At 41.6% G+C, this 130,070-nt stretch overlaps 2 protein-coding genes across 3 annotated transcripts; one reads left to right on the top strand and one right to left on the bottom strand.

Annotated features, from left to right (window-relative positions):
* The first annotated feature begins 9,432 nt into the window (after positions 1-9,432).
* ENPEP (glutamyl aminopeptidase) lies at positions 9,433-68,172 on the top strand. Its single transcript, XM_065404971.1, has 20 exons — positions 9,433-10,049; positions 17,435-17,576; positions 20,362-20,493; positions 25,679-25,799; positions 28,285-28,439; positions 29,083-29,196; positions 30,679-30,813; positions 46,025-46,090; positions 49,190-49,255; positions 50,432-50,583; positions 56,139-56,218; positions 57,969-58,105; positions 58,232-58,287; positions 62,622-62,772; positions 63,560-63,639; positions 63,744-63,845; positions 63,951-64,121; positions 65,647-65,787; positions 67,676-67,754; positions 68,035-68,172. Exons 1-20 carry the CDS (start codon positions 9,433-9,435, stop codon positions 68,170-68,172), a joined length of 2,835 nt encoding a protein of 944 aa, XP_065261043.1.
* Positions 68,173-104,724: 36,552 nt separating this feature from the next.
* Positions 104,725-119,024, bottom strand: PITX2 (paired like homeodomain 2). Of its 2 annotated transcripts, XM_065405249.1 has the most exons (4): positions 118,979-119,024; positions 118,420-118,557; positions 107,409-107,614; positions 104,725-105,288 (listed from the first exon to the last, which is right to left on the bottom strand). In XM_065405249.1, exons 1-4 carry the CDS (start codon positions 119,022-119,024, stop codon positions 104,725-104,727), a joined length of 954 nt encoding a protein of 317 aa, XP_065261321.1. The 2 variants fall into 2 exon arrangements, with proteins under 2 accessions (XP_065261321.1, XP_065261320.1); XM_065405248.1 differs by lacking the exons at positions 118,420-118,557; positions 118,979-119,024 and adding an exon at positions 108,581-108,809.
* Between the last annotated feature and the right edge of the window lie 11,046 nt (positions 119,025-130,070).

The following is a 130,070-nucleotide window of genomic DNA, read 5'->3' as shown; positions in this document are numbered from 1 at the left end:
GGTGGAGCCATCTAGTGCAAGTACCTGGGTGTGGTCAGATTCCACCACCATCTGGGAGACAAGCCTCAGGAAACTCCTTTACAGATCCCCATGGATTTTCATTCGCCTTTTGAGTCAGCCACCTTCAGCGTCTCAAATTTTTCTGGACCCATTCTGTCCAGTATCCAGTACTGGATCACATGAACATTTGTCCTGCAAGCAGGAGCAGAACCACATCATCATGGACTTGCCTCACATCTTTAATGCAATTTGGCAAGAGAGAGAGATGACCAGGAGCTGCCATTGCTAAGTGTGCGAAGGTGGTGTACAGTACCAGCAACACGCAGCAAAATGGTTCCCAGAGTGTCTCCTGTGACACAAAGGACGGTGGGATATGATCTCTGAAATGGTAGCACTACCATGGCGTACCAAGAAGGGGCAGCATGGATGTGTGTATACGCCTGTGCACAGCATATACCCGTGCCCAGCACATGTGAACACAGGGTATGTCTTATTGCAATTAAAAACCCGCAGTTGGCCTGTGCCAGATGACTTGGGCTCACAGGGCTTGGGCTGCGGAGCTGTTTAATTGCAGTGTAGATGTCCAGGCTCTTAGGACTCTGTGAGGTGGGAAGGTCACAGAGCTTGGGCTGCAGCTCAAGCCAGAACATCTACACCGCAATTAAACAGCCCTGCGAGCCCGAGAGAGCTGGCATGGGCTAGCCACAGGTGTCTAATTGCAGTGTAGATATACCCTCAGTGTGGGTACAGAGTACACATGCTAGCAGTATATGGCCAAGTACCCAGATAAGCATACAAGTGTAGACCTAGACTAAAAGGTACCTAGTTTGCATTAACATAGTCCTGTTTGACTCTTATCATAAGAGAATATGTAGAGCCAGAAGACTCACGTAACTTTGGAAAATCAAATTTTTAAAGTGAAAGTAAATGCCTGGTATGAAGCATACTTCTGATCTCACTTGTAGAAAGTGTAGAAGTAGAAATCTGGAGTAACTTCACTGAATTCAGTGTACAACTGGTGAAAGAGAGGTATCAGGCCCTCAGGTCAACTTTATTTGCTGTATTTATCTAAAATTAGGGTAAATTATGAATCTACCTTAAAAAATTTTCAGTGAGTTTTATACTGCTGTGCATCACTGTAGTATCCAAATGCCATCCAAAAATCAATGCGTTATTCACAGGTGTTGATATGCTCAATTATACTAGCATAACTGTATTTAGCATAGTCGCTTTATTTTTTTCCAAAGCCTATGTTCCACAAACTATATTATGTTCTCATAAACTGAAGATATAATACATCCAAACAACTCAAATCCTTTGACTTATTCATCTTTATGAAAAACATTGATTGTTGCATGGCAGATAGGAATGCTGAGGACTCATTTGGAGATGGGTCTGGCTCAGGGGTCAGTAATCTTTATTATTGGCTGAGGGGGCAATTTAATGAAGATTGTCAACTTTAAAAGAAACTTTCAGGTAATTGCTGTGTCATTTATGAGAAGCAAGTTATCACAATGATAAAATCCTCTGTTAGTGGAACCATCAAGAAGAAACTGAATTGTTCTGGTGCAGTGTGGCACATGAGTTCTTGAAGGACATCAACTAGCCTTTTGAACTTTGTGTTTGCTTGTTTCAGGACAGCATGTTAGCTAACCTCATCCATTAACTACTGGTGTTCAAGCCCCTGTGGAGAGAACAAAGGCAGTGATCCTGCAAAATTAAGAGAGTAATTGGTGCATAAAATCCTCTCTCTCATTTGGGAACCAACATCTGTGGAGAAGCTATTGGGCAAAATAAGCAGACATACTTCCACAAAGGATTCAGACTTCAAACTGGATCTAGATCAAGACACGATTTGACTTATTTTTGAAGTCTAAGGATTTTCAGTAAAATTTGATGTTGGACATTATGGATGTAACTTTCCTCCAAAGCCAATTACCTCTGGCCTTTTCAAAAGATAAAAGGTTACTCTGATTGTCCTTTAGATTTGCACCTTTTAACTTTTGCTTTGTGTTTATTTTTCCATAGTCTTGTCTTTAGCAAATACTGTATTTTATTTCAGTTTGTTCATTTATATTCAGGAAAACGGCAACCTGAAGTGCTGCATATAAGCTAAAAATATGAAGCTGTGTGTGTGCTTCACACAGTATCTTCCATTCTATTAAGCATTTCTAAGGCTATAGTCATCCAGGAGAAATCTATGTGTAGTATCCCCACTGACTCTCCTCCCGTTTCTGTTGCCAGTTTAAGATTTTGGTCTCAACGTTCAAAGCGATTAATGGCTCAGATCCAAGCTACATTGGAGATTACATTTTAACCTATAAATCACCAAGACAGTTGCACTTCTCTGGAACAATGGAGACCAGAAAGACTGAATGAAGCATGAGAGTCCAGGGATAAAATATTATCAGTCAAGGAAGTCTACCTACAGAAAGAACTTCCAGAGGAGAGAAGATGAATTCAGAGTTTGACTACCTTTAAAAAATGCTTGAAAGCCTTCCACTGATAAAGTTGTTCCACCATAACCGGAATGACAGTCATATCAACACGCCACAAAAGTCCTTCCTCCAACAGAACTTTTGATAACCCCAAAAATAGAGAAGAGCCAGAGATCCCACAAAATCCATCAGGAACTTCACTATTGCCAATTCCTTTTGGGAGGAAGGCTTTCAGAGACTACAGTGATGTGCAGCAGTTCCAAACACCCTAAGATACACAAATACGATATATTAGCGACCAAGGATGTTGGTGAAGGGCAGGTACTCTTGGAGTTGCTTTGCTACAACCTCCTCAATAACCTCATCTAAGTAATACAGACTGGAGTAGTTTGCAGGGTCATTCATGTTGAATGTTGGCTTTCTGAGCACCTTCCAGACTACTGAGAGTTTGAAAATGGCCTTCTTTTGAGGTGTTGCTGATCTTACTCAACACTGGCGTCATATGTTCCTCAATTTTCAATTAAAGGCATGTGATCACACAAATTGCCCTCAATGTAATAGGACATTCTGAAAACACGAATGGGCCAGGTATTATCAAGAATGATGCTGGGGTAGCATCACCTCTCTGTCTATGCTACTAGCAAGATCACCACAAATTTAGAGTGTGTGTTTATTCTGGCTTAAAAGGATGAGAGCTCCTGCGTTGACTAACATGGTTAGCTGTTTTGGTCTCCAGGAATTGTAAATAATGGTGCTTTTACAGTATTTGGATAAACATGGTCTCCTTATGTGGAATATTCTTACTCCATAAAACCACTTCCACTCATACTAAATATTCATTAGGATTTGATAGAATTATAGGTTGCTATTCACACTACGGATCATTTTTTGTGTGTGTGCGCACACATTTTACCCCGAAGGACCAGATGCCCAAGTAACACAGAACTAAAAATACTAGCATATCCAGCTTCCAGCAGCTCCCTCCCTCTTCCACTATGACACCACATTCTGACCATTTTTCTTAACTGGTACTCAAAAGCAGAAGCCCAAACACTATAATTCTTTAAATACATACAGAGCCTCATGGTTCTGAAATTGACTACCATTGTGCCTTGGGCAAATCACTTAACCTCTCTGGCTCCAGCTTCCCAGTCTTTGAAATGGGATAATACCAAGCTCACAGTGTGACGTTGCACTCCATATGCTTTATAAAAATATGTTTCTGAGTGTAAATATGATGTAACTGGGATATGCTTTATGCAAAAGGTCTCTTATAAGGTATTATTACAAAGCTTATGATCTACTGAGTGTGTTCATCCTATTTGTTTGCATGTATTATTTCTATGTCTGGAGTTTGGAGAATAAGATATAAACTTGTATTACTGATGCAAACGTATTAAGTGGAAGCCATTAAGGGTGCTTCAGAATCAATGAACTGTGAATGGGTTTGTTTACCTGCAATCCTGCCTGTGTATGTGTGGGCCAGCTCCTGGGTAATGAAGAATGAAGTCTTGCAGTGATATGTGATCATGTCACCTGGTGCTTTTCCATTTAGAAGGAGGGGTGGGAACCCAGAGAGACAAAGGATTCCGGCCTTGTGCCAAAACTATAAAAGGGGGTGGAACAGAACAAAGGGCTTACAGTCATGAGAAAAAACCCTAGTTTCCACCTAAGATGTCTGCTGGAACTAACAAGGACTGTACCAGGGGAAAGGATTGGGCCCAGACTAGGAAGGAGTCTAGTCTGTGAAAGAAGCTTATTAGAACATCTCTGAGGGTGAGATATTATCTGTAATCAGTTTCTTAGTGTATTAGGCTTAGACTTGTGTGTTTTGTTTTATTTTGCTTAGTAACTTACTTTGTTCTGTCTGTTATTACTTGAAACCACTTAAATCCTACTTTTTATACTTAATAAAATCACTTTTGTTTATTGATAAACCCAGAGTAAATGATTAATACCTGGGGGAGCAAACAGCTGTGCATATCTCTCTATCAGTGTTCTAGAGGGCGGACAATTTATGAGTTTACCCTGTATAAGCTTTATACAGAGTAAAACGGATTTATTTGGGGTTTGGATCCCATTGGGAACTGGGTGTCTGGGTGCTGGAGATAGGGGACCTGCTGAGCAGTTTTTGGTTACAGCCTGCAGCTTTGGGGGCATGGACCAGACCTGGGTATGTGTTGCAGCAGGCTAGCATGTCCGGCTCAACAAGACAGGGTTCTGGAGTCCCAAAGTGGCAGGGAAAACAGGCTCCGAGGTAATCTCAGCACATCAGGTGACAGTCCCAAGGGGGTCTCTGTGACCAAACCCGTCACATATGGTACTGAGGCTTACTAAAGGTTTGGAAGCATTCTGATGATAAAAGTAATATTACAATGTAGCCAGGCAGTATGTACAAGCATGTGACTGCATAAACACATCACTACCAAATTATATCTTTTAGCTTCTTTTTAGAGTGCTTTTTGCCTTTCAGTAGCAGAGAAGGGGAAACTGCCATCCCTCTGCCCCAGAACTCCAGCAACACATGACACTTTTACACCTTGACCTGCCACTGTTCTGGCTGATTAAACCCTGGCAGCTCCGAGGAAGACGAGGGATTAACAAGTGTACACAGGACAAAACTGTATTAGGAGATTAGAGGAGCTTAAATTTGCTAAAGCACATGGAACAAACAACACACAAAGTTGTTAGTGGGCAATTTCCACATTCTCATTACAGTAGAACCTCAGAGTTACGAACACCTTGGGAATGGAGGTTGTAACTCTGAAAAGATGTAACTCTGAAGAAAATGTTATGGTTATTCTTTCAAAAGTTTACAACTGAGCATTGACTTAATAAAGCTTTGAAACTTTACTATGCAGCAGAAAATTGCTGCTTTTAACCATCTTAATTTAAACAAAACAAGCACAGAAAAAGTTTCCTTATCTTGTCAATTTTAAAAAAACTTTATATTTTTAGTAGTTTACTTTTAAACACAGTATTTGCTTTTTTTGGGTCTCTGCTGCTGCCTGATTGCATGCTTCCAGTTCCAAATGAGGTGTGTTGTTGACCAGTCAGTTCAGGGCTATAGCGCTGCTTCTCAGTGTAGATTAAATCCCAAATTAAGGTGAAATAAAAAATAAATCTTAGAACATAAGAATGGCCATATTGGGTCAGACCAATAGTCTATCCCAGCATTCTGTCTTCCAACAGTGGCCAGTGCCATATGCTTCAGAGGGAATGAACAGAACAGGTCAATTTTGAGTGATCCATCCCTGTCATCCAGTCCCAGCATTTGGCAGTCAGAGGTTTAGGGACATTCAGATCATGGGGTTGCATCCCTGACTATCTTGGCTAATAGCCATTGATGGACCTATCCTCGAATTTATCTCATTCCTTTTTTAACTCAGTTATACCTTGGGCTTTTACAACATCCCCTGGGAATGAGTTGCATAGGTTGTCTGTGCAATGTGAGAAGCAGCAACTGCTTTTTGTTTGTTTTAACTCTGCTGCCTATTAATTTCATCAGATGACCTCCTAATTCTTCTATTATGTGAATGGGGTAAATAACACTTCCCTGTTCACTATCCCCCTACCACTCATGATTTTATAGCCCTCTAGCATATCCCCCATCAGTCATCTCTTTTCTAAGATGAACAGTCCCAGTCTTTTTTAATCTCTCCTCATATAGAAGGTGTTCCATATCCCTAATAATTTTTGTTGCCCTTCTCTGCTCCTTTTTCCATCTAACCCTTGCTTGTTACACAGCATAGATCTTTGGCAAATGGCATCATTTTATGGGTGCCTGACGTTATTAGTCCTGCCTCAGTGCAGGGGACTGGACTAAATGAGCTATCAAGGCCCCTTCCAGTCCTACATTTCTATGATTATGAGTGAGATAATTGGTTCATCGGTTTTCATTCCTTTTTAGGTTTCTAAAATTAAAACTGACCATACTACAAAAATCTGACATGAATGTTTCCCCTTCCCTTCCCAAACTGGTCTGGTGCTCAGATCTTCCCTGGAGTTCATACAACTCAAGGACTCTACACCAGGCTATCTTGCTTGAATAATACATCAACTGGGAGCCCTCTCACAGTTCCTCAAAGTCCAGCTCTCCAGCCCTGGAAACATCAGCAGATAAGCTCCTTCACTGATCCCCCTGCCTTCAGCTCTCTCTGGCCCTTGCCTTTGGCTCTCTGGATTACAACCAGCCTCTACTGCTCTCTGGCTTGGGGATGCCAACTAGCAAATGCCTCTTGCTGCTCTCCTACCTTCAGCTTTCTGCCTGGAACCACAATCAATCTCCTGGCTCTGGCAGCTCTCACCTCCTGCCCTTCTCCTGACTGACCCAGGCAGCTCTGACTCCCCATGTTTCTTTCTCAGGTCACTGAGTCTCTTTATAGCCCCCGGTATTGCCTTGCCTCCTTAATTGGTCAAATGGGAGCACCAGCACAGAGGAGTTGGACCTACTTCATTCACAGCGGCCAGAGGTCGCCCTGTAATACCCCTCTCTGCCTCAGACTGATGGAGAGGCCTCTGGTTATTTGTCGCTGGCTAGCTCAGCAGTCTAGCTGCCTCCTGGTGCCATCTCCTGCTATTTCTAGCATAGATTTTCCCCTCATATGTCAACAAGGCACAAAGCTTATTTTTGGTATGGGAGGGATGGGCCTGCCCAGAAGCCCTAAATCCCACCAACAAAAAAATTTACACCCATATTGGGCCATAACACCACCTGACACTCACTTTTCAGTAAAGAGATTATCAGTGACATAGCAGTGCTCAAGCATAATTGAGTGTAACAGCGTTACCGTATTTGCTTTATAGAAAATAATGATCTATGCTATGTGCCATGTTAATAAATAGATCATTGCTCGTTTGTTTGTTTTTATGGTGTTTGCTGCTGCTGTTGTTTTCAAGACTTACCACAAATATCATTTTTTTGGAACCATCTCACCCAGATATGCTTCCCCCTCATCCCTCACCCTTCCCTGTAAAGGTACAAATACTCATACTCATAGAGAAATCTGCAAATCTTCTCATAATTACAATAACTAATCCTCTCTGCTACATCTTCAATAAGTTCAACTAATAGCACTTTTTACCTTGTATCTTTAAACCAGAACAAAAAAGAGAAAGTAAACTGTAAATGTTAAGACCATGATGATCTGCAATGTTGGCCCCTATAACCAGAGCTTATTCTCTGACCAAGTTCATTCAAAGGCACTGTTTTCCCAAATCGTGTCTAATTTTGATCAAGAGACAAAAAAGAAAAGAAAAGAAAAAAAGAAAACGAGATATAATGCGAAACAGATTCCAGTTGTACACTTGATTATTACATTGGTTTCATTCTTTTAGAGCCGTCTGAAAACATCTGAGTAAGAGATAACTTGGAGCTCTCCAACACACAAACCTTCTCTTTCTTTGGCTTCTGTTTGAAATCTTTGATTTGGACACAATATATTAAGTTACTTCAACACCAGCCAGTTTTGTTGATCTTGTGGCTAGGAATCTCACACAAGCTTGTGTCTGAGTGGAGGTTGATGACATTTGAAAGCGAGTAGACAAAAGTGACTTGTAAAGCTGGGGTCAGAGTCATCTCTAAATAGGGTGCGGAAAGATTACCCCAGAAGAACCCCTTGCACAGCACTGTGTGTATATCTTTCGGAGCATGTAACAACTGCATTTAGGCCTGAGGATTAGCCATCCAGGTGAAATTGTATCCAGTTCTCTTAAAAAACACTGAAGTGTATCCAATGTAACAAGCAAGAGTTAAGCCATACAACTCCTCATCAATTTAAACAGGAGTCATGAAGCCAAACTGGTGCACCTTATTCTGAATACAAACACTGTCATGCTGAAATAAGTAAACACAGGGGACACAAGTTCTGCCTCTGGACCAAGTGAAAAACAGGAGAGTCACAGCAGCTGAAAACTGAATGCTTCTCTTCCACCCTTTAAATTCCTCCACTATGAGCATAAAACAAATTGGAGATTTCTGTGTTCAGTTCTAATTATACATTGAGCCTGAAACTGGAATCCTTACTCACAGAAGTAGACCTTGCTCTCAAAAGTTGCCCTTGCAGGATCAGGTTCTACTTGATTCATGTTACCTGATGTTTGGTTATGGAAATGAAGGTTGTCTAGTGTCTAAATCATATTGGGAGCCACATTTTTAGAAGTTTCTCAAATGGCTCATACAACACAAAACACTAATTGCATTGGCTAAGGAAGTAAACACATCCCTGGCTACCTGTTCGTATGTGCAGTTCTAAAAGATCTCTTGGAAAATTGGTCCTGTATGTGTGAAAAGAGCAAAATTTTAAGGCTTGAAACAAAAGTGAAGCTATATAATTTTATTGCCAATTCTTCTGCCTATAACCACATGGAGTTGCACGGTAAAACAATGACTCTATAAATGAGAGAAAACAACTGACTGAAACTACAAAGATTTTTTTTAAAACCTTGGAAATTTTATTGCACAAAAACTGTGGTGGAAGTTGAGGGAAATCATTGGTTGTCAAAACAAACAACAACAGTATTAAAAATAAGAGGTAGTGGCAAAAGTTGAGGCTTCCTAGCAGTTACACCACTATCTGTGAACTTTCTGAAAGCTGCTGACAGACCTTTGGCATATGATCATCTCCTAACTGCTGATTAACATAGTGCTGTCTTATATTTAACTCAGAGCAGAGCAGGAGGAGTAGGGGGTGGGGCTGAACTGCTTATAAGGAGAGTAGAGTAGTAACAGTGTTCTTCTGTGTCAGTTTCCTCTGTCTTTCTTCACAGCTGCACTCCTCTGGATTAACCACTTTTCCTCTGGTTCAGATGAATGCTATCTTTAATTAATTGAGTACATAGTGGAAGGAGAGGTGGCAGAGACAAAAAGACTGTAACTACACCATTACAATACAAACCGAATCTGCTGGGCTTACTAAAAACAAGCAGCGCGGAGGTGCTTAATAAGCCTTTTTAAGGTTAATGTTTAGCTTTGAAAGAAGACAGAGGAGCAAAGATGCAGGGAATGGATTTTGAGGATAAGAAGTCCAAGAGGTATTGCATGAAGAAAAAGCATGTGGCCATCATCTGTGCAGTAGTGGCTGCGGTAGGTTTAGCTGTGGGACTTGGCGTGGGATTAAGCAGACCTGAGCCTTGCCAACCTTCCGGAGGCACAGAACAGCCAGCAACCACTACTCCTGGGACAGTGGAGACACGCCACTGCCCTCCCAAAAATGATGCAAATGGAGACTGGACAGATTTCAGGCTACCCACTTACATTAACCCAGAACACTATGAGCTGGAAATGAAGCCTGTGATGGATGCAGATATCTACACAGGGACAGTCAACATCTCCATCAAGTTGGGGAAACCTACCAAGTACTTGTGGCTTCACCTCCGAGAGACCAAGATCACAGAGCTGCCCATGCTCTGGAAATCCTCAGGGCAGCAGATTGCACTGATCGAATGTTTTGAATATGAACAACACGAATATGTGGTGATGGAGGCAAAAGAGATGCTCTCTGCTACTACTGCAAATGACAACTATATACTAACCCTGAAGTTCCAAGGCTGGCTGAATGGCTCCCTCGTTGGATTTTATAGAACCACCTACACTGAGAATGGAGTGACCAAGTAAACCCATTTTTTTAAATTTTGACTTGCACATCTATTTCTACTTGCTCAGACCTGTTCTTTCCCTCTTCCGCCTTCTCTCTGTCACCAAATTGCGTACATTTCTGGGCTCTCTTTTAATTTTCCTGCTTCCCTCAGGAAGGTACAGCATTAAGAATGCCAAAGCAGTCTCTGGGCGGCTGCTTACAAGGAAATGTGGGTTGGAGTTTTTATTCTGAAAAACATTTTGGATTTCTATTGCCATAGTCTATCCCCGATCTTTGCAAACTCCCATCTGGGAGTTGTATGCAGGGACTGAGTCCTATCTGTTGCTTTATATGTGTAGTCTGGTACATAACATGCAGCTCTGTATGTTGTTTTCTATCATTCCCCAAAGTAAGAACCGTTCAGTGAAATGCCAACTAACTAGCATTGTGGCAGCTTTCCTGACATAACCGCTTTGATGTTGTAAGCAAAAGGAATGTCAGAATCAGAGCTCCACTTTTCCTTCCCCAGCTGGTTTAAATTACACGTGGGCAGGTTTGAAATTTGGACGATATCTATGATTTGACATATTTCTGCTCCAGCTCATCCCTTGTAATCAGATCAATGATTATTAAAATGTTGCAACGGTTTAACCCCAATTAAAGAACCCAAATGTATGTGCTTTTGATGGTTCAATTAACCCTTTCCCTGCCTCAGATCTCCACTACTTCAAAGGCAGGGTTTGAAAAATCTGCTAGCCAGTGCAAAGTGGCAAACTTTCCCTGGTGAGAATGTGTTAGGAGAGGGGCACTAAAACCATCACTTTTTGCTACATTTATGATTTAAAGGTGACATTTCCAGCCCTGATACTTAGAATGTAACCTGGAATCTGCAGACAGGCTATTGGAATACCTCCTAGCTTTCCTGAATAGCAGCACAGTGAAATTAACAACTCTAGTTAGTTTTCATTGTTGCTATTTAGAACCCTGTGGTGCAACAGGCAAGAGTTATGTCAGCTTCATTCTGCTGCTGACTGGCAATACCATGAGCAAAAGGCAGGGACTGGCAAGGGAGGATGCAAGGGCAGAGAGAAGAGCAAAGGGCAACTGGGTCCCCTCCCCATATGTATAAAAATGGGTTACAGCAGCAATTTGATCTAAGAGGAAGCCACATGGGGAGCATCTGAGCCCCCAGTTGGCTCTTCAGCTCTATTCCCTCACTACCATCCCTATGCAGCTCCTCTGTTATCAATCTAGATAAGATACTTATGGCCCTAGCATCTAACAGCCTCATAATCATTAACACATTTAGTCTCACACACCCCTGTAAAGTAGGGAGTTGTTATTTCTAGTTTATTGAAGGAGGGAGAGAGAGAGAGAGAGGACTTGCCCAAGGTAACACAAGAAATCTGTCAGAGAATCAGGGACAGAACCCCAATTTCCTAAAGCCCAGATCAGGGTCTTAACCACAAGCTTATCTTTCATCCCACCCCTCTGTCAGCCACCAGGCCTCAGTTTCAGAAGTAGGAGGGAAAGGTGGAACAGCAGCTCAAACAGCAGGAGGCATCCCATCTTCATAGCAAGTGTGTGTGGCAAATGGTGGGAAGGGGATGTGTGTGTGTATGGATATTAGAGACAAAAAAAAACTCTGTTAAAAGGACATTATGAAGGTTGCAAAGTCAAACACTAACATGTTAGGAACCTTAATTCTGGCCCTTGTTTGTATACACTATGATACAGTCTTTAATTACAGCACTGCATACTATTTTTCCACAGGACCATTGCCTCATTCAGTAGACAGTGGGGATGGTGCTCAATTAATGAGCAATTATTCATTATTTTGTCATCTTCTCATCATTCCAGGTGTTGCTCTAGGCCTTATTTATTGGACACTATTCAAACCTTGCTCTGGAGATGGAATTATTACATTTCCTCCTGGCACTCATCACTATTGTATCCATGTGCTTCACAAACATTAATGAGTTTACCTTCACAACACCCCTGTAAACAAAGGGATGTTGCTATTCTCGTTTTATGAGATGGGGAACTGAAGCACAGAGAAATTAAAGGGCAAAAGTACCCACTACTTTGAGGTGATACCAGTATCTGATTTTTTGCAGTGTATGTAGCATTACATTGCATTTTATATATTTAAGCACAACTCCCAGTGACCTCAGCTGCAGCTGGGAGTTCTCAGCACTTCTGCAAATTAGATACCAGGGTTTCAAGTGAAGCACCATTATTGACCACCTGTGAAAAGTTTGGTTTAACTGATTTTTCTAGCATGACCAGGAACTCTGTGGAAGAGGAAGGGATACATTCCAGTCTCTAGGTAGGACAGCATGCCTTAACCACGAGACCGTCCATTCTCCTCCTACAATCTCCCTGCCTCAATCATTACACACCTTCCAACATCGGCAATAAATCAGGCAGGGATCCTACAGACAAGTCTCCTTCATTACACAACCCTAATTCATTCAGATCTGTTCTGCCTCATTCAGTACACAGAGGTCCTCTGGAAAAAATAGTATCTGAGCATGTAATTTAAGACGATCATAATGCATATAAACAAGACATCTGAATTAAGGTTGCACAGGCAATCTTAATTCTGGCATTTCCTAACTTTTGAGTACTTGACTTTGCAACCTTAATAATATTTCTTTAATGTAGCTTTGTGTGTGTAATCTCCTACGTTTTCAAAAAAGCAAACTGAAAAGCAAGCAAACAGAAATTCCAACATGTGGAATTATATTGACACTCACATGGTTCATCAGCAGGGTTGGAAGCTTTAGATCCACCACAGAGATGTCTGCCACTTAGGCTAACAGAATAACTGATAGCAGTAGTAGATTGTCCTCCTTTATGTGGATTGGCACTAGAACGGGATGAGACACACATTTTACCAGTGGCTTTCACAGATATTTGCTGATGGCAGAGGAATGGTGAGGCTCAGGGATCTTGGGTTTCATTCCAGGCTCTGGAGGGGAACGTGCTCAAGTGGGCAAACCATCTTTTGTTTCTCTCTCCCTAGCTGGATTTCTTCTGTCCTGTCCTCTTCAATTTGTCCCTGTCCCAGTGCTGTCTGTCCCTCTCTCCATGGCCCCTTGTACAAATCTCATTCTCCTCACCTATTCAGTCCCAGTCTCCTTGCCAAGCCAGTCCTAGTTTCTCTTTGCACTCCCCATCCCAGTCTCTCCACCTCCACTCCCAGTCTTCCTCACAACATGCACAGTCCCAGTCTCCTCACCCAACAATTCCCCATTTCCCCCTTCTGGGTCCTCATCTAATCTGTTTTTCTCCCTCCACTTTCTCCATCCCCATTAGCTCTCAGTCCCAGTCTCCCTTCCTGGGCTCCTAGTTCAAGCTCTGTGTCCCTCCACTCATATCTCCCTTTCTCCTTGCCCCAATCGTCCCCCCACATCCTGGTTTCTAGTCAGATCTGCTTTCCCTCACCCTGACTTTCTCCCACCAGCTTCACTGCTTGAAGAGCTGGGGAAGATTGGGACTGGCATCTGATATCAGTTTTCTCCCCCCTCCCCCCCCCCCCCCCCACTTCCCTCCTTGGCTCCTAATCCCACTCTTCTTGCCCAGCAAGTCCCTGTCTACTCACCCAACTCCCAGTTTCTTTCTCCTCTCCCCTCGCCATCAGCCTACAGTCCCAGTCTCCCCACAAAAGATTCCTTGGCCCAATATAATCCCCAGATTTCCCCTCAGGTCCAGCTCTTGTCCCCTCTGCATTCAAATCAGGCTGCTTCCTCTTCCATGCCAACTGTGCCCAGGGGTGGGGTAGGGTCAAAGGTTTGGGTGGGCATTGAGAGCACACGAAAGACAGGCTTCCTGCTCTAAGTTCAGGTACCCAGCCTCCACCTGGGCCTCAGTAGCCCAGAGCTGTAATTGCAGGGAAAGTTCTACTCAGCCCTAGGCTACAGCGTGCCCAATGCAGCTGAAATCTTCAATGAATTTAGAGGCCAAACTCTAACAAGCCACTATGGAACATATGCAAACTGCGATATTTCAAAGGCTTATGAACTTGACCAAATTTGGGCAGATTTTCATGGGCATAGCACAGTCCTGACACAAAGGCCCCGCACCCCCTACCAAAATTTCAAATGCCTCCTCCAGAGCATGCGGGCACTAGAGATTCACAAAGGAAAAAGCACCAGAATTGTTTAACATGGGAAAACAACTTATTTTCCACTCGCCTTGTTCTGAGAAGCAAGCAACGGAACGATTTTGACTGAAATTTTTCAGTAAACATCACCCTGACGTAGATGCCTGGTGTGGGAGATTTTAGCCCAAATGACAAAAGTTTGGCAATGTTAGAAGCAAGTGAAAACAGGTCTTATCATGGGAAGAATTGAGCAGCATTAACAATAGGCAGTGTTACCAGCCCAGCCTATATTATGAGAGTGGGGAGGGGACCTGGGGGGGGGGGACTGAGCCAGCTGGCAATTAGCTTTCCTCTTGAACAGCCTCAGAAGCTGTGGGACCTGGCTGCTGATGGAGAAGAGGAAGAATGGCAGGGAGGAGGAGGTGGAGTGGAAAAAGCCCGTTGGAGAGCTGCTTCTGCCAGGGCAAAGGATTGCTTAAGCATTGCTGCGGCCCCTTTTCTTTATACACTGGGCACGGGTCCAGACTTCACTGTCCCTTGGATCCATCTCTGGTTTTATACATTCACCAGAGGACAATGTTAGGTCCCAGAGGAAGGATGAGTCCGTGGTTTGGGGACTAGCCTGGGACTTGGGAAACCGGGGTTTAATGCTCTTCTTTGTCACAGACTTCCACTATGACACTGGACAATCAGCTTCTCTGCGCTTCATCTGTAAAATGGGGATAATAGCGCTTTCCTACCTCACAGGGTTGTGGTGAGGATAAATACAATAAACAGAATGTGAGGTGCTCAGATGTGAGGATAACGAGGCCTATAAAAGTGACAAATAAGCATCAGCCTAGGGCGTGACAGAATTTTTTAATCCTCAGCTGCCATCAAGAGATGTGAAATAACTCCAGTTTCTTTTCTTCTGGTATTACTGAGGATACAGATGGGCAAGGCAGCTGTGTCTTGGCTTTGTATAACTAAAATCTGGTTCAGATCTGAGTTCCCTTTTATTCAAACCTCTGAAGTGAAGCATTGTGTGGGTGTGGAGGGGGACTCAAATGGTGCTAGTTTGGGCACATCTCCAGCTGATAAGGAAGCTGGTATTCCTGGTTTTGTTGGTTGCACAGATGTGAAACAGTTTTCCATTCTCTCCTTGAATTTTCTCTATTTAAAAGGAAGCCAAGGCAGTTGTGGCAGGCAGAAAACACATTTTGCCATGACTGTGTATCCTTATTAAAGTGCCAAAATTTCCCTGGGAAAGTGATGAATCTATGTTTGCAAAAAAATGTATGAAAATCCATTACTTAACTGAGGGAGACAAAAATTTCTCTCTCTCTCTCTCTCTCTTAAATGAAAATCTGTATATGCTTGGCAAAAAATGGTAATTTATCATCGCTCTAAATGTAGCAATGTTTTATTTTGGGAACAACAGCTGCATGTGGTCACAGACAGATCTCCTCTTAATATTCCTGGTATATTTACAACTTTGTCACTTCTGGTTCATGTCTTAAAAACCTAGAGATCAACAGAAATTGCAGGGGCAGAATCCACCTTATAAAAAAGGGAGGGTTTTTATCTTAAACCAAGTTATACAATATTTCATTTTTTCTTTAATTACCACTTGTCTGCACAGGAGCATGGCCTGGTCTAGAGGTCTCTGAATCAACCCCCATGAATTGCGGCATTGGGGAATTGCATCACTGGTGTTCCTGCCCACCACAAATGCATGAGGATATATGGTTTATCACCTTATAAATCAGTGAAAAGGTTCTTGTGTTATCAGTCTTGAGGAACATAGATAGAAGAGTGTCCAAATATACAGCAATTTTTTAAAGCAACAGCTGTAAAACAATGCCCAGGGGATTGAAGTTAACTTGGTTGTGAAATATCTCCCAAGCCCTACAAAGAGGAGAATGGGACAAACAACTTACAAAGCAGAAGAAACTCCATTAGGTCTAAGCTATTTTGAGAGGTTTAGATAAGGTGATGTTCATTACACTTCTTCCTCCAAGACCATGAATTCAAGGCATTTGAGTGAGTGTCCAAATGAATATGAATAGTAAAAATCGAGATGTATTACCTCCTCAGACTTCTACATGAACCTTGCTGCTACTACAGGTTCTTAATGACCAGTTTAGTATTTAACCATCACAGGGGAAAGCCAAAGGCAACAGAAACATTGAAAAATTGGCTGTCAAGTGAACTTGTGATGGTGGTAAAGATCTATAATTTATTATGGAGTATTTTTAATTACTTTTTTGGGAAAGAACAAACAAAAAATCCACACCTTACCCTAATGTAGCTTGAGCAGCTGTAGAAATGCTGTCTGAAAATGCACCGCATTCCAAATTAATTGAAGAGATATCGGAGATGCGTTCCCCCATCAATCAGAACAGAGAACATGCTCCATCCCTGAACAGCATGCTGATAGGGGAAAACTTGATTTCATGTAGGAGGATGTTTCATAAAAGCCTTGGCAACGTTTTCTAAATGATCCCATTTTGCAACAATTCCCTTAGTCATTTCTATCTAAGTGAGCCCACTTCACTTCCAAGCTAAAACACGCAAACGCACTTGCACTGATTTGTCATTAAGTGTTCTACTCTATTTCAAACATTTCATGTCAGTGCACAATTCATTACTGGAGTCAGTAAAGTTTAGCAGCACTGGCAGGCAGATGTACAGGGTAACCCCTAAGTGATAAATGCCTATAACAAGAAAGTACTGTGCAGGCAGTTTCAGTATTTTGTGGGGGTGGGGTTAAGCCATCACTCAGAAGCTTTTGAAGATGTCTTTCCAAGAGAAGCTCAGGTCCCGATCCTGTAATGAGCTCCAGGGAGACCCAATCAGTGGTGCTTCCTATGGGCAGAGCAGTCCATTCATTCAGAGCTCATCGCTAGATCAGGGCTTTAGTTTCCTTTTAGTTGATGACATTACTAATGTTTACTAATATGAAGTCAATGGGATTACTCACATCGGTAGGATGAGCAGGATTTCCCCTTACTATGGGAGGAACTGCTTGTGTTTTACTTTTCCTGCTCTTAAAAAAATATTTAAGCACATCCTCCATTTGTGATTAGCAGTTTTATTTGTTTTTTGTTAAAACACCTACTGGTCATGACTTCTAGAAGCCCAAGTATATTTGAGGGTTATAAATATTTAAGTTGTATCTTTATAAAAAGACCACTGACAATAAAACTTTTGCTGGTTCTACTACAGTTTGCAGTACTAACAAACAATTATGTTCATACATGTTCAAATAACAAAAAACGGCTATCATGAAGGCTTAGGACAATGCAACAATCTTTTTGTTTATTTTAAAGGAGCATAGCAGCTACTGATCATGAGCCAACAGATGCACGGAAGTCGTTTCCTTGCTTTGATGAGCCCAACAAAAAGGCAACTTACACCATATCAATCATCCATAAAGAACCATTCAAAGCACTCGCAAACATGCCCGTAGAGGTATGTATTTCACAAATGTACTACTTAAGTAGAATGATTCTGTAAAACAAACGTAAGAGTAATTCAAATCTAAACACCCTTGAGTGTTAACAGATCATTTGTTATCTCAGAAGCTATACAGCTTAAGGTTAAATAAGATTTATATAAAATAGGACTGGTTGTTCCGTTATCATTCCTAGTTGTGTATTACTGGCAACCAAGGCTCAACAGTAGAACACAACACAGCAATGCCAATCCCAATGCAGGAGAGAATCACATTTTCTCATTAGCTGCCTATCCCTGGGCTTCCACATGCATAGATATTGTAGACTTGCCTCCCTTACTGGATATATATAAACGATACACAATGGTGTTGTAGCCGTGTTGGTACCAGGATATTCAAGACACAAAGTGGGAAGAGTAGTATCTTTTATTGGACCAACTGCTGTTGGTGTGAGAGAAAGCTTTCGAGCTTACACAGAGCTGACAAAGAGCTACAGAGGGATCTCCCAGAAGTGGTGACTGGGCAACAAAATGGCAGATGAAATTCATAGAATATCAGGGTTGGAAGGGACCTCAGGAGGTCATCTAGTCCAGCCCCCTGATCAAAGCAGGACCAAATTCAGTGTTGATATGTGCAAAGTAACACACATTTAAAGATGGGTTCTAAATTAGCTATTATCACTCAAGAAAAATCTTGGAGTCACCATGGATAGTTCTCAGAAAACTTCTACTCAGTGTGCAACAGCAGCCAAAAAGGCTAACTGAATGTTAAGAACTATTAGGAAAGGGATAGAAATTAAGACAGAAAATATCATAATGCCACTATATAAATCCATGGTGCACCCACACTTTGAATACTGTGTCCAGTTCTGGTAGCCCTATCTCAAAAAGGATATAGTGGAACTGGAAAAGGTTCATAGAAGGGCAACAAAGATGAGCAAGGGTTTGGACTACTTCTGTGTGAGGAGAGACTAAAAGGATTAGGACTGTTCATCTGAGAAAAGAGACAACTAAGTGGGGATATGATAGCAGTCTATAAAATCATGAATGATGTGGAAAAAGTGAATAGTGACCGTTATTTACTCTTTCCCACAATACAAAAACCAGAGTTCACCTGATAAAATTAATAGGTGGCAGATTTTATACAAACAAGAGGAAGTATTTTTTCCATACACACACAACTAACCTGTGGAATTCTGTTGCTATAGGATGGTCAAAAGTATAACTGGGTTCAGAAAAGAACTAGATAAGTTCATGGAGGATAGGTCCAACAATGGCTATTAATCAGAATGGACAGGGACACAATCGCATGCTTTGGGGTGACCCTAAATTTCTGACTACCAGAAGCCATGAGTGGAAGATATGGAGTGATCCACCCCTAAATGCCCTGTTCTTTACACTCTCCCTGAAACTCTGGTATGGTCTACTGTCAGACACAGGCAACTGGGCAAAATGGACCATGGTCTGACCCAGTATGGTATCTCTTGTGTTTTTATATGCTAAAAATACACCTTTTTTTCCCTTTAGAAACTTACTGATGTTTTTCATAGACTACTTCATTTTTGTAGGAAATGCTGATGGAGTTTCTAGGAGCAATTTGAGTAAGTTGAAAGTAGAAGCAGAGTTAACATATTTTGGAAAGATGTTCAAAGCATAAAAAGACTGAATGGAAGGTTCTACAAAAGGATTTGACTGATCATTATTTTGCACTGAAATTGTGTGAAATTTACTTTTGAAAGAATGGGGAAATGCGGATTTCATTTGAATGTTTCTTTGAGATTAGGGGGTATTCAGTCTTAAAAACTCAAAGGGATATTAGAGACAGGAGATATCAGAACAGAGCTGCTCGAATAATGGGAAAACACAGATTTGTGACTATATAAATAATTTAACTTTAATTTGTTTCACTCTTGCTTGTGGTATCAAAACATCTGTTATTCATGTAAAGGCTGCTATTCACAAACATTGCAGAAGTTTATTGTATTTCTACTATAGGTATAGTATCTATTATTTGCCATTGGCTTTTTTACTTTTATAGAGTCTCATCCAACCAGGGATACACACACACACACACACACACACACACACACACACACACACCCCACACCCCACATGACTGTAACAAATAATGAACAGTTGAAGTATTTTGTCCAAACTATTCAGCAAATATTTAAGAATACCAAGTACATTTGCTAAAATCAGGACTGGCTTGCAATGGATTAACAAACCAAAAATCTGGCCAGCTCTAAGAACAAAAGGGTGTCTGAACAACCCCTTGCAAAGCAAACCCACCAAGGTTTACAGCATTAATTACTACTGAAACTGGATTGGATTCAGTGGGCTAAATTCTGCCCTCAGTTACATCTGTACTACCTCACTAGCTTCAGGAAAGTTGCACAGGTTTAAAGGAGGGCATAATTTGGCCCAATCTTTAATTTCTCCAACATTTTGGTTTTGTGGAGCCATTTCAAGAAGGCTAGCTAGAAAATACATTAAACAGAACTCAAGCATATTGAAAAGTATATAAGCACAGTATATAAGCACAGACATGCACGGTTTGATTTCTTAATGCAAACAGCTAGAAATAAGAAAACTCATTCTTAGTGCATAAAAACAAAGCCCCATCATATGCATTCCACCTTTAAGAAAAAAAATCACTTTGCATGTTCCCATCCCATGAGCTGTGTAAAGCCAGAGGGACAATTCATCATTCCTATAGCTCTAGTTTATATCTGAATATTTTACTCTTTTATGCATATGTTTGCAGTTTCACAAGGTAAGAATTATTTTTCTCCTTCTTCAGCAAACGGTTCAAGTGGGTGATGGCTGGAACAGGACAACTTTTCAGAAATCTGTCCCAATGAGCACATATTTGGTGTGCTTTGCTGTGCACCAGTTTGAATGGGTAGAAAGAAAGTCTGCCAGTGGAATTCCTGTAAGTCCAATTTTCATTCTGAACATATTCCAGATGCGAGTTTTAAAAAACATAAATCAGCTTTTCATATTGTATTGCTTAATCTTCCCATTCTTATGGTCTGTGTTCTGCAGGAAGTCAAACTAGATGATCAAAATAGTCCCTTCTGGCCTTAAAAGCTGTGAATCTATGTGGACCTCATGTCTCTTTTGCTTATTAATCAACAACATTGAAAAACTTGAGTCATAGCAATGCATTGTTATATAAAAATGCATAGTATACAGTTATTAATTATATTACAGTAGTGCCTATATGCACCAATCAGAGTAGGAATGATGCAGACACATGTTAAAAAGAGAGAGTCCTTGCCCTGAAGGGCTGAAACCTCAGGTCCTTTGAACTGAGTATGTTTGGATTTGAATCCACAAATCTGAACTGGCTCCTATAATTTTGGTTGCAGATTGTATCCAAAGGAGTAAGGAGTCTATTTTCCAATTCTGGTTTGGATTCAGCCAAAACTCTTATAAGAATGGCTCTACTCGTGAGATTTTTACTATTCAAAATCTTGTGGGACGAGTTCACAAGATTTTACCAGAGTTGTTGAATCTGACATGAAACCCCAGCCATGATTTAGCCTTTCACTCAACCTCCTTATTGAGCCTGAACTTAATCTGGAATGTTCAACCCCTGTTAACTAGTTATTTGTCCAAGTTTTTCAATGAGAGGCAGAAAAATTCTTCCAGTGTGGTGCTGTTGCTAGTTCCCTTCTTTCTCTTCTAAGAATCAGACAACATACTTTTGCAGTAAGGATGTTTTAACCATTTGCTCGGGCTAATTTATTACTGTTCTAGAGAAAATATTGTCTAATGACTGGGAATCCAGATTTCTGGATTATATTCCCAACACTGCCATTGACTCACTATATGACCTTCTGTGGGTAAATCAGTACTTTGCCTCAAGTATCCCAATCTGCAAATCAATCCCTTCCTACGTTATAGGGTTTTCACAAAAATCCCAGAGGTCTCACCTCACTTCTTAGCAAAGATCTAATAGCACAGTGCTGTGCTGAGGTCTCCTTGCTCTAAAACTTTATGTATTTGTACATCTTTGCGCATGCACTACATTTGTCTAAATACGTGACCAGGGTACATTTTGCGATGTGATGCAGTATCCTTGATTTTTTAAAAATTTGTGTTTGTTTGTTTAGTTGCAAATCCAAGTCATAAACTGTGACTCCAAACCTTTACAGCAAGGTGCTACTGTAGTTCTCAGATAGGCTGCTCCACTTGTTTTCAGTGTCAGGGCTATGTTTATCTAGCCTAGACACACTCTCTCTAGAGCTTAATCATCTACATGATCAGAATTTGCATGGGTCTTTTGCAAAATTTATTCAGGGAAAAAGAAATAGAATGCTGCAACCGCACACGACATCATTGTTTTGTATATACAAAAGCTCTCCCATTCTACGTTCAGCTACCACACTCTAGGCTGTGAGTTAGGGATTGACCTTTGTTGTTTCAAAAGGGAATATTAAAGCAAAGTTATAGTATGACTGTAGCTTTTGTGAATAAAAGTGAATATCTACAAGTTACAAATACATACCTCACTCTTATATAGCGCTTTAAAGTGTGTGTATGGGGGGAGGGGATGTTAATACCAGAACAGAGTTTGCATGAAGAATCCCCATCTAGTTTGGGCTATAGTTCTTACACGTTTTATTTACGTTAGTCAATAAAAATGCTAAAGATTTGGCTACACTAGAAAGTTTTGCTGCTTAGATGTAGCTAAAGCAGCAGCACCCCCTTAATGTGGATGCAATTATACTGGTAAAAAAAGTGCTAATACCAGTATAGCTTATTTCAGTTCTGAAGCAGAATAAATTATACAAATGTAATGCACCTTTTTACTAATATCATTTTGTCCACCCTAGGCCTTTCACCAGTATAACTATTTCAGTTAGGAACACCCCTAACCAAAATAGTTATGCTGGTAAAACTTTGAATTGTAGACCAGGCCTTACCATAGTGATCAGCACTGCTAGTCAAACAATGGGACAAATCGACTGACAAATAATTTATCCAAAAGAAAATGCCAGTGCTCACTGGATTAATTATTGGCAATAAATCATTTGACCAGCTCTACTAACTACATAGCAGCATAAGATAGTGAGGCTCTGTAACACAATATATTGTTTTTTATCAAAACAAAACAATGCAATTACACAGAAGTCTCACAATATACAATAAAAGCTCTTAAAACTCTTTTGGGATCCCTTCTGAGTTGTTGATCTGGCAGAGATAAGGGTGGAAGAGATAATGAATTAAATGCCTGCAGCTTTAAATGATCATAAGAAATCGATTACTACTTCACATCAGATGTTAAATCTATGTTTTGAGTTTCATAAAGGGAGATTACACAAATCAAACGTAAAAGTAGGTTCTGACGGGTGCAAGAGATTTTCGAGTATGGATCAGCTAGGGGAATGAAGCACACTAAACTGAGTAAAGAGATTACTGAAGGGAAAGTTACAGACAGTAATTGCAAACCAACCCTCGTGGAAATCCCATGGTCTTGATGAAAACCCAATTAAATTTTAGAAGCGGTTTGTTTTTTTTCCCCTTTCAGTTATCTTCCTCACCACTTTTTCTTGAAGAAAGCTTAATGTCTTTGTACTGAAGCCTATCAACTGCCAACCATAGCTTCTCACCACAGGCCGACTCCTTTGTCCAGTTCAAAGCCTAGACTCAGTCAGGATTTTTTTCAAAGGAACGTTTTTTCCATCAGACGATTCAGATTCATCGAAAGTGAACGTTTTTGTGGACACCTATCATTTTTGACTAAACTGTCATCTGGAAGGTTTCTTGGATCCAGGATGGAATTTATGGTATGTGTGTGAGAGTGCAAAAAAGAGTGAGGGGCAGACACCAGAATAACCAATAACCCCAATGGTCAGGGCACGCCCCTGGGATATGGAAGACCCAGGTTCAAATCCCTGCCTGATTCAGAGCAGGAATTTGAAGCTAGGTTTTCCACATCCCAGGTGAGTGTCCTCACCACTGGACTACTGCCTATTCTGGATTCTCTCTCTTTTACTTTTGACCATAAATTCCATCCTGGACCTGAGAAACCTTCCAGACGAAAGCTTTGTCAGCACAAAATACTTTTCTCAGAAAAGTTTTGATTTTGACAAATTGGCATTTTCTGAAGAAAATTGTTTCACCAAAAAATGCCCATCCAGCTCTAATTGTACATTTTTGAAGGAAAAGGTCTTTGGTCTCTTAATCCTGGGGGATATTCCATTGCTAAATAGTAATACAAAATTAATTACCACGTGGCAGCGACAGTTCCTGATCACAGATAGTGGAGGCATGAAAAATCAGCACTTGACATATCACTTTTCTCCTCTTCATTAAAAAATGTAATTATAGATTTAAAATGTGCATGCATACACCTTAATATCCAAACATACTGCACAGTTAATTGACTAGTCTGTAGTTTGCAGGTTATAATAAACAAATCCAAGTAAGAAATATCACAGAACATGCATATTACCTCATAAAAGCCAAGAGCCTATCCTCCTCATACCAGCTTTGGAATTTTCTATTAAAATATCACTCTCGCAAGCCAAGCTCTAAGCACGATACTTTGCAGATGGCTTAGCAGCTATCACACATGCCTATTCCTACCTTACTCCACTGCCAGTCTATTTTTATAATATTAATGTCAACAGTCAGAGTTTAGTCTGCAGCCCTTCTATTAAAGGCAGTTTCCTACACTTACCTGAACCATGAAAAGTTGAGAAACTGTCCTGCCAGTGCAGAACAGGAATGCTAAGGGTAACCAGAGCTGGGGAGGAAAGTGAAGGAAACATACGGCAGAGCACACTTTACTATTGCTTCAAAAAGGAACAATATCTATCCACTAAATGAAACATACATATAGAGAGACCAACGACTGTGTGATGTCCTTCCCTTTAAAAGTTCAGGGGACTCTGTACTCTCCTCCCTCCTGCCCTCACCATCCCCAAGTGCAAAGCTTTTGCTGCCAGAACAATAAAGCGACCACAGCAGAGAGTGTATGTCTATCAGTTCCCTCTGCATCTGTCAGTCTGTCTCCGTCTCCTTCTCTGTTGGCTCCAGAAGTATAACCATTTGACTATACCCTCCTGGGCCCAGGATGTGCCAGCTCATTGATCCAATGCCCTGAAATGCTAGGTTGCAATCCTGCACTGGTAGGTCTGTGTGGGGAAGGGGTTCCCTACCTCCTCTTCCCTGTACAGTGCACTTCTGTAGCAGAGAGTTGTGGAATACAATTGTGTACCTACTTTTGTTACAAGGAAACTCTAAGATACCAAACGACTAGAGGGAAAAAAACACCCATTTTTCCCAGCTGGTTTTCTTTGTATGTTTATATGGTCAGTTGCGCTGTTTTGTTGATAGCGGGTTGCAGCCCTTCCTGTCTCATGCACTAGTCTTAGGAGAGCATGCATGCCTATTGTTTCTTAGAGGGTGTCTATCAGTAACAGTGGCAAAGCTTAAGAGTGTTAATTTGGGGAAGCTATCCCTTCAAAAAACTGAAAAGCATAGCTGGTCTTCCAACAAATAAGTTTCCTAAATCTATTCAAATTTGATGTGGTGGCTTCCACTAATTACTGGGAAATGAGGTCAAAGGTCAAATCATAATTAACTTAAGTGATGATCAAAAGTCCAGATAGAATTTGTTGAAAGCAGAGGAGCAGACAAATATAGCAAAATATAGGTTAGCAAAATATAGCCTAGGTTTGTCCCTTAGTGTTACTTTTTACTTATACAGTGTAACACCATAGATGCGAATGGTACCTTACAAAACAAGTAAAGACAGAATTCCCACCCAAAGAGCTTGTAATCTAAGATTGGACAAAAAAAGGAAATGATAGAGTGAGAGTGGCTGGGAGGAATGAAGAAAATAAGCTCATAATGTTACATGGATGAATAGTGCACAGATTTGGGGCAGTTACACATGGATTTAATCTATGTATATCTATATATAAAGTCGACATTTCATAAGCCTCGTCATATAAGTGGTTTAGACAAAGGTCTTAGTGTTAGGTTTAATCTTCCAGAGAAGAAAAGTCAACCATATTATCCTTCTCTTTGCTAAATATAATTTGACTTGTTTTGTCCAACTGGGATCTGCTCTAATTGTATTTCTCCACTTTGTTTTACAGCTCAGGATATATGCACAGCCACAGCAAATACACACAGCAGAATATGCAGCAAATGTTACTAAAGTTGTATTTGACTACTTTGAGCAGTATTTCGATATGAACTACTCTCTTCCAAAATTAGGTGATTACTACCATTTATATTCTTCATTCTCTTAATTTACTATCACAGTTTTGTTTTCTGCTCTGAGTCATTGTTATTTCATGGGAGAGTGAGAATATAGAAATTTTGCTGCTAGCTATCTGGAATCTGCTGAGATTAAGACTTTATAGTTCAAGACGCTTTCGTATGTCAAGATGGGAGGCTCAGACCCAATTAGGACATTCTCCTCCCTTCATTCTGGCAGCTTGAATCCAAACACTGGCACTAAACACTGCTATTTTAGAGTGTCCAATTTTAAATAACGAGAAATGTTGGTGACATCAACAGAGAAACAATATGGGCTAAATACAGCCAGATGCAGCTTGAGATAAACTGGTTCAGCTCCCAAGGAAACTTCTCGACCAGAGTTACTGGTGACATAAATGATGCAAGTCATGTGACTTGCTCCAATTTCTGTGCACCCATTTCCACCAGGGTGGAGTTTGGATCCACGACTATAATTTATTTTCTATAGATGGGTTGAATGAAGATCCCAGATTCAAACAAAACCAACCTTGATGCTGAACCAAATTTTGCCTGTAGCCCTTATATTTTAAGGTCCCAGAGCAAACATTAGATCTGAGCATCCCTAAATTTGGATGTTTGAAATCTGGATCTGATTTGTGAAATTTGAACTAATTGGGGATACAATTAGAGCTGTGAAAAAGCTATAAAAGTATCCTCTGCTATAAAATCCAAAGGTATAGTTTATTAAGGTTTATAAACTTAACTGAAAAGGATGGAAATTTTTAAAAAAAGTTAAGGTAGCCAGAGGAATTTAAAAAAAAATAAAAAATCATGCTATGCATTGTCTAATGGATTACCCATGTAAAGCAACTGACATGCTAAATTCTCTGAAAGTTTTGACCTTTCTCTTCTCCTCACCCCTGAATATCAACTGAGTCGCTATAAATGTCCATCTACACTACAAATTACAACCAAGTCAGGAGACCTAGCTACAACACAGTTGTCCCTTTACCTGGTTACAAGCTGGCTCCAATTTGTGGATCCATTTAAACTGGATCTTAACTATCTATAACCAAGCGCATGTTTCTGTAACATATCTGATGCCCAGTTAAAGAACATTGATAAGGTCCCATCTACATTGCAAAGTGGAACTCTGTCCCCTGAATTAATAATATTTGTAATGTAGACCAGCTTATAGATTTTATATTGTGCTCCTCAAAGTGCCAAGTTGTAGGAGACAAACATCTCAACTCTCCAGTTCAAAACCCAAAAGTCCATCTTTCCTTCATATCTTTATAATATTGTCCCTTCATTATTATAAATTGATTAAATCAGAAATAATGAATCAAAGAGGGTTTTAACAAAATGATTATTTTAAATAAATTAATTTACTATCACATCAAAGCTTCTGGCATCACTATTTTTCTTGTGTTCCTCATTTTGGATCTTTTGACAGACTGTATAATGTGTCCTGCAGACCTTGCCAAGTTGACAGCTATGCCCAGTGACCGAGCTGGCTAGAATAAACACCTGCAATTTGCAATTAGAGATGTGTGTAAGGATCTGTCCAATTTTGAAGCGATCTGTATTTTACCCTTACCCTCACAGAACAGAATGCATGGCCAATCATAGAATCATGGAAGATTAGAGTTGGAAGAGATCTCAGGAGGTCATCTAGTCCAACCCCCTGCTCAAAGCAGGACCAACCCCAACTAAATCATCTCAGCCAGGGCTTTGTCAAGCCAGGCCTTAAAAACCTCTAAGGATGGAGATTCCACTACCTCCCTAGGTAACCCATTCCACTGCTTCACCACCCTCCTAGTGAAATAGTGTTTCCTAATATCCAACCTAGACCTCCCCCACTTCAACTTGAGACCATTGCTTCTTGTTCTGTCATCTGCAAGTCCATAATTCTCATTTTAACTTGTACTGATTATGGAACATGAAGAAGTGACTCCACAGATTGAATGAGAAGCAAATGTTGTTCACCATATGGGGGATTAACTTCAGTTAATAAGGCAGTAAATATTTATTATTCAAGAGGGTGACAAACAATGACATGCCTCATTATGCTACAGACAGTTTCAGATGCTTTATTGCCTACAGCATATCCCTAGAAAATACTAATAATTTCTGGAGCCAAATTTAAGTGTTGGATCACATGTGTATTTCCATAAGTTTGAACAGCACTTTATTTGGGGACAGATCTTTGACTAGTGTAAACTGTCAGAGCTACATTAAAGTCAATGCAGCTATGACAATTTACATTCAGTTGAGGATGTATCACGGAGCATCCTACACATAGGAACAGAGATCCTGGGGTTCACTCTGTCATTGCAGTATGTAATACAGAAGAAGACTGTCAAATGGTGAGCCACAAAACAAACTATTATCTTATGTTGTGAATAAGCAGATGGACGTCTTCCTACCTAAAAAGGAAATATCACTTAAGAATCTTAGAGAATACAATGTTTACCCAGCTGTTTTTTTTTCAATATAGATAAAATAGCTATTCCAGATTTTGGTACTGGTGCTATGGAAAACTGGGGTCTGATCACTTACAGAGAAACAAACCTACTTTACGATCCCAAAGAATCTGCTTCGTCCAACAAACAGAGAGTGGCAGCTGTGATTGCCCATGAGCTCGTTCACCAGGTAGATTTTATTAAATGTTTAATGTTTTTAAAGCACTAGAAGCGCACAGTATCCATACCTCATTTATGAAAATAATCAGCCATACATTTGGTTCCAGGTCTTCTAAGTATGTTTAAACCTCACTTTAAAATAAGTGCGCAAAGGCAATTCTGCTGTTAGAGTTTTACAGTACTGGAATTATTGCAAATGGACTCTTCTCAGAAAATTAGATGCTTAGGACCAGGTTTTCAGCCAGCCTCTGAAAAATCTGCCTGCAACATCTCTCTCACATCCACCCACCCACATCATTTACATGTGCAGATATGTGATCTAAGCTTGCAAACGGATACAACTAAACTCTGGAAGCTGTTTGAAAATTTGGTCCATATAAAGGTAAATCAAATCAAGAGGAAGAAACTAAAAATACTTCCAGTGGTATATGAATCAGTTCCAAATCACCGCTGTAATATGTAATTTCATAATACAAATGATTAATGTGAGTCATCATCTGAATTCCCATTAAAAACCTAGCTTTATGACAAATTCTTCTTCCTGGCAACAGGAAGAATGTAAACAAATGGAGGTACTGCATGAAGATTTGCAAAACCATAATATACACTTATCACGGTGGCTAACACTTCATATTTAATGCTTACAATTATAGTGGTTTGGAAACATTGTGACCATGGACTGGTGGGACGACTTGTGGCTAAATGAAGGATTTGCCAGTTACTTTGAGTTCCTGGGAGTAAATGCTGCAGAAACTAATTGGCAAATGGTAATTATTTCTACACTATGTTTTTTATTTGGGAATAGAATGAAAATAACAGTCATGTCACAGACACTGAAAACAAGGACACATAGTGGATACACATACACTTAATTATTGTGGCATGCAGATATATAGAGAAAGGAGATACCTGAACAAATTGACTTGTGTGGTTGTATACCACAGATCTCTATTGGTTGGACTGTGAAAGGACTTGCTGGGTTTCTAAATTGTCCTGCTAACTGGGTTTTGGTCTGAAACCAGTCTATAAGACTTGCAAAGTTCTGCTCACCTGAGGAGAGTAATGTTTTGATGAGTAAAATATTAGCTTATCATCATAGTAAAGAATCATAAGTGGATTCTGAGCCTGGTCATGGCGATTTTGCAAAGTGGCTATAAGTCCTACTCCTGAAAGATGGAGATGGAGAGTCTCCTTTTATTGATTCAGAAGAGCTGAAGAGTGTGTGTGTGTGGGGGGGGGGGGGGGGGAAAGGAAAGCAGGTGCTTATTTTACACACTGGGGATTAATAACTGCTTGTATGAATTAGGTGATTTTGTTGTCTGCCAAAAACAGATGCCATGGCCCATATCTCCCAAATTAGTATGAGACTCTACCTACCATATGCATTCCTACTTTTATTTGTATATAGAGGGGGGGCTTTAGTTTGTTAAATTTTTATTACATTAAATCCTTTATAGCAAAATACTGATCACTGGCCCATTTACTTTAGCAGTGACGAGAGCATATCTGATACTCCAAAGCAAAGCCAAAAAACAATATTCATTTGTGCAATGCTGTGCTGTACGTGGTGGGGGGTGGGGTGGGGAGATCCTTTCTTACCCTGGATTAATCTCTTTACAACCTGAAATATGAAATTCCATTACTCTTACTTTAATATACATAACTACATGTTATTATTGATCATGAAGTTATGTAGCCCCTTTTTAAATCTAGACACAGTATTTAACTAAGGCATAGAGCTGTATACCAGTGAATGGTATAACAGAAAGTTATGTAAAACTTTAGTCTCACTCATCTATGAATCAGGAATTAAACGAATATGGATCACAGGTTACTGGATCTGACAAAGGAAAAGAAAAAAAGAAAAAAAAAACAGGGACAGTTCCTGAAGAAACCCTATGTACTCCTCAACCTGACCTCTATATAGCCATCTGTGTTATGTCTCAAAGCTGAAATTGGTAATAGTCTCCTTTTTTTTGCCTTGCTGAGCTTTTTGTGTTGTGAGACGCACATGTTCAAATAGGATTCTGTAAGAGGTAATTTATCATAACAGAGGAAAAAGGTCCCCATCTTAGAAATACAGTGCTATTGCACAAGTCGTTCTGTAGAGGTGGTGAAATTTCATTCTGCATGCCTCCTCCATCCACATCCCCATATGCCAAAGGCAGATCTGAAGCTTCCATTTAAAGTTATCAACTATTGGTTCTTTGAGTAAGAATTACAGTCCTGGTTTTGTTTCTGTTTACCAGCTTGATCAGGTGTTAATTGACGACGTGCTGCCTGTGATGAAGGACGACTCCTTGTTGTCTTCTCACCCTATTGTGGTCAGTGTGTCATCTCCAGCTGAAATAACATCTGTATTTGATGGCATATCATACAGCAAGGTAGGAGAGGCCTCGCATTATAATCTTAACTATGACAAAGGGGGTTTAAGGAGGAGACAAAAAACAATGGAGATCACAGACAATCAGCCTGTGTCTGCATTAGCCTTTTTCTGAAAAGTTCCCCACCCTTGCTAACACCGTGACAGGTGTCAGAGGGGTAGCCATGTTAGTCTGTATCAGCAAAAACAACGAGGAGTCCTTGTGGCACCTTAGAGACTAACAAATTTATTTGGGCATAAACTTTTGTCGTCTAAAACCCACTTCATCAGATGCATGGAGTGAAAAATACAGTAAGCAGGTATAAATATACAGCACATGAAAAGATGAGAGTTGCCTTACCAAGTGGGGGATCAGTGCTAACGAGGCCAATTCAATTAGGGTGGATGTGGCCCATTCCCAACAGTTGACAAGAAGGAGTGAGTATCAACAGAGGGAAAATTATTTTTTGTAGTGATCCAGCCACTCCCAGTCTTTATTCAGGCCTAATTTGATGGTGTCAAGTTTGCAAATTAATTCTGGTTCTGCAGTTTCTCGTTGGAGTCTGTTTTTGAAGTTTTTTTGTTGAAGAATGGCCACTTTTCAGTCTGTAATTGAGTGTCCAGGGAGATTGAAGTGCTCTCCTACTGGTTTTTGAATGTTACAATTCTTGATGTCTGATTTGTTTCCATTTATTCTTTTGCATAGAGTCTGTCTGGTTTGGCCAATGTACATGGCAGAAGGGCATTGCTGGCACATGATAGCATATATCACATTGGTAGATGTGCAGGTGAACAAGCCCCTGATGGTGTGGCTGATGTGGTTAGGTCCTATGATGGTGTCCCTTGAATAGATATGCGGACAGAGTTGGCAATGGGGTTTGTTGCAGGGATGGGTTCCTGGGTTAGTGTTTCTGTTGTGTGGTGTGTAGTTGCTGGTGAGTACTTGCTTCAGGTTGGGCCTACTCACCAGCAACTACACACCACATCACAGAAACACCAACCCAGGAACCAATCCCTGTAGCAAACCTCGTTGCCTACTCTGTCCCCATATCTACTCTGGCGACACCATCAGAGGACCCAACCACATCAGCCACACCATCAAGGGCTCATTCACCTGCACATCCACTAATGTTATATATGCCATCATGTGCCAGCAATGCCCCTCTGCCATGTACATTGGCCAAACCGGACAGTCCCTCCGCAAAAGAATAAATGGACACAAATCGGACATCAGGAATGGTAACATACATAAGCCAGTAAGTGAACACTTCAATCTCCCTGGTCATTCTATTACAGATTTAAAAGTCACTATCATTGAACAAAAAAAACTTCAGAAACAGACTTCAAAGAGAAACAGCAGAACTAAAATTCATTTGCAAATTTAACACCATTAATCTGGGTTTGAATAGGGACTGGGAGTGGCTGCCTCATTACAGAAGCAGCTTTTCCTCTCCTGGAATTGACACCTCCTCATCTATTATTGGGAGTGGACTACATCCACCCTGATTGAATTGGCCCTGTCAACACTGGTTCTCCACTTGCGAAGTAACTCCCTGCTCTCCATGTGTCAGTATATAATGCCTGCATCTGTAACTTTCACTCTATGCATCCGAAGAAGTGAGGTTTTAACCCACGAAAGCTTATGCCCAAATAAATCTGTTAGTCTTTAAGGTGCCACCAGACTCCTTGTTGTTTTTGTAGATACAGACTAACACGGCTATCCCCTGATACTTGAAACTATAGACTGTGCTTTTGTATCTTTCCTTCAGAACCCTGTATGTAGAAATTCTAACGTAGTGCCTGCTAATGTTACATCCAGCCTATTCTTTCTCTCAAGGCTTCCATTATTATTCTAAGCAAAAATGTATCTTTCACTGATTTTAGCCTCAGCTATGTCTAGAACAAAATCCTCTTGAGTGTTAGGTATCTCTTTTTATTAGCTAGCCCTACACCTGAGTAGGCTATTTCTTTTACAGTCCCCCTTGCCCCCAATTGTCAGTATTTATTGCATCATAAATGTCCAGTAGCCAAGCCATAAATCATTAGGTAAATTGCCATTCTAGCAGCCCTGAAGGTCTCAGTCAAACCAACAATAGCCAAGATATGTAGAGTAAAATCAGACACTCTGGACCTAAAGCTGATTTAAGTTTCACCAATGCAGTGAGTAAGAGACACCTTCTTGTTTTCTACAACTTTTAAAAGGTACCTAGATGGTACTATACTGTATAAGAAACTGGATAGAAAACTCCCATCTTTAATTCACCCTCCCCTTTGTGCTTACATAGTAGCCACAAAACTGAATATTTTAAGATAAACCACTGTTCTGGAGACACCTGCAATGTTTGGGGATATATTTTAAATATTAAAACTAAGAAAACCTCTTATGAAATTGTATGACAGTTGACAATGAACACGCAATTTGGAACTCAACGTCAACTTAATCAGAACATGTAAAAATGTTTATACAGTCTAAAGATGCAATGAATTTTTTAGGGTCTATGGAGTCATCACAGCACACTCTGTAATTACATACCTGGTCAGGATCTGATTGATAGGGCACAACATAGGTAGAAAAGTCAAGTTAGGTAAAATGCAGTGTTGTTGTAGCCGTGTCAGTTCCAGGGTATCAGAGAGACAAGGTGGGTGAGGTAATATCTTTTACTGGACCAACTCCTGTTAGTGAGAGACATAGGCTCTGACTCTGTGGGTGCTCTGGGTCTCAAGCATCCACCGAAAAAAAATAGGGAGTGCTCAGCACCTGCAAGACTGGATTAATCTTTTGTGTGCCCCGGCGCCAGGACCATGGCCCTGCCCCCTGCTCCGCCCCAAGGCCCCGCCCCCACTCACATGGGGGAGAGGCGCACCCACTGGCAAAAACATAAGTCAGCGGCTGTAGTGAGACACAAAAGCTTTTGAGCTTCCATAAAGCTCTTCTTCAGGTCATATTTATGTGTTCTGATTAAATGGACATTGAGTTCCAAATGGTGCGTTGTCAACTGTCACACGCTTTCATAAGAGGCTTTCTCCATTGTTTTGAGTGTCACCTGAAAGGAAGCAAACTAATCTTATCAGAGATTTATCTACAGACAATAAGAATACTCCAAGTTAAATCCACAAAGTGAGGGTACTCAGATTCAAGATAAATTATATCCCTGGCTCCCGAAGAAGAGCTTTATGGAAACTCAAAAGCTTGTCTCTCTCACCAACAGAAGTTGGTCCAATAAAAGATATTATCTCACCCACTTGTCTCTAAGTTAGGTAAAAGACAGTTTGACCATATAATAGAGCTGGTATTAGTGATTCCACAGTTAAAGTTGTTTTGAGATTTGCACTTGAATTATTACACTCCATCTCTCTCAGTTAAATTTAACAGTTTAATGCATTGTCTTCAGATAACAACTGAATTTTCCATAATATTTTTAGCTCTAATATTGATTATTTAAAATATTTCCTCTGGAAAAAAAATTAGTTCTTTTTGAAGTAGTCTTGAGAGTCTCAGCATTTCTGAACCCTGTGGTTAACGAACTATAGGCACCAAAACTTCCAAATTTACACATATGTAACCTCACGATATCTCTGGCATAGGCTAGCAATTATAAGAATATGCTCCTAGCAAGTATGTTTACAAAAAATAAAATAGGGCAAGCTACTCAGCTGGTATAAATCAGTGTCAATTTATTGACTTCAGCTGAGCTATTCCAATTTACACCAAATGAAGATCTGGCCCAAATAAGAGAGAAGTTGTGCAAACAACTGGGTTTATATAACTTGTGTTCTGCTTCTTCATCATCACAACCTCAAGGGGATAACAAAAGGCAATCAGGAGTGTTGTGAGGATCAGAAACACTGTTCTACATTGTTTATAAAAGTGACCTTATAGTCTGTATAATTAATCAGTTCTGAAGCTTGTCAACCTCTCCAATTTTTATAACAAAGCTGTTTTTGCATTGGAAAAGAGACACCTGCTGGCCAGTTTAAGAACTGTGATAATAAATTGGAAAAGAAAGTCTCCAAATTAAGGGCTTGTCTATTGCTGTTTGAAACCACTACTCTACATCAAAGCATGCAATGGAACGTTTAGTGTATGGTAGCACATCCACGCGGTCAGTCAGCGTGCAGCAGACTAGTGCACTGTTTATTCATACCCTGGCTTGCTGCGCTCTAAGTCTTAGTGTAGACAAGTCCTAACTATTGCATAAGTCTACTCAACCACTCCAGTGACACACTGACGTGTCCAAATTGTCATCCCTAATAACACTGCTCTACAGCCAAAATGCTTCTGAAATAAATGTAGTCAAACATTACTAATTCTAGGTCACTGAGAACGAAAATGATGCTTAAAATTGTTGATTGGCTCTAGTTTTCAAGATATGCTATTGGGTCAGTATATACGACCCTTGACTTGGGAATGGCGGAGGATAAGTGAGTTATAAAGGGAAGGGATCTCAATTTAAACCAGAAATGACTAAAATACATCTTTGACTGGATCTATGAATAAATCTATGACTGGGTTTGGACAGTACTTGCTTTTTAGGCAAAACAATGAATGATGCAATCTGAAGCTGGTATTGCGTCATACATGATATGAATTGCATCATGTTATTCCTAGAAGTCATGGATGATGCAATCATAACGAAGCTTACATCACTCTGTTGAACAAATTGCCCTATATCAGCTCTAGAAATCATATAGTGTCGTGCTCTCTTATTTGTCAGTGTTTGATTTTGCAAAGGGACATGTGACCGCGTACCCCATAAGGCTTTATGGGGGGGTGTTTATAAATGTATGTATGATATAACTGAAATATGTTTTGTGCTGCCTGTGCCATGTAACATATCTCCGTAAAGGTTATGGTCTACTATATCTATTCATCCTTTGTACTTCTATACCATTTTCTACTTGAGGTTAAGAATATGGGCTGTATGCTTGCTTGATTTCTAAGTAAGCTTGGTGAGGCATTTGGTCAGCTTCTTTAGGAAGGAATTTGCCAGGTTAAGTACCTGATCAGGAAACACTTGGGGAACAATGCATCTTGGAATGCTCCAATCCACATAAGAAGTCTTCCTGGAGACATGCAAGATACCATGTGGACAATGGCGTCGGCCTGTAAAGACTGAGTCATGCAGGGGCAGGTGACTTGCCCAGGTGCCTCCAAAACTCCATCTTGGAGCTGGACTTTGCATAGGAGGGAGGAGGGGGGTCTCCTCCCACAAGAGAGAGCCTATTTAAGCCTGGGGGAGACCCCTCCATTTGGTCTTCAGCTGGCTAAAGAAGGAGCTTCCCCACCCCCCCAGGATACTTGAAAGAAACTGAAACAAAAGACAGACTACAGGGGTTGTGAGAGATTGCTGGACCCAGGCTAAAGGGAGAGTAGCCTGTAAAAGGGAGCATTCTGGAACTGGTGAGGAACTTATCTGTATTTAGTTTGATTAGGCATAGATTTGCGCATTTTATTTTATTTTGCTTGTGACTTACTTTGTTCTGTCTGTTACTACTTTGAACCACTTAAATCCTACTGTCTGTATTTAATAAAATCACTTTTCATTTAGTAATTTACTCAGAGTATGTATTAATACCTGGGGGAGCAAACAACTGTGCATATCTCTCTATCAGTGTTATAGAGGGCGAACAATTTATGAGTTTGCCCTGCATAAACTTTATGCAGGGTAAAACGGATTTATCTGGGTTTAGACCCCATTGGGAGTTGGGCATCTGAGTGCTAAAGACAAGCACACTCCTGTGAGCTGGTTTTCGGGTAAACTTGCAGCTTTGGGACAAGTGATTCAGACCCTGAGTCTTTGTCAGAGCAGACTGGAGTGTCTGGCTCAGCAAGACAGGGTGCTGGAATCCTGAGCTGGCAGGGAAAACAGAAGCAGGGGTAGTCTTTGCACATTGGGTGGCAGCTCCCAAGGGGGTTTCTGTGATCCAACCCGTCACAGTGGCGTAGTCGAGCAGGATCTGTGCACAGCTGATTGCTTTGAGATACTGGTAGTGATTTTAAGTGAGTTTTAAGTGTGGTGGCTGGAGAACAGACAAAGTGGTTACTGGTTTGTTATTTTCTGTTTGCTTATTTCGGGAAAGGGAAGTAGGGACAGAAAAGGAAGCAAAATAAGTAAGACGGAAGATCAGAAGAAACTAAAACTGCACAGGGTACAAATTGCCCAGAAAAGCTGAACGCTGGGCACTGTGAAAGTCTTGGTTATCTAAGAATCCCCTGAGCTAAGTGCATCTCAGTTTCAGTGAACTGCAGAGGGGTTGTGGCCCAGCCCAAGAAAGCAGGAAAATGAGTACTAGTGATCTCAGTTTCAGTGAACTGCAGAGGGACTGTAGCCCAGCACAAGAAAGCAGGACAATGAGTACTAGTGACGCTGCTAATAAACTAAAGCTGGCCAGGCTGGTAGCAAAAGAGAAAGAAAATGAACATAAGAGACAGTTGGAACTAAGACAATTAGAAATTAGTGCCAGGGAGGCAGAACATGCAAGGGAAGAGGCTGCCCACAAGAGAGCTATGGAGGCGGAGGCAGCGAGGGCAGCAGCGAGAGCGGAGGCAGAACATGCAAGGGAAGAGGCTGCCCACAAGAGAGCTATGGAGGCGGAGGCAGTGAGAGCGGAGGCAGAAACAGCTGCCCACAAGAGAGCTATAGAGGCAGAGACAGCTGCCCACGAGAGGGCTATGGAGGTGGAGGCAGCGAGGGAGCGAGCGGAGGCAGCGAGGGAGCGAGCGGCGGCAGCGAGGGCGGAGGCAGAGGCAGCTGCCCAGGAGAGGGCTATGGAGGCCCAGAGGGAGGCCCAGAAACATGAACTGACTGTTATGGAGTCGAGGAGACAAAACCCTCCCCCTGCTGGCTCCGCTTCCCCAAAAATCCACAAATGGGAGCGACTATGTCCACAGTATGACGAGTCCAGCGATATCGCCGAATATTTCATCACCTTTGAGAGACTGTGCACCCTCCATGCCATCCCTGAAGATCAGAAGATGACCACATTGATAGCAAAATTGTCTGGCAGAGCTCTGGACATATTCAATAAGATGCCCATTGATGATGCTTCAAACTATGGTAAATTTAAGGAACTGGTTTTGAAACAGTTTCAGGTTACACCTGAAACCTACAGGGTTAAATTCAGGAGCCTTAAGAGGGGATCTGGATTAAGTAATGTGGCTTATGCCAATGAAATGAGAGATTTGGTAGATAAATGGGTGCGGGGGAGAGGCATTACCAGCTTTGAAGGGATGTGTGATCTGGTTACTCAGGAACACTTCCTGAATATGTGCAGTGATGAGGTAAAACAGTATTTGTGGGACAAAAAGGTAAATGCAGTGGGTGAATTAGCTGAGTATGCTGACTCTTATGAACAAGCACAAGCTGCAATCAAACATAAACCACTGGTGGAGGGGTATAAGGTTGGGGGAAAGCAGAATCACCGTTTTACCCCTGGGTCTGGGAAAAAGGAGGCTGGGCAGTCACCCCCCCATTCTCCTGTTACTCGTCCCAAATTTCCTGCACAAGCAGGGGATCCCAGACGGTGCTTTCACTGCAATTCCCCAGGGCACCTGAGGAGTAGCTGCCCCAAATTGAAGGAGAATAAACCTCCCTTGTCCCATGTTAGCTCGGTTGCCTTCAGCCCTGAGGCCCCAGAGGGCACCCCCACCTCTTATCACACCAGCTTGGTGGACATGGGGCCCAGTGAAGCGGACAGGGAACACATCAAGGTTGTCAAGATCGATGGCATGGAGTGTCTGGGATGGAGGGATACGGCGGCTCAGTTCTCTCTGGTTCGACCAAGTGTGGTCCCAGATGCTAGTGTTCTGACGGGGCAGACGACCCACATTAAGGGGGTGGGGCCGCAGAGGTTCCCTGTGCCCCTGGCTAAGGTTCATGTGGAATGGGAAGGTATGGAAAGGGATTTACTGGTGGGGATGCTCGAGGACATCCCCGCGGACATGTTGCTGGGAAATGATTTTTTCAGCAGAACTAGGACTGTTAGTGTGGTAACTCGCAGCATGAAGAAAGGCTGTGAGGGGGAGGCTGTTCCGGCTGATGACTGTAGGTCTGATGCAGCTGAACAGCCAACACCTCCTGCCCCAGGGAACATGGTGGTGGGTGACTCAGAGGGAGTCCCCAGGGATGGGGCGGGGACCTTGGAACCCATAGAGGAGTTGGGGGAGGGTCTCATTGACAGAACAGTGCAGGGAGGTGGGGTACTTCCAAATATGGGAGAGGCAGAGCCAGGCCTCTTTCTGGCTGAGGACAACAGGCTCCCAGGGGTGGGGGCAGGGGAGATGCAGTCAGTGCCTAGGGACGCTATCTCAAGGGTTGTCTGTCAGGAATTTGCAGCTAAACAAAGGGCGGACCCCTCCCTTGAAAGTATAAGAAAGTGTATCTCGGAGGGAACTCCAGGAAGGGAGGGGGGGGAGAAGTTTTTTGAAGAGGACGGGAAACTGTACAGGCAGGCCCCTGTAGGGAAAAACCAGGGTCCCGGGCAACCCTATAAGCAGTTGGTTGTACCCAGCCAACACCGGGGGGAATTAGTGCTGGTAGCGCATGACGGTCCCTTTGCTGGTCACTTGGGGGTACAGAGAACATATGACAGGCTGAGGAGGAATTTCTACTGGCCAGGGATACAGAATGATGTGAGGGATTATTGTAGGACTTGTGCGGTGTGTCAGGAGAGGAAGAAGCCGGGGGGACCCCAAAAGGCTCCGCTTCGTCCCTTGCCCATCATCCAGGAGGCATTCCAAAGGGTGGCAATAGACATAGTGGGCCCTATGCCACGCCCCACCCGGAGAGGGAACAAGTATATCTTGGTGGTAGTAGACTTCGCCACTCGGTACCCTGAGGCAATTGCACTGTCTAACATAGAAGCCGAGACAGTGGCAAGAGCCCTGCTCACCATATTCAGCAGAGTGGGCTTCCCTAAGGAAATTTTGTCAGATCGGGGGGCAAACTTTATGTCGCAGTTGTTCAATGAGCTATGGAAGGTGTGTGGAGTGAAACAGCTTAAGACGGCCCCCTACCACCCCCAGGCCAATGGGCTGGTGGAAAGATTCAATGGGACCCTAAAATCCATGCTGGGGATGTATGCCAAAAAAAGGGGCCAAAGTTGGGATGAACTATTACCGTTCCTGCTGTATGCCTACAGGGAGGTACCCCAAGAGTCCACAGGCTTTTCTCCATTTGACCTTCTGTATGGGAGGAAAGTGAGGGGACCCCTCGATCTCATCAGAGATACCTGGGAAGGATGCAACACGGTAAGGGAGGAACCTGTGACTGAGTATGTCCAGAGGTTCAGGAGGGAGTTGAAAGACATGATGGAGATTGTACAAAACAACCTCCAGAGCAGTCAGGCCAAGCAAAAGGCGTGGTATGATAAAAATACTTGTAAACGCACTTTTGATGTAGGAGATTTGGTCATGGTACTCGGCCCTGCCAAAAAGTTCAAGATGCAAAACTCCTGGGAGGGGCCCTTTGAAGTGGTGGAAGTGGCGAATGAGGACACCTATAAAGTTAAAAAGCCCCTGGATGGTGCGGTACCCCAATTGGTACATGTAAACAGACTCAAGGCCTATCACAGCAGAGTGGCCGAGGTAAACATGATCTGTTGCGTCGAAGGGGAAACTGAGGCACACCCACTCACTGATCTGATGGCTGAATGCCAAGACGGGTCGTCCCTTGAAAGTATAGAAATCTGTAGTGAGCTGACACCACTCGAAAGGAGGGAAGCATTGTCAACACTGCAGAAGTACAGTGAGGTATTTTCCAACAAACCAGGGAGGACGCACTTGCTGTCCCATAGGATCCTCACAAAAGGGGCTCAACCTCCTCCTTCCAGGCCTTATAGGGCCACCGGCAAGGTGAAGGAGCAAATTCAGGCTGAGATACAAAGCATGTTGGACTTGGGGGTGATTAAGGATTCCGACAGTGCATGGGCTTCCCCTGTGGTCTTGGTCCCCAAAAGAGATGGCACCGTTAGATTTTGTGTAGACTATAGAAAACTCAATGCTGTCACTGTAACAGATGCATACCCCATGCCAAGAATTGATGACATGCTGGATGTGCTGAGCCAAGCCAAGTACCTTAGTACCTTTGATCTGACCAAAGGTTACTGGCAGATCCCTCTGGAGGGAGAGGCGCAACAAAAATCAGCTTTTATCACGGACATAGGGCTCTATGAATTCACAGTGTTACCTTTTGGTCTGGTAAATGCGGGTGCCACCTTCCAGAGACTGGTCAACAGAGTGTTAAATGGCTTGCAGCATTATGCTAGGGCATATATAGATGACATTGCTGTATTCAGCAACACCTGGGGTGACCACAGAGAGCACCTGGAAGTCGTGCTATCAAAGCTCAAAGAGGCTGGGCTAACTGTGAAGCCCTCCAAGTGCAAGATAGGGGCAGCCAAAGTCCCTTATCTGGGGCACTGGGTAGGGGGGGGGGAAATATCCCCCGACCCTCTTAAGGTGGAAGCCATCGTGAAATGGCCTGTACCCCAGACTAAAAGGCAAGTCCAATCCTTCATAGGCTTGGCAAACTATTACAGGAGGTTTGTGGTGGGGTTCAGTGACGTTGTGTCCCCAATCACGGACTTATGTAAAAAGCATCAACCTAATAAGGTCATTTGGTCAGAGGCATGCCAAAAAGGCTTCAACAAGGTAAAAGCACTCCTGTCCGCGAAGCCTGTGCTGGCCAGCCCTGACTTCGAAAAGCCTTTTGAGTTGTGCACTGACGCGTCAGACACAGGGTTGGGTGCTGTGCTGATGCAGACAGGGGAAGACAGTAAGAAGCATCCCATTGCCTTCCTGAGCAAAAAACTGTCCCCGGCCGAACAGAATTACTCTGTTATAGAGAAGGAATGCTATGCCATTGTGTGGGCCGTCAAACAATTAAGACCTTACCTTTTTAATAGGAGGTTCAGAATTCTAACTGACCATTCACCTTTAGTATGGCTTCACCGAACTAAGGGCACCAACTCCAAACTGCTACGCTGGAGCCTGGTCCTACAGGAGTTTGACATGGAGATTACTCATATTAAAGGAAAGGAGAACTGGGTAGCAGATGCCCTGTCCAGAAAAGAGGAACTTTAGGTATACTGCCTCCGCCATGGACAGTGTCCAAGTCTCTGGCAGTAAGTTCAGGGGGAGGGTGTGACCGCGTACCCCATAAGGCTTTATGGGGGGGTGTTTATAAATGTATGTATGATATAACTGAAATATGTTTTGTGCTGCCTGTGCCATGTAACATATCTCCGTAAAGGTTATGGTCTACTATATCTATTCATCCTTTGTACTTCTATACCATTTTCTACTTGAGGTTAAGAATATGGGCTGTATGCTTGCTTGATTTCTAAGTAAGCTTGGTGAGGCATTTGGTCAGCTTCTTTAGGAAGGAATTTGCCAGGTTAAGTACCTGATCAGGAAACACTTGGGGAACAATGCATCTTGGAATGCTCCAATCCACATAAGAAGTCTTCCTGGAGACATGCAAGATACCATGTGGACAATGGCGTCGGCCTGTAAAGACTGAGTCATGCAGGGGCAGGTGACTTGCCCAGGTGCCTCCAAAACTCCATCTTGGAGCTGGACTTTGCATAGGAGGGAGGAGGGGGGTCTCCTCCCACAAGAGAGAGCCTATTTAAGCCTGGGGGAGACCCCTCCATTTGGTCTTCAGCTGGCTAAAGAAGGAGCTTCCCCACCCCCCCAGGATACTTGAAAGAAACTGAAACAAAAGACAGACTACAGGGGTTGTGAGAGATTGCTGGACCCAGGCTAAAGGGAGAGTAGCCTGTAAAAGGGAGCATTCTGGAACTGGTGAGGAACTTATCTGTATTTAGTTTGATTAGGCATAGATTTGCGCATTTTATTTTATTTTGCTTGTGACTTACTTTGTTCTGTCTGTTACTACTTTGAACCACTTAAATCCTACTGTCTGTATTTAATAAAATCACTTTTCATTTAGTAATTTACTCAGAGTATGTATTAATACCTGGGGGAGCAAACAACTGTGCATATCTCTCTATCAGTGTTATAGAGGGCGAACAATTTATGAGTTTGCCCTGCATAAACTTTATGCAGGGTAAAACGGATTTATCTGGGTTTAGACCCCATTGGGAGTTGGGCATCTGAGTGCTAAAGACAAGCACACTCCTGTGAGCTGGTTTTCGGGTAAACTTGCAGCTTTGGGACAAGTGATTCAGACCCTGAGTCTTTGTCAGAGCAGACTGGAGTGTCTGGCTCAGCAAGACAGGGTGCTGGAATCCTGAGCTGGCAGGGAAAACAGAAGCAGGGGTAGTCTTTGCACATTGGGTGGCAGCTCCCAAGGGGGTTTCTGTGATCCAACCCGTCACAGGACACATTTCTGTTTAGCCAAAGTGAGCAGAGATGCCTCGTACTTGTGTGAACAGTGCAGATAACTTCTGCTATGTTTGTGGTGAAGTGACTTTTGCATCACAAAAGCGCAGTATAACCACTATGGTTAAGAAAGCCTATCACCTTTATTTTGGCTGCAAAATTGGAGATCAGAACAAGAGGTGGGCCCCACACATATGCTGCAACACTTGTGCAACAAATCTTCGCCAGTGGTTGAACAGGAAAAGGAAATCTATGCCTTTTGCAGTGCCAATGATTTGGAGAGAGCCAACAGATCATACCAGCAATTCTTACTTCTGCATGGTGCCTCCAGTTGGGAAAGGTGTGTCAAAGAAGAAAAAGTGGACTGTGCATTATCCAAACATTCCATCAGCTATATGCCCAGTATCCCACGGAGAAGGACTGCCCGTTCCTGATGCACCAGAATCATTCTCACTTGAGTCAGACGAGGAAGAGGAAGAGGATGAAACTTCTGGTCCTGAACCATCAATGTCACAGGACCCACATTTTCTCCCATCCTCCTCCTCTGAACCACACCTCATAACACAAGGTGAACTTGTCAGGGATTTGGAACTACCCAAGAGTAAGGCAGAGCTGTTGGGCTCCAGACTACAGCAGTGGAATCTCCTGGCAGGTGATGTTAGGGTTTCCATGTTCCGTGACCGTCAAAAGGATCTTGTCCCATTCTTCTTCATGGAAGGTGATCTTGTAGCCTGCAATAACATCGATGGTGTGATGGCAGCCCTCAACATCGTTCACGATCCAGATGAGTGGAGACTGTTCATTGATTCATCGAAGACGAGTCTTAAAGCTGTTTTACTGCATAATGGCAATGTTTTGCCATCAATTCCAGTTGGTCATGCAGTCCATAGGAAGGAAACCTATGACGACATGAAACAACTTTTGAGGTGCATAAACTATGACCAACATCAGTGGCAGCTTTATGGCGATTTGAAGGTTGTTGCTCTCTTGCTTGGTCTGCAGACTGGATACACAAAGTACTGCTGTTTTCTCTGTGAATGGGATAGTCGTGCAAGAGATTCCCACTACATCAAGAAAGATTGGCCACTCCGACAGTCATTGGAGCCTGGGAGGAAAAGTGTTCAGCATCCACCACTTGTTGAATCAAGGAAGATTTTGTTACCACCCTTACACATCAAGCTGGGTCTGATGAAGAACTTTGTCAAGGCCATTGACAAAACACAAGCAGCTTTCAAGTACCTCCGTGGAAAATTTCCAAGGTTAAGTGAAGCTAAGATAAAGGAAGGTGTCTTTGTTGGTCCTCAGATTCGTGAACTTCTTCGAGATGATGCATTTGACCATGCACTGCGTGGCAAGGAAAAGACGGCATGGAAAGCCTTCCAGTTAGTGGCAATAAATTTTCTCGGAAACAACAAGGCAGACAACTACAGGTTGTTGGTGGAAAACCTCCTCAAGGCATACAAAAGCCTTGGTTGCAACATGTCACTAAAGATACATTTTTTGCACTCTCATCTAGATTTTTTTCCACCGAACTGCGGAGCAGTGAGCGACGAGGACGGCGAGCGATTTCACCAGGACATTGCAACAATGGAGAAACGCTATCAGGGCAAATGGAACCCATCAATGCTTGCAGACTATTGCTGGACAGTGACAAGAGATGCTCCATTTAATGAATACAAGAGACAAGCCAAGAAGCGCCGAGTAGACACTGAATAGGACTAAACTATGTACAGAATAGTTTTTTGCCTTTTGTTTCATAATAAATTGTATTTATATAACCCTTTTGCTGATTTTTGAAGTGTTACATAAACAGGACAGGTGAAATATTATCATGTAAAGCAACCATAAACACATGAAAAGACCTAGGTTTACAATTTATGATTAAAACTCTACTATCTACACAATATACATAGACATAAAATGTAAAAACTTAAATATCTTAGAAACAGTAGCCAATCAGTTGTTTTAATTGTCATATGTGAATTCAGCACATCAAAATACATAATAAATAGCACATTTTATCTCTGAAGCAGACGACTTATCAAAAATTGTAGACCAGGGTAATATAAAGAATGGAGTCAAGGCTTACTGAGGACTGACATAAGTGCCTAATCTCATGGGACAGTGAGTTTTGTTTTGTTTTTAAACAGTTCAAAACATTTTTTCAACTATCCTTTTTTTTCTGCCAGGGAAATAAAATTTACTAACCTTGAAGTTGTAGGTTGGGTTTTGCTTATTTTCATTTCCTTCTTTTTGTGGCTATCCCATTTTATCTCTTCCACCTAGGGTGACCAGATGTCCCGTTTTTAAAGGGGCAGTCCTGTTTTTTGGGACATTTTCTTATATAGGTGCCTATTACCCCCCACCCCGTCCCATTTTTTCCACAGTTGCTATCTGGTCACCCTACTTCCACCTGTCTATTATTTCCTCTGTCCATTTTTATTTCTCTTCTTCTACCTTGGTGTCTTCCTCCACCCTCTTCCTTTCCCAAGGCCCCTATCACACTTTGTCTCCTCCTGGCTCCCCAGGAGTAAGTGTCACAGAGCCTGTCAATCTGCTTCAGATGCTGGTATTTTTATGCCAAGTCAGCATCCCAGCATAATTTAAGCCTTGAGTAGAGTCATTGTACAATCTAAAACTGCAGATTTACAGCATTTTAAAGACTCCTAATCTCTTAGTCAAAGTCTCACAACAGGATCTGAAATCATGGCAGGAGTGAGTGAGTGAGAGAATGCTCTGCAGAAATAAGGAACTAAATTTTTATCCATATAGATTACTTCTATTTTTGGTAGATGGAATATTCACTCTAGTGAAGTCTTTTAAAGTAATGAGAATCTAGGTTTAAAAAGGTGTGAAATGACCTTATTCCCTTTCTTTTCGTATGTAGGGCGCATCAATTCTCAGAATGCTTCAAGATTGGATTACACCAGCAAAATTTCAAAAAGGATGTCAGGTATGAACTACAGTAAAACATGCCAGAAACAAAAATAAACCACATGTGGGAAAGGGAAAGATTTTACTCAGAAAAGTGAATGTGATACATTCAGGGCCGGCTCCAGGCACCAGCTTAGTAAGCAGGTGCTTGGGGCAGCCACTCCAGAGGGTGGCGGCATGTCCAGCTATTCGGTGGAGGGTCCCTCACTCCGGCTCGGAGTGAAGGACCTCCCGCTGAAGTGCCGCAGATCGCGATCGCGGCTTGGGGGGGGGGCGCTGTTTGGGGCGGCAAAAACCCTGGAGCCGGCCCTGGATACATTCGCTTTTTGTGTTCTCATTACAATTTTAGATCACTATTTATGTACTAAAACATTCATTCCTAACAACATTTCTATACTAACATTTACTCCAATTAATCTAAATTTTATTTTTTGCAGGATGTAGATACACTAGCTCCTTCAACCACATCTGAAAAAGCTGTGTAGACAATAAAAGCTAGGTTACACAAATTCCCAGCATGATGGTACAGTTTGGTAATGATATAGAAGTTATGGAACCTTTTGCAATGGGAATAGGTAGCAATGTTAAGTGGAAATTAATTCTCACAATGAGTTGGAATTTGAACTGCAGGGTTGTATGTGTGTTTGAAGGCCAGCCAGTGATGACCCTAGGCACATGATATCTAACAATACCCTCTTGATTCCTCCTTAATACTCTATCCCCATGCTCTTATCTGTGTTAACTAGAACCTAGTCACCCAGCTACCAAAGCACTCCTGCATCTTCCTACCACCAAGGACCTCCAGACCATTCAGTTGTGCTATGCTGTTTACAGAAATCTACCTGAAAGCTTTACAAATCTTGATTCACTTGGCACCTGCAAAAACTTGAAGCTGGTCCTGAGGCCACTACAGACAAACTCCTCTTTCAGAGCGATTAGGGAAGCCAGAGCCGGAAAACAGAGTTACTCCACATCTGTCAATCCAGATGCATGGTGCTAATTTGCCCTGGGGAAAAAAAAAAAAAAAAAAAGCTCTCTTTTACTTTACCCCTACCAAGAGGCTAGGATACATGGTTAGGATACGTGCCAACTACCATACACACAAAAGAGAAAATTGGAGAACTTGGAGTCTTCTCCAAAAATAGACGCCATAACTGCTGTGCTCTGAAATCTTTAAATAATTAATCATGATGCCTTTGTTTCCTGGGTTATTAAATATGTTCTTATCCTCACCCACCCATGCCAAACTCTTCCCCCCCCCCCCCCACAAAACAACCCACCTCCTCCTCTTCCCCCCAAGATCTCTGAGTTGCTACACTGGCATTTTTCAAGAAATCTCTCACCATTGAGCTAGTCCTCAAAGTGAATCTTCAGAATATGGTGATAGAGATGCCTGAGCCTGGTTTACACTGGTGCTCTCATCACTGCTCCCGAGCTAGAATTGACAGGGCTAAGATATGGAGGGGCTGGGAGAACATCCTAGCTGGCCAGCTGACTGATTATATTGAAACCACAGCAAAAACATTTCCGTACTATCAGCAAGGACAGTCCTACAAGACAGGAATATTCAGTCACACTCCACATTATAGGCACAAGCTGCCATGATAAATACTTCCTGCTTACCCACACCCCTATAAAAGCACAGAAATAGCTGTGGCGGAGATTAAAACAAACAGCACCACCTACCTAACATTCTGTAGGCAGGCTAGGAAAGAAAATATCACGTACTACTTGATGTGTCACAGTCTCAGAGTAGCACTGAACTGGGGGATAACATGTTCTAGCATTCAATATTTAAGCATAACAGGAAATCATTAAATAGCTAATTATTAGTTATCAGTTAAGCCTTTAAGAAGATTTTGATCACAGAATGCAGTTATCATAGTTCAACTTTGATTTCCACTTTTAGACACCCCTAAAATAACTCTTTTTGTGACCTATTTAATAAGACAGAAATGTACAATACAACTACATTTTGTCCACTCAAGTAAACAACAAAGAAAAAGTCAAGGGCCCTCTTCAAGGATTAATACATTGCACATTAATGTATCATGTTGGAAAATACTGACTTCCCGTCATAAGAATAGGTCTGTCCTTTGGGAAGTACTGAAACGTTTTTGGATTAATATGGTTCCATTTGATTTATTGAAGGCACATAAGACTGGGATGATGGGGAAACTTTATTCCACCCTTTCAAATGTCTCATCAATGAGCAGCTATGTTTTTGCTGATTCCGTTTGTTTTTAAATTGAGACATATAAATTAATAAAACTTTTATAAAAAACAATGGACCCAATTTAGCTTCTAGAAGGAAGAAGAGGCTGGTTCTCTTATGGACAGTGTATAAATTAAAATCACACTTCATCCTGGCTGACATTAAGATCTTTCATGCCCCCCAAATTTTCACTAGGAAATGGTGTTTGTAAGTCATATGGACTAATATTTTGACACTTATAATTCAGTGTGCAATAATTTCTCAATGTTTCTGGCTTTCTCAAAGGCAGAAGAGTGGGAGCAACTGCTCCCACCCTGCATTTATACAGGGAGGAGTTGGGATATTTCTGAGCCTTGGTCTACACTGGGGGGGGGGGGAAATCAATGTAAGTTACGCAACTTCAGCTATGTGAATAACGTAGCTGAAGTCGACGTACTTAGATCGACTTACCGTGGTGTCTTCACCGCGGTGAGTTGACTGCTGCCACTCCCCCATCGACTCTGCCTGAGACTCTCATGGCGGTGGAGTACAGGAGTCGACAGGAGAGGGTTCAGGGGTCGATTTATTGCATCTACATTAGAGGCAATAAAAAAATCGATCCCCGCTGGATCGATTGCTGCCCGCTGATCCGGCAGGTAGTGTAGACATACCCGGAGATCTCCTTTTTAGAACAACCTGTGGACCCTGCATTTGGAAAGTGTTTCCACTTTTCTTCTGTGCAGAAAGCAGTGAAATAAACAAATGTACACATCTCTCAAAGCCTTTGCTGGTTAAGAATAACACCACTCTTAGGAAGGTATTCCGCATATTAGTACTACAGATAACATTACAATATGTGCATTGTTTTGACAGGTGAGGAAGGACATGCAAATATTTAAAACATTTGCTTCTCTTTTTTCCTAGGAGTACCTAAAGAAATACCAATTCCAGAATGCAAAGACAGATGATTTCTGGGAATCCCTGGCACAGGTATGGTCTGTAACAATTAACACCCTTGCTATTAAAAGTTTCTGTGCTCATCCTACAGAGCAGGGTTTCCCAAACTTTTTCATATTGTGAACCTCGTTAGTAGAGAGATCATATCCCAGGGAGCCTCCTCCAGCCCAGCAAACTCCAAATCTCATCCCTCTAGTAAATACAATACTCATTTTTTGCATGGGAAAATTGCTTAGGTGTGGGTTGGAACTGGAAGCAAGTGAGGGGGAACTGACAAAGCAAAGCAATCCACATACACAAGAAATTTCAACCCTTCCAACCTATCCATCTGCCCACATCAGTCTCACTTAAATGTACGTACATACACACACTCCCCTAACATGATTCTTTCCTCCTGCCCTCCCCCTAGTCCCAGGCTCTTGCTTGCCCAGCCTGGCTCTCTCCTTGTTCTCTTCTCCCTCTCTGCTGCTCACAGTACCTTCTGGCCCTGGAGAACACCTTAAACCTGGCTCCTTTCCATCCAGCACATGGTGGGTTGGAGGGGCACTGGTTAAGTCCCATGGCCTCAGTCTGAGAGGCAGCTACACTTGAGTTTGTGGGTAAAGAGGAAAGGAGGGGGCAGCTCCACCAGCATTCCCTAGTGCTCCTCCTTCCTTCCACCGGCACCTACCTGAAGTTGTCTGGAGGATGGAACCAGCAGCTCAGCTCTCTTCAGAGCACCTGGAAGGACTGGCTTGCAGACCATAGTTTGGGAATTCTGCTATAGAGAAGATTCGCCAATAGTGCTAGAATCTCAGCTAGTCCTTCCTGTGTTCTACTCCCTCCTCAGAAGGCAGCAGAGGAGGAAAATCGTTTGAGCTTGAAGTGTGCAGAGAGGAGCAAGCCACAAGGGCAGGGAATATTCTTTGCCCCTCCTACTGCCTGAACCCTGACCTAGTTTAACCCTGTTTGCTTTAAGAGTATTTAAAATGTCTCTGTTGACAGCTCATTACTTTTCTTCTGTTACATGCACCATGAAAGGGTTCAACAAATAAAATATTTTTGAGCCAATCTTGCTCTCTTATTTGGTGAATTGTTAGGAACAAAGCCCTAACATTAATGAGGGAAACCTGTTCCCTTTCTGGTCTCCCAGCCACTCAGCATGAGCGTTTTATTCCCTCTTCAGTCTGATTTAGCTTTCTCAGTGTGACCATCTGCTGTTATTCTTAGGCAAGTGATAAGCCAGTGAAGGAAGTGATGGACACCTGGACCAGGCAGATGGGATACCCTGTATTGAGTGTGGAAGCTAATTCGAAGGTCACACAGAGACGTTTTCTGTTGGACCCCTCAGCAAATTCTTCTGAACCAACCTCTGCACTAGGGTAAGGTTTTACTGTATATGCCTGTCCTGTAGACAAACAGCAGAAAGAGAGATGCTGTAGATAGATATGCTCATATGGATTCTCTCTCTCTCTCTCTCTCTCACACACACACACACACACACACACACACACACTTCTCCCTACCTTGCATTTACAGTTACCTCCCAAAACATGTAATGCAATGTACAGTAAATGTAATGTCTAAAGGAAGAGGTATGTGGTGTAACTTTGGATGCATGGTACACGCCACCCACCCCTATGCTTGAGTCTAATCAACTCTGCGTAACTTTCCTTATGCCAAATAAAGGAACCTGAGTAACAGACAAGACTGGAAGTGAACTGAGTTCTTGGGAGACCAAGTGGAAGAGGTCTCAGGGGAAACCCAACAACCAGTAAATTACAAGAAAACTTAACAGGATGCTGTATAATAACTCCCCACACCCAGGACAACTACTGCATCAGCTCTGTGTCTCTCAGTGTAGAGCACCAAATGTCTAAATCCAAAAGGAAGAAGAGGAAGGGAGGACAAATAGTATGGAGTAACGGAGATCACAGCAGTTTCAGTTATATATGGATAGTTTTTCAATATTTCTGAGTGAATTTCATGATGGTGGAAGATGCCCTATTTACAGCCCTGGAGACTTTAGCCACCAAAACAGGTACAACCATGGACAGAACAATGCAGCCTTCCCCATGCTGCCCAGCAAGTGTGTCTCAATAATAACCCACAGAGCACCATCAGTAAAGTCAAAAGAGTAGTTCTGTCCCCACGCCCATACAATTCTTGCCTTTTCTGCTTGAGACTGCCAACAAGGCTGCCAAACAGTGTCAACTGCGGTGGTGGTTTTGTGAAGTGGGCACCATTGGGGCTTGGACATTGGCCACCAACTAATTTTACACAGATCAAAGAGCCGTCAGCCAGAAAAACCACTTCTGGTCACTAGTGACCTGGTCTGGATTTGAACTGAAAAAATTTGCAGACTTGAACCAAGAAAAAATTTCATTTTTGCAAATTCTACCTCTGTGCCATATGGAAGATGGTATTCAATTAACAGCTCCTTACTGTTCACAACATTGGCTCATTGCATTATTCTCAGCAGGGGGTGAATCCAGCAGCCCGGCTTTCCTCAGATAATCAAAGGAATTAGAGCACCAGGTTCTTGGTGTTCATCATGCTTTTAACGTAAATCCTAAAGCAAGTCCTGCCCTAAACAGCCATGTACATTGTGAACTGCTCCAGTCATTCCAGAAACAGTGGCATCTCAGTGGTGGGGGAAATTAGTTCTAGATAAGTAAAGTTTTATCAAGTGCTTAGGGATAAAATGCATATATAATTATTAATTACTATTAATTATTATTATTATTATTATTTAATAAAACCCTGATATCTTAATTGGAATAGGTTTTATCCCTTGCAAAGGATCCAAGCGCACTGGGAAACTGTACTCCCTCCCCCAGCCAGCGTTGATGTGGGAGAGGAGACTACTGGGGCCTTGTGCCCCCCAGTGGAACTGTGACAGCTCAGCTCCAGGTCTGGGGTTGTGACTAAGCTGTGAAACAGAGTCTAATAAAAGTTTTGTTCTCTGAAGCCTGCAGGGATGGTCTCCCTAGATGGCTACAGTGCCCCTGTCCTAACAAAGTCCTGTCCTGGATATTAACACTCAAAAGAGAAATACAACTTCAAGAAGTCATGTTTTTTAAATAGTGCTGGTAGGCAAGTATGTGGCTGCAATACAGCATGTCAGGAACACATCCTCAATACCCCTACTTAACAGGATATGGACGTTGTACTTAATGCCCAAGAGAAGTATTTATGTACATGATCTCAGGAACATATAAAAACACTAAAGGAAAAATCACTCCACTAAGTGCATTTACAAAACAAATATTAAAAACTCTTTTATTGGCTTTCTCCTGGAGAAATGCAACAGCCAGGCTTTTGGCCAAGTAATAACCCTTTTAAACTCCATGGCAATAATTCTCCAAAAGACAGCTAATAAAAGTTAGAAATGTAAAAATCTGTTAAAATATTTTTACCTAAAAATATAAAACAAGAGCTGACCTTTCTCCCCGTAGGTAGCAAAGAGACATGACTTCCTTCATTTTCTTACTTGCTAGAATGAAGCTATCGTTCCTTTGATTCTAAGTCAGAAGAATGACAAGTTTTTGTATAGTGTTTGTTGCCATGGTATCTAAGATGCTAGAAAAACATCTCTGGGCTGCATATTGATACCCTTGCATTATGTAAGGGGACTGTTGCCCCCTTACTAACATTCAGTGGGGGTGTTTTGGTTGGCTAGCTCCCAGCACTAAAAGGGGAAGGGTCGATGGCAAATCAGGAGCCTGAAACTGACAGTCCCCAGGAACAATGGGGAGAGGCCAATGCTCCAGATGAGTTAAACAGGATGAAGTTTAACAAAGACAAATGCAAAGTGCTCCACTTAGGAAGAAAAAATCAATTTCACACATACAGAATGGGAAGAGACTGTCTAGGAAGGAGTACGGCAGAAAGGGATCTAGGGGTTATAGTGGACCACAAGCTAAATATGAGTCAACAGTATGATGCTGTTGCAAAAAAAGCAAACATGATTCTGGGATGTATTAACAGGTGTGTTGTGAGCAAGACACGAGAAGTCATTCTTCTGCTCTACTCTGCTCTGGTTAGGCCTCAGCTGGAGTATTGTGTCCAGTTCTGGGCACCGCATTTCAAGAAAGATGTGGAGAAATTAGAAAGGGTCCAGAGAAGAGCAACAAGAATGATTAAAGGTCTTGAGAACATGACCTATGAAGGAAGGCTGAAAGAATTGGGTTTGTTTAGTTTGGAAAAGAGAAGACTGAGAGGGGACATGATAGCAGTTTTCAGGTATCTAAAAGGGTGTCATAAGGAGGAGGGAGAAAACTTGTTCACCTTAGCCTCTGAGGATAGAACAAGAAGCAATGGGCTTAAACTGCAGCAAGGGAGGTCTAGGTTGGACATTAGGAAAAAGTTCTTAACTGTCAGGGTGGTTAAACACTGGAATAAATTGCCTAGGGAGGTTGTGGAATCTCCATCTCTGGAGATATTTAAGAGTAGGTTAGATAAATGTCTATCAGGGATGGTCTAGACAGTATTTGGTCCTGCCATGCGGGCAGGGGACTGGACTTGATGACCTCTCGAGGTCCCTTCCAGTCCTAGAATCTATGAATCTATGAATCAGCCTGATTGACAGGCTAATCAGAGGGTCAGGAGGCCAGGGAGGTCCCGTCCTCCGTGTGAGCTGGAATTGCCTGGGTCAGACTGAGTGGGGCCGAGCTAAGGAAAAAGCAGGGGCCCAAGCTGAGCTGGAGAGCAGAACCGTGCCAGATCCAGAGGGGCCAGAGGCGCAGCCACAGAGCCAGACACACAGCCCAGGGAGAGCAGATCGTGTGCTGGGAGCAGAGACGCAGCCACAGAGCCAGAGACGCAGCCCAGGGAGAGCAGATCCTGTGCTGGGAGCAGAGCTGCAGCCACAGAGCCAGGTGTGGTGAGCAAGTGGGGCCAGCCAAGGGGGGACCTTGGGCAAAGGGCCCAGCACAGAAAGACACCCCCAGACAAGGGCCCTTGCAGGCCAGACCGGGAGGGGGACCTTAACCTGACGGGGGGCTGACGCTGGGAAGAAGGGTCCCACCACTCAAAGCCCGGAGGTGTGTGGCCACCACCATTGCAAGTGTCCAACCCGCAGCATACCTGCAGCACAGCCAGGGCCTGAGACGGAAATCTGGGACCTACAAGGAACAGACTGTGAAGTGCCCTGATGTCCAGAGACACTGTTTGTGATGTTCCCTGCCACAAAGCATTTGTGGCAGGGAACACAATTTTAACCTTTCCCATTTTTCCTTATTCTTTTCTTTAGATTAATTGTTAATTAAACAACTTGTATTTGTTTTAAATTGTATGGAATAATCAGTGGGTCAGGGAGGTGCCCAGTGCAGAGAGAGTACCCCAGAGTGGGGACACCCTAGCCCCTGTCCTAGGTGACCGCAGCAGGGTTGGGGGTTGAGCCCCCCAGGAATCCTGGGCCCAGCCTTGTTGGGGTTACGAGGACTCTGCCAGACAGGAGAGTGGAAGGGGAGCCCTCAAGGGCAGGGAGGCCTCTGGGTAAAGGGAGTGGGAGCGAGGACTCAGATCCTTTCGCTAGCCCACTTCACCGGGGTAGTGCAGAAGCCAGGAAAGTTCCCCACAATAGCGGGACCATTCCCCCGCTTACATTATATAGTGCCTTACTTCCCAACTGCTGCCACTGATTTCAATGAGACTTATCAAGGAGTAAGATACTATCACAATCTGGCACTCGGTGAGGGAGGGAGGAATCAATGTGGTCTAAGAGAAAAAACACGGGATTGGAACAATCAAGACGTCCTGAATTCTAATTCTCCCTCTGACACAGATTCGTTGTATAGCCCTCAAAGAATCACTTTCTATTTCAGTTTTCCTTATCTGTAAAACAGGCATAGTAATCCTTAGCAACTTACCACACAGGGGTGTTGTGAAGTTACTGTCTGTACAAAACTTTGAACATATAAACTTCTACATTAATGCTAAGGTCACCCGTCCACATATAATCATACTTCATTAAATTAAATGCCTTGTGATCTACTAGATTAGCATGATAGGATACAGAAATACTACTTGACAAGACTATATTTCCAACTGTGTATAATTACAATAAACACATTTACAGTATATAATGGTACAGAAATTAGCTAGTCCACACAACACCCCTCTGATATTGGGTAAATATCATTCCCATTTTATAGATGGGGAAACCGAGGCACAGACACATTAAGGCCCTCATTCAGAAAGGTACTTAAGCACATACTAACTTTAAGCATGTGAATCCTTCCATGGATTTCCAAAACATGGCTTGGTCAATGGAACTACTCATATGGCTAAAGTTTGGCATGTGACTAAATACCTTGCTAAATCAAGGCATAAGTTACTTGCTTAATACCACACAAAGTCAATGCCAGTTTGGACTAAAACTCAGTAGTCCATAGCTCCCAGTCCAGTGCTCAGTCTGCCAGAGGCAGCAATTATGTATATTTCATAGTTTTAGGGACTAACTACTGCTATTCTCCATATCGAAAAGAGGAATGCTATCAGAAACTTCAAACCTTTTATTTTAACTTAGAAATAGAATATTGTCCTAATCATGCAGCATTTGTCCAATAAAAATAACCAACTATCTATTTTACCTTGCCTGGATCCAAAATTTTTATAAACTGCTTTTGCCAGGAAGATATCCTAAAGAAGTTTTTATTATATTTAAATAATCAAGATGTTGGGAAAGCCCAAAATTTGTTATCTGTGGTATTTAGTCGCATATTAGTGGATAACTAGATATAGATACTTCTTCATAGTCAATTTATAAATATTTCTGTACCTGTGTAAGTTTCTGCAGTGCCTAGCACAATAAAGCTGGAGATGCTACAATAAATGTATTTTTTAATCATGATAATTGATAAAAATGTTTTAAATGTGTTATTTTAGGTTCTCTTTCAAAAGTTGTTTATTTTTTCAATTGAAATCATTTCAGTTACACATGGAATATCCCAGTGAAATGGCGTGCTGGGACCGAAACAAATGTTACATTCTACAATAAGTCAGTATCTGCAGGTAAACTTCAGTAATGTTTCATTTAAGAATAACAGTAGGCTCAATGTGACAATCACACAAAGCTTTAAAAATATCCTTAGTAAGAACTAAAAAGTAATTAACTTTTATGCTCTTCAGTGCTTGAAACACAGTGCTTGAAAATAAAGGAGTTAAGGTCCTTCCCTGGAATGAGAATAAGCCCCTCCCATAAACAAGATTATGCTAATTAAGTCCCATAATTAAAATCTATTCTTATTTATTCACACAATATGACACTCCGCCTAATATAAAATTGGTCATTTGGTTTAGAGGAATTTGGGGCACATTAAAACAAAGATTTCCATTTAATGTTAATGATAGCGTGTGTATGTGCGAGGCCTGCATATTCAAACATTTAAGATATGCTTAAATCCATCTCTACTCATAGCTAAGCACATGTGTAGGTGCTTTTCTAAGCATGCTGTCCCATTGATAGCAATGGGACTTAAGTATGTGCTTTCCTGAATCTCAGCCTAAGGGAGAAGCTGGATCTGGATACTGATAAATACATCTCTTGCAGTGATAGGTGGCAGTCTGGACTCGCTTAGTTTAGGTGGAGGGAGCTGCAGTACTCTTATGTTTGGAGTTGGCTGAAGCTATTTTCTGCTAAAAAAACAAACAAACAAACAAACAAACAAGATGTCCATGAAAGTTTTGTGTTTTTTTTTCCCCAAAAATTCTACTTTTCAAAATTTGAAAAATTTTGACTGCTCAACAAAATTTCAAAATTCAAAAATATATAACCAGCTCTTCTATTCTCTTTTTGTATTTAGCACTTGTCTCCCTCTTTTGGTTTAGTTTTTTTAATTACTTTAAAGTTTGTGTTTAATTTACTTGCATTCAGAGTCTAGGATGAAAATTAAACCTACCCATTATGTTATGATGCATAACTGAAAATTGCATGAAAGAATTTTCTCTCACCACTCTCCCCATCACAACACAGGAGGCTGAGAGTTGTCCCAATGAATTAGAACAGTCTTTTGAAATACCTTGCATGGTTCATCCAAAGTCAGAAATACTATTTACTAAGGGCGGAGTCAATACTCATTGGAGTAAAAGTCTTCTGCTTCAGACACTGGAACAGGCACTAAGTGAACTTTTAAAACTGCTGACCACAGTGGGAGCAGTTTAACTTTTGAGAATGAAACATCATCCTCAAGGGTTAGGCTTCATTCTGAGTTTCCATGAACCTCAAGACTTGAGTAAGGGCTTGGTTTATTTTGGGATTTAATTAATCTGTAGTTATAGGAATTGAATCAAGGAAGAGGAAGGGAAAAGAGATGCATGGACATAAAATGGAAAAACATGCAGAGGATAAATAGGTAAAATATAAAATCAGATTAATACAAACCATAACACTGAGAACTGATAGAGGCTTTTGGAATAAATATTAATAGGAATATTTTTGTGATTAAGTGTTTACTGCAAAAAGAATAATTTCCTTTATGCTTATTCTAAGTACAGTAGTCTCCATTTAATAATGAACATTTGCCTACAGATTTCACACTGTTACCACAGTTATTTCCTATTCTAAGCTAACAGCTGCGTCAATATCTTTACTCACTGCCATTTTAGAGCAGCCAACCTAGAATTAAGCTTCGGGTCCTTTGTGGATAAGGGTTAAAAATCAAACATGAATTTTGGAGTGAATGTATTTCCAATGAGCACCCTTCCTCCCCGCCCAGGCATATATTTATATGCATGTACATTTTTCATTAGTATTTGTTTACAGCCACAGGAATTACTATAACACCCAGCAACCCTGATTCTTTACTGAAAATAAATCCAGACCACATTGGATTGTATCGTGTAAATTATGAAACACAAACTTGGAACAACATAAGCAGATTATTGGCTATCAACCATACGGTGAGTCTGATGAAATTAACTGGATTTGGTTGTAAGCTGGTTGGTTTCTGGGATCTACTAACAATTGTTGTTTCTTCTACAAAATATAAACATCTTTTTGCTCTCATTCTTCCTCCCCTCGTGCAGTCTTTTTCTTCTGCTGACCGTGCCGGGCTTCTGGATGATGTGTTTTCTTTGGCAAGGTAGGTTTTATAATGAAACTAACACATAATAGACCAGGGGTGGGCAAACTATGGCCCGCGGACCACATCCTGCCCACCAGCCGATTTAATCCGGCCCTTTAGCTCCTGCTGGGGAGCGGGGTCTGGGGCTTGCCCTGCTCCCACACTCCAGCCGGGGAATGGGGTTAGGGGCCGCTCTGCACGGATCACGGAAGCAGTGGCATGTCACCCCTCCGGCTCCTACGTTTAGAGGCAGCCAGGGGGCTCCGCATACTGCCCCTGCCCCAAGCGCCACCCCAGCAGCTTCTGTTGGCTGGAAACTGCAGCCAATGGGAGCTGCAGGGACGGCGCGTGCGGACAGGGCAGCATGCAGAGCCACCTGGCCGTGCCTCCACGTAGGAGCCGGAGGGTAGACATGCCGCTGCATCTGGGAGCTGCTTGAGGTAAGCACTGCCCGGAGCCTGCACCCCTAAGCCCCTCCTGTGCCCCAATCCCCTGCCCCAGCCCTGATCCCCCTTCCGCCCTCCAAACCCCTTGATCCCAGCCCAGAGCACTCCCCCGCACCTCAACCCCTTGCCCCAGCCTGGAGCCCCTTCCTGCACCCTGAACTCCTCATTTCTGGCTCCCCCCCAGAGCCCGCCACCCCAGCCAGAGCCCTCACCACTACCCCCAGGCCCCAACCCCAGCCCTGATCCCTCTCTGGCCTTCCGAACCCCTTGGTCTCAGCCTGGAGCACCCTCCTACACCCCAAATCCCTCATCCCCAGCCCCACCCCAGAGCCCGCACCTCCAGCCAGAACCCTCATCCCTCCTGCACCCCTGCCCCAGCCTGGAGTCCCCTCCCGCACCCACAGCCAGAGCCCTCACCCCCTCTTATACCCCAACCCCAATTTCATGAGCATTCATGGCCCACCTTATGATTTCCATACCCAGATGTGGCCCTTGGGCCAAAAAGTTTGCCCACCCCTCTTATAGATATTTAAAAATAGTTTTCATGTCTTCCCACTGTTTATTATATTGGCATTCTCTTGGTTTGGATGGTAAGAATGAGAATTTTTAAACTATTATTTTGTTATAACTACAGAAAGAATTAGGCCTTGGTTTGTCTTTAGCAGCCTTTTCTTCTCTTACATTTTCCTCCATAAGGAGCAAATTCAAATGTGTGTACAACTCTTATTGATATCAGTTAGAGTTGGCCTTACCTGTCCAGTATTAGGGTCTGATCCTGAATCACTGAAGTTAATGGGAGTTTTGCCATTCGCTTCAATGAGAGAAGGATTTATTTCCTATCTCTGCCTGCAGAACTCTTGGCTTTTTGAGCCTGGTGTGGATGGCAAGGCAATGACAGAAGTGTTCCAGATGAAGCCATGTTCTCAGAAGAAACCAGGTGTCTAAGGAGAGTCACAGAGAGTGTGTCCCTCTGCGTATATGTCTCCATAGATATCCCAAAATCCACCAGATTTCTTTCTGAATCTTGAATTAGGACAGTTAATGAGACGTAACTTCTTTTTTGGTCACACAACTGTGTGTACCTTTTCAAGGTTTATTTGGTGAATAAAAGCAAGTAACTACACAATGTTGATTGCCCTAGAATGGTAATGAGAGCTCCTTCAGAGCTGCTCTGCTCTTGTACGTGACATCTAATCATAATAATCCTTCAGAACTTTCTTTGGAAAGTGCCTCCTGTGTATGTTCCATGACTTTTTCCCAAGTATATTATCTGAGCCCTTTTAAAGAGCACGGTGCTATAATAATCTCTTTAGCACTTTAATTGCTGCTATCACACAATACAGACAATTCCTTTTGCCTTGGGATGAAGTGAAGGGCTCTTGTGGGTGTGCAGCTGAGTAGCTGTGTATAAAAGAGATAAACACTGTGAGAACTGGAAGGACTGTTGATAACAGAGTTCCATAAAAAGTCAGGAAAATAAAGATGGTTTGGGCCTGGTTACTAAACCCATTAAGAATGCAATTGCATAAGCAAAATATATGCACAATTTTGCATTCAATTTACTTGTAGTTATTTCAGTTGTGCATGCAAGGGATTAATTATGATCATTTGTTCCCATGTGACTGAATTGCACACACAATCAAAGCAAGTGTGTGCATGAATTGTACATCTAATTTGTTTAAAATCAAACCCTTCACGTTCAATACCATGTACAATACAAAACAAAAAACAAAACAAAAAAACCCACAACATAAGATTTCATGATTATTAAACATACTAGTTAGATATTTAGAGCTAGTTTGTCCCTTCTGTGAGACTCACATTACCAAATATTGTACGTCACTTATATTCTGCATTACAAATACTAGCTAATCTTCGCAACAACTCTTTAAAGTGGGTAAGGATTAACATCCCCATTTTGCAGATAAGGAAACCCAGATACACAAGTGTTAAGAGATTTGCCAAAGACCAAACAGTGAATTGGTGGTATTAGAGTTTATGGCTTTCTGGCTCTCAGTCATGTGATCAGACCACTAGATACCCACTGCTTGTGCAAATACAAACTTACAGCCAGAGTATGAATCCCTTACTCCCACTAGTGAACAGTTACAAAAGCAGTCCCACTGAATTCATTGGATTTTTTCCCCAATATTAAAATTATTTCCCCATGTTTAGATCTTCAGTGTTTATTTCTGTGTCATAAAAAGATTTGCAAGCCAGTTTGTATTCCTGGCTCTGCCACTGGCCTTCTGATTAACCTTGGGCAAGTGACTTTAACCACTCTATGCCTCAGTTTCTCCAGCTGCAATATGGAGATAATGCTACTGACCCTTTTTAAAGTACATTGAGATTTACTGATGAAAAGCACTGTTAGCCCTAGGTATTATTGTAATTACTTACTGATTTGAAACAACCTCCTCTAGTAACACCTACTCAGAATAGATTCAGCAGATTTTCTGCATTTTACTATAAATTGATAAATCTGTAACCAAATACTTTCAGCAGAGAAAACTAATCCTTAGATGAGCTATGTATCCATAGTGCCGCTGGGACATATGCCCCACAGCATTGCGGATGAAATTTACAACACTTCCATGACTGCAACACAATTAAAAGTGTGTGATTTTCAGCTGTCCCATCATAACACAAAATCTCCAATACATGCAAGTGCGGGGGGGGGGGGGGGGAGTCGAGAGTCTACATTAAAAGCAGGTGTACAGAAGCAGACTTTTATACAGGCCTGGACCGTTTCACCATGTAATAGGGAGGGAGAGACGGTTCTCCAGAATAGGCTATGAAGTCAATCAGGTTATCACTAAAGCGGAGTGAAATTATTTTTTCACATAAACTTTTTCCAGTGTGTGTGTGTGTGGGGGGGGGGGGGGGGGAATAGATTCAACCTGAATTCACAAAATGTTTCAGTTCACCTGAATTTGCCAAATTGTTTTGATTTAAAAAAAAAAAATCTGAAGCATCAATCTGGTCGACCAGCAATGAATTTGTCTGATTTCTCCCCCCCATGGACTGAACAATCGCTGCTCTCCCAAGAGCACTGTGCTGAATGGTGGTGTGCTTGTTCTGCCTAGTCTATTTTTAGACCAGACAGGGAGTTGAATCCTCATGAGTGCCTGTTCCGTAATATAGCACATTCCCAGGGAGGAAAGGGATAAGAAAGCCACAGCAGCCCCCACCTCCTACTGTTTGGGGAGGGGAGGGGAGGGGAGAGGAAGATGTTGCCCCTGTTCCTTCCTAGAGAAGACACAGTTTGTTGGCTCTCCAGAACTCCTAATCAGCCCTATCCCATGGCAGCGGGGGGGGGGGGGGGGGGAGGGAGAATAGGGGAGGAAGAGGGAGACAAGAAAACTTCTTCTCCCGACCATGTTCACAGAAACCGGAAAAGAGGACACTGCTTGTTTAGAGGCCCACTCCGTCCTTCTCTCTTCCTATCAGAGAAGAGGCAGACTGGGTGTAGTACACGGCTGGGGAAGAAATGATGAGTGATTTGAAGGACAGAGAGAGAAAAGGGAAAGTGATTGATGGGGAGGGAAGAAGAAATTAAACTAAGGCAAACAGACACTGAAAAAAAATTGAAGGCTGATGTCTAACTTGGCTCTTCTGAAATTTGGATTTGAACAGATTTGCTTCTAGAGAGGCACATGCTCCTGAGGCGAGTCCCTCTGCTTCCTACAGATTGTCCTCAACAACAACAACAAAAACGGTTTCCAAAATACGCAAGTTTTCAAATTGCATACAATGAATTCCTTCCAAAAAGAGCTCCTCACAAGAATGATGCAGCGATGGAACATGGTTACAATTAACACCCAGTACATTAGACTTCTGTGTGTTCCAGTTAGAAATGAGACAGGATTTGTAAGATTGTGTCAATTGTCTCTCTCCCTTCCTCAGGGCTGAACTGTTGAATTATGCTGTTCCACTGAATCTAACAAAATATCTACAAAATGAAGAGGATTATTTACCTTGGCATAGAGTTATATCAGCTGTATCTTACCTCAGAGACATGCTTGGAGATGATATAGAGCTCTACCCCAGGTTTAAGGTGATACAACCAATGAAAGTCTTGTTTATAATCTATTAATCCTACAGTTCAGGGCTATAACAATGATAGTATTGAAGGCTGAGTGATTTTCAAAGTTGCTGAAGCTGTTTTATGTATAATTTCAACATTAAAAGATGTATATTATTTATTATACTCTTAACATATATTTTGTGAGCTGATTTATATAGGCCCATGAATTATACAGATCCCCAACTGTGGATCTGTATATACTGGAAATAAAATTGGAGTGTTCCCAGTTACGGTTGCCACCTATTTTGATTGTTCACTGTACAGTTATTTTTGTGCCAGGGCTGTCATGTGTATTACAAGCAGGATTGTTCAAGATAGCAAAACTTCTGATGCCTTACCTACACCATGAAAGGTAACCATGTCTCAGTGAGGTTGTCAGCAATCATGATAGCTGACCTTTGGTTGAACAGACTTCAGTGGTCAGCACAGATAAGCACAAACTGTAGTCAGCATTATGTCAGGGGACCAAGCTGAGCAGAGTGTGTCCTAGTTTACACTGGTGGTTATGTTATCATAGTGTAGACAAGGCTTGAGGCTGATGGGACATCTTCATGTTGTGTCAGTGCATCATAACAGTGCCAAGCAAAGGTGCAGTATGATGTTCACATCCTTTCATGACATGGTGACTTTGCTGAAAGTTTTTTTTCCCTGGGGTATGTTGTTGTTACTGGAATTTTTAAAAAGGCAAACTATGAAGATGAAAACCTTGTTACATCATGAAACCTATAAGGGTAATCAGAAAATCTCTTTATTTCAGACATACTTTCGCAGTCTGGTTAAACCCATTGCAAATAAGCTGGGTTGGAACGATGATGAAACTGGAAGCCATGTGATGAGGTTAAGAATTTATTGTGTATATTAATATTATAAGATAGACTCAGATTGTGGAACACTAGGAAAATCTCCCTCTCTCTTTTTTTTTTTTTTTTTTTTTAAAAAAGGCTTCTTCGTGCAGATGTTTTAGGATTTGCATGCAGCATGGATGACCAGGATGCTTTGAACAATGCATCTAGCTTATTTTATTCCTGGTTAAATGGAACAAGGTGAATATTCATGGTTTTTGCATTCAGTTAAGAGTACCATGTATGGTATTCTAATGCAACTCAAAAAAAGGTGGCAACCATAATATATTTCTTTGTGTTTTTTAGTCCATCTGTAAATCTCCGGCTCTTGGTATATCGCTATGGGATGCAGAACTCCGGCAATGAGACATCATGGAACTATATGTTTCAGAAATACCAAAGTACTTCATTAGCTCAAGAAAAAGAAAAGCTGCTCTATGGTCTGGCATCAGTGAAGAACATCACCCTTTTGGACAGGTTGCTGAAAATATGCTGAAAGTGTTATTTTCCTTCCCCCATATACCCACCCACATTACCATTTTTGTCATATATAAAGTATGATATAGAACACAGCAGATTGTCAAATGCTGTCACTCTTGAGTAGTCCTCCCTGAGATTATACTGCCAATAACTAGGCAAAGTCATTGTTCCCTTGCTTGAAAGAATATGCTCAGGTGATGGGTTTTATAGCTCTTCATCTCTTGAACTCTAAGAACTACCCTAATTACTACTACTACTACCACCACCACCACCAGTGCAGTATCCTCCAAGGTCCCAGTTGTATTGTCCTAGCCCCAAAAAGAGTTTACAATTGAAGACAAGATTAAACAAATGAGCAGAATTAACAATAGGAAGAACTAGAAGAGTGGGGATGAAGGTAACAGTAATATGGATATGTGGTGACCGAGGCTAGCATTGTGTATAACTTCACAGGTGCACATCATTTAAAGTTATTTCATAACTAACCCCTACACAGTCATCACTTCTATGACTAAAACATGGATTAATCAGACAAACCCAAATCTGCAGAGCAAAAACACAACAACAAAAAATCTGCACTGTAGGTAACTCACAGGTGGAATTTGGCCCTTCCCAGAATCAACTATTTTAGTGAAATAAGGGGAAAAAAGAACACACCACTGAGAAAGCTGGCTGTGCACTCAGCCACTTGTTTATGGAGCTGAAGAACAGAAGCATCAGCCCCAAGTTACAGTAGCTGAAGAGGAACCGTTTTGCAGCTGCTACTGTACATTGTAGCTAGGAGTAACTTCCCAATATTGTCCTTAAATGTGTCTATGTGACAGTGAGTCCACCCATTTTATGGACCTATTGGTCACACCCCTGACCTACTGCATTATAGACCTTCTATAGTTCACAAGATTTCATCCTATTAGACGAAGGAACTTTGACCTCACTCACTGGGATAGAAAACGGATAGATTTAGGGTAAAATTTTCAAATGAACTAGGAAATCAATGGGAACTAGATGCCTCAATATCTTTGAGGATCTGGGCCGTAAGCCCTGTTAATTTTCAATGAGATGCCCGGGGCTTGCTTTGTGCTGGGGCTCAGCTCCAGCATCTCTTCTGGCAGTAGTGTGCCAGGCATGACCTTGCACATATGGTGCAAACAAGGTCATGAGATGTGGAAGATGCTATTGTTATTGCTTGAGCCCAGGCACCTTTAAAAAAAAAAAAAAAAAAAAAAATAGTAAACACTAGCGATGTCTACATGCCTGTCACTTTTGAGAAAAAAAAATAATAATAATAATCTTATCCTTAATAGGTAAATTACATTTTAGACCAGCCTATTTCATCCTTAAAATGGTCTAGGAAAAATAAGTCTCTAGTGTTAGATCTTCCATAGTAAAATACAAATATTTCTGCAGATGGTTTAGGTTCGTCTCAGCAACTTGAATCGTTTCTTTACAACTCACTTTTCACAATCTTTAATGAAAGATTTTAAAAAGTCTGTTTAATTGTTTCCCATCTGGTTTCTCCTAGGTATCTAAAATATATTTACAACACCAGTCTTATTAAAAGTCAGGATGTGTTCACTGTCCTGAGATACATCTCCTATAACAGCTATGGCAAAACCATGGCTTGGGACTGGATACGGCTCAACTGGGAATACTTAGTCAGCAGGTATGTTAACATCCTTTGAACGTTTTACACTTAATTCTAAGTCTCCTGCTCTTTATTTTCTTATCTCACCTTACTTTAGTCTCTCCACACAGTCACCATTAGGTACAGGAACACATCAATCCATTTCTCTTAATGTGAAGCAAAACTTGCAAATATCTTTGGGTTTACCCATTTCTGTGGAAGCAAATGGCTCTAAGAAGCAACTCCTTTGGACAGAGAGAGCTGAAAATGTTTTAAATATTATTGCAGCCTGTGGTGAGGAAAAAAAAAGTTTCTGCCAACTTGAAAATACTACACTAAAGTTCCGGTCTGAATCAAAACTTGCTGAGAGCTAAGTAACAATCAAAACTGCATTGTGCTAGTTACCTGCCTCTCTTTTGGACAAAGTAACTAGCTATCAGATCTTTGAAACACTGCATAACATAGGAAGCACATTTAAGGCCCTAGTTCAGCAAGTTACTTAAAAACCTGCCTGACTTTAAGCATGTGAATAATCCCATTGGTTTATGGGAGACCAGCTTTTCTGAGACTCCAGCCATTAACATTTGATCCTGTGAGATACTGAGCACCCTAATCTGCCACAGCTTTCACAACACTCAGCTCCTTGCAGACTAAAGGCTGTATAAGGCCCTCCACACCACTTAAGCTACCAGTGGAATAACTAAACAAACTTCAGAGGGAGTCCTCACAGCTCATCAGAAACTGTTGCAGAGGCTAGCAATAATTCCATGGATTCAGTGACTAACGCCCATGCAAGTAGTGTGAAAGGGCTGCACGTGCTGGGACAACCAATAGGCTTGAACAACAGCTACAGAGAAAATGCATTGTAGCCCAGTGCCCTAGGTAGATTTTGCATCTTCCCTGTCCCCCCCCAAAAAAGAATTTCCAGTCATTTCACCCATATAGACACTGCCCATTCTGGTTTTCTGCAGGCATATGGATTGTCACCCTTAGTGAATTGTGATCTCTCCCACACTAAGTTGTGACAGCACCAGAAGAATCAGTCAGGAAGCTTTTTGCTTTAATATTTACTCATAAAAAGCCAAGTATTTTTCTAGGAAAAGGAGAGAGAAAATACAGGAGAGTTTCCTAGAGGTGTGCTGTATTATGGTTTGGGCTTTATGAACCGTAAATCTGTGTGGTAAAGAATTGTAATATGAATTTGAGGAATAAAAAGATGTAGATAAAGCAGTTAAGACTTATTCTACAAGGTATATTTCTATTCCTAAATGATCATTAGCAGCCAATGCCAAGAGAAAACTGTAGCAAGTTCCACAGAGTTATGGGAGTGTTCTTCTATGGACTCTGCAGCAGTCAATCCCCAATCTGGCCTAATACGGAATATTCTCTTTATTCACAGCAATCTACAATGAGGCGTCTTGTAATTTTCTTATTCCCTCTTGTAGTAACAATGAAATCAGCTTCCAGCTTTGCTCCTGTCTATTCACACTGATTCCTGAGATGCTCTTTCACTCCTACTACTAGAGAAGGACATTAGAAAGGGAATCTAATTGAAACTCACATGAGGGCATAGAATCACATTAAGCCTGCCAATTTACAGAGGTCCTCTGGCCATACACAATTTTAGCTCCACAAAGGGACACAGACATGTGAGGGTGTTGTAATGGAAATTTCTCTCAAGGGTTGGCTTGATTCCAGGCAGAAGACACCATTCTTTGAATATGTTTACATCAGAGATCTCGCCAGGTATAGCTAAACTACAGAATAGTACAAAAATAATATAATATGCTTTTTCAAATATTTCTGGTAACATCTGGAATTTGGGGCAACATCTATTTCATGATGCTAAAAGCGTTTAACAATAAAGGAACAAACACTCCAAAAAAAGCAATATTATTTTTATATCAAATACTATTTTTTTTTCCAGATACACAATCAATGATAGAAATCTTGGTCGAATAGTATCAATAACCCAAACATTCAACACTGACCTTCAGCTTTGGCAGGTATGGAGATGATGCCTATAGTCATTTTAAACTACTAAGTTATAAGATCTTCCTCGGCAGGAAACTTGCCCTTTTATTCTCTAAGATGCCTCACATAATTTTGAATGCTATAAAATAATTATTCAAGTACTACCAGTCCAATCCTGAAGTCCTTTCTCAAGTAAAACTTTCCCAGATTTCAAGAACATAGAATCGGGCCTTATAAAAATTATTTATTTGATGTTAAATACAACAGAAGTACTTGCTGCCTGTGAATTCATTTTCATTTTCTCTTTTCAAGATGGAAAATTTCTTTGAAAAATACCCTAATGCTGGAGCAGGAAAAGCACCCAGGAAACAGGCTCTCGAAACAGTAAAGAATAATATTGAATGGCTAAAACAAAACAAGGGAGAGATAGAAGCATGGCTAACAACTTAATGTTTTACTTCAAAGTTGCAAAGAATTAAAAATAAATATTGTCTTAATTTTATGCACTTACTGTTTCTTACATGAACATTTGGGAATCCATTTACAAATGCGGTCTCCGAATCCTACAAACACGTAGGCACTTGAATGACTTTACTCATGGAAGATAAATCAGACTCTACCTGTAAGAGTAAAGTTACTCAGGTTATAAAAAAATTGAAGGATTGGGCTCCTGTTTGTACTTCCCACCTACTGCTTTGAAAAATGTACCCCTTTGTTTATGTAGAAAGAAACCCATTTAAAACACTCAGGGATACCCTTCCAACTGTATTTTACAGGTGGTCTATTCCAAGGGAATGTAGTAGTAATTTGAACTTGTTTTAAAATCATTTTATATATTTATACTTGTAAAAGCCAGCATGTGGGATTTAGCTTTGTGTTCTTAGTACTAAAGAAACGTCAGTTAATTTTGTTTCCCGATTGATTCTTGATAAGTGTAACTATTGGTATTCAAGGGATCAATATTACCAACCTACTGTTTAAGTTTATTTGGGATTCTGTAGTTTTTAATATTTTGTTTTTCTCTCTAAATCCTGTCAAAGTAACAAGCGCCTAGGATAGAAGTCACTGTATGTTTTAGACAAGGAAATGGGTACCTGTTACCTCTCTTTCCATAAGAAGAGCAAAAACAAAAACAAACAAAAACTAGGAAACGCTCACTCTTAACTAGGAAGTAAAAGACTGGCCACCACTGCTTTTTTGAAAAACATCAACCACTGCTTCTTAAGAATTTCAGATATGGCAATCACTTTGAGACCTCCAGCCCTAGAAGGGGCAAATTCATCCCTGTGCTAGACCTACGGCTGGCCCAGGAACATGGGGAAAACAGATTGTGCCTCCTCTATCCAAGAACAACTGGGGGCCAGTTTGTCTCCCAGTGCAGGCTACTGAGTAGAACTGAGAGTTGGCCAAACTTATCCACTATTTCAAGGGGCCACTGCAGGAGTGCAGAATCAATGGGGAGTAAAAGCACACCTCTTTTCGCCCTGGAATGTCCCCAAGCAGGCGGGAGGCTGTGTGAGGCTGCTGAAGAGATGGCACAGAGCTGGCTGTGCACCAGGAATAGAGAAATATCCTAGGAACAGGGGGCTCCTGTGCGGCTACTCCTGCCTTATGCCACCCCTCCAACCCATTTGTTCCACCTTAGCTGGTGCAAAAAGGGGATGCAGAACAACTGTGAATCTGGATCCAGCTGTGAAAGAATAAGCAGTTTCTTCACTTTCAGAGATTTGAGAATCAGAACTCATGCTTCCTCATGTTCGATTGACCCCTTACACATGTTTCAGGCCAAATTCACCCTAGGATGGGCAGGTAGCTTCCATTGAGGTCAGAGAATTCTAGTGATCGCTAGTCAATTGCTATGTGAAAGGAAAGTGTCAGCCAGCATTCCGCAAATAAACATTTAAGGATTTTAACCTGCAATGGTTACAACCCACTGCTGTCATATGCTTCCAATTGTGATGGGAACATGGCAAAGAGCCAAGTGACTTCTTCAGTGCTCTCGCCTTTGCCCAGCAATGAAAGTGAGGCAATTGTACAAAACCAAAATATGCACAGACCCTGAACAAAACCTTTCACTTTTCCCCCCAATATGAAGAACTATTTCATATTGTGGTGGAATCTCCATCCTTGGAGGTTTTTAAGGTCAGGCTTGACAAAGCCCTGGCTGGGATGATTTAGTTGCTGTTGGTCCTGCTTTGAGCAGGGGGTTGGACTAGATGACCTCCTGAGATCTCTTCCAACCCTAATAGTCTATGATTCTATATTTATGAGCCCTGGTCTGGACAAGTACATATCACATGCGTCTTAGACCCCATCATCTTTTGTTTGTACCTTTAAAGATTTTTATGATTGAATAAAGCAAATCAATATGGTGAATAAAGCAAATAAATATGGTGGCTCTTCTCCTGTGGGCTGATTTAATGTTAGCACCCTGCAATATAGAATACATAGTAATACTCACTGGCACAGGCTGTTTTCCCCCCTCAGAGTCACACTGCCTATTTTTAGCCAAATGTTTTTGATCCTATCTGGCCAATACATACTGTGTATTCCCCTCTGTACCTGAGCCAAAAAGAGATAGAGATCTGTTACAGCTCTCACCTTAAGAGCCGAGCATTTTAGCTCCACCTTGTTCTTTTAGCTTTGGAGGTACTCAGTTCAATCCCTGGTGTGTCAGCTATCACATAAGTGAGGTCTCATCTGGGACTGAACCAGAGACCTCTACCGTGAAAAGCATGAGTTAAAAGGAACCACCTCTCAAGCTGAGAATTGTAATAGATCCATATCCTCTGTGGATCAGCCATAGAGCGATACCCATTTCATATACTGAGCAATGGGTTACATTCGCACCTATCAAAAAGAGAAGAGAATTAGTTTTACAAGATGGTTCAGCTCTATTAGCTTCAAGACAGGCATTCTAGTTGGTTTGTGAAGTCGGTCTGAAAAATACAGATTTTTATGTGTTAATTAATAAAAAAATAATGAGAAAATGTGAGGCAGCTCATCTAGTAGGAAGAGAGGGGAGAAGATGAGTTTCTAAAGGTCTAACTAGATTTGATCCAGTGCACTAGTGGACACTGTTACAAGCAGCAGCGTTTGACAAGTGTTTCTGTTTGAATTTATTCCCTCAATCAACCAAGATAAAGAGTTTTATTGCATTAGTAAATACACCAAGACAGACACTAGGAGAAGCATGTTTTTCAAGCAAGTACCTCATGGACTCTCACTTTCTGACAGAGAAGAGTTTTACAGATGAGTAATGAAATGTCAGGAAGAGATAATTGAACCTCTAGCATCAGCCATAATTTCTGGTTGGGAAAAGGGATTATTGATGCCAGATTCTGTGTGGATGATAGAAAATTAAATGGTCACTGGGAGCTCCCGCTCATGGCAGCCCAGCAAATGGTCCCTTGCCTCAGTTTCCTTCTCAATTCCTCAGATAAACTCACTGCACCCTTCAGAGTATATAAATACCCCTTTTTTGTGATTTTAGCTTATTACCCAAAATCCCCCAGCCTCAGAACAGTCCAAACAGTACATTCGTCCCCAACCGTCCAATCCCAAGTATGGCTCCAGCATCTCTCACCGGGCTCCAGCTCAGCTCCCAGGTACAGCACTAGCATCTCTCACCATGCCAAAGCCAGCTCCTCTCCCTAGAGTGTTTCTCTGCCTTATTTCCTTCCCAAGTATGGTTCTAGTTATTGCCTGGAGACATCAGAGGGCTCAGCCCTATTCATTCCCCAGCCTTCTCTGGCCCTCAGAGAGCCAGCAGGTATCTCCCTCTGCTGCTCTGAGCCTTCAGACCTCTCCAATTATCTCTGGCTATGCTTAGCTCTTCAGCCTGGAGAAGTTTGTAGGTGACTCTCTGACTGCCTTCCTAGCTTCTGCTTTCACCAGCTTGTTGTGGCTCCACTGCTCAACCCAGGACTTCTCACCACCCCGTCCTTCAGTGGGACCCCTTCCTGAAGCTCTCAGTTCAGCTCTGCTCTTCCTCTGAGCTCTCTTTATTATCAGTGCTGGTCGGCTCGCCCTTTCCAAGCTCTCCCTATAAGCTCTCTTTGACGACTCTGGAGTTCTGAACTGCCCTTTCTGAACTCCCAACCCTGCTCATTACACCAAACTAGGGCACACCTGGACTGGAAAAGGAGTGCTGAGCCCAATTTTATTTAAAGGGCCAGCTACTCTGTTACAGTCACAGAGGATTTCTGTCCTTTGTCAGAAACAGATATATTTAGTGCTGTAATAGGGTAAGTTTGGTTTCCATGTTGATCTTAATTGGCTCTGCAAAGGTGGAAATGGATCCAAAAAAACCAGGAAGAAGGCGGCTTTTACAGCAGGATAAAGGCTCTGGCAATTTCAAGTAATGTCCTTTAGATTATGCAGTGCTCTTGGAACCTTTAAGCGGCTCATGGAGAATGTACTCTGTGGCATGCACCTCTTTCAGACTGTTTGTCATACATGGATAACAAATCTGGTACATGCTAAATCTTTTGGTCAGGAACTGGTGCATTTATAAATGGTCTGCGATAAGGTTAAGAATGACAATTTGAAACTGAATCCAAAGAAATGTGAGCTGTTTTAAAAAGAGATAATTTTCCCTTGGTCATTTGATCAGCGAGGAAGGAATTTCCACTGATAAAGTGAAGGAGTGCAGAACTGGCTGGCTTTTTAGCTCTACACAGCTTTTTAGGACTCTGCTGTTCCTATTACCCCAGGTTCATTTTCTGGGTTGCCAATAGAGGAAAAGCTATTGCATACAGTGAGTAAGAGAAATGCCTGGAGTATCACCACAGTGTACTTCGGCATTTACAGAGTTAAAACAGGCACTTAGGCAACACTGAAACAGTCCTTACTCTTGCCTGAGAAATTTTCATATTAAACACAGATGCAAGTGCTCACAGAATGAGAACACTTCAGGCCCAGAAGGCTGCAGAAATTATAGGCATATGAAGATGCTTTCTCTTGCTGCTCCTGTTGAAGGGCTAGTTGGAAATATTACTCTGAGGAAGAGAACAAGAAATGAATATCAAGTATCGGGGGCGTAGCCGTGTTAGTTTGTATCTACAAAAACAACAAGGAGTCTGGTGGCACCTTAAAGACTAACAGATTTATTTGGCCATAAGCTTTCGTGGGTAAAAACCTCACTTGTTGCATCTGAAGAAGTGAGGTTTTTACCCACGAAAGCTTATGCCCAAATAAATCTGTTAGTCTTTAAGGTGCCACAAGAAATGAATAGCACCTCTGCAGCGCCCTGGGTGTTGCAGCTGTGTAAGTGTTCTTGAGTCAGCTGCTGAAAGAACAGAAGCGGCAATGGAGAAGTGGACTGCAAAGCAGTTAAAAACCTCACCGGTAAAGGATCCCAATGTTAAAATAGGTCATGAATGAAAACTTAACTAGCAATTGCCACTATCCTAGAATATTGTGTCTTTTAACAGTACAGTAACAGCTCATTGGCCTCAGGGTGAAATGGGAGATGCTAACCAGTGATTGGTACAAATATCAACAGGTTGTACTAGATATATTGGAAAGAGGTACTACGGATTAAATCGGCCCCTATTGAAATCAATGGCAAAATTCCTGTTAAACTTAGGGTGAGAGCTTGATCCCTGTATACTTATATCTTGGCTTTGTATATTTTGGGTTATGAAAACATTAACCAAGCTAAGATTATATTTTAATCAGGAAACATTGTAACAGGGCCCCACTTTACATTCGCCACTGGAGTTACTCCAGATTTACATCCACACATAAGATAAGAAACTGTCTCAAGAGGTAAAAAATTGGTATTGAAAAATATGATACAAGTGTAAAAACATTTCCCCCCCTCCAAAGAAAAATAGCACTGAAGCAGCCACAGGAACACATTGCTGTTGATGTGTCTGAGACTTAGTGGGAGGTGGTCTGGAGATAAGTCTTCCTGGGTTACTGCAGCCTAATTTAGGCCGCTACCTTGATATAACACGACCTGATATAACACGAATTCGGATATAACGCGGTAAAGCAGTGCTCCGGGGGGGCGGGGGGCGCACTCCGGTGGATCAAAGCAAGTTCAATATAACGCGGTTTCACCTATAACGTGGTAAGATTTTTTGGCTCCCGAGGACAGCGTTATATCGAGGTAGAGGTGTATTTAAAAAAAAAATGTATCTGAAATGTACCTAATTTTAAAAACAAAGTAAAAACACACAAGAGGCTGTAACCATCACTGAAGTTTTAGTTTCTAGCCCAAAAGTTGCAGGGGAGATGGGGGTGCCCACCATGAAATATCCAAAAGGGCACACTGCTGTGTACAGGTAGCACCTACAAACTGCTGCCGATAATGCCTCGCCCCCAGAAAACTGCCCTACATCACCTTCCCCTTCTAAATTGACCACGCATTTATTTACAGATGGATGCCAGAGACAGAGATTCCCCTGACAGCAGTTTATGGCTAGTTGGTATTGCAAAGGGTCTACATAACACTGGGGATAATCTCAGGCTCAGGACAGACCAGAAAAGGTCCACTGGTCTCAGGGCTGTGAGAAAAGTGATCACATCCGCACAACAGGATTTATAGGGCACTGCAGAATTCTCCTTAACACACATAAGGAGAGCTGGGTGTGTAACAAATTTTTCTGTTTGCTGACAATTGCCCCCCCAAAAAGCAAAATTTCAGCTCAAACTGAAAACAATTTAAAAAAATATTTAGTGAATCAAAAAGTCAAAAATATTTGTTCAGGGTCAAACAAAATGTTGCATTTTAATTTTGAGCATTTTTAAAGTATTTTCAAATAAAAGTAAAGGAAATTTCTGAACAAAAAGCCATTCAGCATAAAAAAAAAAAGTGAAACCTTTGCAAGTGTCTTGAAATGAAAGGTTTTGATTTTTTCTGAATTTTAAAGTGCTTTGACTGAAATCATTTGGCAAAAAACAACACAAATTCACAAAATGTTTTGGTGTTGCTGAATCTTCTTTTTTTGTCCCTCCCCCAAAAAAGGTTTGTTTGGAAAAAAGATTCACACAGCTCTACTTGTGAGGAGTTCTAAGTCAATTTGGAAGGCATGCTACACCTATGTATATTACAGGCCCCATGCAGCCAGGGAACCCCCCACATGGACTAGAAGCCACTCTACCACTTGCACAGAGAAGTTTGATTGTCATTGGCTGGAGGGCTAGTCATTAGAATAGTTTCCTCCAGGATGGGCATCACCCAAAGCAAGGCGAGAGGTCAGTGTGTCTGCAGAGTTCCTCTCCTGTATTTCATGCTGGCAGCTGCTCTCACACTTTACTCAGGGAACCGTAGAGCCCAGTGAAGCAGCCTCCCAGGATAGAAAGAGGTTAATGTTCTGTCAATGGGCAGGTCTCACCCCAACTGTAATGCCCCAGGACTCTGGAACATGTGAGTTATATGTTCTCAGTAGGTTTGGATGGGCTGGTGAGCACAAGACCCAGAAGCTACAGGTGGTTGCATATTGTGTGAGGGTCCTTTTCTTGATGACACTAAGATTAGTCATTTGTTCTGGTGTAAATTGCAAGAGGTGCAGGTCTGTGCTTAAAATTATTAACAACTCATTTTATTTTAAGTCAAATGAGTGATGGTGACGGTATGCTGGAGAGGGGTGAACTGTGGGAAACTGCTGGCTGCACACAAGAGAAGGCAGCAGAGGGGGTCCCTCTGCAGGCTGCAGGCACAGGGTCCCACAGGGGAAAGCCAAACTTAGTGCAGGGAGCTGAGGCTATGCCTTTGTGCCTCCTCATAGACACAGGGGTGAAACACAGAGACAACAACAGGACTTTGCAGTGGGACTGAAGTAAAATAAAAGTGAAACATCTAACGTAACCTGACACTATAATTAGAGGAAAGGCTAGTTAACTCAAAAATCAGATTACCAGGGGAAGAGATATGCAGCAACCACCTCAAATAGTCACAGTTAAAAAAAAAAAAAAAAAAAAAAAAGTGTGTTTATTTTTCATCAACAATGCTACAGAAGTGATCCTCTGGTGTTCCTTGCAAAATGTTAGAGTGGAGGACTGAATAGATTTTGGAAAGGATTCCAAGCACAGGGGATGACATGGAAGAAGGAGATGACAAAATAACTGTTATATTTAAAGTTCTCAGTAACAGAAATGCAGTGCATTGTTACAGATTGTAGATCTGCGTTGTTCACCGTAAATTAGAGGAAATATCACCCAGCTACTGATAAAACAGAGAAGCCACTACTTACACAGCATTTTGAACATTAGGATCCATTTTATTTTGAGCCTTATAGAAAAGTGTGCATGTTAGTCTGGAAAATTGGATCACTTCCTATGATACTGATAGTCCCATCGGAGTTAAGAGTTACAACAGAGACTGAATGGATCTGATTTGAGGAATGGAAATAAGTAGAGATAACCGCATAAGTGCATCTTGGAAATACAAATTAGCTTTGCTAACTTCTTAACAGAATATGTTCAGTAAATTGTAAGTAATCTATATTTGTGGTGAAAAAAGCAGAATGAACTGTCTCCTATTAATGTTTCATCATTGTGTATTAAGAGCAGCCTCTAGTGACAGGTAGAAGTCATTACAGTTAATTATATTTGGCTTTGCTAGCACTGCCTGTGTTTATGTATTAATATTTCTTCAAATGTTTAGGATAAAAAATGTCCTAGATGTATCTGCTTTGGGGGTTTTATAAAAGCATCTAAGGCTCATATCCACAAAGATATTTAGGCACTTAAGTCCCAGTTTTAGGCTTCACTGTGAGCCACAAAACTCCTGCTTGGCTGCCGCCAAAACCTGTAGGTGCCTAACCACACTCAAACAACTAAATTTTCACGATAAAAGCTCCCTAGAGGCCTATGTTTCTGCCTCTGGACATACATATTGCTGCCTTACTGCAGGTGTCCTCACCTAGCCCCCGGTGTGATCCAAAAGCAAGAAGATAGGCAGAGGAGTATCTACTTTGCCTGCAGCACCCAATCAAGTAGGCAGGCAATTCAGCCCATTGCTAACCAGGGCCTCTATCCTGCAAACACACACATGATTTGCCTTAAAAGCAGGGCCGGTGCAACCATTTAGGCGACCTAGGCAGTCGCCTAGGGCGCTAGGATTTGGGGGGCGCCATTTTCTTTGGCAGTGACCGGATCTTCAGCCGCCACTGGTATTTAGGCGGAGGGAGCTGGGGCAGTGGAGCGTGGGGAGGGCCGCCTGCAGCAAGGGGGGGGGGCAGCATGCAGGGGAACTCCCCATCCCAGCTCACCCCTGCCCCGCCTCCTCCCCGAGCACGCCGTGGCTGCTTCACTTCTCCCGCCTCCCAGGCTTGCGGCGCCAATCAGGCGCCGCAAGCCTGGGAGGCGGGAGAAGTGAAGCAGCCACGGCGTGCTCGGGGAGGAGGCGGGGCAGGGGTGAGCTGGGGCGGGAGGGGTGCCTCAGGGTGGGGAGCTGCCGCGGGAGGGGGAGGTGCCTCAGGGCAGGGGCTCAGGGAGGGGGGGGGGGGCGCAAGGTGGAAGTTTTGCCTAGGGCGCAAAACATCCTTCCACTAGCCCTGCTTAAAAGGACTACTCATGTAAGCAATGTTAAGCACATGCATAAGCCGATGCGGGATCCAGGCGCATAACTTAAAAATTCTAATGATACCATTGTAATTTTACAATTAGTGTTTAAATGGAGCTTTGAGGCACACTAGCAGATCACAATCCATTTGGCAGAACCCCTTTATGTTGCACTATCCTCCTAACATCCATGGATCTGACTGGTAATAACTGGGGGGGAGGGAAGGAGCAACAGTTTCTGGTGTCAGTTTTAGCCCAGCTGCAGTAAGGTTGACATAAGATGATCATTGAATCCTGCATATATTGTGTAAGACATTAAAGGGTGAGCAGAACACTCTCATTTGAAGCTAGGATTTTAAAGCATATGCAGAAAGACAGTTACAATGATGCTCACTAACCTTAAATGGTACCCAGATAAAATACAGGGTGGTAGTTTTGATTTTCAGCTCTTCACATATTGTCTTTGAAGGTGTGGCTTCACAACTGTCATCACATTGATAGACACCTGGTGTGGAGAGTGACACAGGAGGGAGACCTTTCCCCAGTGAAATCAGGTGAGTTGCTCTTGATGAGCCATTCAACCTACAAAAAGAAAAAAAAGGCAGTTTTATCCTGCCAGAAACACATGTAAATAGAATTATTTCTTGTTCTAAATGTCCCCTCTTGTCTTCCCCACCCCCTGGATCCATTTCCCCCTAACTCCCTTCTTCTCCTGGCTCCTCCCTGCCTTCCCCCTCTCCTTTCCCAGTATCTAGCCTAGGTCCACTTCCCTTGTTGGCTCTTTATTGCTGCCTCTCCACATCCCCAAGTCCCCTTCTTAGTTCCCCTTTTCCTGGTCCTTTCTCTCTCTCAGAGGAGCAGACTCCCTTTTCCATGGTCCACACCTGAGGCTTGGGTCACTTTTGGAAAAATGGGATTCAGGCCTTACAGTGCTAAGCAGAACAACACCTAAATACCTTCACAAAGCCATGCCCTCCTCCCCCTGCATGCTGAGAATGGTTAGTGCTGGCTGGCTGGCTGGCGCAGCAGAGAGGAAGTGAAATCAAGGAGAAAAAACAGAAGGTCACATGCCAGCTTTAGCCAGGGAGAAGAAGTCTAAGGGTCTGATTTTGCTCAGCATTCACTTAAATAGTGCACATTCAAGCCCTAAATTAGAAAGCAAGGAGAGCCTGCAGAACCCAGAGTCATGGAGCAGCTGATCTATTAAGGAGTGGGAGGTGTTATCACTGCCAATGAGTTTGTGATTACTGTCCTTCTTCCCTGGTGGAGCCCTGCACCTTACAGTCTGGAGCTCTGGGAGTTATCTGCATGTTCTCTTAGCACAGGACACCCATCCAGGGGGCCCTCTCTAGATAGCCTCTTATGTTAGGGTTGCATGATGCAACTATTCTGAGAAGGGGATGATTATATGTCATCCATAACTAATCGTATGCCCAACTCTATGACAATACTGCTAATTATTAATTTACAAAAATTGGCAGACAAAAGGCGTAGCACCCCCTTCCTTGCATTGAAGAGCTGCTGCTGAGCATTTCCAGATTACTGCTGCCTAATCAAAAGGGCAACACACTGTTAAAATTATAATAGATATTAGTTGCCTTGTTAAGTGTCCTAATTCTGAAGGCACTCTTATATCACAATGGTGAGCATGGAATAAGAACCTAAACAGAATTAATTTAGTTGTTGTTGTAGTTCTGGTTAATTTAATATCTTGCTCGGGCATTTTTAAAATAATTATTCTAGATTAGTTTTCTATTTTAAAAAAATTAAGGGCAGAGAAAGGAATGTGACATATATACCATATGTTTTGTTAAATTTGACCAGATTCTAACCAAAAAAAATTTAATTTTTCTCTGTGATAAAAGAAATAAAGTGGATATTAATGACTGTGCTGTTTGTATCTACTGTGAAGTTTATCCATAGCAAAGCCTTTAGCACTGTGTGAGCTATTATGGTTCTTCAGAGGTCTGCTAGTTAATTGACATGTTATTTAAGGGAAGGTTTTAGTGGTGTTTCAAACAAGCCCTAATGTATTGAGATGAGGTGAGAGGAATAAGCCTTTGTAAATAGCATAATCTTAAATGTATAAAGCCCTATTATGCACTTCTTGCTTGAGCAAAACTTTTATTGAGATCATTGTGAGTTTTGTCTGAATAAGGTGTGCAGAATTGTGTCCATAACAAGTAAAATATGTAATCAGTTCATATAGCAAAACAAGCAATTTAGTCATTGCTGCCAGACATCAGTACTGTTGTAATCTCACTAGAGGGAGCAATTTATTTTGAAATATTAATCAGTTTTAGCTCAACACTTAGCAAGGGGACTGATGGGACAAACATCAGAAGACCTTTCTAAGGCAAACATGCATCTTAGGGGAAGACAAACAACACACAGGGAATCTCTCAGTGAATGCAGCATTAGTTTGAAAGATTTCAGAACTTTTAAAACAATTGCTTATAAACAGAAAAGGAATTCACAAAATATAAGAAAATTATTGTGTGTTCCTGGCCTGTTAAGACTTATGCAGTTCATAGGTGTGTCCTCATTTCCATTAGAAACTCCTGCTTTTCCAGCAATTCTGCTGCAAAAAGTCACTCTGCTGAAACTTGACAGGAAGTTTCATCTTTATTTAAAACACAGATTTATGTGCACAAGTGCACACATGCGCATACACACACCCATGCATTATTTGGTTTTTTTTTTCGTTTAGGTTGTAAATGGAAATAAATTCCAAGATGCATCAGGCAGGATGCTTAGAAGTGATACCAGAGCTCAGGGTCTGTCAACATTTTCATTATAAACTCTCTATTTAACGGTAAGAGTTTATGACTCAACAGTAAACATTCATTTGGGGCTGTCCCTTGACACATAAGGTCCCAGCTCAAAAGAAGGGTTGCTTATTTACTTTTCAAACTTAAAACAAAAAAGTGGCTTTTAAAACTATTATGAGTCAAAACAGTACACGGAAACTTTTATTCAAAGAGACGTTCAATGCTTTTTTGTTCTGTGTTTGTACAGCACCTGGCACAGTGGGGTCCTGATCCAGACCTAGGACTGTAGGTGCTAATGCCTTACAAATAATATTATTGTGAACCAGGCCCTTTAAAGAACTGAAATTGTCAGGTTATCTGAACGTTAACATTTCATATGCTCATTAAAGGCCTGAGCCAAAGCCCATTGAAATCAAAGGGAGTCCTTCTATTTATTTCAATGGGGTCTGAATAAGGCTGCAAGGCCCCAGCCCTGCAATCTAACCCATACAGGCAGACCCTTATATTCGCTCAGATCTCCACTGATGTCAGTGGGACTCCATGTGGCCCCACCCATGTGCAACAGCTTGCAGGATCAGAGCCCAGAAAAGTGTTAATGTTTTATACACATATTAACATCATAATCTCTTCAGAGTATGTGGTATTTTAGAAGAGCTAATTTATAATTGTTGGTAGTAGTCATAGCAGATTTTGGTTTTGTTGTTGCCTGCATACTCTGTATGAACAGAAATCAGAGCTTTTTAATGTTGTTATTGAACTTTTTGATATTACATCTCCACAGGATGGGCTGGTACAAAATGCCTATTACCCCTCAGAAGGTATTACACTGATTGTATGAATGGCCATAATGTTTCTTGTTTCTGGGTTCCTTCAATATACTGTGTCAGATCCAGGAAATTATACTTCACAGATACATAGCTGCGGTGTCAGTGTCTTGGGACTTGGTGCCATTAATCACAGGTGGACGTAGACTGAAATAGAATCATCTGAAAGGAAAGAAGAAAAGCACAGCAGTGCAATGGTTAACTCTGTTACCGATTGGAGTGAAGGTCTTTTCTTTGCTACTATGGAAGAATTTTAAATGGGCGGCAAACCCAAGGGAATGCAGATTTAAGGCATCCACTCTGTTCTTAAAGGTAACCTGCACAGAGGAAGAGAATGGATTTGTGTTCTCTGCTGCCTGTTATATACAAAGAACGCCTGAGACTGTTTGTATTTTATATATGAAGTTGAGGTATTGGCTACCCAGTTTTTCCTGGATGACTCTATAGAGGATGGAGAATTAGTAGGTTTGTGACAACAGAGACCAAAGAACTGAAACCTAGTAAATTGAGAGGGGATGTAATTTTTATTCAGACCACATAAAACTTTTTGTTAACACCTGCGTAATTCATTTGCTGAACAAATAGTTGGAAGAAAAGCCCTTTGGAGCCCCCATTTGAGCAAGATAATCAAGCACAAGCGTAACTTAAAATACACGAGTCGTGCTATTGATTTCAATGGAATTATTTGCATGCTTATAGTTAAGCACATAACTAAGTACCTTGCCGAATCAGGGGCTGGTTACAAATTCAAAACATTTCCTCCTTCAGTTAAGTGCTGAGAGAGCTCCCGATCCATATCACTGGGTTGCTCCAAGAAATACAGCCAGCAAGACAGAGAACACTAAATAGTAAGGGAGATTTTTTTAAAAAAATATAAAACCCCTCTCAGGCGCTCTCTGTGCATCATTAAGAATCAAAAAAGGGAACAAACCCACTCTTTCCTCTTCAGGTCACTTTCAACTGACTTTGCTGTACCAGCCTGTCTCATGTACATCTTTCTATCTATTTTAGGGATTTTTGTGGCATCAATTCTTATGTTATCTATGGGCTTGACCCAAAGCACACTGAAGTCAATGGAAAGAATCCCCTTGATTTGGATGGGATTTGGAACAGGCCCTAAATACCAGCACATAGAACAGCATGCACGGTACATTAGCTGCTTCAATACTGTGGCACAACAAGGGAAACTAAGAGAATAGAAACAGCCGGATTCCAAATTTCTGTCAGTTCAAATCCAACCGGGAAAGTTGATCTCATCTAGTTTTGTATTTAGTATAAGATACAGTGTAGGCAAAGTAATGTTAGCATTTCAATTGTGGTTATTATTGCAGTAATGGCTAGGATCCCCCATCATATACTTGGGTGCCATCATGCTAGTTGCTGTACAACAGACCAAGAAGACAGTCCCCGGCCCAAAGAGCTTACAGTACAGTTTTACCCCCCATCCTGTTAAAACCTGTCAGCTAGAGCTTTTAGAAGTGCCTCCCTTCATCCTAGAGATTATACAAAAGCTAATAGAATCCTTCTTTCAGTTGCTTTAAGATGTTCAGTATATCCAGATATTTATAAAATAATAGGCCATAAAGAAAAGTGGCTATATCTCATCCCTTCAAAAGTATACATAAAAAATATCTTTCACCTTCACCATATAAAAATGCATCTAATTTGCACAACCAGCTTGTATTTATAGGAAGCCTATAGTGCAGGTCTGAAGGATTCAGACTCTGTGTGAGCAGAGGGCTGTTTAGAAAGCCCTTTGTCCTTGGCTGTATGTATTCGCAGTTTGCACGTATTAATCCCACTGGATTAAAAAAAGGACAAAGACCCATAGACCACTTCAGCTTGGGCTGCACGCAGTTTTTGTAAGTGTATAACCATGTTGGTCAGGGGTATAATACTTTTCCTGAAATAGTTATACTAGCACAACTCCCAGTGTGGATGCAGTGATCCATGTATAGACACTTATAACAATACAAGTTATTCCTCTTCCAATAGATAAATTAGCTATCCTAATACAACTGCATCCACATTAGAGAGGTTGTACCACTTTAACAGTGTAGTTAAAGCAGTACTACTGTTGTGTGTAGGCAAGGCCTAAGTAATAGGTTTCCCAAGAAAGACAGACATTTTGCAGTTATAAAGTACAGGGCTTAAGAATTTTGCTTGAGCTCATGTCTGAAAACTTGGCAGGCTGACTAGATAAGTGTTTAAAAATAAGTCAAGTGCCCAAGCTAACACACTCGTGCCTTCTTGAATGTATTCATTTGAAACATGTTATACTATAAAACCCCATGTATCTGGAAGTCCATCTCATCTGAATCTTAGTTACATCTGATGTGCACCACTTATTCAACATCTCTCCTGCTCAGCTGAATATTTTGGATATCCAGAAACAGTTCAAATAAGTGGGGTTGTACTTTATTTATCATGTCCCTTCTCATGGATCAAGCAACCTACCTCTGCTCCTTCAGTCACACTACCTGTACAAAGCCTTTTTTTTTTTTTTAAATAACCATTGCTATATTCTTGCATGACCTACAGCTCTGTTTGGTACAACTTGTAGTACTCATGTCTGAAACTGAAAAAGAGCTGGTCAAAAAATTGTTTGAAAGTCTTTTATATTAAAAAGTGGCTTTTTAATAAAAAAATTTGAAAAGCGTTTTTCAACATTTTCAGGAATTTTTTTAAGAAATGAGAAAAAAATCATTTTTCCCCAAGATTTTTGGGGGTTTCCCCTCCTCTTTTCAGTGGCAAAATTGGTGGGAAAAAGAATGAATAAGGAGAAATGGGGAAAGCACAAGAGAAAAAAAAAGGATAAGAAGGGAGAAAACATAAGAACTGGGAGATTTTGGTTTAGGAATTTTTTAATCACATAAAAATGCTGAATAAACAAATCCTTTGTTTCCAAAACCTGTGGAATGAAAATTTCAATACAAAAATTGAAGAAAAATGAAATTTATTTTGACCAGTTCTAGTCTGAACTAAAATATCAACTCCTTTGGTCAGCAACTATATTTTCTTATGAGATGCAAACCACACTGTTGACACTTCATAAATCATCAGGGCTCTCAAAGCCCATATATATTACATTAAAACAACTATGTTAAAAGAACATTGTTACAAAGTCAAACACTCACAAAGTTAGGAAATTCCAGAATTAAAGTTGCCTGTTCAATCTTAATTCAGCCCCCTTGTGCATATGCATTAGGATATAGTCTTTAATTACTATTTTTTTCCTACAGGATGGCTGCCTCATTCAGTGTCCACAATGGATGGAGCTCACTTAAACCAAAATATTGAATAATTGCTCATTATCCTCACTGTTCAGTGCGTGGCCTTAGACCTCCTTTACTGCACACTGCAGTGCTCATCACTACCATATCAGAGTATTTCACAAAGACTAAATTCATTTATTTTCTCAACACCCTTGTCAAGGGAGGGGATAGTAGCCTCATTATAAGATGGAGAACTGAGGCAGAAAGAGATTAAGGTCAAAAGTTTCCACTAATTTTGGGTGTGCAATTCAAGACACCTAGGAACTTATTTGTACAGAGTACCTGGGCAGCCATGATCAGGAGAGGCCCTGGGAATGCAGTTCCAATCCAGCTGTGCTGTTAAGGGCAAGGGCCCTGCAGGACCACACATCTGTGGAGGCACAGGTCCCCAGGTGGATGACCCTGTGCTTTTTATGGATCCCTTGGCATTCTCCAGGTTTGTAGGAATGCCCCAGAGTCTAATTCTGCATCATAGATGGGGAAAGCCCCACAGTGGAACCACATGGTAAGGTCATCACAAGGAGATTCCTTCCCATGAGCCCCTCCCAATGCGATTTCTATGGCAGTGGGGGGGAATCCATTCTTCTGAGAGTTAGGAATTATAGCCATTTTACACATGGGTAAGCGGAGGCCCAGAGCTGTTAAACCTCATGCCTAAGATCATAAAGCTAATAAGTGGCAGAGCAAGAATATAATTCAGGTATCCTGACTCCCTTTCTCCTGTGATTTATGCTCTCTTCCACTACTACTTTCAACTGTTTGGTAAATGTTGCCATAAAAACATTTTAAAAATGAATGAAAAATAAACATTGTTCTTGTGGGTAATAAAGATGAGTCTGATTTTCCACTGTTGTAAAATTGTTACGTATGAAGGATTCTTTATTTTATAATAGCTATTAGAGTGTTTGTCTGTAGGATTTGCTTGGGATGGAAATGCAAGAATAGGCATTGCTTTGAGCTAATCATTTAGCAGAGGACAAAGATATCTCAGATTGCTGATGCGCCATAGAGTTAATGGTTCTCTCAGGTTTTTCCTCTTTCAAATGTAGCAGCTGTGAAAAAATTTTACTCTATATACACACAAACTTTCAAAAAGTGAGTTCTTTATTCCTTGTTATATCCAAGATTATGTTCATGAACTATCCCTTTCCGAGTGCAAAAACATGGACTTCATAATAGTTATGCTTTATTTAAACAAATATTTTTAAAACAAGGGCCCAGTCTAGCAAACTTTCATCACAGAAGTAGTCCCATTCAAATCAGTAGTTCTGCAGAATTGGCCCCTAATATCAGAATGTTCATTCTATTAATTGAATCAGGGTATTACATGTATTTTGTTATTTTTATAATTGTATTGCAGTTAGTAGCATACACATTTCTAAAGACCAGATCCTAGAGCCCTTTACAAAGACCTCATAGGGCAGCAGCTAGAAGAACTGAGGGCTAGTCCTAGTTCTGCCACTGACCTTCTGTGTCACCTTGGGCAAGTCACTTTCTCTCTCTCTGACTCTGTTTCCCCTCCAACAATGAATCAGTCTTGCCTGGTTAGACTATGAACTATTCCATCTAGGGCTCTCTGACCTTGTGTTTGTAGATTGCTTAGCACAATGGGGAACCAGCCTCTATTGGGCCCTTTAGGCACAATTACCACACTAATAATAATAAAAAATAAACAGGCCTTGAACAGGGGTTCTCTGTAGTGGTCAAGAGAGTAGAATCTTCTTTTCCCACCATGGAGCACCACTGAGCTCCTCCAGAGTTCGAAAGTGATTTCGAACTCTGGAGGAGTTTTGCAGTTCGAAAGTGAGGCAAGAGCCTCTTGAGCACATTCTCCCTATACAAACCCGAAGGCCACAGGGCAAAGAGCATAAGTTATTGCAAACAGAGTCTGCAATTACTCATTCACCTCCTTCCTCAGCAATATAGACACCATGCCCAGAGAGCATTGTGCAGGCAGCCAGCATTTGGGGGATTCTCTTTCAATGAGGTAAGACCAGATGGCTCTGTCTTCTAGCAGCTCCCTAAGTTCTATAGGCTTAAGGGGCTGAATCCCCAGACCATTCTGTGAGGAGAACTACTGAGGAATTCAACACAGACTGGACGTTTCTGTTCTGAAGCAGAGATCTACAGCTTTCCATAGTTTTTCCAACATGGAAGAGCATGGATCATTATGATTGTCCAACTATGATAATTAGGTATGCACATGAATAAGTCAGATGTACATAGATCTGCCATGCACAACCCCATAATTCTGCTTAGCAGCGTACCTCCACAGAATTTATCTGCAAACAGAACTTAGAACATGCATTTGTTGTGTGACTAAGATGTTTGGCACGCCTGTCTTTCCATAGGTCTCTGAAGGTTATATAAAAAGAAAGAAAAAAAAACACACCAAAGGAATACATTTTTCATGTTACACCAACATGTGCAATTGATATGTAGGTCATTATTTCTGTCTGAACTCCCATTGATATTGATCAGGAACCTGTGTACACAGAATAAGCAGAATAGAACCCTTAGTATTTTTAATACTGTGTTTAAAGTTAACCTAGGACCTGATTCTGCCATCCTTACTCATGTTGAGTAGTACCTTTGCTATGCAAGTTGTCCGAAAGAAATCAATGGCACTGATCATGGAGATAGGTTCTGTTCATTGTGAGTAATGATGGCAAAGTCTGGCCTCTGGCAATTTCCACATAAAAGAAAAGCAAATGAGAGAAGAAGAGATTGGAATCCAAGGAGACTCTGCTATGTGGCAGTAGGATCAAGGGGTGTGTGTGTGTGTGATTATGTGGCTGTTGAATATGGAATGTGCTGATTGCCCCTTAAGATTTTTTTGATGGAAAAAACCCACCACCAAACTGTGAAAGTTAAATATGAACCTATATTTCTTGGAAACATCTTAGATTATATATAAAAATCTTTGAAACACTTCAGTTTAAAGGGATGCCCAAGCCAGCTCTGGATCCTTAGCCTTTGGGGAATTTTGCAGCAGACCACCCACTGGGAAAGTGAAAAGTTGGCACCTCTGCCACTGTGGCAGTTGCTTAAGAAGGTCCTCTAAATTACTGTGATGGTTTGCCTGTGGAAACCAAAACGTTAATGGAAATTTCTAACCTGGCCAACATCATTTGACAAACGGATGAAGTATAAGTCACACATGGCATTACTTTCTTTAAACTAGGAGTTACCCTATTTACATTTATTTGGGCCAACTGGCCTGCTTCACTCTGCTACTTACATGTAATGCAATCAGCACACACTTGTCCAAATAAATCTAGCATTTCAAGGAGAGTTATGCTATACTCAATGTTTTAGATAATGAGTGAAATGAATTAATTAACATAAATCTGTCTCTATGTATTAGAGTGTTTCAGTAATGATGCTGTAGTTGTGGTTGAGATAGGCATTTAGAATGAAATGACCATCTACAGTTACTTAGCAGTTTCATTATTCTCTTGGCAGAGATATTTCATGGTTGTTGGGTAGTTAGTTAAAATTTTCTGGACATCAAACAAGTTTTCAGCTGCTAAGGAAATTTTCAGATGCTTTTACCCCATATTTAAAAGCTGGCTTTGATTTAACACGTCATGTTTATAATCCTCAATGAGGACTGTACGCTTAGCCTTGGTGAAGAAATTTGGGTTTGAAACAGCAAAGTTTATGCATGCTGAAAAAGCAAACATTCTGAACATGTGCACTATGGCAATGTTTTCAAACTTGGGTGCCTAAGGACAGGGGGGAAAAGGACGCAGATGTTTCTGTCTGTCCAGATATTTAAATACTACAGTGGTGAGGATCACATGAATACCTCACCATCATCATCTCCCAACACCTCTCTGAGGAAAGAAAGTATTATCTGAATTCTACAGAGGGGGAACAGAGGGTAGATTAGTTGACTTGCCCTACTTCACGCAGGACATCTGTGGCTGATCGAGGATCATGAACTCAGGACTTCTGCATCCTGGTCTAGAGTCCCTGTACACTCAACTATCTTGGCACCTAAGTTAGTAGCCAATTTCAGAAGTACGGAAGATGAACCATTCCAATCTCGCTACTGAAGTAATCAGACTCCATCCCCAGGTCTCTTGGGAATGATGCATTCACACTCTCTCTCCTTATCTCACAGGGGGAAGGACTCTGTGGAAGACTGACAGTTTGGCGAGCCCAAAAGAGACAACACACCCTAAGATAGAGCTCCTCACTGATGACTCCATGTCAGAGAAATGATGGGCCCATCAAAAGTAGATCTCCTCAGGGCAATCAGAAGGGGGAAGAGAAAATACATTTTCTCTAGCCCCCCACCAGCTCTCCCAAAAGTCCAGGGGGTGGAATCTAAGATGCCCAGCAGCTACAAAAATGCCTCTGGATAGATGGGAATTCACTCAAGAGATGGCTAGTAATCTGTAGGCACCAATGGTTTGCTCCAGCAGGCTTCCCAAGCCAGGATTAGATAGCTGATTTCATCATCTCATCTCACTTTAAAGCCAAGAAGGATTAGGCCTGATTAGTAAAGTCTTTAGATGGCTACTCATCTGAGAGTGCCTGATGCTGCAATCTTGTTTTCCCATTATATCAATTACCGCTGTTAGTGATTTTATACAATTTTCACTTATTTGGTTGCAGTCTATGTTTACAGTAGTCAAAGAGGTGGTCTCCTGATAGATAAAGCAGACTCTTATCTCTTTAGAAAGCCACTGCATTGATGATGATCGGGATTCATCCAAACAAGCAAGCATATTATCAGACTTGCTTCATTTGCTATTTACTGTCTTGTGGGCAAATTCTACTCCCCTCCCCCCCACCCCCATATGATTTATGCACAATTCCCATTGGCTTCTGTGGGAGTTGTGCATACACAGATGAGGGCAGAATTTAGTTCAGGGTTAGCTTCCTGTCTCCTACAACAGGCATTACAATCAGGGCCGGCTCCAGGCACCAGTTTAGCAAGCAGGTGCTTGGGGCGGCCACTCCAGAGGGGGGCGGCATGTCCAGCTATTCGGCAGCAATTTGGCGGAGGGTCCCTTACTCCGGCTCGGAGTGAAGGACCTCCCGCCGAAGTGCCGCAGATCGCGATCGCTGCTTTTTTGGGGGGGCGGTGGGGCACTGCTTGGGGCGACAAAAACCCTGGAGCCGGCCCTGATTACAATGTTATGTACAATAGCCTTACCAGAATGCACTTACATCCTAATCCTGCACCCATTGAAGTCAATGGTAAAACTCAGTGGACAGAGTCTCTGTCCCCATAGCAGAGCCATTTCCATGTGTGTGTGTGTGTGTGTGTGGTCTAACATATAAGTGTGTAGCTAGTAAGATGAATAGTAATAATAAAGGATTAAGCTAGTTGGATATCAGGATGGATACAAATATATAACTGTTGATAATACAAGTCTACCATGGCAATGAAGATCAAAATGCACTTTCCATTATAGTTCTCTCTACAATTGTCTCTTAGAATTTTGCATATTTACTTAACTTGGAACTTTTTTTAAGAAAAAAGGGACATTTAGCCCTATGATAAACTATGCTTTATTGATAGTGGTCATATGGATAAATACTAAAAATGGTATTTGCACCAAAGCAATAGACTTCAGAGTTATGCTTCCTACAACAACTTAAGTTCTGTCCCAGCTACACGCTACATCAAATGGGTCTTTCATTACAGGATCACACTTTGGGCGAGGCGTCATACTATTCAGCAAGTGTTCTTCCACACAAGCTGAAATAGCTAAGCTTGATGTAAAGGATCCTACAGGGGTTAGAAGTAAGTACTCCTCTCCCCTCCTCCTCTCCCTGCCAGATCACAGAGTAGAAGAGCCACTCCACAGCTATTGCTGCAGTCACCTATGCTCAAGTTGTTCTCCTACAGCCCTGTAAGCAAGTCATCACCCTCACTGCTCCCCCTCCAGATGGATCACTACAAAACTTCAATCCTCTTCCAGGGTAGCAAAGTCCAAAGTCACAGCCCAAACAAATACAATAGAAAGGATTCTTTGTCACAGCTGGACTTAGTTCTTAGGCCCTTTATGGTTATTTATCCATCCATTCTCTGGGCTCAGCTCTCTGTCACTCTCCTGACCCTTCAGGTGAGAAACCCCACTGCTAGGGCCTGGTGTAAGAATCTTCAGTAGGTCCCCAGTTACTTCCAACTAGTTCCATGTTGAGGCCTACCTTATCTGTCAGGGAGAGTCAGTCAGGACTACTGCTAAGTCCCAGCCCAACATCTCTCATTACATAATGGCTACTGGTCTTTACTTCTCTCCAAGCAGGAGCCCAGTGAGTAGGATCTTCCCATTTAGACACTCGCTTTTTGCCTGCCACCCACTCCAGGAGCAGCAGGCAGGGCTGATTGGGGTCACAGCAGCACAGTAACCCTTCCAGGTGGGGGGCAGGGTTTGTAAACCTCATCAAAAGCCCCTTATGCAGATGTACATGATCAGCGAATCAGCATAATCATGGATCTACTCTCCAGACCCATTCCTTCTCACCTCTGAGCTCCGTCTGCAGCTGTGCACAGAGTCCTAACAAAACTGAGCTGAATGGCATACAGGCTCCTCAAATCCTACTTTCTCCATCCCCCAGCCAGTAGAAACACACTGGTCCCAATGTAGCTGAGGACCCTCAGTGAGAGAACATAACAGATAGCATTGTCTGAGGTGGGGATGTCTTTGCAAGTATGGCAGGGGTTCACATCTCTTGCGAGCCATTCTCCTTCCCTGCCCAGCCAGGCTCCCCCTACAAACTGTGGAGTTCTGTACTCACAAAGACCACACCTATGAGCTGCTGTGAAACTGAGGGTGGGAGATAAACCTTTTTAGCTAGGCCCCTTCCTCCAGCAACAGAATTTTAGCCAAAGCCCTGATTCAGCAAAGTAATTGAGTATGTGCTTAAAATACACTGACTTCAAGTTGAAGTTAAATATGCTTATGTGTTTTGCTGAATCAGGGCACAAATGAGCATGTTTCTGCTCTTTTCACCCCATCTACAGAAAAAAACACAGGGGATAAGCTGGTCCTGTAATACTGTAGGTGTAGGGTATCAAATACACATTTGGGGCCTAGGCTGCATTATTGGCATGCTCAAAACTGCCACTGACATCAGCAGGAGTCTGAGAGAGCAAAGAATGCAGGATCTGACCCATGTTATGTGATCTATGATGTGACCATTAATGGTGTTGCTAAAACTAAGCTTCATCTTTATATTAGAAGCCTTTTATTATGAAAAAGGGAAGAAACAGAATATGAAGATTCCACACATCTTGATACAGCTAAAAGGAGACAGCTGAACCTGTGCTACTAGTGATGTGCCCAAGCCTATGAGATGCTGAGTGCCCTCAGCTGCCACTGAGTCAATATGACAGATAAGAAAGGCTTAGGAGAGAAACACTATTTTCTTTTTTATTTAAAAGATCATTTATTCGTTCATTGACAGCGTTGCTAACAGCATAGCCAATTGATTGGCTACACTTGTAGTTTGTTATAAAACATGTTTAAGAGACCAAATAAAGCCAATTTTATTGTCTAAGACAATGTAGGATAGTATGAACACAATCTTTTTCAGGAAGCAATTCCTATCTTGCAGCATGTTCACTTTACACAGAGAGTGTTCTTGGAACTACTTATATTTATAGCAGGGTTGCTTATAAATTAGAAAGCACTTTATTCATCACTTAAGATCCAACTCAACAGTTCTTACCAGTTCCTTAAATTGTTCTGTACCTTTCCTTATAATAATATATGGAGATATACCAATCTCATAGAGCTGGAAGGGACCTTGAAAAGTCATTAAGTCCAGTCCCCTTCCTTCACTAGCAGGACCAAGCACTGATTTTGCCCCAGATCCCTAAATGGCCCCCTCAAGGATTGAACTCCCAACTCTGGGTTTAAGAGGCTAATGCTCAAACCACTGAGCTAGCCCATCCTTATCTCTGTTTGGGCTACTACATTTCAAACCAGTTGCCTGGGAAGGTACCTGTACTAGGCTATAGAACAAATATATATTTATTTAAACAGGTTTTATATTCATTAATGCCAAAAGGTACATTTAGCTTTGCAGAGTTTTGTGGGATATATCTCTCTCGACATAAAGGAGAAAACTGGGCAAAATTGTGGGAAAGACATAACATAATTTGGTTAATGTAACTTACCACGAGCTGGGAATAATACAATATTAATATGGTATGCCCTATGCCTAACATATAGGTATTAGCTAACAACAGTCATTTTCAGTTATCACTGTTCCTGTAAATAGGTTGAAGGGAAGGGTGAGCCTGCCCCTCAGCTGCATGGTCTGTGTGAATTTAAAAAGGCCTCCTGCTATGAAAACCCTCTCTTACGTTCTCTTGCCTCTATTTATTGGGTGATAGCTACTGACATGCAAGAAGGGTGCTATCATCCCTAATTGCATCACTCTACGAATATTTGTCAGATTTGTTGCCAGTAACTCCAAGCTAAAGACTCTGACCTCTTGGCCCAACCACAAGTCACAAGTACATGAGTAGAATAGGGGTGCCTGGTAACATCAAAATAGACCAAAAAGAATACAGCTTGACTGAATTTTGGTATGAGTAAAATCCATAGTGTGTGTTTTATCTCTGTATAACCTTTTCCTATTTGTAATAGTACTTAATTAATCTGATTCCAACTACAGTATTCAGTTAATGTTACTCATATTAGAGCACTATTGTTTCATGTGCCTTATTTTTATCTTTCTAGTGTGATTATTAAAGTTTTTCTTAGATGAATGAGGCTTGTAGTAGGAATTTCTGTCAGGGGAGTGAATACCAAAGTTACATATTGGGTGTGATTTTTGTGCCAACTGGATGTAAGCTATGAAGCAAATGTATTCAAGGTAATTAGGGCCGGAGATTTGTCATGGTAAATGATATGAAAAGTCCCATTCTGGTCAGGAGATGGGGGAAGGCTAAAGTCATGAATGTATAATAGATATTGCCAAAAGCCAGAGGCCACGCTATTTTAATCAAAATATATTCTAATTTGCAGTAAAACAAGTTAAACTACTATTCAGGTACCAGAGAGTCCAGCCCACAGAAACAGCAGTGCAGGAAAATGGGCAGAAGAGGTACAATTCTGCCTTTAGACTCAGCAGAGGCAGTGGGAGGAATGCTACTTTATGATTGTTCCCCACCCCCCAAAAAAACAGACCCAGGAAAGAGAGACTACTAGACCTAATGGTGAGAGTTCCTGCGCTCCTAGGCTCTGATCTTGCAATCAGATCTGCTAGCCCAAACCCTTGCATCCTTGCAGGGCTTCATTGACTTCAATAGGTCTCCAAACAAGCATCCAGTGCAAGGATCCAAGTCTTAGGGCTTGTCTTCACTACCCGCCTGGATCGGCGGGTAGAAATCGATCTCTCGGGGATCAAATTATCGCGTCTCGATCAGGCAAGGAATTAAAAACAAAGTCAAGTCATGGAAACCTTGTCTTCTGTGATAAGAGTGCAGCCTTAAAAGAGTCCTTCAAAGAACTTTAGAAAGAATGGAGGTGTACACTTATGTCTTTACTTGCTTTGTTACGCTATATGAAGAAGCCCTGAATCATTTAAAAAATAAAATAAAAAAGGAGGCGGAGTAGTCTGCTTATTTTTTACCTTAGAAATGCCAAGACAGGTTTTCTGGAAACCTCTTGGGGATCTTCAGAGATGTGTGTTGTGAGCTCTCGCAGATTAATTAAAGGGGCAACAGCATTGTATCTGTAAGACTTACGAAGTCAGACATTGGAGTTAAAAAGACGTTAATAAAAACAAAACCCCAAACCCTTTATCTAAAAGTGCCTTCTCTTCAAAGAGCATGTCAGTACTGGGGAGGCGGGGGAAGGTTGCATAGATGTAGATGGCTGCATTAGTGTAAACAACTCCAGTGTAGACAAACCCTGTATGTTCATCTTTTAGTCCTTTTGGAGGTCATGATGTCATAATTCCACTAGTTCTCCAGTGTCCATAAAGTCTTCCAGCAACCTGTTGCTGTATTACCTTTCATGTCCCACCTCTTCTGCCCCTCTGTTGGGAAGCGCCCCATTAAAAGAAGTTCAGGAGTAAGCCACCAGGTGCCCTGCTAGAGGGTTGCCAATGATGTCTCAATATCAGGTAGTAGTGGAGAGCTGCTGGGAATGCAACTTTGATATAGTGGCTCAGAGTATCTGCATGGATCACCCTGTGCCCCTGGTGGATCTCCAACATTTGCTGGATTTGAGAATCAGACCCTTGCTTTCTTCCACGGGGACAGGAGGGAGCACCCCACTCTGATTGAAAAACAGAAGAAACTCTACAAGGGACTCTTTATGGTGTTTCCTGGCTTCCACATGAGTATTTCCCTGTAGAGGTGAAATTGGGCCCTTAATGGGGATAGGGAGATATGTTTATATAATAACTGTACACACACATACAACACAGGACTGCTGAGGGGTTTGAAATATACATTGTAATTATTTTCTTATAAACATATGTGAATATACATAGCATAGGAATGTATCTGTTTGCATGGTTTGTGACCTTTTATATTAACTTGCTTTATATATGGCCCCAGTCCAGTGAAGCACTCAAGCATATATGTAACTTTAAACATTCTAGTAGTGACATTTAAGTCAATGTGACTACTTATGTACTTAAAGTTATGCACATGACAAGAACTTTGCTCAGTCAGGACCTATTTGTAAACAGTTTTATTTCTTTGCATTTACACACAAGTCCATGGACTTGTTCATTTGATCCTGGATTTAAAATATTCACACTATTGAATCTTGCAGATAGCTATATATATATATATATACTGAGGATGTCACATAGTGCAATTGTTTGAATAGGATTTTTTAAATCTATATAAAATAATACATATCATATTCATATGCATGAGACATGCTGAGTTCTATATGACTTTGAGCATATGTAAATATTTCTTCAGGTATCCATTAAAACAGAAAAAAAAAAAAGAGGCAAAACTCAAAAACATAGCTACACTGCTCCTGGAGTCAAAAGCATGGTTTACAGCAGGCACCTTTTGCAATGATTTCCCTTTTACTAACAATGATCCAGCTCCATCAGCCCTAGCAAGATTGGGAGTTCTAGCACAGAGGGGGCCACCAAATTTTTTGGTCCCTTGTTGATTCCAATCAGTGCTTAAAACAGTGGCCAATATACACTAGGGCAGTGTTTTTCAACCACTGTTCCGCGGCACACTAGTGTGCCACGAGATGTTGCCTGGTGTGCCGTGGGAAAAAAATATTAAACCATGCTTGAATGTCGGAACTGGTTACTAAAATTTTTGAATCCCACCACTGATGTTAAGGACTATAAATAGCTCAGAATATCAGCTTTGTGTTCAGCCAAACAGGCCCAGGTTGCGCACTGAATAAAGTATTTTATAATTTTTCATATTTCTGTTTACTTACTATTTCATAATAAAGTAATTATAAAATACTTTCTTTGTGTTTATTTGATTCCTATTCAAGAGAATTACTTTATATATAGTCAATATAGGCACAGAGTTAAATTTTTTAACATTTTCTAATGGTGGTGTGCCTCGTGATTTTTTTCATGAAACAAGTGTGCCTTTGCCCAAAAAAAGGTTGAAAAACACTGCACTAGGGATCCCAAAAGTGATGCAACCAGTAATGCTGAACTTTAGCAAGGGTGAGTAGACAAGTCTCGGGAGAATAAGGCCATTGTGGAATTCCTAGAGAGGAACAACTGAAACAGAGGGAGGCAAAAACCGCTAGAAGGATTTCTTTTTTTAAAGGACAGAACACTTGAAGATGTTGGACACTATGAGTGAAATCTTCACCTCACTGAAATCAATGGGAGTATTGTCATAGCCTGTAATGGCGACAGTATTACACCCCTTAAGTCCTCAGGCAGTTTTCTGATGTACTCGTGTTGATGTCATGTGTCTGTGCCATGGCAGCATGGGATAGAAGAAGCTTGAAAGGGTCTGGTTGCTTTTTTAAAACAAAAACAAGGGAGAGGGTCAAAATAAAATCTTCTAACAGGAGCCTTGCTCCTTCCTTAGCTATGGAGAGACGCTGCCTCTCGGCAAAGAGTGTGGATCACACGGGAGCGTGTTTTGTTTCTGATGACGTAACTCGGGTGTCTGCTAATGACTTATGTGTGGTTATCAGCCTGCGGCCTGGCTTATTGACCCGCCTAATAACCAACCGCGGGTGCAGCAAATAGGCCATACCTAGGTGCAGTGTGTATACAGAGAGAGAGCCAGCAGATTGCTACAAAGCAGTGGGCGGGGGCTGCTCCCCCTGCCTGCGGCTCAGCAGCCCAGCATGGACCTGGAGGTGATAAATAAAGACACACGCTCCCGCTGCACCCTCCCCGTGAAAGGCAGGACCTTGCTTTTCCAGCACCCTGCTGCGCGCACCTCTGCTGGAAAAGCCTCATCCCGGGGAAGGTGCCCGTTTCGCCCAGGAACTTGGGCTCGGGCTCTGGCTGCACGTGGAACAAGGAGCAGCAGTAGCCGGGCTCCCCTGGCCTTGCTGAGTCACGCCCGGTGGTGGGAGGATCTGGCTGCGGGTAGTTGTCACTCAGGCCGCCGTTCTCCTGTGTGTCTGAACGGGTCGCGGCGCTCCGAAGGGGAAACGCAGCGATTACACAGCGGTGGTCAGGCCACGTGCGAGCGGCACGGAGCCCCGCGCAGCCCTGCCCTCCGCAGCCCGCTGACCTTTCGGGTCCTGCGCGGTATCCCGGCCCCCGGGGCGGCGCTCTGCTCTGCTCCGCCACGAGCTGATGCGGGGCTCGCCGACAGAAACGCCTTTGGCGTCTTACAGCCCCGCGCACATTTGACAGCTCAACCCCTGTTCTCGGGACGGCGATAGGAAAGGGCCCCTGGCATGGCCAGACACAGTTGCCAGTGAGCTTTGCGTGCATTTCCCGCGCGGGCACCAGAACAGCAAGAAACCCCCTGGCTCCAGTCTCGCCCACCTGCGCCTCAAGGCAGAGTGGACTCGCTTTATTCTTCTTTAGCTGGCACCCTAAGCAGGCAGCGTTTCCTTTCTCTTACAGTCTCCCCTCTCTGCCTCTGTGCTCCGGGAATCCATATACTTTACCCTTCTCCTGCCTAAATATTCCCAAATTTATACATGATATCTCCTGGGGCAGGGGTGCTGAAACAATTTTTTATAATGGGGGTGCTGGAAACCATGTATTTGGTGTTTGTTATTACTGCTGCAAGCCAGAGGGTGCGGCTGCACCCCCAGCACCCCTAGTTCCAGCACCTCTGACTATGGGGGAAACCTTCCATCGAAGTCATTTTTCTATCACGATCTGTTATTTTGCTTTGGAGCTGAATGGAAGGCGCTCACCTCCTTGGACTGAGATTATTTTAAAGCCCACCTTGGGGAAAACAAAGTTATTGTGGTATTTGTCATAGTCATTTAATAGCAGCAGGGGTTCTTGTTTTTCAGGAGGGGAGCGCAAATATTTTGTAGAAACAGAAGAAGTCAAGTCTAAAGGATTAAGTGCATACCAAGATTTATAGATTCCTTTTACAGGAAGTTTTACAAGAATCTGATAGATGATTCATTTTTATATGTTACATTTTACACCGCAATTTAGCTGCAGTCTGTTAATGTTCAACAGGGTTGGGTTTGGGGAGTCTGTGTGTGAGACTTTGCATTAGACACAAACACACGGCTCAGGAAGTGATTAGATGTAGGTAGGACTAATTTTTAGCCGTCTAAGCCTCTTTTTATTCGCTGCAGCTTTTTTGTGCAGTTTTATGATCGTCAGACAATAATGCAAAAGTTTATAAAAGGCCAGATCTAAACAGACCGTGCGGAGGAAAAAACCCGCACGGGTTACTTGCTTACTGTCATGCCTCTACATTGTTTATTTGTTCACCACCCTGGGCTGTTGCAGGTTCCTTCCTGGAATCTGTGGGGAGGAATGAAGAGGGCTCCGAGGGTGTGTGTGTATGTGTGTGGGTGGGTGGGGAGGGGGGATATCTCTCTGGTTTCCCTGCAGAGCAGTGGAAGATGCCGAGGAAAGCAATGCGCTGGCAATGAATGCCAGGACAGTAACCGTAGACCACAACACAGCAACTGGACTTCACGAGTGTATCCTACGGGTGTTCATTGCGCATAGCGCTTTGCAAGAGCTAAAAAATATAGGATGGAGAGAAAACATTATCTCTGTGCAATTACAGAGGGAGTTTTGGTACTTTTTTTCCAAAATGGATATGCATATATCATATATATTTGTAGCTGTGTCTATAATATATATTTTCTCTCTGTTTTATAGAATACATGATCTATATAGGGTGGCGTATACCCAACATATCCTAGATATAATATTATGCATGCGCATAATTCTGATCTCAGTTACATCAATGTAAATCTGAAGTAACTCCGTTGACTTCCGTCTTCACTGCACTGGAGTCACTCCGGATTTACAGTGCTGTTATTAGCGCAGAACCTGGCCCATATATTTCGACCTTTCTGTCTATGCGCGCGCGCACACACGCTAATAGTCCACATGTTCCACCTAGCTATGTCCCTGTGCTTTTTAAATACACCATTAGATAGTGCGGGTGGCAAGGAGGCCGTCCGGTCATAAGGTTGAGGCTAAAGGAATATCTGCACTGAAGCAATAAGGTCTGTTTGGTGCCACCCCTCTGATGGAACTGATCAGGATTCTAATCCAGTGTTGTCAGGTAAACTGGCTGAGCTGTTGTGTACTTTAACGCACAGCATGTGGCGTTTCTTTCTTTTTTCCTCTCTCTCTTTCGGATAGGGGTCAGAAATGTCCATAATCCAATCTGCACGCCTTACACCTCAGCGAGCTCTAATATATGAAGAAAATCGACGTCGCACCAGAAGCTCGGAGTGGCTAACAAGACACTGAACAGCAAAGCCAGCTCCGGCTGTAGCCAAATTCAGCTCAAACATTTCAGGGCGTTTATTTTGTAAAGACGCAGATAAACAGGACTCTTATCTGATAAAGCCCCTCAGCTGCCCTCTCATACTGTGGTTTTAGATCATGTTATTTTGTAAATGCACGTGATTTATTCCCGGTAGGTAACTCGTCTCAATTAGATCACAGATCTCCTCTCCTTCTCCCCCCCCCCCCCATGTGATTTCAATAAATAAGATCGCAGCTTTATTTACATAAGATTGCTTTGTTCCTCAGGGCAGACCCCCTCCAATCGCCTAACCCAGTCTTTGTTAGTGACTTGATGATATAAACCCGTCAATAGTTCTCATATTTTGTCAAATGTCTACAATAGTAAAGTGACCTGTACAAACGCTTGGTATTTGCACACAAACGAGGACACCCAGAGTGAGAAAACGATCAAGCTACTCGGTCATTTTTATTTTGACACCGAGCGCGCAACTACTCCCACTCCAAAGTCCACAAGAACAGATCAGTTTAGGGGCAGAACTGAAAATAATAATTTTTAAAAATGAAAATGCAAAACTCAAAGTTACTGCTTCTTTTTGGTGTAATGAGGGTCCTATTCGAGGGTGATTTACCAGTCGCGCAAAGGAGAAACTGCGATCATACAGAGAATTCGATTTGCGACATCAGATTTCCTACATAACAGAAGTACTCCAGGCAATACATATTGCGCATTGAAAATGCAAGTTAGTGAGCCACACAGATTGGAAGTATTGCTGTGATTGTGTCATCAGTTGGCTGTTATTCAAGGGTTTGCGACTCGGCTAAGTATCCACAGTCATCTGGGGTGGAACTTGGTTCATATGATACAAAATCTCAGTCTTAAAGTCCTTTTCTTCGTTAAAAAATGACCATGCCGCTATTAAATGATAGGGGTGTGAAACAAATAAACAAACGAAAGAGTGGCGGTTGGAGATATTTGGAGAAATTCATTCAAAATGTTTTGATTTAGAAAACTAAGGTTTAGCAATCAATTAGTCCAGCATTTTATGGAGCTCTGAAGGCGTAAATCCTTCGTAGTTTATGGATTATTGACTGTTACGGTCTATTGGATGCGTAATATTCAGACCTACACATGCATAATATGCGTACCAAAGTAGGCATTTAGCAAGGTAAATTATATGCCCTTAAACTGCTTAGGTATTATTGAGAGTGTGATATGTAAAATCAGCCTGCACACTAGAGAACCGCAGAGATGCCTAGAAAAACACAGTGGGGAGGATTAAGGACAGTTTCAGTTTGAACTCTGAATGTTTTTGTTTTTGCTAGTTTGTCTGACACAAACACACACACACACACGGATGAGTAATTGCTTTGAATTATACACGCAAATTATATATACCACATTATTACAATTAATATACTTTAAAGCAATTTGGAGTTTATATTCTTCATCACTAAAACATAACAACTTTATTGTTTTCCCCTTCCATTTATTTAAGGAAAGTTTGGGGTGAGTTATGAATAAGTGTTTAAAATAAAGCAACATTGCTGTCCAAACACCGTAACGTACCCATTTTATATTCCTCCGTATAAAATTGCAAAGCTTCTCTTAGACATTCCTGTGCTGAGTAAATTTAAGCTCAAATGTCACCTATTTTCTAAAGAGTAATTTCCCCCCTGAAATGCTAACGACTCTTTTAGTGGTAGTATCGCGTGTTTGTTTCTTATAATGAATAAATAACCAAATTTGGATTCAATTGTGTGGTTTTCCTTCTTTCTTATTTTATTTAACCCATTAAGCAATCCAAAATCAAATTTTAAATAAGATGCACAGCATACTCTGAATAAAAGAAGAGTGTAAATTATGTATGCAAAAGTAAAATAGACGCACATTTTATCCACTGAGTTACAAAGGTAGAAATGGGGGAAGGGAGGAGATCCTGTAATCATAAAACAAAGGGAAATAAAGCGGTGGCTATTTCTTAAAGAGGCTTTGGATAAAAATGGATTGGTTCATTTTTTTCTTGGTTTAAAAATATACATTTTTTTAAATTAAGGTACTTTCATAAAAAGTGCCTCCAGCTAAGCCGTTGTGGCATAAAATTGCATTTTGAATTACATTCACGTTTTGGGATTGAGTTCAGTTAAACTATTATCGCCAGACGCGTGGGACAAAGTTTCACAACATCTAAACCCATAACCACAGAGAAATACTCGAAATCTTTCGCTTTTATTCGGGTATATTCCCACTCAGTGACTTTACTTACGTTGTGTGTTTAGATTAATGCGCCTTGCCATTTCTGAAGTCAATCAATAGCGAGTCTATATTCATAAATGTTTCAAAACACCAGATCTGATTACAGGCCACACTTCTCCCCCTCCTAATCCGCACACGAGAAGTGGAGTGAAGGGCTGGGTACACTGCAGAGTGAATCCCTGCTTTTGCGGGAAGTGGGGGAGGGATTAGGACTCCCATCCCATTGTGGATTGAGATGTGGATTGGGACCCAGACAGCATTGTTTGTTCACACTCAGAGTGCTTTGGGTCAGCCATTAGCGTTATAGTTTCGAGTCCTGAAAAGAGCAGCCACACATCAGACAGTTACTTTATCATCTTTGGTTAAGAACTGGAATTTTAAGACTCTGGGTTCCCCCCCACTTCTCTCCATTTTTTTTTTTCATGTTCAAACTTCCGTCGCTAACCAGGAGAAGGAAAGCCAAAAACATTTTGATTTACGACCTAATCAAAACATTATATCTTTGGTCAAGTGGCGCAGAGAAATGATGAGCCTCCAAATTTCAACTGGGAGGGGGAAGAGGAGAAATTCAGAATACACTAGGGGTGATTTATGTTCTGTGTGAGTGGGCACGCTGATTTTTCATCGGTTTTAACGATTTAAGTAGCAGAGTGAAAGCTCAGATCCAATATTTTGTGAGTGATTTTGTAAAAAGCAAAGGAATAATTGTAATAACTACAGCCACCGAAGGGAAATATTGGTAGGAAGAAGACAGGGAGGGGGTAAATATTTCAGCACTCTTCTCGGGGATTTCTAATAACATGCGACTGTCCCATGGAGCGAGCATGGAAGAAAGTAAAGGCAGATAAGGATGGCTCTGAACTCGCCATGTTTTAGCACTTACATGGGAAACTATGAGCTCCAGTGCGACCCAGCTTTTTAAAAGGGTTCTAGCACTTTAACACGCAACTAGCTCCGAAATCATGAAGCGGGGGGGGGGGGACCCAACAACTCCCCCCTCGCACTCACCAGCATTTAAGTGTTGACATGGCGCAGAAAATCGATTGGAACCGGTTTGGCCTGGGGGGGAAAGTTGGGGTCCGGAGCGGCCCGTCTGCCTTTGGGCACCAAAGAGGCGCCATCTGCTCCCCCCGCTCTGTCCCGGGAGCTGCCCTGGCCAGCCCCACGATGGTGGGGAAACGGTCTCCTGCCCACCCCAGTCTCCCATTTTAGGAACCTTCGCCCGGGGATCCATTGATTCTGGCTTAATTAATTAACACTAGGGCTAAACAGCTAGAAGTGGCCCCGCTCTTCCCCCCGCCCAACGCCCCCAAGACACACTAAGCGCCCTTATCCTGCTTGGGGGTGGGGGTCACTCTTAGCGGAATCCCATTCTCCCGGCTTCTTCCCCCCAGCCGCTGGCACCAATTCCTCCCCAGGCCCGTTGAACTGTCAGGACGCTGCAGACTGAACAAATCCGTCTGGCTGCCCCTGCCTCTCACCCACCGCCAAGGAATACAAGGGGAAGGTGACCCGTTGTCCAAAGGGCTTTTTGTTTGCTCTCCCTCCGCCGCGTGATCCCTGTCTGCAGGTCTGGCCGCGACTCCTCCAAAAATAAAGAAAGAAAAGTTAATGTGCAGCGAGCGCCGATCATAAAGCAGGGGCATTATCTGAGATCTCTTTTTAAGTGGCAGCGATTCCGTGCAGAACAAAGGCGCAGTGTCTGCTCGGCCTATAGGTAAAGTTACAGCAGCTAAAACACACCCAGCCGCAAAGAAACTCACACACACACACAGGTTCAGCTTCTCCAGGGACAGGCACTCGAGGACCTTCCAGTCTCAGATCCCATCTAGCCTGTTTATCCCCCCTACACAGCAAACCGGCGATTTTTTTTGCAGTTTGTTCAGCGTTTTATATTTTAATTAATTCTTGATTTTTTTTAACTCAAAAGCCCCATAAAAAAAAAGGTTATCTCTCAACCTCCATTCTTCCCCCTCCATGTTCCGCACAAGGCTCTTAACATTCGCACACATTCATTCCCCGTTCAGATGTCATCGGATGGGAGGGCCAAACTGTAATTCATCTTGATTTACTTCATTGTCCTGGAGATGGCAAACTATAATCCTGTATAATTTCACGAACAAGCAGGTTTAGAATTAATGGGTCAATATTATTTAAAACAAAACACAGAGAGCACGACCTTTTCTCTCAACTACATATTGCAGTACAAGGCTCAGGAAACTTCAGGCTAACCTCTCAACCTCTTGGGCTCTCAGAGGTTGCGGTTATTTGGAGTGGTCTTTGCTTCTGCTAATGTCTGAAAAGGAATTTGGAAATAGAAATGTAATATTACATGAAAGATCTCTCTACTTAAGAAAAAAAGGTGACTGTGGGATTTGAATAGGAGGTGTTTTTTTGCAAACTTTTTTTTAGTATTTAATAAAAGCTTCCTTCACAGCGGGAGCCATTCACTCTATACATGGATGCAGCAACTTTGTTTTTCGTTGGAAATGCTTGAGTCCACCAATCTCAAATAATCCATGTTCCGCTGAGCTATTCATGGGAATAATGGAATCCTGTCTACTTTGCAGAAGTCAATCGTTCCAAGGCCAGAGTTTATTTAGCATGTAACTTTAGTGTAAGGATTTTTTTGTGGGGAAATAACTGTAATTTATACGTATTACAGTAAAAATGACTGCACCGTGTTTCCAAAGAAGGGGATCCAGTGTCATCTATCAGTCAATCAGTGTGAAGTAGTTACCACTATGCAGTTAGTTCATAAAAAAAATTCCAGACAAAACTGTATGCTGTATATTTTACTCCCATGAAATAAAACACATTTTTCATGTTTGCTGAAAAGTAAAACAATAATATTGTACGAAATGTTATACACAGGGCATGTTTTACATTGCAATTTCAGAAACATCATTGCATCCACCAGAGATACTATTCTAAAACTGATATTCACACAATGTTTTTTAATAATAATATGTTAGAAACATACAGTGTCGCATTTAGTATATACATTCCCTTGCTCGCAAGCGAAAAATCCTAATCGCTTCTGTGTAACATGCTTTATTTTAAAGCCTAACCTTTAAAAACACTGTTGTGATATTACTAACAACTGCTTTTATAAAATTAATTTGACATTTCCATATATATACATCCTTTCAGTCATTTTTTATGTTAACAATGCTAAACTTAAAAAATAACAAGCTTATAGTAACATTAAAATGTCATATCATATCCAGTCAAACATTTGTCCATATATATATATGTGTGTGTGTGTGTGTGTGTGTGTTCTTGTAACTGTTGGAAATACTCTTAGTGAAATATGTCAGAATCTGCAGGAGGTCCTTTGAAAACAAAGGGACTATCTTATTTCAGTGGTTTCATTTTCTCTTTGTTTTCTTTCTTTCTTTCGTTCTCTTTCTCTATAGTGCCCATTACTTTCTAGTATAATTCTCAGTCTTTGTGGGAAGGGGGAGGGATTCCCATTCAGTATTTTATACTTTAATATCTCACACGGGTCTGTCCACAGCGTATTGGCATGCGCTCAGGTTGGAAGCTGGGTTCTGAACACTGGCGTATCCAAAGCTGGAGTGCTGCTTGGCTTTAAGTCTCAGACTAGCCAAACTAGAGTTACATGTGTCCCTATAAACATAAGGAGGTGTTGGAGGAGCATAAGGACAGGCTGGCGTTGGCACTGCAGAATTCAGAGAGGGATTGCTCAAGTTGTTCAAGTTATTCAGGCTGTTGAGGCTGGAACCAGGGACCCCAGTGACTGCAGAGGGCACCATGCTTGAAGACATACTCATGGATGAGATGGAATTTGGAGGGGAGAACATGCTCTGAGAAGACAGAGGGTTGACATTCATAGAGTTGAAGAAAGGAAAGCTTTTGGTGGAAAGGGAGGCAGAGGTCAGGCCTTTGGCTGCCCAGTTGTTGTAAGAATAGCCGGGGTACATATCATCGTAGGGCTGCATTAGACCGTTAAATTGTGGACCAAAGCCATTTTTGCAAAGCTCAGCCTGCTGGTTTCTTTCTCTCTTTCTCCATTTGGCTCTGCGGTTCTTGAACCAAACCTTTAAAATAAATAAATAAATAAATAGAAAGATAAAAGGTCAGGCGCGGTTTAGTTATGCAAAAACTAAAATCACAGCACTTTGCTAACGGTGAAGGTAATACAAAAGATATCACGTGTTCCTCTGACAAGAGAATTGACCAGTGTAAAACGGGATTGTATTTTTCACTATTAACAGACGTTTGTATTTAAAATGGTTATTCAAATCTACAACTCCCTGAAGTTCGCAAAATCGCCAAAGAAACTCTCCGGGAACCGCAGTGCATACTTTAGCGATGTTTTGTTCTAGCACATTCAGACTGTGGTAGCAGCAGATCATCACATAAAATATTTGTTTTAGAGCACACATTTTGCAAATTAGTTTTTCTTTTGTGATTCCGAAACACACATTCGCGCTACAAAAGACATCGCGTTTACAACATTTGCTCCCTGTCATTTTACAAACGGGAGACATTAAGTGGGAAAAAAACACACATCAAAACTGCAAATCGAATGCAAAACGCGTAGAAAACCTGCAGAATTTTGCCAGGGGAGAAAAATTATATTTCCGATTACAGATAGAGGGAAAATACTAATAAATCTCAGCAGCTTGTTTAAACTGCAAGCTCCCCATGTGCTAATCTTCAAGAACCCCCAAACTCTTATAAACAAATGTGTCCTCCTGCTTTTTGGCAAAGTTTGCCTTTTAACAACGTGCTAAATGAGATCTAAGGTCCCTCCCTCCAGACAATGGCTAAAACGTGTGCCTTTCTGCAAATCTTTCCAATCCACATCTTGGTGTCTGATTTGTCAGCCAGCCTCCTGCAAAGTTATTTTGTGTACTAGAGGCCTTTCCTGGCTCCTCTTTGTTTACACAAACGATGTTTTACATTACAAATCTCTAACTGTACAATTAATCCTTGACACTGCTTACACACAGCTATAAACCAATATCATGCCCCACTCACATTCACAAAATATTGTCAACTTAAAGCAGCAAATGTTTCTCCAGCTATCTTCACAAAACATCCATCAGTTATATTGCACTTCATGAATAAAAATATAGAGTGTGAAGTGGTTGGTAAAATTACCTTAACATTTTATAATTCGATATTTTACCCACAAGTCTACTAACGATAGACAAAGAAAGCAAAGTGACTGTTTTCGACAACAAACAGCCTAAATGAAGGAGACTACTTTTTAAAATAACAATGAGACCAGACAGATTCAAACAGTTTGCAATCCCGTTCTGCTTGAATTAATCAACAACACATATAGCCTGATTTTTTCCTCTCCCTTTTTTATATTTCTTAATGACTCACTGTATATTTCCACTATTCAGTTTAGTCTGAAGTTTACAACTTGACTATTTTTAATTAAAATATATGTTTACTTCTAAATTTCTGTAGATTAAGTTAGTTCCTAATTTAAAACAGAGGCCTTTATTAATTTATTTTATAGGTCTAATCTAATTCGAAAGCATTTAAGACTAAATAGACTTTTCCCACAAATAAAACACGTTTTTCTGTTTACTGTATTTTTATAGAATCCTTGTACAAGTAGAGCAATAAATGAACCATGGGTATAGCAAGGATCTCTGGATTCATATTTTGGGTCTATTTTTGAGCGAGGGCCTCACAGTAATGGGATTGTATAGGATCAGGATTTGGCCCATAATCCTGATAAATTTTAGCACTGTGATAGTACCATAAATCTAAGGGGGGAAGGGTGGGGGAAGCGCTTGGGTAGTTATGAAACCAAAAGAAAGAGAAAATGCAAGGAAGGGCATGCCCCGAATGCCTATGAGGAAATAAAAGCCCTTGTGTACGTTGTGTCTTTTTCTCATTAGAGGCAGCACAGGTTGAAGCCTGTTTCAAGTTGCTTTCTTGGCTAATGTTTTCATTAGCATTTCGATCAAAAGGAAGAGAACACATTGCACAGTAAGGGCGAAACGTGCAATGCACCATATTCCAAGGAGGGAGATCATAATCTGTCTCGCTTTGACATAAATGTCTTGCTCCCTGATGCTTTTGTGCAAAGGCTCTGAAGTTTGGAACGCAAACTGAAATCGAAAGCAGCTGCAGTCGGTCTAACGCTTCCCCCACCGCCAGGCAGCATCGGGCTTTCGGCGTCTGTACCTACCCTGACTCTGGCTTCGGTGAGGTTGGTCCAGACGGCGATCTCTTCTCGGGTGGACATGTCCGGGTAGCGATTCCTCTGGAAAGTGGCCTCTAGTTCTTGCAGCTGCTGGCTGGTGAAATGAGTCCTTTGCCGCCGTTGCCTCTTTTTCTTGGAGGGATCGTCAACCCCGGCATCCTCATTTTTACTCTGCTGGCTTTTCTCTTTCTCTGTAAAAGAAGGGCACCCAGCGTTCAAAAGGCTGCTCCTTAATGCTACGAGAAAATGTGGCAATTATTTCCCTACAGAGAGAAGGCTCATTTGACTGAATTTTGTTAACCTTGTATTTACAGCTAAGATAATTAGGTGGGTATATACACCCCCCCCACACACACACACACTCTCTCTCTACCGCATAGATCGATGTATCCGTTTCTATAGGTTATAGAGAGGCTATATCTGCAGATTATATAAATACAGATAGAAGATGTAGATATAATATTTATCTGTATGCACATAGTTCTGTATCCAGATAAATAGCGTTACCTTGTCTGTACATATGTAGTTATAATAAACACGCACGTAGTATTTCATGGAGATAATATAGTTATAATCAGACCTTGATTCAAATACCCTTCCAAATACAAAAGTAAATGATAGTCCCTACATGTATTGTATCTCGCGCATTAAGGTTCACTGAGGATCTGACTAAATAATTGACCCGGTTGAATATCCTTGTTCTCGCCTTGTGGACCCTCTTTCCCCACAACTCCCCGGTTCAAGGGCGCCGAGGGGTCTCTCTCCCTTTCTCCGCAGCTGGATGCTGGGGCAATCTGTAGCCAAATGGGAGCCGCAGTGAATCCCAATGCAAACCCGCCGGAGAGTCCCTGCAGAAGCAATTCATTATACGGGGGGAGGGTTTTCCCTATGCTCCCAATGAACACACAGACCGAAGGCAATCAGCCGGGCTCTGCTGCCACGAGAGACGCTCAGAGGAACCTCAGCGCGGTTCCAATTCACCTCCCTTCACTCAAGAGAAAATAAGAAGAGACTGCGGAGGAGGGGGGATCAGTAGCGAGACTGAGCTGGGGGACAGGATGATGCAGAAGTTACCACGGGGGGGGGGGGTGTTGTAAGCGGGGGGAGGCAGCAGGATGGGTGGTTGTAGCCGCAACCCGGGATGGACCCTCTCTTACCTGCGGCCTCGGGGCTGGAGGTGTCCGAGATGGTGTGCACCTCCAGCCGGTGTTTGGAGGAGTCCAGGGAAGAGCGAGACTGCCCCGGCGCTACAGCTGAAGCCATGACCAGTGCCGACTGGTGATGATGGCAAGAGGATGAAGAGGAGGAGGAGGAAGGTGAAGTGGAGCACAGCTTATTCCCGGCTCCCAGGCGCTCCAGGCTTAACGGATCTTTCATGAAGTTCATCGGCAAAAGAAAGCCAAATAGTTCTCTCTCTGTGTGTGTCTCTATGTATATATATATATGTATAGCGATGTATATATAGATATATACACACTGAACCCCCTCTCCAAGGCGCAGCGTTGCAGAAGGCGCAGGCTCAACTCCCTGGTCCAGTGGGAGACAGAAAAGCAGCAGCGGTGGACGGCGTTCAAGAAGCAACTTGTTACCCTTTCTACTGAAAGAGTCCTAAGAAGTGTAATGTGCAAGTCCAGCCAGCCTTAGCTAAAGTCTCAAGGAAAATATACACAGAGGCGCACGGGGTTTTCTTTGTGGCGTGAAGGCAGCAGGAAGAGGAAAAAAAGACGATAAAAAAAGGAAAAATCGACTCTATAATAATAATATTCCTAATAATAATGAATAACCATAGGAACCAAGTCTTCTGCCTGACACGCTAAGGCGATGGCAGTGTCAGTCAGTAAGTGTCAGAGTGACAGGGGCAGGTAGATGATATTATATCCAAGGCAGCAGCAGCAGCCCTCCCCAGCTCAGCCACTCTCTCTTGTGCACACATCTACACACAGCACCCAGGCGAGCAATGGACCCGATCAGCTCAGCCGCTTCCCTGTTTGCCCAACATCTTAAAACCAGAGGAGGCCTTCCCCGGGCAGTGATGTCACCCGACCCCTTCCCTCCCTCCTCCCCCGCCCGGGACCCGCTGCTCAGGGCAGGAATGATGTCGCTCCGGACCAATCAGGAAGCGCTAGGCGGAAGGCAGACTATAATAACCGCGACCTATCAGAGAAGCAGGGCTGGGCTAAGTAATTCACTCTGCGGGACGAGGGGCTTGTGAAACCTGCCGTGCCCAAATTGCAAGAGATTGGGTATTTAAAGGAGGTGATTCCAAAAGGGGGTGAAGGCATATGTGTGTGTTGGGGAGTATGTCTATATATACCCACACATTTTTATAAATAACATTTATTAACGTTCCACAGTGATATGGGGAAACAACATACTTTGCTGGCTTCACACATTTCTACATTGAAAAGCAGGCTGCTGAGGGAAAGAAGAAGAAACAAATAAAACCGAACTAATCTTAAAATTTCAACCCAAACTATCATGGATATTACCCTAGTCTTAAAAAGCCTTTCTATAATTGCGAACAAGACAAATGGCAGGTTATAAATCCGATTTACAAACAAACAAAACCTAGATTGTCAAAGAGAAATCACTCTTTTACGCATGATCCTAGCAAGTGTTTAGTACTATAGTCTCGTTTTACAGATTTGTTGAATAGAAACGACAACACCGAAAATACCACGCAAGTCTAAATGACCATTAATAAATCAAATAGATAATAAATTATACAGCGTTATACCAGGTTGACTAACGGATTTTTTTGCCGAAAAATTGGTAGTTATCGAATTATAGCAATCTTTTAAATTTTATTGGAAAGTAATAAACGAGATTCTCTCTAGCTGATCCTTACACTATATTTGTAAACCTTGACATTTCTCACTTTTCTTTTACTATCTTATTTATTTTCCTGTGATAATTTCAAAGAAAACAAAACCAAGAAAATCTCATTTTTTATGCAATATATAACCATCCATCATTTCAAGGAGATTTCAAACAACTGATCACAGAGACATTTTCTAAATTCCTTTTATTTTTAGAGACCATTTTCTTTCCTGTCGTCTTGAACAAATTACTAAGTAAAACCAAAATTATCCAAAGGAAAGAGAACGGAGAAATATAGAGCAACAATGTGACTACGATGAATCAGACACCGCTAACGCCGAGATATTACGGTGATGGGCGGCAGTATAAAACCCTCCCATAGGCTGCGTCTCAGAGCACCAACCAAGAGCTAATCTCCCTCCTACATTCTGATTTTGTTTCTGTGTCCTGCTATATTACTGCAGTAGTTATTGGTGTGAGATAGTAGAAATATGGGGAGTTCTTCAGCAAATCTCACATTGTGGAGATTGTGTGTCCTTCCATGTTGGCCACATGACTGGAAGGTTCTTCAATCAGAAGATGGGCTTGTCCCGCAGATAAAGCAAGAGGCAAATATATTTGAACCTATCCGTTTGTCTCCTTTGAATCTAGTTGCAAGAAAACACCTTATCCCAAATATTTGCAATAGGCTCGGGAGTGGGCCATAGCAGTGCCAGGGGGTTTTAAGTAGCACCCCATTGATTGGAAGAGTTCCGCTTAATGGCACGACCTAATCCAGACACCGAAGTTGTATGTGCAATTTACTAAGATTGTTCCTATACTTATAATTACTCTTCACAATTCTAGATGTCTGGGAGTTTCCCACAGATGTGACCTTTCTTAAGCCAACACAACTTCCAAGCTTCCCTTTCTTTTATTCATTTTTTGACAGGTCATTCTTATTAGCTGATGCTCTTTCTCTCTGTATTATCGCTTGCAGTCTTACTTATCGCTAAATTATACATATTACTTTAGCAGCCTGTTGGTAAAGAAGGTTAAATTAATTTACATTCTGCTCATTATCTGATGTTTAAATGACGTGTTTTATCCCTGAGATTTGGCAAAGAATCTCTTTCCTCAGACCCCACAGCGTTTCGATGGAGACAATGCTCTTACATTTGTAGTGGATTTTAATCTGATAAGACTCTAATTTGCTTAAGTCTTTTAAATAGGGGGTTTTAAATGATTCTAGCCGTTTTCTTATTGAATTTCCTCTAATTCCCCCAAGATCATAAAGTATATGTGCAAAGTAAATATTTCCTCCCTTTGCACCGGCAGCAGATGACCTATAACTAAGTCAATATGAATCCAGCTCCATTCTGCACAATTTGTTTACTAATCATATTCCAGTTTCTTCTTAACCTCGCTGTACTACTGTGGTCCTGTACTCATAAATCCCCGAAGCCCCCTTGTTAATGAAAGGACTCCATTAGGACGAAACCAATGCCTCCCAGTGTCATTATTTTAAACGCAAGGCTGGGACATTCCTGCGCGTTAGATTTGGAGGTTCAGAACTTCAGCAAAGTAAGTTCTGTCTTTTAAGGGAAGTCCGGGAGGTGGGTGGGTGGACAAGGCTAATATAACAATTGCTATTTTCTAATTCTGTATTTCAGGGTTATATTGCAAATAACGGGGAAAATTAGAGAAGCACGAGACTCTTATTACCTTTACACAATTTGTAAAGGAATAAATCTCTCTCTGGTTAAAGAACAGAAGCGATCTGGGAGAGGGGTTGGAGGAGAAAGATTACAAGGCTTCTATTTTTATCTAGGGCTTCCACTTTTATACGTGGAGTATGGGCAAAGTGTGTGTGTGTGTTGAGGGGGAAGAGCTATTCTTCATTTATATTTTTGAAGACGGGGCTTTTTAGTTTAGAAATGCAAACCTTTCCTTGAATCCTGGGATTTAACGAAAAGACATATGTATGGTTTGGAAACTGCAAGGCACTTATTATGCACTTTGTGGGTTCCTCTGTAATGGGATGCTATGTTGAATTCTAACTTGTTTGGTCATAAATCATTATGATTTTTTTGCCTCTGTCATAAAGCTTAACGTTGGTCAATTTTGTACACAAGACTCCACATGCGCAAATGCACGGTGTAACTCGTAGTCAGAAATGGGATTTAATGTTCTCTGATAAGAGATTGGATTTGGTTTCTTTTTCCCTCTTCCAGACAAATGGTTTGGAGGATTTTTTGGGTCTGACATAGAGCCATGCTGTTTTGTCACTGTATTAAGCAACCGATTATGCATTTTAGTCTTATTTAGTGTTAGATTTTACTGTTCAACCCCGTTTGGAAACGCCCTGCAACAGAATCCTAGGGATTGTTCTTTATCTTAGAATGAAACGAAACGGTCAGTTCTCAACAGCTACTCTGCTATGGACTTTAACAATGGAAGAATATGAGGATGCGTGGCCAACCACGCTCCTTTTTAATGGGCATTTTTAAAAGATTATAAATTGGAAATTTTGTCTGTATGTCTGTCTCTTTAGTGTCTCTCTCCCTTCCCACATTCTGGTCCAAATTCTTAATTAATCAAAGAACAAGCGCCCACCCCACCCTACGCTACCCTACCCTACCCTGCTTTGACGTCTTTATTGTCAGCTCTTTCCTGTTTCTATTAGTATGTCAAGAATAATTACACATGTAAGTGACTGCAAAACCATGCTTTTCTATATAGTGCACAGCACGCAATTTTAGTGACTGTTGCGCATTTGAAATTCTGAGTTGAAGGATTAGGCGATTTATAGTTTGCAGACTCCCTTGGTTGTTAGAATATTAGGCGCTGATGGAAGAAAAAACCTCAGCTCTGTCAAGATTCTTTTGACAAAACCCTGGACTCCCTTTGGGTTCCTTTGCTCTAGTGGCGCTAACTGGCTCTAACTCCTTCTCCTGTCTGGGTTCCAGATAATAGATCAAATGGGTCCCCTTGTAAAAATCTGGATTGTGTTAAAGAATCACCAGAGATATTTTTTTATATAGGACCTTCCTAAAGAATTTGAATAGAATCATTGCTGGTCCCAGTTATGAAGCATCTCCCGGAACCTAATGGGCTATCTTAGATCCATTTCTACCTGAACATGTGTGTAGTGGAGGATTGGAGTGGGGGGAAGTAGGAATAGAGACATATTCAGGTATAGTCAGAAGGGAAGACTACAGTCACTTATTTACAATACTGTGATTAAAACTCCACCATTGCTTCGTCCCCTGTCCTTCCTCCGCCCCAGCCATGAGGGTAGCTAACATTCGGCATTAGTTGTCATGGTGACCGTAAATCAGATAAATCCCAAAATACCCACCTTTAATCTGAGATGAAGTTTTTATTTCCCTAGCGAAATAATATTTTAAAAGCTGTCAGCTGACAAAAAAAAAAAAAAAAAAAAACCCTCAACCTAATTGTAGGAACCCAAGTAATACATTACTGCTAAAGGTTTAAATTAAAATGTCAGAAGTTGTTTATTTTTTAATTCTGGTAGAATCTTTGGTTCTCTTTAGATTCCAGATCCTCACAACCTCTGTGCAATGGGGATTTCGGAAAGGGTGAAACAAACAAACAAACAAACAAAACAAAAACCCAGCACCTTTGACTGTGGGCAGATTTCCTTCTGCAGGGTTTCTTGGACTTTCCACTGAAAGAGCTAGTGCTGGTCACTGTCAGGACAGGATACCGGAGTAGATATCAGACCAGTGGTTTGATCCATTATGGTAAATCCTATGTTTCCTGATCATTTGTAACCGTTAGGCGGGGGGAGAGGGGGCTACAATTTCTGCACAGATTTAAATTGATCTCTGAATGAGAGAAAGAGAGAGGGAAAGAGAGAGCGAAATCTTGAAACAGGAGCTCAGCTGACCTGCTTAGCTGGATACTGCTGTGTTTGCAAGACATACTGCAGGTATTTATTTTCCCACTTTTGCCTTCATCTACTATAAGATCATTGTTTCTAGACGTAATACTCTCCTAAATGGATAAATTAGTTCTTATGTAGAGTCTCCAGCTAGTCCTGTTGTCTTTTACCTTTGGCTTGTTGTCTTTCGCCTATCTTGGATTACCGGGTATTCTCCTAGATGAAGAGCCATTAATTACCCATTCAGTCAATATTAGGAAGACGACAAAGCTTTTTACATAGGATTAAGAAGACATCAGATTGTTCCATTAGTATATTCCTCCTCACGAATAAGCTTTCGTTATACATTTAATTTTCCCTGGGGTCAGTCTAACAACTGCTGCATCTATTATTGTCAGACGACGACGACGACGAAAAAAAAATCAAAGGAACAATAAGTAACATTTAATTCTCATTTTGCAGAGAATATTTGAAGGGAAACTTAAATTTGGGGTAGGAGCTGCTATAATCGCATTGCCCCTGGAGAGAGACTCAGTCCCAATCAATTGCGGAAACACTGAAATGTAGTATATGACCAGAGTGTGTTGCTGATTTAGAAACTGGAAACCTCATTTCTCTTCCTTCAAAGGCTCCCACCTTCACTGTTCAGCTCCCAGTCTCTATCTTAGTCCTAGGCCTTCCTTTGCTCTTTTAGGACTCTCTTTCTTTCCTAGGCCAGATGCTTTTCTTTTACCTTACTCAGGCCTTTCTTCTTCAGGTTTCCCTCTTTCCTTCTTCTCAAGGTTATTTTCTCTGATTCCCTCTAACTGGCCAGGCTGCTGTTAGGAAGCCAAATGCCAATGGTTTCTCTACCCCTTTTTGGACACGGTTGCCATCCTAAATTACATTTTGGTACTGACACTGTTCAAGCAGCACACTGTATTTCCTGGCATGCAGACTTAGCTACGGTGACATTTTGGTGGTCTCAGGTGGCTTTTCCACAATATCTGCACTGGCAGTGCCCCTGAAATTTGTATCTCGCTGAACTAATAGGATACAGAGATTTTCAGTTAGGCTGGGATCCGGTTGAATATCCATCCATCTATCTATTAGCCATCCACTCACACACCTACATTAGGATAACTGTTGATATTGGGTTCTTATAAGAAACTAGACTATGAGTGGAGGGGCGACAGAGGGCTACCAAGCTTGCATAGTTAGCTTTAAACTTGTGTAAAAATAAGTGACAAATACCTTCTTTAAACAGTGGTGTACCTAACTTTGCAGGGGAATATGTACATAAAGATGAATGAGTGGGGGATTTTCTAAAAGTGATGTTAAATTATTGAATATTCAGCCGCAAATAATTAAACAAGTTTAACTAATCAATTTGCGATGTTGAGAGCGATGGAATAACGCAACATGTTATTTCAACATTATATATTATGAGCCTGCTATTCAATGACTGGGTTATTAATTACGTAACATGATTTCTAAAGTGGAATTTACAAAAAGATAAATAATTATTGCATATACTCAGCATGCCCTATCAAAAAGGCCAGGGCACCGCACAGAAATTAAAATAAAATAATAATAAACAGTACTTATAAAATGTAATGTTTGTGGCTGTGTGCGTCCCTCCTGACTCCCCCTCCCCTCGCCTACACAGTTTTAGTAGTTTTATGTGGTTTGTCACTAAGAAATACTTTCCCTATATTCCATGTTATGGCTAAATATAAGATTAGAATATTTGCATTTAAAATTATTTGTAGCAAGAATATTTTCATATAGATATTAATATGACTGTGTACATTCCCATTTATTTTAATAAAGCCTTTATTTTCTGCTGAGCCATGAAAATGTTCAGCACTTGCAGACACTCAACAATCATTTGTATTTTGTAGGCTCTCTTACTGTGAGTTCCCCCTCTTACATATCTTTTTTCTCCAAAGTCACAGTGACCTCAACAGTAATTGTACAAAAGAAACTATGGCAGGATATGCTCCTAAAGAATAATTGTTTCGTGTCTCTGATACCTGACTTGATTTGTTAGAAGTAAATGACATAAAAGATGAAGTTGCTGCATTTCCTTCTAACCAGGCGATACAAAAACAAGGTGGAATAAAAGATTTAAAACAGAAAACGAAAATAAAATAATTTAGCTAAATAAAGAAATATACGGTTTATATTACTTTTAAATAAATCATCCTAACAACTGAGGACATTTCGGGAGTTATAATTATTCATTAGGTATTAATATAACGGTCTGTATTTATACATAGCTCCATGTAGAACAAATTCCACGAAATATTACCATTTAAAAATTCCAAAAAATTGCCAACAAACTCAAGGTTTTCAGCATTACTTCAACACATATTTTAATTAATGGTATTAAATATGTTTGGATAGCAATTTCCCCTTCAGTCTGAAGGGTAAAAAATAGACTTATCGATATTGCACTAGGCAGGAAATTTTACATGTAATACAATAATCCGGACTCATAATTAATGGTTAAGAAAATAACCATTTGTTTCTCAGCAAGGGAAGTAAAAGCTACCATGTCATAGAGCATATGTGGATATTATTTTTATAAATACTTAGAAGAATAAAACTGGCTTGTAAGGACTCATAAATTTATTATAGCAGAAAGGTCCCCACTTTCCCATTAGCTCGTGCTATAGTCTTTGATTAAGACCACCTGTTCATTGAGGGGAAAAAAAAGGTGAAGGGTAAAAAGGCCTTTGTTATTCTCAAACCATATATAAACCAATGTCATCCTTCCTCTCCACATTATTTAACAGCTATTACGTGTGGATGAAAAAGTGCAAAACACTGATAAACCTTATTTGTGCACAATTTAATATCATGTATTTTTTCGGGATGACAAATTATTGGGTCATAATACTTTAGGGTTTGGAATTGTCTCTAATCTTGGTGTTTAACTATCCTCTGGTCTAATCATTTATTTTTATAAGGAGCTCTCAAACAGTGATTAAAACTTCCAAACGGGGAATGGGGGAACGAACAATTGCAAATCACTGGATGTTATCTGAGAAATATTAAGCTATTTAGCCAAATACGGTTAATACTATATTCTTACAAGTAAGTGTTTAACCACAAGACCAGGAATACTTACATTATTAGTTCAGTCCAGTTTCCTGTACTATTTATTCACTTTAATATACAGTATTTTATTTAAACAAAATTATGCTCCTCTTGGATTAAATAGGAACTTGAAATAGAGAGCTTGTTTTCTTCTTTGTAATATGTTTGCATTGATGTATTTCTTTACTACATTTTGTATTCACATATTAGAGCCACTAAAACTTGAATCAAAAAGGGGGTGGAGAGATCCTCCTACAGTGGAAGCTAAAAGGTTTCCTGTGCCCCCCCTTTTTTAAAAAAAAGAAAAAAGACATTTCCGATACTTAGCGGAGATAGTTACCAAAAATGATTCTTATTTTGAACTTTTAGCAACAATTTTTTATTATGAACTTTAATTTTAAAAAATGCTGACGCAAACACTTCCGATTAGGTACACAAAGAGAACATTTTAAAGCACAGCAAAAATGTGCATTGAAAGAGTATGAAAGGGTCGCATCAAAAGGAGGCTGATACAGCCCGACAGTCCACTCGACAGATCCTGCCTGCACTCCTTACTCAGGCAACCCCTCTCCCCTCCCCCTTTCGAACTCCGTGGGAAGTGTTGCCTTAGCAAAAAAAAAAAAAAAAAAAAAAAAAAAATAGCGCACGAGCTGGCCCTGAAAGTTGTTATTCACAACGTGCACTCTGCTCTTTGCACGGGGAAAATACCTCTCGAAGAATATCCATTTTTAATTGCGTTGCACGCCCCACAGCAAAAAACCTGGACTCAGTTAACTTTCTGGCAAGTGGGCTGCATTGTCCAGTTTCCCCGGTTTGTTACTTCTCTGTGCAGTGGAGCAGATGTACAGCAGCAGAGGTCGCTGTTGGACCACGTTTTAGCTCAGGACCGGCCTACCTTCCCAAACAAGAGCTCGAGAGAGAGTGTGGAGGATGTGAAAGGAGTCTGGGAAACTTCCTCTGCATGTCCCCTATCCAAATAACAAACAAGACACTTTTCACTAGAATCCAACCAGGACAGGTCACTGCACACCTGAGACAAGCCCTTTGGCTTTTAGTTAAAAAAAAAGAGGAATGAACGAAGAGGGAACAATTAAGCATCCAACCTGTTGGAGTCTCTCTTCCCCTTCTCTCACTCACATGTGATAGGGTGAGTGATAAGAAGGTCACTGGGACTGAAGGGAGGCGGCCTGGGGGGCTCTCGCTTACCGTTGGCGCTGGGATGCTGCCTCCCGAAAAGCTTGCTGCTGGTTGCCTCTTTCCTGCCCTCTGGAGAGTCACTGAATTCCCCCTTTTTGATATCAGAGTCTTTGGAGAAAAGACATTCAACTGTAGAAGGTTGCACCCCTACTAGAGAGAGGACGAGAGGGAGAGAGACAGAGAGGAGAGGTTGTCAAACGTAGAAGAACTCTGCCAAAGCACCATCATTGTGAACATTACAGTCCGCGTGAATTTCACCGCAGTACAAATAATTTAAAAGTCCAGAAAATATTTATCTTCAATTTTGTTGACTATTAAAGTATCAGCTCTCTGCATAGAGAGAAAATAATATTTGATCAATCTGCACATCAGTATTTGTAAATGTAATATGTGATTATAAAAATATACGCGCATATTTTGCTCTCTCTCTCTCTCTCTCTCTCTCTCTCTCTCTCTCTCTCTCTCTCTCTCATACGGATAATACACAAACATTTACATTCGAATAAACCACTCGTCTGCCTACATAAATAATATGTCCATATGAATCGATCGGAAATATTGTCCTTACCTAATTGAACACAAGCCGATACTAGCTTGCGACAGTTGGACTCCATCACCCGTTATCTGTAAAACATAAAATTTATTGGATTTTATTTTAAAAATGCTTACTGAAGAAAAATCAAACCTCAAAGGAGCAGTGCTGTAGTCAGTGTGAAGCATGTTGCTAACATATTTTCGTAACGATTTTTACAAAATACATTAAAAAAAATCAGAATCAAGTTCACCTATTTTTCACTCAGAAAGGGACACACTGGTATTAAAGGGCAGTCATAATGATCACAATGATCAAGGCGATCAAACATTTCTGCCTTTACTTCCTTTAAAGAGTCGCGGAATTTATTTGTGAATGGCGAACGGACTTTTGTAAACACTTATCTACTATTTTAAAACTTTGCAACCAAACTTTTCCTTAGCACATTTTAACCCGGTTGTTTGTTGATTCATAATTTGCTCAGAGGATAGAATACCTGGCATGTACAAACTGAGTTTAAATTAGACGGTAACATTTGATGCAGCAGATTTAGCTTTCCTATAAGTAGCACAAAAGGGGCTTCGCACTTTCAAATAATCATCTACTTTAAAATAATGCAAGGTTACTAGGGGGTAATACAACCCTGCGCCAGGCTCAATTTCATTTGCAGTCTTACTTATCGCTAAATTATACATATTACTTTAGCAGCCTGTTGGTAAAGAAGATTAAATTAATTTACATTCAATTTCATTTCATTGTATCTTTCTCTGTATTACGTTCTAAAGGCTACCACGGCCCCCTTTGGTCTAGGAAACCCTCAGACCCCACTGTGTTCTGCTCTCTGTTCAGCGAGGTTCAAACAGTAAACCCAGCACCAATGGAGTAGTTGTAGTTAAGAGCAGGTAAAACAGAAGCACGAGCAGATTGCAGAAGTGTATCCTAGGGAGAAAATCATTTGTATTCATTAAGGATACGCCGCTGATTACCCGTGCTGCCTCCCTGTTTTGGGGAAACCTGACAATGCGAGCCATGAGCGTCCTCTTTCTAATTAGCTGGCCAGGCAGTGGGAACCCGGTCTGTGACAGTTTAGGATCCCCAGCCTGGGAGCACTTGCTGGTCGCGGCAGGAGGTGCGCCTTCGCTATCCCTGTGCCAAAGAGCAGCAGTTTGGCTGCTCCAGATTTAGTGATTCTGCAGTAAAATCACAGGATTAGTGTCTGTTCGTGAGATATTACAAAATTCATTATCACAGCTCTCTACTAACTCGATATGAAGTAACACAGATGGGATTTTATTAGTCCAGGCTTCAAATGTTTACTTATGATAATTTCTGGGGAAATTTGCATGTCATCATCATTTCGGTAATCTTTTCTTTCGTTCCTTCTTCTTCTTTTTTTTTTTATTGTCTGAACTGGGTGAATTATTAGCTAGTGCCTAAAATGCCGCAGACTGGCGTTTACAAACATTTTTGATTACATAAATAATAATAAAATAACAAAATCATAATAATAATTAATAATCTACATGAGAATGGCTGAACCAACCAACATTCACATTTTCCAACGCAGTTTGCAGCTCTGTAAATAACACGGATTTTCTCCTAGGAAGTGAGAATTAAAAAATAAAAAATAAAAAAAATGGTCAAGGTATGTTTCTCAGGACATTTCTGAGTCTTATTATGACGCAGGAATTGATATTCAAAGCCAAAGAAGGAAGAACTCTGATCTGTATTACATGCTCCTTCCAATAGCTGGGCCTAGTATATGAGCTGTGGCTAAATTTTTGGGGAAGGCAATTAAGAAAACCTTAATTCCTCTCTGATGGTCCTTAAACCGGCTCTGTCAAGACAAGCCTTGCATGACAAATTCAGTTGCCTTGCCTCTTCGCTTTCCTTGATGGCTAATTTATCTAACAAATTGAGATGCACAACTTTTTTTTTTCTTTCGAATGGGAAGTTTTTCTCTCCCCTCAAATGCTGCTGTCCTGGGATGAATATATTTTGTTAGACAGGATTATTACTCTCCTGGCTTCAGCCGCTCAAATCCCAATCACACCGCTGATTTTAATTTTCTCTCTTTTAATTTTTATAAGAAATCTCAACTGGGGAATGGGCATAAAAGAAGAGGCAATTTTCCGTTGACTACAGAAATGACAACGCTGAATCATTTAGTAGTGGCTCTGCTCTCCCCTTTGGTTTTTATTTTAATTTCTCCTATCCACTTTGTCACTTTCAAACTATTTAATTATTTTTATAAATGAAAACAAATAGCAAACTCATAGACGGTTGAAGTATTTTCTTTTTCTTGAATTGCTGGGGAAATTCAGTTAATTAACAATCTGCTCCGAGCACTTAAACTATAGCTGACCTGGATTAATAATAAGCAATATCAGGTGAGTTTTACACATTGGTGTTATTTTAGAAACAAATTAATCTGAGGCCCTGGCAAATATCTTGCAAATCATATGCAAAACATTTTAATATCACAGAACTACCGGTCATAATTTGGAGTAAGTAGTTTTTGTAATATGGTAGGTGTTATTGTAGGTGGTTCATAAACGAAATCGGTGCTTAATTTAAGGCCTAATCCTGTAATCTTTATTCACTCGAATAATCCGTAGTGAGTCCCCGTGACTGCTCTCGTGAGTAAGGGTTACTTGAGTAAATAAAGGATATTTCTTTATACTGGAAATACAAACAAGCCTTGCTATTTACAATCTAGTAAACACAGGACAACGATTTAGATTATTTCTATTGTATTAATATTTCTTGAAGGTTATATGTAAGGCTATTCATTTATCGACACACACATTACACTTTTTCCATGTAAAGCATATGCAATTCCTTTGTGCATAACACTCTTTTACTTCCCAGATATGCAATTGTCTGAAACTAGGTAAAAATCTTAAAGCTTTAGGTGACTTCTTTCCCTAACTTGATGTAAGTTTCCTTACAGTAAATGATGTCCTTAATTTAAAAAATAATGTTCTGGAATGCTGCGTTTAGGAAAGAAATTAAGGTACGCGTAGTTAGAGAGGAAGCGATCCACAACATTTTCATTTTATTTTGGAGGGGGAGAGGGAAAAAAGCACGGTGAGGAATGTAATCGAGGCAATATTTTCCCTCCACAAACAATTTACAATTAATAATCTAACTAATTAACAGTAAAATAAATTAACAAAACTCACTAATTTAAAAGCAGTTTTAAAAGACACAATTTTTAAATTGTGACCAATCTGAGCTGATCTAAATAATTAAACTCTCTTCTGCAAAAGGGCCTGTCTCGCAGGTAGTATTCTCAAGGCCTCATTTAATAGCTGGATTTTTTTTCCCTAGGCAAAACATTAGAAGCCTTTAAAAAAAAACAACACCCCACTCTCAGTGACTTGACTCCTTTTATCTCTTGAACGCCAATCCCTCCAGATGTATTAACGTGAAGTAGGTAGAGGAAGGTTCAGGGAGATGCACCGTTTTCCGAGACAACTCACGATCTTCTCTATTGCCATTGAACTGCCCCCATCGATCATTATTGCCATGACTGAAAAACAGTGTAAAGTCCCCAGAACGGCTCGACTCACGTCTGTCTGGAACTGCCCTAGCTCGCGAAAAGAGACATCAGAGAGTCCCACAAATCACCGATCGGGGAGGATCCCCGCACAGTGGAACCAATTCTCAGACTCGCATTATCTCACATCCCAGGGAAGGATGGGCCTCCACTTACCGGCTACTAGTTGAGCTTTCCACCCCGTTATTCTTCCTTCTCCTCCTCGAGATCGAGCAAATCCTGCGGGCTGGCTTGACTGCAGCGCCAGCGACGCGGGGGCAGAAGTAATAAAGGATCCAAACGAGAGTGCAGGGTTCCGTGGAGGAGGGGGGGGGGGGGCGGAGGGCTAGTGTATTCGCTGTGGGATCGGAGATCTTCCTGTGTCTGACTCGCTCTTTCTTTTACTCTCCGGCTCCCTCTCTCTCGCCCCCTCTCTGCATTGGGAGCGACGTGACGTCAGCAGAGATTCCACCAAACTCACTCCACCGAGGAACTGAGCCGAGGGGGAGTGCAGGGGGCAGTGGAGCTGGGGAAGGGGAGGCAGAGACAGCGATACACAGAGGGGAGCTGCGCGCGGAAGGGGGGGGGGGGGGGACGCGATACAATCTGCAAAGAAAGAGCCAGGCAGAGGGACACATAGACAAGAGAAGCGGGAAGAAGGGAGATAATAAAATAGAGTCAGGCTGTAGAAGAGAGATAGACACCGAATAAGAAACCGGAGTGAAGGCAGGGCAATTAAGAGCAGGATCTACATTACCTCTATGCTATATTAGCATTTGTATGTTTGACACACGCGCGAAAATCGAAATGATGAGGCAGGAAAGGATGAAGAGTAATAGAAATTCTGAGGAAAAAAAACCCTGAAAGTGTGTGTGTGTGTGTTTGGGGGAGTGGGAAAAAGAAAAAAAACAGCAAAGGGGAAGAAGAAACAAGCAAAGGAAGAATAGTTAGACCTAAAGAAGAAAACCGAGGTGAGAGAGAGAGAGAGTGGTCTGTGTGTGCTTGCTCGAGAGAGAAAGAGAGAGAGAGATGGGGTGGGAAACGCAGCGCTGGAGAAGTCTGTGCAAAGGGCCAGGTCATTTTGCTCTCGCTCAGGACTGTTCCACTAGTTCAAAGTCAACTCGGACCAGACTGAAAAACACATTGCGGATCCCAGTGTGCAGCTGGGAAGGGGAGGCACTGGCCAGTTTTAATGAAGGGATTGCGATGTACAAGACTCCGAAGCTCATTTAAGTCTAGAATTTCCTTTGCTGTAGATGCACCCAACAAGTTCACATAGGGTCGCTGATAACTCATTTTTTAAAATGACGAGGTTAAGGGTTCTGCAAGAACGGTATTACCCCCGCAATATTGTGCTTATCTAGATATTTACATTTGCTTCTGAAAATGTGTGCTACTGTAGGAAGCTATAGATAGAGGGCAAGAACAACTGGCTGGCTATTTAAATGTAATGTTTTGTTTGTCATTGGGAAAGAACATAGGTATTTGTAAACTTTATTTGTATAGGCTCGCTAGTAAAGTGCTATAAAAATCGGACATATGTACTACTCGGTGTGAAAGGTGATTACAAACAAACATTGTGTGCGATATTTTTTATATCCCTAGGTTTTTTGCACACACACACCTATATATATACTTATGAGAAACAACTGAAGTTATTGGAAATTTCCGTTTAACGTTTGATATTCGTAATACATCGTTTAAGGAAACAATATAATATCCAAAACATTAAGTTGAGTTTGTATCACCATCCATTGAAATTCGATTTTATTGAATTCTCTGTATTTTTTTAAAAAGCACGACGCGGAAAGTATATATTTAAACCAGACAAATGATTTACTTTCCTGCTGAATATTTTTAGTGACTTCCCGTATATAGCTGCACTACTTGAAAAAATACATATTTGTTTTCATTACTTCTGACGATGCATATAATACGTTTGTGTGAATTTTCTTGAAGTATTTCATGTTTTGAATTAGTTTTAGTTAGTACTAAATGTGGTAGTAATTTTTGAGGATGAAAGCAAATTACTCTGAAAATGGCTAAGAGCTGACAAAGTAATTTTATGGAAAGGGTTATCCTCTTTAGCTACTAAAGAAACTGAACTGCATTCTAACATCATCAAGAATTTATGACGCGGGTAGAAAATCTATTTAAACGCTAAGTGTTGTCCATTTAAACACGCCGCAAACAAATTGATTTACTTGAAAGAAATCAAAATGCATGTGTATGAGTTTTCTTTACCAAAAAAAAAAAAAAAAAAATCTGTTCTTGGCACTCTGGATTTCTGTCCTTGGGACTGGTATGCTAAGTTAATACAAGTTTCTCAACTAATCTGAAGAAGAAACAGAAGAGAGGAAAATCCACCAGAGTTCACCTAAAATTGTGCTGTCGATGAAAAATATTCGGATCGGTCCTCACAACCTTCAGTCGTATTTTTCGGTGAAATAAATACGTATTTGTGTGTCTTAATTCATATAGGTACTGGATATAATAACGAAGGTAAATAAATACCCAGTGTTGTGACTGGGTTTGCTTTGAAGCCTCCGAAGAATGCGCGAGAGAACTCTGTACAGAGAGACATACACAGCTGTGCTTGCGCAAGTCCCCCCACTTTCCTGATTCAGAGGTTTTAAAGCAGCAGCCGCTTGCTGAAGCTGTCCCGTTTCTGTCTGGGCTCTCGCCTGGCCGTGTGCTGTTGCTACCCCCATGTCGGGGCTGCAACGGGATCAGGAGTTGAGCTGGGCACTTATACTGGCCCAGAATCGGTACAGCTGAAGTGAGCAGCTGGTGGGAAATGCAAATGGCTCCTAGAGAAACATAAGATACAGGGTGATTTTCATTCCCTCCTCGAGTGTGTGGAAGGAGCTGGACATACGTTTCACGCTCCTAATCCTTCTTTTACATTTTTAGTCATACTCCTATTAAACAACTAATTAATGCCCAGAATCACCAGGGAATACATTAGACATGCTGCTGTGGAATAGGGGTTCCAGGGTGTCTGGAAACTGTGGAGCTGACTTAATACATGCATTTCCATTTTTTTTTCTTTCTGCCAAGGCAGTAAATGTAATATTAGAATTCTGGACTAGGTAAAGGCCGTGGTGATTGTATTTGTATTCCAATTTGCCTCAGACAATGTCAACAACTTAAAGAAACAATCGGACGAACGGTAGCTATGAGCAACATTTCACCATCCGCGGGACCAGTTTTGAATACTTGGGCTACTGCAGTTTTGTAGCAGGAGTCTGACATGATCCCAATTCTGCATTTCAAGACTGGCACAGTTTTACATAAACACCTTTGGCTCGGATTACTCCATAATTCCGGACCGATAACGCCTCTAACCTCACAACAGTCCCACAGACATACATTTCCCCTTTGCAATGATTTGAAAACGCCTAAATTTACTCATCTTCCAACATGCAGAAAAAGCCGTTTTAATACATTATTATTAATAGGATCCATTTCCAGTCACCTGGCATAGCGAGGAGTGAGGGCATGTTGGTTAAAAAGTGCTCGAGGATTCATAGTGGTAGTATTTTAATTCTTGAAGTCAGCTGTTGGACAAACCAAAACTGGAATTAAGATGCTTTGGTACTGTCAAACTGATAGAGCTTCTCCCACGGACAGGGAAAACCAACCCAACCCAACCCATGATCAAATAGGGAGCAATACCCAAGGCAAACGTTCTGTGCCCTGCGCCAATCCCCACCAGTGTGGGACTTGAGAGAGGTACAGTATTATTATTTAAGGAAGTGTGGCGATAGGGCTCTTCACTACCATCTACTTTCTTCTCTCTTGGATTATGATCTCAACCCTCGCAAGCAACCACCCCCTCCCAGCGCCCCCCTCCCCCCGCCGGCTCCCTATCTGACAACAAGCGAGTATGTAAATACCAATGGCTAGCTGTGTTTAACAGCCTCAAACATTATTGATTTGTTGGCTGCTCGAAATTTTCTTTCCTATCCAGATCTTGTTTCCAGATTGTTCATTCAGGCCGTTGATCCCGATGCTACAATACAATAATTGTTAAAAAGTAAGCATTTCAAATGGACCAATTGATTTGCATATAAATTAAAATGACTATGCCTTGCATATTCCAGTGGTTTATAATCATTGCGAAATTAGTGCTTAACCACTTGAGCTAAAAGAATATATAAATGTCTGTATTGACTCGCTAATGAATTACCTAATTAAAACGTCCTGAGGATGTTGGTCGTTAGAAAGATTGCTAAATCAGGGCACATTAGGGGTAAGGATGACAGTGTGAATCAATGCAGAGCAATCTCTGTTAACACAAAGTAATCTAAGCTTCACACAATGATTCCTGTATTTATTTTTCTATGCTTTGAGCTCTTACCCCTCTTCTATTAATTCTTGAAAAAAAAGAAGAAAAGAAGAAGTGCAAATATTGCCCAGTTTGTTCTAGAATTTCTAATATCCAGAGCGATCTATCTGTAGTTTTCACTGGAGAAAGTACAGCAGCAGCTCTTTAACCAGGATGCCCTTAGCATAGACTGCGTTATACTTTCACCTTCCTAGAAAGAAAGCCCAAGCCACAGACAGGAGCAGGGAAGCAAAGCAAAGCATGTGGAGACCATAATGTAATAGATATGCTAACTGAGCACTTACCTTCGCATGAGAATAGGAATAAAAGGTCTCTCTTCTTATGAGAGACAGTGCAAAGGAATGCTGGAAGTTCAGAAACAGGCTGGCGGTGTGAAAATCTGTAGCCTCGGGGGCTGGCCAACAACCCCTTTCATTTCAAGTACTTATTGATTTGCTGTTGTCATCTTTGGCGACGCAGAAGGACACTTGAAAGAATTTCTGATGGGGCTCTGATCTCAGGAACGAGGTGACCTGACCGGGCTCTCACCAAATTCTTAATTACCACATCAACTGCTTGGGGGGAAAAAAACACTTTGACAGCAACAGAGTTTACGTATTCTGAACTTTTTTAATTATTCAGAAACTCTTTTGTCTCTCGCTCCCATTACTGTATGCGCAATTTCATATTAAATTTTCTCTCTCCACTAGTAGGCCCGTTTATCGATCAGCCTGATCTTTGGCGTGTATATCACTAACCTTCTGACACCTTTAGATCTTGTGACACTTCTAATAAAATAAAAACAAGCCAGAATTTCTGCAAAGGACAGTAAATGTGAAAACATATTTTAACCTAGTGAAAATAAAGCTTCTTTCATTCTTTCTTTCTTTCTTTCTTTCTTTCTTTCTCCCACTGTAATGGAATCTCTGATGATTGCTAGCGCTCTGCACTCTCTCTGGATTTCAGAATACGTGAGTGGAAATGTACATTTAAACATTTCAAACAAACACATTAGATGTCAAATTGTAAATAAGGAGGGGGAGGGGAGAGAGAACAGCGGGAGCTGTGTGTTACACTGTATCAGAACTTCAAACCTGCCACTTCAACTGACAGCTTTGTTTGAATATCATCAAAATTAGATATATACAGTTTGAACAGAGACAAAAAGGAAAATTCGTACAGAAAAATCAACATGGAAAATCTATTATCAAAGCCAGCACACTAGAATGCAAATGATATCTCTTTTACATCAGTTTCAGTACAGTGAAGGAGACAAAATTGAAAAATGGCAGCATCACTTTTGACTAAAGGGAAACAATATACCTTTGTCTCACTTGGTAGATTAAAACACACTCAGAAACCTGGATCTTCCTTTTATGAGTATTGTTTTTCATCTTGGTAGTGTGGATAAATAACCATCATCTAATCGCTCTTTTTTAACTGTAAAGCAAAATATTCTCAGATCTAGGTCTTGTTCCTTTGACCCTGAGAGGGTAGTATTTATTTTGGTGTCAGCACAGCAGTTCAGCCGGGTATGGAGAGAAACTGGGTTGGTACCTACCTCTCATGAGCCTGTGTAGTTAGTGGGCCTGCCAGACACTACATTTTGTAATTTGAGTATCTCCATTCTCTTGTTAGCTGTAGTTGTGCAGAATCTGGGTGGTAAGCTTGCTTTTGCTCAGCATTTCAACATCCCTTGTTCAGCTTTTTAGCATCTTAGAAACTTTGCCAGGCCTCTCTTACCAATGCTGATTCATCAATTCATGGCTTCATTGTAAACAGGCTGGGCAATTTCCCTGCTGTCCATAACTGTCTTTCCCTATGAATGTATTTTACATATTTCTGCAGAGCCAAACCCTATCAGCCAGACTCATGGCTATGACTTTTCTGAACTGTCTGATCACACCTCATCTCCATTACACTCTGTATTGACTTCCAGTTCTCCAACACTTTGTTTTTAAAACAGTGATACTTCTCTATAAAGCATTGATGAACTTGCAGTATTTTTCAGCCCTCTTTGCATCACTGTAGTTAATTATCTCAAGTTTTCCAGCTCTAGGTTGTGTGAGGGTCTGTGGGTCCCCAGCCTGCAGACACCACCTGGCAGCTTGCTGGTACCAACAAAGAGGTTGGTCTGGTGGACCCTAGCTCACCAGAGGCATGACCCAGAAAGCTCCTAATTGGAGGAGACCTCTGGCTTCTGTGATTGGCTCAGACTCACTATTTAAGACAGAAGGTGCCTCAGGAAGTTTTATGAGCAGTTACATTTTTTCTAGGTCTTTGCTGACCTACCCTCCGCTGCTGCCATTGGGAAGGCTGGATCTGGCTGGGTAACAAGTTTTAGCTACTGCCTTCACAGTATTCCTTGTGGTGGCAAATCTCTCTCCTTTCTGCCTCTTAGACCATCTGAATTCTGAAGACCTTAAAGTTGCCACTAGTTTATGGCTGTTGTGAACAATGATTCAGGGTAGGGAAAATTCTTTCCATCTCCTGACTCAATTCTCCACTCAGTTTCATAAGTGCAACTCCCATAGAAAGTGGAGTTGAACCCTTGCAAATGAGGGGAAAATAGGGTCCTCTATAAGGAATACATTTATTAAATGGGAGATACTTTTTCCTGACTCTAAAAAAAAAAACAATCCCAGTGTGAGTCTTTATGAAATATTCTACAGTAGTTTACAGTGATCACCCAGATCACTGCAATAACAAAGCTGCCTTTTGAACCATTACTCTAAAATACAGTGGGAGCTTTTTGTTATCAACAGAAACTAACCATCCCCCAACCAACTTACCGAGAATCTGTAGAAAAGTTCATGCCTAAAGCTACTTTAATTTTGGGGGGAATCCCTCCTGTGATGAGGAGATGGGGCGCTAAGAATGTTAGCAGGTGTGAAGAGTCTCCATTGAATCCATGTTTCCAAGGTGCTGGGGTTGGGGAGTCAGTGCAGAAGTACAGAGCTGGCATGCAGATGGGCTTTGTGTCTCTGGTGGAGCTCTTGAGATCCTATGCATTCAGTAGATCTGTGAATTCCAGGGCAGCACTTCCCACTCATGGGTGTGTGTGGGGGGATACGCAACCCCTTTGAAGGAAACATTTGAGGAGAATCTCACAAACTTTTCTTGCCCCAGTTCCCCCCCCCCTTTTTTTTAATGGAAGGGGACAATCTGACCATTGGTCAGTTGTGCCATACACTGACATGGAGGGAAAAAGTCCTTTTCAACCATTGCAGTTGATTAGCTTACTCACTGCTGCATGA

This window comes from Emys orbicularis, chromosome 5, assembly GCF_028017835.1.
Source record: "Emys orbicularis isolate rEmyOrb1 chromosome 5, rEmyOrb1.hap1, whole genome shotgun sequence".
NCBI classification, from domain to species: Eukaryota; Metazoa; Chordata; order Testudines; family Emydidae; genus Emys; species Emys orbicularis.
The sequence above is the reverse complement of the archived record's forward strand: the minus strand, read 5'-3'. Positions and strand labels throughout refer to the sequence as shown.

What these genes read in the sequence shown, in the direction of transcription:
- ENPEP (XM_065404971.1), top strand. Translation starts at nt 9,433, where the DNA reads ATGCAGGGAATGGATTTTGAGGATAAGAAGTCCAAGAGGTATTGCATG. An exon ending in AATTTCAAAAAGGATGTCAG is followed by an intron (nt 46,091 to 49,189) that starts GTATGAACTACA and finishes CTTTTTTCCTAG; the next exon opens with GAGTACCTAAAGAAATACCA. An exon ending in TCTGGGAATCCCTGGCACAG is followed by an intron (nt 49,256 to 50,431) that starts GTATGGTCTGTA and finishes TGTTATTCTTAG; the next exon opens with GCAAGTGATAAGCCAGTGAA.
- PITX2 (XM_065405248.1), bottom strand. Translation starts at nt 108,809, where the DNA reads ATGAACTTCATGAAAGATCCGTTAAGCCTGGAGCGCCTGGGAGCCGGG. An exon ending in CTCCAGCCCCGAGGCCGCAG is followed by an intron (nt 107,615 to 108,580) that starts GTAAGAGAGGGT and finishes CTTCTTTTACAG; the next exon opens with AGAAAGAGAAAAGCCAGCAG. An exon ending in TCACCGAAGCCAGAGTCAGG is followed by an intron (nt 105,289 to 107,408) that starts GTAGGTACAGAC and finishes TTTATTTTAAAG; the next exon opens with GTTTGGTTCAAGAACCGCAG.